Source organism: Homo sapiens, chromosome X, assembly GCF_000001405.40.
Source record: "Homo sapiens chromosome X, GRCh38.p14 Primary Assembly".
Lineage (NCBI taxonomy): Eukaryota > Metazoa > Chordata > Mammalia > Primates > Hominidae > Homo > Homo sapiens.
Genome location: NC_000023.11, coordinates 107,688,460 through 107,810,746, shown reverse-complemented (window position 1 = coordinate 107,810,746; position 122,287 = coordinate 107,688,460). Strand labels below are relative to the sequence as shown.

General features: G+C 45.7%; 2 protein-coding genes across 6 annotated transcripts, besides 14 other annotated features; one reads left to right on the top strand and one right to left on the bottom strand.

Moving 5' to 3' along the window:
• Window positions 1-14,917: 14,917 nt before the first annotated feature.
• On the bottom strand, window positions 14,918-33,014 carry NCBP2L (nuclear cap binding protein subunit 2 like). The gene is made up of 2 exons (NM_001348372.2): window positions 32,889-33,014; window positions 14,918-16,598 (listed from the first exon to the last, which is right to left on the bottom strand). The coding sequence occupies exon 2, from the start codon at window positions 16,524-16,526 to the stop codon at window positions 16,065-16,067; it is 462 nt and encodes a 153-aa protein (NP_001335301.1). The 5' UTR covers window positions 16,527-16,598; window positions 32,889-33,014; the 3' UTR covers window positions 14,918-16,064.
• Window positions 34,621-34,680: a silencer, noted in NCBI's record as "silent region_20932". NCBI's record gives its function as "represses an Ori minimal core promoter by ATAC-STARR-seq in GM12878 lymphoblastoid cells {active_cell/tissue: GM12878}" and the evidence as "EXISTENCE:reporter gene assay evidence [ECO:0000049][PMID:35858748]".
• Window positions 34,621-34,948: a biological region, named in NCBI's record as "Sharpr-MPRA regulatory region 6089".
• Window positions 34,654-34,948: a silencer, noted in NCBI's record as "tiled region #6089; HepG2 Repressive non-DNase unmatched - State 4:PromP, and K562 Repressive DNase unmatched - State 4:PromP". NCBI's record gives its function as "represses a minimal TATA promoter and a strong SV40 promoter by Sharpr-MPRA in HepG2 and K562 cells {active_cell/tissue: HepG2 | K562}" and the evidence as "EXISTENCE:reporter gene assay evidence [ECO:0000049][PMID:27701403]".
• Window positions 34,711-34,760: an enhancer, noted in NCBI's record as "active region_29836". NCBI's record gives its function as "activates an Ori minimal core promoter by ATAC-STARR-seq in GM12878 lymphoblastoid cells {active_cell/tissue: GM12878}" and the evidence as "EXISTENCE:reporter gene assay evidence [ECO:0000049][PMID:35858748]".
• TSC22D3 (TSC22 domain family member 3) lies at window positions 34,759-97,526 on the top strand. 5 transcript variants are annotated; one of them, NM_001318470.1, is made up of 4 exons: window positions 34,759-34,967; window positions 35,236-35,647; window positions 94,797-94,848; window positions 95,998-97,526. In NM_001318470.1, exons 2-4 carry the CDS (start codon window positions 35,328-35,330, stop codon window positions 96,226-96,228), a joined length of 603 nt encoding a protein of 200 aa, NP_001305399.1. In that variant the 5' UTR covers window positions 34,759-34,967; window positions 35,236-35,327; the 3' UTR covers window positions 96,229-97,526. The 5 variants fall into 5 exon arrangements, with proteins under 5 accessions (NP_001305399.1, NP_001305397.1, NP_932174.1 ...); NM_001318468.1 differs by having other exon boundaries at window positions 35,222-35,647; NM_198057.3 differs by having other exon boundaries at window positions 34,960-35,647.
• Window positions 35,037-35,613: an enhancer, noted in NCBI's record as "H3K4me1 hESC enhancer chrX:107018364-107018940 (GRCh37/hg19 assembly coordinates)". NCBI's record gives its function as "activates a minimal SCP1, AML or CMV promoter by ChIP-STARR-seq in naive H9 embryonic stem cells {active_cell/tissue: H9 hESC(naive)}" and the evidence as "EXISTENCE:reporter gene assay evidence [ECO:0000049][PMID:30033119]".
• Window positions 35,614-36,191: an enhancer, noted in NCBI's record as "H3K4me1 hESC enhancer chrX:107017786-107018363 (GRCh37/hg19 assembly coordinates)". NCBI's record gives its function as "activates a minimal SCP1, AML or CMV promoter by ChIP-STARR-seq in naive H9 embryonic stem cells {active_cell/tissue: H9 hESC(naive)}" and the evidence as "EXISTENCE:reporter gene assay evidence [ECO:0000049][PMID:30033119]".
• Window positions 59,601-60,452: an enhancer, noted in NCBI's record as "H3K27ac-H3K4me1 hESC enhancer chrX:106993525-106994376 (GRCh37/hg19 assembly coordinates)". NCBI's record gives its function as "activates a minimal SCP1, AML or CMV promoter by ChIP-STARR-seq in naive and primed H9 embryonic stem cells {active_cell/tissue: H9 hESC(naive and primed)}" and the evidence as "EXISTENCE:reporter gene assay evidence [ECO:0000049][PMID:30033119]".
• Window positions 60,453-61,305: an enhancer, noted in NCBI's record as "H3K27ac-H3K4me1 hESC enhancer chrX:106992672-106993524 (GRCh37/hg19 assembly coordinates)". NCBI's record gives its function as "activates a minimal SCP1, AML or CMV promoter by ChIP-STARR-seq in naive H9 embryonic stem cells {active_cell/tissue: H9 hESC(naive)}" and the evidence as "EXISTENCE:reporter gene assay evidence [ECO:0000049][PMID:30033119]".
• Window positions 73,377-73,954: an enhancer, noted in NCBI's record as "NANOG-H3K27ac hESC enhancer chrX:106980023-106980600 (GRCh37/hg19 assembly coordinates)". NCBI's record gives its function as "activates a minimal SCP1, AML or CMV promoter by ChIP-STARR-seq in naive H9 embryonic stem cells {active_cell/tissue: H9 hESC(naive)}" and the evidence as "EXISTENCE:reporter gene assay evidence [ECO:0000049][PMID:30033119]".
• Window positions 78,272-78,881: an enhancer, noted in NCBI's record as "H3K27ac-H3K4me1 hESC enhancer chrX:106975096-106975705 (GRCh37/hg19 assembly coordinates)". NCBI's record gives its function as "activates a minimal SCP1, AML or CMV promoter by ChIP-STARR-seq in naive H9 embryonic stem cells {active_cell/tissue: H9 hESC(naive)}" and the evidence as "EXISTENCE:reporter gene assay evidence [ECO:0000049][PMID:30033119]".
• Window positions 84,865-85,366: an enhancer, noted in NCBI's record as "H3K4me1 hESC enhancer chrX:106968611-106969112 (GRCh37/hg19 assembly coordinates)". NCBI's record gives its function as "activates a minimal SCP1, AML or CMV promoter by ChIP-STARR-seq in naive H9 embryonic stem cells {active_cell/tissue: H9 hESC(naive)}" and the evidence as "EXISTENCE:reporter gene assay evidence [ECO:0000049][PMID:30033119]".
• Window positions 89,008-89,167: an enhancer, noted in NCBI's record as "active region_29835". NCBI's record gives its function as "activates an Ori minimal core promoter by ATAC-STARR-seq in GM12878 lymphoblastoid cells {active_cell/tissue: GM12878}" and the evidence as "EXISTENCE:reporter gene assay evidence [ECO:0000049][PMID:35858748]".
• Window positions 93,986-94,065: an enhancer, noted in NCBI's record as "active region_29834". NCBI's record gives its function as "activates an Ori minimal core promoter by ATAC-STARR-seq in GM12878 lymphoblastoid cells {active_cell/tissue: GM12878}" and the evidence as "EXISTENCE:reporter gene assay evidence [ECO:0000049][PMID:35858748]".
• Window positions 109,746-110,247: an enhancer, noted in NCBI's record as "NANOG hESC enhancer chrX:106943730-106944231 (GRCh37/hg19 assembly coordinates)". NCBI's record gives its function as "activates a minimal SCP1, AML or CMV promoter by ChIP-STARR-seq in primed H9 embryonic stem cells {active_cell/tissue: H9 hESC(primed)}" and the evidence as "EXISTENCE:reporter gene assay evidence [ECO:0000049][PMID:30033119]".

The window sequence follows — 122,287 nt, the reverse complement described above, 5'->3', positions numbered from 1 at the left end:
TCCTGCCGACACCTTGATTTCAGACTTCCTTGATTTCAGACTTCCAGCCCAGCCTCCAGAACTGTGAGATAATTAATTTCTGTTGTTTTAAGCCATCAAGTTTGTAGTACTTTGTTATGGCAGTCACAGGAAACTAATATGCGCTGTCTTGGAGTGGAGGGAGCAGATTTGTTCTGTGTGACACCCAATGGATGGGAGACATAGGGAGACAAAAATATTTCTTTATGTTGAATGAAAACCTCATAGTCATGCTATCTAAAGATTAAAATGAGCTGCCATGGGAGCTAGCAAGCTCCGTCTCACTAGAGGTCAATGTATAGGCTAGAAGTTTCTTTGGCAAGGGTTGCAATGATAATATGATCAGTAATAATACAGATACCATCTTTATCCTGATTCAAAAATCCCTAATTGTCATAAACATTTTTCAAGACGACCTTGAAAAGATGTTTATGACAATTAGGGAATTTTATGTTTATATTTATTTATTTATTTATTTATTTATTTATTTATTTATTTATTTATTTTTTGAGACGGAGTCTCACTCTGTCGCCCAGACTGGAGTGCAGTGGCGCGACTGGCTCACTGCAAGCTCCGCCTCCCGGGTTCCAGCCATTCTCTTGCCTCAGGCTTCTTAGTAGCTGGGACTACAGGCGCCTGCCACCACCCCCGGCTAATTTTTTGTATTTTTAGTAGAGATGGGGTTTCACGGTGTTAGCCAGGATGGTCTCCATCTCCTGACCTCATGATCCACTCGCCTCGGCCTCCCAAAGTGCTGAGATTACAGGCGTGAGCCACCGCGCCCGGCGACAATTGGGAATTTTTGAATGCTGATTGGATATTTGATTACATTAAGGATTTTATGTTCATTTTTAGGTGAAAATAATAGTAAAATGGTTATAATGAGAGAGAAGGAGGGAGAGTGAGAAAAAAGGGGGAGGGGCGTCATCTTTTAAAGATATACACTGAAGTTTTCATGGAGGAAATTATATGGATGTCTAGTATTTGCTTTAAAATAATTCAGGGGATGCCAGGCGCTGTGGCTTACATCTGTAATCTCAGCGCTTTGGGAGGCCAAGGTGGGCAGATTGAGGCAGATGTATTCTTTAAAAGGCATTCAGTGTTTGCCTTCCTCACATGATACTTTTAGATAGAAATATTTAATTCGTCATTACAATGATATTTTCCTCCAAAACCTTGGAGAAAAATTCAAATGTGTCAGGAGTATGGGCCACATTGTAACTGTGGCTTTTTGTGTCTGCCAGCACATTGCCACATACTCTGGGGGGCTCAGGCTCCAGGTGGAGGAGCACAGGGAGTCCCATAACAATGGGCAGATGGTAGAGGATGAGGGGACCACCTGGGAGCACATGCATATTTTGAAGGCTGCTTATTGGACATAACGCTCAGCCCACAAATTTCCATCTACATATACTGCTTCATCCCTAGCTCCCTCCGAGAGGCATGTGGGTGCAAGGGCAGACCAGCGAAGATAGGTTAGGGGACAGGTGGGCTTGCACTCACACTCCAATGTTATAGGCCACCTGTTACACACGGGTTGCCAGGACCCTGAGCAGCAATTACAGGGTCATCTTCTGATGAGTGTGGCTGCATCCATGCCTCTGTTTTCAGGGGAAGTGATTCATACGTAGGGTTGAAGCCAGGCGTGGTGGCTCATGCCTGTAATCCCAGCACTTTGGGAGGCCAAGGTGGGCAGACCACTTAAGCTCAGTAGTTCAAGACCAGCCTGGGCAACATGGTGAAACCCGGTCTCTACTAAAAATACGAAAAATTAGCTGGGCGTGGTGGTTAGCACCTGTAGTCCCAGCTACTTTGGAGCCTGAGGTGGGAGGATTGCTTGAGCCCGAGTGGTTGTAGTGAGCTGAGATCGCACCACTGCACTCCAGTACCTGGGCGGCAGAGTGACAACTGTCTCAAAAAAAAAAAAAAATACCTGCTACCATGTACTGAGCACCTGTGATGTGCTAGGAACCATACTAAGTGCTTTTAAAGCATTATCTCATTTAATTTAATCATAGCACATAAAAAAGGCCTCAATAAAAACAGGCATACTCCTGTATTAAAAGACACAGTATTGTAAAGATATTACTTACGAACTAGTCTGCATAATTAAGATGAAGAGAGAGTCCACTTTGTTTGAATTGCCGTAATTTTCAAAAGAATATATGTGTGCCAATTTGTATACTTTAAAACAATCTCCAGGACAGCTCAATGAGGCACTATTATATCACTTTTAGAAATGGGGAAACCAGCTGGGCATGGTGGCTGCTGCCTATAATCCCAGCATTTTGGGAGGCTGAGGCGAGAGGATTGCTTGAGTCCAGGAATTGGAGACTAGCCTGGGCAACATATGGAGACCCTGTCTCTATAAAAAATTTTAAAAAGTTACAAAACAAAACAACAAAAGAAATGGGGAAACTGAGGATGAGACAAATGAAGTAAAGGTTGAACATCTAATTGGAGGCAGTAGGATTTAAACCCAGTTTTCTCTGACTCCACTGTTGTGTGCTTTTAATGCCTTTACTATTCAAAATGTGACCCAAGGACCACCAGCATCCTATCACAGGATAGTTTCCCAGAAATGCAGAATATCAGGCCCTTACTCAGACCTACTAAATGAAATTCCACATTAAAGTTTCAGAAGAATTGCATATGCTATACAGTTGTCCCACAAGTATCATGGAGGATTGGTTCCAGGACCTCCTGCAGGTACCAAAATCTGTGCATGTTCAAGTCTTTGATATAAAATGGTGCAGTATTTGTATATAACCTACATGCATCCTCCTGTATACTTTGAATCATCTCTAGATTACTTATAATAACTAATACAATGTAAATGCTATGTAAATCATTGTTACACTACATTGTTTAGGGAATAATGACAAGAAAAGTCTGTACATGTTCAGCACAGACACAATTTTTTTCAAATATATTTTTTAATAAAGATGGGGGGTCTCACTATGTTGCCCAGGCTGGTCTTGAACTCCTGGGCTCAAGTTATCCTCCCGCCTCAGCCTCCTAAAGTGCTGGGATTACAGGCATGAGCCACCATACCCCGCCCTCAAATATTTTTGATCTGTGGTTGGTTGAATCCACTGATGTGGAACCTATGGCTATAGAAGGCTGAGTGTACTGCTATATAGGGTACGTAAGCCCTGGAAGGATGGCTGGACTGGCTGGAGGTTTCTAAAAATCCGTTGTTCATTTGGATTTATCAAGGGAAATTTAGAAATACTGGTCTCAAGTTGCATAGTATTTTATCTCTGCGATGGGGCCTGAGAATCTATATATTTACAGGCTTCTTCTGATGAACTATCAGGTTGGGAAACACTAAAAAATGAGACCAATAAAGGTCGTGTTCAACCCTTAGAGTCCCTAATTTCTAACACATTTTCAGGAGAAGATGAAGAACTCAGTTATGTGTGACTATGAATAAATACTTACCTGTTCGCTGAAGATAATAGTTTAGAAGTGACTTTAAGTTTCTTTCTAAGGAAATAAAAGTTTCAAGGAGTGAAAATGGAGTGCAGATGGACAGAATCAGAGGATTAGGAAATATAGGATACCAAAAATATGACAATTAATATATGAATCTTTTATTTCAAAGAATTTTTAATGTATGCATATGTAATAAAACAAGATATAAACTTGTGACTCCAAAGCAATTTGATTGGTTCTCCTGGATGCCTTACATAAATCAAACTCATTACTCTGGAGTTTAATTGTTCAATATTTATTGGGTCCCTATTCTCAAGGAGCCCACATTCTAGTAGAGAAAAGATAAGTAAACAGACAATTGCAATAAAATGTGATGAAATACTGAGATATCAATACAAGCTGCTACAGTGCGTGTAGGATGGTATCATAATACACCACGGAAGTAGCAGGAGGGTAGTCAGGGAAAGATGAGTCCTGAAAGTAGAGTAGCGGTTATCCAAGGGAAGAAGGGTATTTCAGAAAGATAGCACAGCATGCACAACAGCACAAAGGCCAAAGAGAATGTAATAACTTCTGACAATATTGTACGAACATAGGTTGAGTGTGGAGTGGAATGAAGAGAAAAGGTAGATGAAGTAGTCAGAGGATAGATCACAAACGTTCTTTATGCTATTCCAAAAAGTATGGACATTATCCAGTAACTATGGATAGAATTATGAAATTCCAAGGAGTATGAACATTATCCAGAATCTTTGAATGGTTTTAAATAAGAGAATGGCACGATATAATTTTTATTTTTAAAAAATTGCTCAGCTGTGGGAAGGGTGGATTTGAAGGGAATGAGAATGAAGCAGGAAAGCTGCTGAGAAACAATTGCACTATGTTAAGCAAGAGATAAAAAGGAGAACATATATTTAAAAGAAATGGCCGGGCGCGGTGGCTCACGCCTATAATCCCAGCACTTTGGGAGGCCGAGGCGGGCGGTTCACGATGTCAGGAGATCGTAGCCATCCTGGCTAACATGGTGAAACCCCATCTCTACTAAAAATACAAAAAGAAATTAGCCGGGCGTGGTGGCGGGCGCCTGTAGTCCCAGCTACTCGGGAGACTGAGGCAGGAGAATGACGTGAACCAGGGAGGCGGAGCTTGCAGTGAGCCGAGATCGCGCCACTGTACTCCAGCCTGGGCGACAGAGCGAGACTCCGTCTCAAATAAATAAATAAATAAATAAATAAAAGAAATTTTAAAAGTTGAATATAATTTTGTGACATAATAAGTGAGGGAAGCCTGGCAAGGTGGCTCACGCCTGTAATGCCAGCACTTTGGGAGGCTGAGGTGGGCAGATCACTTGAGGCCAGGAGTTCGAGACAGGCCTGGCCAACATGGCAAAAACCCTGTCTCTACTAAAAATACAAGAATTAGCCAGGCATGGTGGCACATGCTTGTAATCCCAGCTACTTGGGAGGCTGAGGCACAAGAATCGCTTGAACCCAGGAGGCGGAAGTTGCAGTGAGCGGAAATCATGCCACTGCCCTCCAGCCTGGGTGATAGAGTGAGACTCTGAAAATAAATAAATAAATAAATAAATAAATAAATAAAGTAAGTGAGAAGTGAAGAGTCAGTTTTCTGATTGGGTACTGGAGGTGGTGCCACTAACTGGGATAGGGAATGCAGACAGAGGAGCAGACTTTCAGAAGAAATTGGGATAAGAAAAAATAAAAATAAAATAAATAGAATTTTAAAAAGAAATGGGGGTGGGGAAGGATAATGAGATCAGTTTTGGACATGTCGCATTTGAGTAGTCTATGGAACAACTAAGTAGAATTGTTGAGAAGACAAATGGATACTTGAATGAGTTGCTCAGAAGAGAGATAAGAACTAAAGACACAGATGTGGATGTCATGAGCATGCGCACTGGAATTACAAGAGCAGATAAATTCACCTGAGAAGAGACTGCAGCCAGGTGCAGTGGCTCAGGCCTGTAATCCCAGCATTTAGGGAGGCAGAGGTGGGAGGATAGCTTGAGCCCAGGAGTTCAAGACCTGCTGGGGCACCATAACAATACCCCATAGAAGTGTATATGATGTGTTGTGGATAACGGGAGTCAGGTTTCTCACTGTTGGTGATGAGAGTGAGTGTCTGTTCATGTCCTTTGATCATTTTTAAATGGAGTGACTTGGTTTTTGCTTGCTGAATTTTTTTTTGTTTTTTGAGACAGGGTCTCGCTCTGTCGCCCAGGCTGGAGTGCAGTGGCATAATCATGGCTCACTGCAGCTTCAGCCTCCCAGGCTCAAGTGATCCTCTCACCTCAGCCTTCTGAGTAACTGGGAATACAGGTGCGTGCCACCACGCCCGGCTAATTTTTTGCATTTCTTGTAGAGACGGGTTTTCACCATGTTGTTCAGACTGGTCTCAAACTTCTGGGCTCTCAAATGCCTGTCTCAGCCTCCCAAAGTGCTGGGATTACAGGCGGGAGCCACTGCTCTGGGCATGTTGAATTGTTTAACTGGTTTATATAATAGACTCTTGTTATTAGACCTTTGTTGGATGCCTAGTTTGCAAATATTTTCTCCCATTCAGTAGACTGTCTGTTTACTTAACCATTCTGAATCCATGTTTCATCTTTGCAAATACACACTCAACTCCCTTGCCCACTTCTCCATTTTACTCTACTGGCAAAGCTCCAACCCTACATGAAATTTGTAATTTGTCTTTTTGGAGCCTGCACCCAAACTGCTGAATAGTGCAGGAGAATATCACACAACTGAGCTGATTGGTTTCACTTTAAGTTAGATCCATGAGAATGGATCTTAAAGTGTCCCTTACAGTCCATTAAACACAAAGCTCAAGAGTTCCTCCATTGTGCTCTGAATCCCATCCCTCTTTTTCTCCTCAAGGAATCTGTTCCTTCAGTTATCTTCTTTCTCTTCTGCAATAGCAATCTCTCCCTCTCCTTTGGATCATTTCCATCAGAGTTCAAGCAAGCTCTAGTACTGCTAATCTTAAAAAATAAACAGTCTCCCTTGACCAAGATAAATCTACCTCCAACTTCTATCTCATGTATTTGTTCCTCTATATTACCAACTTCTCATATATAAAGTTGTCAACATATGTTGTCTCCACTTCCTGCTGTCCCATTAAATCCTCAATCCATTTCAGTCAGACCTTCACCCCCTACCATTTCAGCAAAACAGTTATTGTCACCAATGACCTACGTGTTGCCAAATCGAATGGGCACTTATCTGTCCTCATTTTACTCACACTCTCAGCAGCATTCAGCACTGTTGACCATTCCTTTCATTTTGAAATACACTTTCCTTTTGCCTTTCTTGACACCATAATGTTTTGGTTTTCCTCCTAACTTCTTAGCCACTCCTCACTCTCCTTTGCTACCTGTTCTTCCTTTACCTTATGTTTAAATATTAGTATTCTTCAGTGATTTGCCCTATACCCTCCTCTTTTCATTCTACATTCTTTCATTGGGTGATCACTTCCATTCTCAAAAATGTAATGCATTTATTTATTTATTTATTTATTTATTTTTGTGACAGGATCTTACTCTATCTCTCAGGCTGGAGTGCAGTGGCACTATCCCAGCTCCCTGCAACCTCTGCCCCCTGGGCTCAAGAGATTCTCCCTCCCCAGCCTCCCGAGTAGCTAAGACTACAGGCACATGCCACCACATCCAGCTAGTTTTTGTATTTTTTTGTAGAGATGGGGTCCCACCGTGTTGTCCAGGCTGGTCTCGAACTCCTGGGCTCAAGCTATTTGCCCGCCTCAGCCTCCCATAGTGCTAGGATTACAAACCTGAGCCATCATGCCCAGCCCATTCTCATGGATTTAAATGCCATTTTTGCCACTCTAAAAGGAAGCCTCAGCACGGTGGCTCACACCTGTAATACCACCACTTTGGGAGGCCAAGGCAGGTGGATCACTTGAGGTCAAGAGTTTGAGGCCACCCTCGTCAACATGGTGAAACCCCCTCTCTACTAAAATAAAAATTAGGCTGGTGTGGTGGCAGGCACCTGTAGTCCCAGCTACCGGGGAGGCTAAGGCAGGTGAATCACTTGAACCCGATAGGCAGAGATTGCATTGAGCCAAGATTGCATCACTGCATACTCCAGCCTGAGTGACAGAGTGAGACTCCATCTCAAAAAAAAAAAAAAAGGAAGCCTTATACTCATTAGTGGTCACTCTCTCCCCCATCCCCACCCCTGGCTCCTGGAAGCTATTAACCTGCTTTCTGTCTACAGATTTACCTACTCTGGAAATTTCACATAAGTGGAATCATACAATCTGTGGTCATTTTTGACTACTTTCTTTCATTTAAGGTAATATTTTAAAAGTTTATCCATTTTGTGGCATGTATCAATATTTCATTCCTTTTTATGACTGAATAATATTCTATTGCATTGATATACCACATTTATTTATCCATTAATCAGTAGACAGGCATTTGGGCTGTTTCCACTTTTTGGCTATTATGGATAATGGTACTATGAACATTCATGTACAAGTTTTTGTGTGGCCATGGAATACTACACAGCCTTTAAAAAAGTGAAATAATGTCCTTTGCAGCAACATGGATGCAGCTAGAGAACATTACCCTAATATAACTAATGCAAAAGCAGAAAAACAAACATCACATGTTCTCACTTATAAGTTGGAGCTAAACATTTGGTACTCACAGACATGAAGATGGCAAAAATAGACACTGGTGACTTCTCAATGGGGAGAAGAGTTGAAAAACTCTTAGAAACTATGTTCAGTACCTGGATGACAGGACCAGTTATACCCCAAACCCCAGCATCACGTAATACACCCAAGTAACAAACCTGTACATGTAACCCCCAAATCTAAAATAAAAGCTGATGTTATAAAAATAAAAATAAAAAATAAAAATGAAATAAAAAATTTTTGTGTGGACATATTTTTTTTCATTTCTCTTGAGTATATAACTAGGAGTAGAATTGCTGGGTCATATGGTCCTCCATGTTTAACATTTCAAGAAACTGCCAGGCTGTTTTCAAAATGGCTGCATCACTTTACATTCCCATCAGCAGTATATGAGAGTTCCAATTTCTCTACATTCTCATCGACACTTATTATTATCTGACTTTTTAGTTACATTTATCATGTGGGTGTGAACTAGTATCTCATTGTGATTTTGATTTGCATTTCCCTGATGGTTAATGATGTTGAAGATCTTTTTACATGCTTATTGGCTATGTGTATCTCTTTTTTAAAGAAATGTCTATTCAGACCCTTTGCCCATTTTTAAATTGGGTTATTTGTCTTTTTATTGTTGAGTTCTCAGAGTTCTTTACATATTCTAGATACAAGCCCCTTATCACATGTATGATTTGCAAACTGTTTCTCCCATTCTGTGGGCTGTCTTTCTACTTTTTTTTTTTTTCTGAGATTGAGTCTTGTTCTGTCACCCAGGCTGGAATGCAGTGCCATGATCTCAGCTCACTACAACCTCTGCCTCCCAAGTTCAAGCCATCCTCCCACCTCAGCTCCTGAGTAGCTGGGAATACAGGTATGTGCCACCACGCTCTGCTAATTTTTGTATTTTTGTAGAGACAGGGTTTTGCCATGTTGCCCAGGCTGGTCTTGAATTCGTGAGTTCAAGCAGTCCACCCACCTTGGCCTCCCAAAGTGCTGGGATTACAGGCATGAATCACTGCACCCGGCCCAAGGTCTTGAAAATGTATATCTATGTTTTCTTCCAAGAATTTTATTGTATTAGCTCTTACATTTAGCTCATTGAACCATTTTGGGTTAATTTTAGTATATGGTGTGAAGTATAGACCCAAATTTATTCTTTTGCACATGTGTGTCCATTGTCCACCATGTGTCTACCCAGTTGTGCACCATTTGCTTAAAAGGCTCTTCTTTCTCCCATTTAATGGTCGTTAACACTGTTATCAAAAATCAATTGACTGTAAATATGAGAGTTACCTCTGGACTGTCAATTCTATCCCACCGACCTACATGTCTATTCTTATGCCAGTACCATGCTGTCTTATGTATTGTAGCTTTGTAGTAAGTTTTGAAATCAGGAAGTGTGAGTCCTCCAACTTTGTTCTTCTCTTTCAAGATTGTTTTGGCTATGCTGACTATTGCATTTCCATATGAATTTTAGGATCTGCTTGTCAAATTTTTTTGTTTTTTTCCTAGTAGTTTGAAAAATCACTTAAGAGCTTATCAATTTCTACAAAAAAAGCCAGCTGAAATTTTTGATAGGAATTGCACTGAATCTATAGATTAATTTGTGGGTTATTGTCCTCTTAACAATATTAAGTCTTCCAATCCATGAATATGGAATATCTTTCCATTTATTTAGGTCTTCTTTAATTACTTTTGACAATGTTTTGTAGTTTTCAGAGTATATGTTTGGCGCTTCTTTTGTTAAACCTGTTTTTAAGTATTTTGTTCTTTTTGATGCTATTGTAAATGAAATTGATTTCTTAATTTGATTTTGGATTTATTGCTAGTGTATAGAAATACAGTTGATTTTTGTATATTAATCTTGTATGCTACAGCATTGCTGAACTGTTAGCTCTAATAGACCTTTTTGTGGACGCCTTAGGATTTTCTACGTACAAGATCATGCCACCTGTAAATAAAGATATTTTGCTTATTTTTTCCAATCTAGGTGCCTTTTATTTCATTTTCTTGCCTAATTGTCCTAATTAGAACCTTCAGTACAATGTTGAATAGAAATGTCTTGTTCCTGATCCTAGGAAATCTATCAGTCCTTCGCAATTGATGATATTAGCTGTGGGGTTTTCAGATGTCCTTTTTCAGGGTGAGGAAGTTCTGTTCTATTCCTAGTTTGTTGAGTGTTTTTATCATGAAAAGGGTATTGAATTTTTTCAAATAATTTTTCTGGGTCTTTTGAGATGACTGTGTGGTTTTTATCCTTTATTCTATTGATGCTCTCAGCACGATTTTGAAGAACATATTATAAGAACTACTGGAGGAGTCTTCTAGCCACACAGTAGGAAAGTCCCTTTACTTAACCAAAAATATGTTTCACAAGACATTGTTAAAAGCTTTTTCTGAGCCTAGGAAAACAATTGCTCTTTGGGAGCAATCCAAGTGGACAGCCACTAGAAGGAGTGGTTGAAAGATACTCCAATATACCCCTCAAGAAACACCCTGTGATAACAACAAATTTTAGTTGTATGACTTTGCAAATCCCTTTTTTTTATTTTGGGAAAGTTGCAGAGGAGAGATACTCAAACATTAGTAAACTCCATTGCTATATGCAGAATAAGCTAAATTGGCCAGAAATACGTGTTGGATGTTCTTCCTTCCCCATTAGATTGTGGAGTCTGAGTGATTCTGGATGTCAAGGCAGAAAGGAGAGCACAGTTAAGACGTTTGCTTGAAGGAGACAAAGCTCAAATGTGATATAGTCAGTGGGATAATTCCCTGAGAAAAAGGAAACTCAAATAGAGGTTTGCACCTATGGCATGAGTGAAGGAAAGGGAAAGAGACAATATAGTACCCTGATTAAGGCCATCAGCTTTGACACAGACTCCTTTGGTTTGAATCCCAACTCTGCCACTTCCTAGTTAGTGACTTTGAGCAAATTACTTTACTTCTTCAATCGTCAGTTTCCTCACCTATATAATCGGCACAGAGTGGTTAAGAATAAGATATTGTGTTTTAAAGCCTCTGGCAAAATGCCTAGCACATAATAGTCACTCTGTAAAAATGGGCATTCCAGTTCCTCCCTGATTCAGAAAACAAACAAAAACAAAAACAAAAAAAGTTACTGATCAGAGAGAATTAATTCAAGTCATAGGGTAAAGAATTCAAGAGCGAGACATTTATTTTTTCAAACTTTCCAGACAAAAGGTCATGAACCCTGGAGATACATGCTTGGTTTCATGAGGTATCAATTTAATTAATTTCTTTGTACAAGGATTAAACTAAAGGGAAAGTGTGTAAGTCTTGGTATCAGAGTGCTTTTTTAAAATTTAATTTAATTTAATTTTAAGTTCCAGGATACACGTGCAGGACGTGCAGGTTTGTTACATAAATAAATATGTGCCATAGTGGTTTGCTGCACAGATTAAGCCCCACATGCATTAGCTATTTATCCTATGCCCTCTCCCCACCCCCACCAACAAGTCCCAGTGTATGTTGTTCCCCTCCCTGAGTCCATGTTTTCTTGTTGTTCAGCTCCCACTTATAAGTGAGAACATACGGTTTTTGGTTTTTCTCTTCCTGCATTAGTTTGCTGAGGATAATCGCTTCCAGCTCCATCCATGTTCCTGCAAAGGACATAATCTCGTTCTTTTTTTATAGCTACGTAGTGTTCTATGATGTATATGTACCACATTTTTTTTATCCAGTCTATCATTGATGGGCATTTGGGTTGATTCCTCAGAGTGGTTTTGACTGTATGTTAACAGAAAATCCTGCACAACCTGGCTTAAACAATAAAATATAATGTATTATCTCACATACAGAACATCCAGACATAGTGTATGCTGCAAGGTTAGTTGACTCAGCAACTAGATAATCTCATGAACAACACAGGTTCTTTGGGCCTTCTCTCTGCCATCTAAAATATCCTATTCATCCTAGGGCTAGTTTATTTTGTGGTTTTAAGAAAGCTATCTGCAGTAATCACCATATGCATGCTTATTCATATCCAATAGGAAGGAGAGATACAGCCTCTCCTTTAAGCTAAAACTAAAAATCTTTCATTCGATCTCACTGGGGTCTCAATTGGTCGCTGTCCATCCCTCAGCTTATTAATATAATTTTAGGATTGCCCACTTCTGATTGGCTTAAGCCTAGGTTCCTAAACCAATCACTAGCAAGAAGGAGAGGATTATCATAACTGATTTACACTAATCAGGGCCATGAAAATTAGGGAATAAATCCAAAATGCCCAGTATCCAGCTAATAGGGGTTACAGAAACAGCAGAGGAAACAGAAGGGAAGAAACTACAAATAAGTGATACAAGGCTTTAAGATTTAATGACTGTCTTACTGGGTTTCAGGCTTGCATGGGGCCGGTAGGCCCTTTGTTTTGGCCAATTTCTTCCATTTTGAATGGGAGCATTTATCCGATGCCTGTACCCACATTGTATCTTGGAGGTAATTAACTTTTTTTTTTTTTTTTTTTTTTTTTACAGGCTCATAGGTAGAAGGGACTTATCTTGTCTCAGATGAGATTTTGGACTGTGGACTTTTGAGTTAATACTGAAGTGAGTTAAGACTGGGGGACTATTCAGAAAGGATGATTGTATTTTGCAATGTGAGAAGGACATGAGATTTGGGAGGAGCCAGGAGTGGAATGACATGGTTTGGATTTGTGTCCTGTCCAAATCTCATGTCTAATTGGAGGAGAGGACTGGTTGGAGGTGACTGGATCATGGGGGTGGATTTCCCCCATGCTGTTCTTGTGATAGTGAGTTATCCTGAGATCTGATGGTTTAAAAGTGTGTGGCACTTCCCCCTTTGCTCTCTCACTCTCTCTCCTGCCCACCATGGTAAGATGTGCTTACTTCCCCTTCACCTTCTGCCATGATTGTAAGTTTCGTGAGGACTCTCAGTCATGCCTCCTGTTAAGCCTATAGAACTGTGAGTCAATTAAACCTTTTTGCTTCATAAATTACCCAGTCTCAGGTAGTTCTTTACAGCAGTGTGAAAATGGACTAATATAGAAGTAAATCACAAAAGGGATAAACACAGGATCCATGAAATAGTCAGTCCAATTCAGGACTATAGTGAAGAAAAATCTCTGGATGGAAACTGTTGTCTAGGGAGTGGTTTGCAGCCAGTTGTGATTTTGCCTCCCCACTGGCCTGCCAGAAACAACTGGTAATGTCTGGAGACATTTTTGGTTGTCACAAGTTGAAGTGTGTGTGCGCGCACAAATGCGTGCTACTGTATTTAATGGGTATATGAGGCCAAGGATACTGAATTCTACAATGCACTACACAGCCTTCCACAACAAATAATTCTCTGGTCCAAAACATCAGTAGGGCTGAGATTGAGAAATCCTGGTCTAGAGAGTAACAAATCCAAACTGGAATAGGAGGACAGACAGACCATGGAGAGGAAAGTAGAATTGTCGGGTGCAGTGGCTGACGCCTGTAATCCCAGCACTTTGGGAGGCCAAGGCGGGTGGATCAGGAGGTCAGGAGTTTGAGACCAGCCTGGCCAATATGGTGAAACCCCGTCTCTACTAAAAAAAATACAAAAATGAGCTGCGTGTGGTGGCACACACCTGTAGTCCCAGCTACTCGGGAGGCTGAGGCAGGAGAATCGCTTGAACCCAGGAGACAGAGTTTGCAGTGAGCCAAGATTGTGCCACTGAACTCCAGCCTGGGCGACAGAGTGAGACTTCAAAAAAGAAAAAAGTAGGAGAATATCCATGGAAAGCTTAATTTTTTACAGAGTTTGAAGGAAATTAAGGGGTGCAATAAAGGCAAATATAAGAAAGAGAGAATGGTAAATAAAAATTCCAGCAGAAAAGATATAGATGTTGGACTCTCCCTGGCTTTGCAAGGAACTTTATTTATTTATTTATTTACTTATTTTTGAAATAGGGTCTCACTCTGCCACCCAGGCTGGAGTGCAGTGGAACAATCTCAGTTCACTGCGACCTCCGCCTCCTGGGCTCAGGAGGGATCACTATCCTACCATCTCAGCCTCCTGAGTAGCTGGGACCACGGGCACATGCCACCATGCCCAGCAATTTTTGTATTTTTGGCAAAGACAGGGTTTCACCATGTTGCCCTGGCCAGTCTTGAACTCCTGACCTCAAGTGATCTGCCTACCTCAGTCTCCCAAAATTCTGGGATTACAAGCATAAGCCACTGCGCCTGACCAGGGAACAATATTTATATAGTCACAGTAATAAAATACTCTTTACTAATTGTAAACTTTTGGAATTAACTGAAAGACAGAGCACGGACAACTTTATCAAGTTTGACAATGTAAAAACAGAAATATAGATGAAAAAAGCTAGAAAGTAGAAGGGGGAGGAAGAAAGATGAAGAAAAGGCAAAAGGACATTAACATCTTCATCTTACAAAGTGGGAAGTACTATATGGTGGAGCAAAACAAAAATGGGGTTATATTTGTATATATTAAAGTTATAGGAGAACCTGTAGTAAACTGTATAACTCATCACTAATATTCAGGATCTCTTCCTACAGATCCTTCTCCACTCCCTCAGAATCAGTTTTGACAACATGTTTTGAGAATGGAAATGTGAGCAAAAGTGACGGATATCATTTCTGGGTGGAAGCTTGAGGAGCCAGGACATGATTTGTCACTCTGTTTTTCCCTCTGTCATCATCATTCCAGATAGTGGGTATACTATTAGCCTAGGCCCCAGAAGGAGGACAATCATGGCATGGAGCAGACCCCGGCACCATGTAATCAGCAATGGGAATGTAGTGGGAGGAACAGAACTTAGTAATTTTAAGCACTAAAATTTTTCGATTTTTTATTACTGCAGTATAACCTAAGTTATGCTATGTAACAGTAAAGAAAGTAAGTACAGATGCTCATTGACTTATGATGGGGTTACATCCTAATAAGCTTATTGTATATATTAAGTTGAAAATGCATTTAATACATCTAACCTCTCAAATATAGCATAGCACAACCTATCTTAAACATTTTACATTAGCCTACACTTGGGCAAAATCATCTAACCCAAAGCCTATTTTATAATAAAGTGTTAAGTATCTCATGCAATTTGTTGAATACTATACTGAAAGTCAAAAACGAAATAGTTGTATGGGTACCTGAAGCATGGTTTCTACTGAATGCACATCACTTTTATACCATTGTAAAGTCCAAACATTGTAAGCCAAGCCATTGTAACTCAGGAACCCTCTGTAAAGTGTTGTGAACTATATTGAGAGGATGGAGAGTAGAGAAGTGCAAATGGGGGTGTAAGTGAGCTAAATCCTCATCTCTGAAAGTAGGAAGTCAGTACGTAGCGTTTAAAAAGAAAGTAAGTAGTCATGTTATTTGGAGATATGGAGGAAACTACCAAGAAACAAACAAACCAAAAACTAATAAAAATAATTAAGCGTTATCGTCCAGGGAATAGGCGTAGGATAGGAAGAGGTGGGGCAGGAGGATTTTTGTTTTTATTACAAATTCTTCCAGACTTTTCTATGGTTTCAAATAATAGTGCTTGTGTTTCTCTTGATAACTTTTTAAAATTTCCACTTATTTGACTGTATTTTATGCAAGCTCTAAAAAAAATTATAATTTTGGGCTGCAGGAACATGGCCATAGAATCCAACAGAAATCTTCTTAAAAGGGAAGTTGTGCTTTGGTTGACTCTGATCTTACATACCTAATTTGTTCCCGAAGAACACTTCACTTTGGACCACCTAACAGTCAAACTGGTAATCTGAAAAGCATCTTCAAAATTCAGACAAAAACAAATGGATTTTTTTTGTTTCTGCTATTTAACAAATTTTCAGAGAAAAAAATACATCAACAAGTAAGGTAATTTAAACTTGGAATTGGCTATTTGCAGACTTGAGGTTGGTCTATAACACACTTTTCAAGGGGTTAGAGTTAAAACTTTTTCTCTATGGATTGTTCTAGATCTGAGTCTGTCTTCCAAAGCCTCCTCTACCAGAATGAAAATCTTCACGAAACTCATCCCTTACCTGACCCCCAGATTTACCGCGACCATACTGTTGACCCTCTCTAAAACCGACATCCCAATCAGTGCAGATAATCCATTCATCTAGGCAGGTCCCAGTTAGAAACCGCATGGCATTTTCAGCATCAGCTCTGTTATGGCATTCTACAAAGCAAAAACCACATGCTGTTTTCTTTATTTTATCCAGGCCCATAAAGATATTCCTGATATCAGATCTACTAAAGAGTTCATGTATTTTCTCTTCGGTTGTATAAAAGGAAAGATTCCCCATATTCAATGTGGAGCTTTCCTTCAGTAATTTTTCCTGCTGAAATTTACGGCCACTGAACTGATGGTCCCGGTAGCAGCTCAGCTCCAAAGCAGGGTCTTTACATAGAATTTTCAGGTCTTTGGACATGGTGCTGGTTGGGCAGCATGCCGATGGCCGTTTTCGGTCCAGCTTGGCAGCAGTGACACCACCACTGAAAACCTAAGTTGAGTTGAAAAAAAGAGGGAAGTCAAAAGGAGGGAAACAGAAGTATAAACCTGTGAATATTTAACATATTTGTGTTCAGATACAAGAACACTTCAGCTCCTGACCATAAGGATCATGTCAAGGCACACTAAAAATAGACAGCTCCAATCCCCAAAACATGGTCATAAAATCCAATTTGTCAAGTCTTCCTGAAAGGGAAGTTGTGCTGTCTTTGGTTGAGACTTAGATCTTATATGCCTGATCTATTACCAAAGAGCACTTTTAATAACAGCATGTTCTTGGAAAATATGGCATAAAACAGTTAAATGGATCAAATTTGCACAGAGAATGAGCACTAACAATTCTGATTAAGGACTAAGCATCAGATAAATCACATATATAATCAATGTTAAAGCACAAGTACAGTTTGGACATACTCTTTCTTAATTTGCAATTCAAGTCTATAACATGGAATCAATATATTGTATTGTTGGGTTACACAATGGGTCCCTATATACCATCAAATATACAAGTAGCACTTTAGAAATGAAAACTCTCTGGTATCATAAATTTGACCTAAATTAAGATTAGATTTTATTGGCAATAATTCCACTTGTTCAAAAGGTAAATAGTAATTAACCTTTCTAGACAATTTTAATTAATTCCTTTTTCTCTTTTACTAAAATTTACTGCAGCATTCGGAGGCATTAAACACGATTTAGTCGGTTTTAGCTACACTTTTCAATGTTATTATAGGGAGGCATATATAGGGAGGCACTGGGTCTCCCTATTTCTATTCTGTTTCGCAGAGGTTCCCAAATTTTAGCATGATAGAAACACCGCAAAACGAGATTAAAATACAGATTCTTGCAGCCCACTCTTAAGATATTCTGATTCAGTAGGTTTGGAGAGGGACCCAAGAATTAACATTTTAACCTACACCCCTCAATGATCCAGATGCAAATGGTCCAAAGATTACACTTTGAGAAACTCTGCTAAGGAAGTGCATTCCCTTAACAAACATTTAATAAGCACTCTACTTGCCAGACACTATGACAGGTGCTATAAGTACAACAATGAAAAGACACAGTGAAAATACAATTTTCAGAAATCACTGTGTCCCCAGTACCTACATGAACAATGCCTTGTACACCTTAGACACACAATAAATATTTGTTAATGACTGGATGAATGAATGAGCTCATAATTGAGTGATGAAGGCAAACAAGTAAACATGAAAATACAATATGGTGTAATCAATACTATTTTAGAGATATTCATGGAGGAAGGGGAGAAGGGAGTTAACATTTATTGGGGATCTACTTTGTGACAGGCACTGTGCTCACTTGCCACTACAACACCCAAGAGGAGAAGCAGTTACCTCAGCCTGGGGACAACAGAGAAGGCTTCTGGAGAAGGGACTGCATGCACTGATTCTCAAAGGACAAGGAAGGTATGTATATGTGTGTGTTGCAGGGCTGGGGGGTGTAGGAGTTTAGGGAATGAACCAGGCAGAGGGAACATGTGCAAGGGCAGAACACAAAGAAAAAATAAAAGCCCAGAAAACTGAAATGGAAGATTAAATAAAACCAGATGTAAACAACAGTGCTGTGCAATTCAAAGCAATGAAAATGGGAGTCCCTATTTAGATGTCATTTGAAGAGAAGTAGGAAGCCCACTGGCCAAAAATCATCTTCCTGACAGCCTGTCAAGGATGTCTGAAAGTATACCACTGGAAACTCATTACTTTAAGTCATTGACAAATTGCCCCGTTAAAAAACAAATATCCCTCCTAGACTTCATTTCCTTTTTTTTTTTTTTTGATCTGGTTACTAGATAAGCTACCAGAGAATGTGATAGCTATAGTGGATTTCATTTCATCCAGGCATTGGACAAAGTTTGCCATAATTTCCTTGTAGATGAGATGGCAAAATATAAGCTGGATGCTTCAGGCATTTGTTGAGATGAGCCTATAACTAGTTGAACAACTATAGCCAAAGAAGCGAACACATGGTTTGGTGTCAGACTGGAAGGAAGGTTCTAGCAGAGAGCCAAAGGCTCTGTTATTGGCCATGTCTTGTTTGGCTCATTTATAACTTGGCTCACTACAAACAAGAGCTTTTAAAATGGTCAGAGCAGTCCAAAGACAATGGGCTGCCTTGAGCTAGGCACCCAGTAGTGAAGCAGTGGAGATGCCCCTTTGAATCAATGTAGTGTTATGACTCAAGCATGAATTTTGAAGTCAAAAGACCTTGGTTCAAATCTCAACTTCACCATTTACTAGCAATATGACCCTAGGCAGGGCACTTAACAATACTGATTTCAATCTTCTCATCTGTAAACTGGAGAGCAAAATACCTATCTTGCAACAAATACTGTGACAATGTCATATGTAAAAACACCCAGCACAGTGTTTGACACACTGTAGGTGTTCAATAAGCAATAGGTATTGTATCAATATTCTGATCAAGTGATTCAAAATAGGATATACAAATACATATCAAATCTACACATAACACAAAAATAAGAGGGACTTTGAAATGATCTGGGCAGTCTTACATGATGCTGAGCCCAAATTGACAAGATAATTGATGGATAGTACTTAAGAATAAATGTAAGGCCGGGTGCAGTGGCTCACGCCTGCAATCCCAGCACTTTGGGAGGCCGAGGCAGGTGGATTGCTTAATCCCAGGAGTTCAAGACCAGCCTGGGCAACATGGTGAAACCTCATCTTTACAACAGATTACAAATATTAGCATGGCGTGGTGGCATGTGACTATAGTCCCAGCTACTTGGAAGGCTGAGGTAGGAGGATCTAGAGCCCAGGAGATCGAGGCTGAAGTGAGCCATAATTGTGCCATTGCACTCCAGCCTGGGTGACAGAGTGAGACCCTGTCTCAGAAAAAAAAAAAAGTATAAATGTAAAGTATTACTTTCAAGCTCAACACGTGGCAAAAGGACAGATTGATGGATATTGGGAAAGATAACTGGCATGGGAGCTTTGTTTTATAATGTGGGGCATCCTCTACTTTATTCTTCTCTTCACTTGTTTCTCCATTCATTCAATCAACATTTATAGAGCACTATGTTAAATTCTGGGGAAACAATAAAAAGTAAGATGCAGCCCTTTCCCTCAGGTAGCTCACAATCTGGGGAGATGGACAACTTAACATACAAATTGCAATGCAATGTAATTATTCTAATCACAGGAGCACACAGTAGGCCCAGAGGTAGCACAAAGAAGGGAGTACAAAACTACAGAGGAGGATGAGGAGGGGAAAACAACTTTCTAAAGGACCTGATTCCTGAGCTTTTTTAACAAAAAATTTACGTAGTATTTACTTTTTTGAATAGTGAATTCAGATTTGTGTTACAAAATGCAGAATGTACAAATAGGTGGAAAAAGGAAGTCTTCTTCCCACTCCTGTGCCCCAGCCACCCAATCATTGTCACTAGTTTCTTGTGTATCTACCCAGACATAGTCTGAGTCCAATTTTGAAAGCTGAATAAAGATTTGACTGGAAGACCAAGGGGTCATTCTAGGCAGAGAGAACAGTGTGTATGAAGGCATGAAGGCGTGATGGGGGGTGTTCAGTCTGACGTTATTTGGGCAAAGAAAATAAGGAAAAGATGATAGGAGATAAGATTGGAAGGGTAGGCAAGGCCAGATTGTGAGGGGCCTTGTAAGCCTTGTGGAGCAGCTTGGACTGTACCAGTAAGCAGTGGGAACCATGATAGGGCTTCAAGCAGAGGAGTGATGTGATCTGATTTGCATTAGAGAAAATGCATTCTATCACAGTGTGAAGGATAGACTAAGGGGGAGCAGGCCAAGAGGCAGGAAGACCAGTTACGGAGCTATTTGAATGGTTAAAAAACAAAAAGATTATGGAAAGCCTGGACTAATAATATGCTGTAGTAACATAAAGGAAACACATCTCAGATAGATACTTAGAAGACAGACTGAACAGGTCTTGGTGACTGGTTGAATGAGAAATTCAGGATGACTACCGAGTTTCAGCACTGTGTAGATAGAGGTCAACTGTGTAGATAGAGGTCTGAGTCACCAAAATGGTGTCAGTTGGGCAGACAGAGGAGGAAGGGCAGATTGGAATAAAAAAGATGAATTTGGAACATACTGAGTTTGGTCTTGAGGTACCTGTAGGATGTGCCATATTACACGTGTCAAGTATTAACTAGTATATGGGTTTGGAGCTCTCAAGAGAGGTCTGTGTCTGGGACCACAGACACAGATTTGGGGCTCAATAGGATGGTAGATAAAACCATGGGTATGGATGAGATGATCTAGGGGAAAGGTGAGGAATGAAAAAACCTGGGAAAGACTGGCATTTAAGGGGTGGCAGACGAAAAGTCCACAAAACAGCATAAGAAGGAGTAATCAGAGAGGAATGAGGACAGTCAGAAGATGTGCAACATCACCAAAGCCAAGGAGTAGGTCATGAGAGTCATGAGGACAGAAGTAGGGTGAGAGCAATCAATTATGTTAAATACATCAGAGAGAGGTCCAGTAAAATAAAGACTTAACATTGTTCATTAGATTTGGCAATTAGGATGTCATTGGTTTACTTAAAAGAGAAATAACAGTGGTGTTCTGGGAACAGAAAAGCCATAGTGGGAGCTGAGTTTTTAACAGGAGGTGAGGAAATGGAGAGTGTCTACACTTTAGAAAAGATTCCATAACAATAAAAGAAGAGAAATAGGGCAAATGCCAGTTGGGGATAGAGGCGAAGGAAAATTTGTTTGTTTCTTTTTTTAGAGTGAAAGTTGATCATGCCTGAAGGTTGATGGGAAGCAGCCAGTAAGTAGAGAAGGAGTTGTTGAAGACACAGATGAGAGGAGGGATAACTGATGAAGTAAGTCCTCATGGAGGTGAGAAAGAATGGGCTCCAAAGCATACGTAGAGAAATTAGCCTTGAACTGGAGAAGCTATGTGTATTTCTGCAAGCCCAAAAAAAAAAAAAAAAAAAAAAAGAGGTTAGGACATGTAGGGACACAACTATGTGGCAGGGTGGGGTTAGGACAGGAAAATGAGTGTTAGCATCCAACGACCTAGATTTTCATAATGGAATAAGAGGTGAGATCATCTGCTGAGAATAAAGTGGATCATTGAAAATAGTTGGTGAAGCAGAGTGGAGGTAAAATGATTGAAAGGATGAAGCTTATAAATGGGTCATCTATGAGGACATTAAGATCACTCAGGATGGTGGCTAGAGTTGGGGTGGAAAGGAAGACTATCAGTGAGGAGGTGAAGTCCTCAATAGGTGAGAGAACTAAAGTACAGCAGATGATAGTAGGAAGGATTGGAAGAGGGTGGCTGTACCATCTCCAGGCCCCATGGGGTAAGAAAGAACAGAGAACCTCTACCACTGAAAACAGAGGTTTCTAGTTGATGTTAGGTACCTGACCCAAAGTAGGTACTCACTAGATGTGAAGAAGTGAGTTACTCTTTTTTAAGCTGGTATGATCATGAAATTGCATCAGACCATCACAAGGAGTGGCAGTCCCAATGTGCTCCATGCTGGTCAAACTACACAGCGAGCACTACGTTCCATTTCGAGGTACTGTATTTTAAAGTGAACATTTACAAATCATAGTGCATCTGATGTTTATTGAATGAATGAAGGGTCAAGAAGTAACTGAGGACTGATTAGAAATTGGGGATGTTTAGTCTAGCAAAGAGATGGTTAAAGGAGGATATGACAAATGTCTTGAAATATTGAAAGTGCTATTTCTGCTCCATATGATAAAAGTAAGATTAATGGATAGAAGTTAAAAACAGAAGATTACAATTCTTTTTTAGCAGAGTTTTTAATTCATCCAGTGATAGAATGTGAACTTACCTAATCTATTCATGTGGAGGCTGCAATGAACACCTACCTGCTAAAGGTGTTAGAAGGGTCACCCCCAAGGTTAACATCCCCAAAGGTTAAAGAGAAGATAGAAAAGCAATCCAGTTGCCAGGGACCACAGATCACCAAGTTGATCTGTAAACACTGTGAGAGAATATTTCCTACCTAAAAAGTAGAGCTTGGTTGGAGTGGAAAGCTTTCCTTGACTCTTGCTACTGGAGAAAATTAGTCAGAGAGTCTAAAAATAGAAGAAAAACATGAAGAATGGCTCAAAATGATCAGTCAAAATCCTAAGAGGACGGAGGAGAGGAGGTGGCAAAATAAAGTAAATTATCTTCCAGGAAACAAACTTCACTGGGCTTTTGGAGTTGGCAGGACTCTGCAAAGAATCTTTTCAATGGTTGCCTTAAACTAATGCTGGGATTGTTTCAACTATGTGAAAGGAACAAGGATCTGGACTCTTTAAAAAGCCAGGCTACTTTCTGCTCCAGATGAAGGCAGTAGCTCTAAGAAAGGAAATTAGAAAGCGCTGGGACAGTAGTGTTACTACATGCCTTACCTTTATAAGACTGTTCCTAATGGGTGAGAGAGCTGAGAGCCATTGTTGAGGACTGGAACCCTGTGGCCAAATATCTACTTTGTGCCAAGAGAAATTCATGTCTGATTGAGACTGCCTAGTGCTCAGAGTGACAGAAGATGTTCATATGTATTTAACACCTGTATTTAAATGAGTAGTTAAACATAAACATGTCATGGAGGTGAGAGATGAGAAATTACTTAATGGGTACAATCTACACTGTTTGGGTGACGGTTACATTAAAAGCCCAGACTTCACCACTCTGCAATATATCCATGTACCAAAACTGCACTCGAACCCCTTAAATTTGTACAAATAAATAAATAAACAAACATAAGCTGAAACAGACTGGCAGAACTAAAGCGGAGACAATGGCCTGAGACAGGCTACAGGAGAAAAGAGGATAATAAGTGACTGTTTAGTGTAGAAGCTGATCTGGATTAAATTAGGAAGCAGGTGTTAATGGATGCTTGAATTTTTTTGTTTATCATTTGCACTATATGGCCTTACTGTTCAAAGTGTTGTCCGTGGGCCAGCAGGAGCAGCACACCTGGGAGCTTTTTAGAAATGCAGGATCTCAGGCCCCTCCCTAGATCTGCTGAATAATAATCTTCATTTTAACGAGTTTCAGGTGATTTGAGTGCACAGTACAGTTTGAGAAGCACTGACGTATGTGGTTTCTTAGTTGAACTTTTGCCTAACAAAATTCTCTGTCCCTTCCTCCTTCCTTCTCTCCCTTGTACCACCTCTCCTAGTTTCCCAATCTTAGTTTCCTTGTGATCTGGCACATAACTCTAATCATGGCTGATAGCCCCAAAAGTAGTGTTCCCAATATATCCAGATAAAGAAAAGAAAAGAAAAGAGTGGTCAGATATATATTGTAAAGCACAGGTTTGGGCAGTAGGAAACCATTGACTTGGCCTCTAATTGTGCTGTCTGTATAACTTTTGTCAAGTTCCTTGACCCTTCTGAGCCTCAGTCTGTAAAATAAGGGTCATTATAGTATTTACCTCATAGTGTTGTTGTGAGAATGAAATGAAATGAGGGGAAGGTATGTAAACTGCCTAACACAGCGCCTGACACACAGTAAGTGCTCAGTATGTGGTAGTCATTATTATTGAAAGCCATCAGTTCTGAAGTAAACTTAGAACTATGTTATGATTCCAGACTTTCAAAGTCCCCATGAGTCTTTCTGGAGAGCCTCCGGAAAGCCCTGTGTACCTCATCCAGTTCAGCTTTCTTGACTCCAGTACCAGCAGTCAAGCAAAAGTATTTCTTATTCCCTTGGATTGTCTTCTTGTTTTTGCTGAATTACCAAGATTTCCTACTTTGTCATTGCAAATGGCCCACATTTTTAGTACATTAAAGCTAAAAACATCTTTTGTGGGCTGGTCTGGAAATGTAGTTCAATTTATAACAATTTTTTTCTCCTATGGAAAAATGCATGTCACCTTCCAAACAATTGACTTGAGAGTGAACTTTGAGAGCTCAGCCTGTCTGCAGCTTGGAGGCTCCCTGTATGTCAATATATGGAGTGGTCACAAAGGCTAGGTAAACCAAGTCCAGAATTCCAGAGGTGGCTGAAAGACAATTGACAATGCTACAAGGAGTGGAAAGTAGGGCAAATGGATCAATCTGCGTGCACAGTATCAAGATTTAGAAAGCTAATACAGGAAGGGAGATATACCTCTGGAAGGATATTAAAAAATAGCCACAATGACAACACAAACCATTTTTTTTTTTACTATATTAGGTCAGGGGCCCCTAATCGGTAGCTTGGGATCTACAAACAATATCAAGGCCTTGCAAGCTAACTCTCCAACATGATCGCCCTTCTCCTGCCCTGCTCTCTGCAGTTTACCTGGATTCTCAGCTCAGAGAGGAAGACAGTAAGCAGCATCTCCCCAATCCTCTTCACTCCCACACCCTGGTAGCCAGCCCCCAGATTCAGTAAACTTCCCTCTACCTTTAATTTCCGTCTTCCCAGGGAGATCAAGGCATCAGGAATATACAACACAGTTTTTCCTTACAAAAAGGATGAGGACTCCTGTATTGGGTAAAATAAGATGACTGGTGAAAACAGGGCCCCCAGGATGGAGAGGGCTGGAAAGACAGTAAGAAAGGACCATGAAAAAGCAAAGGACTTTTGTGCCTTCTCCCTGAAGTTGTTAGCAAGAAAACCAATTGTATCTGGGGGAACTCTGGGTTAACATGGCAGCAAGATAACACAGTCTGATACCCACCATCTAGGAATGCCCATTAAAATATCCATGAAGCTTTGCAACAAAAAACTAAAACTTGCACTAGCTACGGAAAATAGGGGAAAAGGGACTGTTAATTGCTAATGGAGAAGGAATTTCTGCTAGCTGTTGTAGGGAGATGGGGTTGGACTGAGGAACATATTTATAATCTACATACACTCTACCCTCCTATCCAGAACAGCAAAAGTGCCCAACAAAGTTGGGGAAAGATTTTGATTCACTTCTACCAACTGTCCTTAGATTGGAAATACAGAGGCTCATCAGAAAACCAATGTCATCCCTTTACTATAAAGAAAATATTTTCAGAGGCAACAACAGCTCTGTTCCACTTCTTCTACCATCAATTCCTCTATTTTATTTTTTTCTCTTTCTTTCTTTCTCCTTCCTTCCTTCCTTTCTTTCTTTCCTTCTTTCTTTCTTTCCTTCCTTCCTTCCTTCCTTCCTTCTTTCTTTCCTTCCTTCTTTCTTTTGTTTGTTTTTGAGACAAGGTCTCATTCTGTGGCCCAGGCTGGAGTGCAGTGGCACAATCACAGCTCACTACAGCCTCAACCTCCCAGGCTCAAGCAATCTTCCCACCTCAGCCTCCTGAGTAGCTGAAACCACAGGTGCATGCCACCACACCTGGCTATTTTTTTTTTTTTTTTTTTTTTTGTGGAGATGGGGTTTTGCCATGTTGCCCAGGCTGGTCTTGAACTCCTGAGCTTAAGTGATCCACCCGCCTCAGCTTCCCAAAGTGTTGGAATTACAGGCGTGAGCCACCGCATCTGCCCAGCTCCTCTATTTCCTATATGCTTTGTGGAGACCACAACTTGAGAACACCATGTGGCTGGTGATGGTGGTAGCGGTGGTTGGGGCCAGAGATTGTTATGGTTGGGGCCAGAGATTGTTATCGGGAAAAGTTCTGAACATAAGCATGCTTGCAGACATTATATCTGAAAAAATGTAATGTGTAACATGTAATTTCATATTACATATATAAATATGTAATATGTAATTTCATGTAATATGAAATAATGTAACATGTAACAAATTGCAGAGTTGAATGACCCAAAAGATCAGAGATGGAAGATTCCATCTATCTCAGTCCAGCCAAACCTAAAAATAATGATAGCAGCAACAATAACACTATCAACTGCCACCAGTTGCTGGGCAATTATTATATGCCAGACACTATATTAAGTACTTAACATGTCATGCATTATCTTACATACTCCTCATAGTAAACATAACTTGCCATTCAAGTTTGTTTGAAAAGGTCAGGTAACAATAATGACATCTACCACATATTGAGTTGTGACTATGTGGTAGGTACCAAGTGTTATACATCCACCATCTCATTAGATGAATGCCTACTAGGCACTAAAAATGGGCTTGGATAAGTACTTTGTCCTTCTCAATTCATCCTTCAAGCCATCATCTCCTCTAGGAAGCCTTCCTTTACCCTTCCAATCTGTGTTTGGTATGCCCACTCTTTGTTCCTTCCATCACCATTCTGTGCTTCATTCCATGACAATCCTTATCATATATACTGTGATTGTCTCTTTACTTGCCTGTGCTCCCACCCTGGACACACACACACACACACACACACACACACACATACGCACACCAGACTGTGAGCTCCAGAAGAAAACACTGTAGATATTAGGATGTAATAATATATGGCCTCCATGAAACAGTTCTACAAAGACAGGTTGATGTATATGTTAATTAGCTTGATTGTGGTAATCGTTTCACAATGTATGTCAAAACATCATGGTGTACACCTTAAATATATACAATTCTTGGCCGGGTGCAGTGGCTCACGTCTGTAATCCCAGCACTTTGGGAGGCCGAGGCAGATGGATCACTTGAAGTCAGGAGTTCAAGACCAGCCTGGCCAACATGGTGAAACCCTGTCTCTACTAAAAATACAAAAACTAGCTGGGCATGGTGGCAGGTGCCTGTAATTTCAGCTACTCGGGAGGCTGAGGCAAGAGAATCGCTTGAATCCGGGAGGCAGAAGCTGCAGTGAGCGGAGATCGCGCCACTGCATTCCAGCCTGGGCGACAGAGTGAGACTCCCTCTAAAATAAAAAATAAAAAAAAAAAAAAAAAAAAAGGCAAGTGCCACCATGCCAGGCTAATTTTTATATTTGTAGTAGAGACAGGATTTCACCCTGTTGGCCAGGCTTGTCTCAAATTCCTGACCTCAAGTGATCCCACTGCCTCGGCCTCCCAAAGTGCTAGAATTACAGGCGTGAGCCACTGTGCCTGGCCCTCGAGGACAGCTTTTCAATTTCCCTCAGTTCCCCATCTCCATATTTTATTTCCCCTTGGTTAATCAGATATTTATTAGGTATCTACCATGCCCAAGAACTGTGCTAAGAAAGCTTGTGGAAACTGCCTAAGTGTCCATTGATAGATAAAAATGAGTTTTTATCCATTCATTTCAATTTCTAAATGAATTCCTAATTTTTTCTAAAAAAATTCAATTTCTAAATATAGAAATTGTGGGGTGTGTATATATATATATACACACATGTATGTGTGTGCATATGTGTATATGTATGTGTATATGAGTGTATATATATGTGTATATATGTATATTATGTGTATATATGTGTGTATATTATGTGTATATATGTATATGTATATATAAAATAAAATATTATTTAGCCTTAGTAGGAAATCCTGCCATTTGTGATAACATGAATGATCCTGGAGGATATTTTGCTAAGTGAAATAAGCCAAACACAGAAAAAAAAACACTACATGATCTCACTTATATGTGGAATCTAAAAAAACTGAATTCATCAAAGCAGAGAGTAGATGGTGGTTACCAGGGGTTGGGTGGGGAACACATTGGGAGATGTTGGTCAAAGGGTTCAAAGCTTCAGTTACATGGGATGAATAAGTTCTAGAGATGTAATGTACAGCATGGTGACTATAGTTAACAATACTGTATTGTTCACTTGAAATTTGCTAATAGCGTAGATCTCACTGCACACAGACGCACACACACACAAAGATAACTATGTGAAGAGATGGATATGTTAGCTTGACTGTAGTCTATGTGTGTATATATGTGTGGGTATATATATATATATATTTATATATATATATATTTATATATATATATTTATATATATATTTATATATATATATTTATATATATATTTATATATATATATTTATATATATTTATATATATATATTTATATATATATTTATATATATATATTTATATATATATATTTATATATATATTTATATATATATATTTATATATATATATTTATATATATATATATAGCCGTGATGTACACCTTAAATATATACAATTTCAATTAAAATGTAAAATAAAAACAAAAAGTTTGTGGTTGAGAACATTAAAGCTCCCAAACCTGGCTACCTTTAAGAATCATCTGGGGATCTTTTAAAAGTATAGATCTCTGCCCAGTGCAGTGGCTCACACCTGTAATCCCAGCACTTTGGGAAGCCGAGGTGGGCAGATCACCTCAGGTCAGGAGATTGAGACTAGCCTGGCCAACATGGTGAAACCCTGTCTCTACTAAAAATACCAAAATTAGACAGAGCGAGACTCCGTCTCAAAGAAAAAAATATATATATATAAATATATATATCTCTCTATATATAGATATCTAGATATCTATATATAAATATAGATATCTATAGATCTATATATATAGATATCTATAGATCTATATATAGATATCTATATATAGATCTATAGATATCTATAGATCTATATATATATATATATAGAGAGAGAGAGAGAGATAGATAGATAGATAGATAGATAGATGATAGATAGATAGATAGATAGAATGATAGATGGATCCCAGGCTGGGTGTGGTGGCTCACGCCTGTAATCCCAGCACCTTGGGAGGCCAAGGCAGGCGGATTGCTTGAGCTCAGGAGTTCAAAACCTGCCTGAGCAACATGATAAAGCCCCATCTCCACAAAAAAAAAAAAAAAAAAAAATTAGCCGGGCGTGGTGGTACTCACCTGTAGTCCCAGCTACTCGGGACACTGAGATGAGAGGATCGCTTGAACCCGGGAGGCGGAGGTAGCAGTGAGGAGAGATTGCACGCCTGTAGTCCCAGCTACTCAGAAGGCTGAGTTGGGAGGACCCCTTCAGGCAGGCAGGCAGGCCAAGGCTGCAGTGAGCCGAGATCGTGCCACTGCACCCCAGCCTGGGCGGCAGAGCCAAATACTGTCCAAAAAAAAAAAAAAAAAAGCCGGCCTTCATGGCTCATGCCTGTAATCCCAGCACTATGGGAAGCCCAAGGCAGGCAGATTGCTTGAGCCAGGAGTTTGAGACCAGCCTGGGCAAAATGGCGAGACCTCGTCTCTACAAAATTTAGCTGGGCGTGGTAGCACACCCTTGCAGTCCCAGCTACTCAGAAGGCTGAGGCAGGAGGACCCCTGGAGCCCAGGAGGTCGAGACTGTAGTGAGCTGAGATTGTACCACTGCACTCCAGCTCTGGGCAACAGAGCAAGACCCTGTCTCAATAATTATAATAATAATAAGGCCGGGCTTGGTGGCTCCTGTAATCCCAGAACTTCGGGAGGCCAAGACGGGTGGATCTTAAGCTCAGGAGTTCAAGACCAGCCTGGGCAACATGGAGCAACCCCGTCTCTACTAAAAATACAAAAATGAGCCCTGCATGGTGGCATGTGTCTGTAATCCCAGCTACTCGGGAGGCTGAAGCACAAGAATCGCTCGAACCCGGGAGGCAGAGGTTGCAGTGAGCCGAGATTGTGGCACTGCACTCCAGCCTTGGTGACCAAGCAAGACTCTGTCAAAAAAAAAAAAAAAAAAAAGTGAACTTCCCAGGTGATTCTAATGTAGCCATCCTGGTGCAGATCCAAGGCCTGAAGTTTGGGTGGGGCTTAAGTGACACTGACTCAGGGTCAAGTCCCATTTCTGCCCCTTGCCAGCTGTGTAACCTTAGAAAACAATTCCATGTCTCCGAGAGCTATGAAAACAAGGCTGCCTCACAGGCTTGTGATGATGAATCAGTAGAAAATGACTATAAAGGTTTTAGCACAGTGCTTGGCATATAGTAAAGACTCATTCATCTAATATTGTTATTAATATATATAAGGAGGTTGGTCTAGAACTCTTCTCCCAGGCTGGAGTGCAGTGGAGCAATAATGGCTCACTGCAGTCTCAACCTACCCGGGCTCAGGTGATCCTCCCTGCGTAGCTGGGACTACAGATGCACGCTAGCATGCCCAGGGAATTTTTGTACTTTTTGTAGAGATAGTGTTTTGCCGTGTGGCCCAGGCTGGTCTTGAAATCCTGGCCTCAAGGGATCCGCCCACCCCGGCCTCTCAAAGTGCTGGGATTATAGGCATGGGCCACAGCACCTGGCCTTAGAACAGGGACCCCTAAAAATTCAGGGGAGGCTGGGCGCGGTGGCTCACGCCTGTAATCCCAGCACTTTGGGAGGCCGAGACGGGCGGATCACGAGGTCAGGAGATCAAGACCATCCTCGCTAACATGGTGAAACCTCGTCTCTACTAAAAATACAAAAAAATTAGCCGGGCGTGGTAGCAGGCACCTGTAGTCCCAGCTACTCGGGAGGCTGAGGCAGGAGAATGGCGTGAACCCGGGAGGTGGAGCTTGCATGAGCCAAGATCGCACCACTGCACTCCAGCCTGGGCGACAGAGCGAGACTCTGTCTCAAAAAAAAAAAAAAAAAAAAAAAATTCAGGGGATAGGCTGGGCACGGTGGCTCACGCCTGTAATCCCAGCACTTTAGGAGGCCGAAGCGGGTGGATCACCTGAGGTCAGAGGTTCCAAACCAGCTTGGCCAATGTGGCGAAACCCTGTCTCTACTAAAAATACAAAATTAGCCCTGTGTGGTGGCACATGCCCGTAATCCCAGCTACTTGGGAGGCTGAGGAAGGAGAATCGCTTGAACCTGGGAGGTGGAGGTTGCAGTGAGTTAAAATCGCACCATTGTCTGGCCTGGGCAACAAAAGCAAGACTCGTTCTAAAAAAGTAAATAAATAAATATTCAGGGGATAAATTAACTTAGATGGGAAAATATTACATCTTTGTTTTCACCAACCTCTAACTAAAATTTAGATTTCCTTCAACTACAAATGCAGAGAACAGATCACGATAGTGTTAGTGGTACCTGTGACTTTGTCCCCAATAGAAATCACAATTTTATGTCACATTACTGTTACTACAGGTATCTTTAAATATGTTTACAATTATCATTACTTTCAACTTGCCATGGTTATGAGAGTTGTTTCTATATATTGTTATTTATTACATTAATAACAAGCACTTCTATAACTATACCAGCTTCCATGTCTCACATTTTATTCTCCAGTAACACTGAACTGCTTTGTAATCCACACCCGGATATCAGCATACACACTGTTCTCAGCCCCAAGCCTCTGTTCACTAGTCTCTCTAGTCTCTCTACCTAGATTGTCCTTCTCTTCTGCCAGAGCTAACCCCTCCTCCACACCCAAGACATGCCACCCCCTATTCCCCCTACACACACCAGGCCTCCATTACCACTTAGTATTTGTACTGTTTTTGTCTGTCTGCAGCTCTGTTTCTGCAGCTAGACCATGAAGTCTTTGGGAGTTTGTCCTGTTTTGTTTACCTCTGAATCCCCACTTACACTATACCTGACACAGGACAAGCACACAGTGACTGTTGAATGAGTTCATCCAAGAAAGAGATGCCCCTTATACCCTCTTTCTGCTCCACCCAGAAAGCTACCAGCTCTGTCTGGAAGTGGGGGCCCCCCTCCGCTTTCTTAGTTTATGCAAAACGTTTTGCTGCTTGGAGTCTCTCCATCCAACGCAATATATGTCAGCAAAGCAAGGCTTCACAGAAGGGAGCCAAGGTGGCCCTGCCCAGTCAGCCTTCTCCTGAGGAGGTGTGCAATATGTCAATACAAGCTGGACTTGTATGCAAATACATACCAGCTCCTGAACTCTATCTCTGAACTATGTAGTTTTTTTATATCTCAATTATATTTACTCTTGATCAACCTGGATATAGTATGGAAAGCTGTACTGAATTATTAACAATACTGCTTGAGAGCAAGGACTACAACAAGGGAAATGTCAAGGGGACAGAATCTTGAGTTTAATGGTGCCAAATGCCAAGAAGGAAATACTTCTACCAGGGCCTCATCCCAAGGTTATGCACAAAGATAAAAGGACTCAGGCAAATATAGAAACAAAAGTCCCAGCAGTTCACAAAACACAACTTAAATAAACATTTATGGGTCTAATATATTTTGCTATAACGTTTAACATGAAATAATTATAAACAAGAGGAAAAAACATAAACACTGTAATTACAAAACAATTTAGTAGACTATAAGTCTACACAATGCAGATGAAATTTCATATTCTACTACCTCCTCTGGCTTTTACCCAAGAACATTTAAAAAAAAAAAAAGCGAAGAAGAAGAAAAAGGGAAATTAATACATCTAAAGGGTTTGCTTTTGAGAGGAGAAATAGAGACTCCTCAGCAGTCTGTTAGAACGAAAGGACCATACTCTCAGTTTTGCAGGTATGGTCAGTGACCCCCAGCACCTCTTTCACCTCTGACCTTGGGATCCTGTCAAGAGCGAGAAGTACGGCTTGTTTTTGGCTTTCCGGCTGCTACAGCATAGAGACCACAACCCCACCTCCATTTTCCCCAAGTTGCAGGGCACATATAGGACCCACAGGGCCTTGGGAATAAGAGTTACAATAGTTGGCCGCTCTTTGCTCTTAATCACAGGCCTGATGCTTGTGGTACCCGGAGGAAGTTTCAAATCTATGGAAGTCCAATCCGCAGGGACTCAGGCCAAGTGAAGCTCCACTAGAAAAAAGGGCGGCTCTGGCCCTAATTGGTGTTCCTGCCTATTAGCTGGAGCTCTCTTAGTGTAGGAGCGTGTTCCTGCCTATTAGCTTGGCCACAGAACTCTCTTAGTGTAGCAGCTCCGCCTCCTACACTTCTTCCCTGCTACTCTTGGAACCAACGCACTGTGGATTCCACCAGGAGGTACCTCTGGTGCCTCTCCGAGCTTCTGTGACGCAGGCAGAGAACGTTCAACGTCTTGGACACTAGATGGCAGTATATGCTGCTCTATTTCAAAGGCCAGACTTGTGAATGAAGGAGCCGATGCGGGGGTGGGGAGTACTGACTGAAATGTAAGTCAGTTTTACGTGAAAACTGAACGTCATGAAAAGTTTAGTTTTTTCAGACACTAATCGTTATTTAATCCTACACATTTAAAGTATTCCAAGTCTCTGAGTCCTGAGAAACCCTGGAAACCCACCACTTGCCCACCCAGAACATCCCTCCATCTTACAGAGCTGGGGCACGCCCCTCAGGCCTGTGAACATGCAATCGCTACATCTATTGAAAGGGTAACGACAGACGGAGATCAACTAAGGTGGCAGGTAAGGTTCAGAAAAGGAGAAGGACAACAAATTTGGAGAAATAGGAGAAGGTAAGTGAAGTGAGGAAAAAGAGGGGGTGCTGAAGTAAGAAATGAGGGGAAAATAAGGGAAATGGCGGGGGTAGGGGAGAGAAAAATGAGAGAAAAGAGGAAAGGGGAGAAAGGGGAAATGAGGAAATAGAGAAAAGGAGAAAAGAAATAAGGAAAGAAAGGTAAAAGAATGGAAATGGGGGAGAAAGTAGAGGAAATGGGTAAAGAAAAGAGAAAAAATAAGGGAAATAGTGGAATGAGTGGAAGCAGAAGAGCAGAGAGAAGGAAGGGGAGGACTGAGGAGAGACGGCGAAGGGGCAGAGGGAAACCGGGACAGAGACTGCCTCTGAGGGGTTCAGGGAAGAGAGGACACAGCGAGCTGGGGAAAGGAGGTGACGATATCGTTAAGTAAGCAGAAAGAGACAGAAACTGAGGAGAGTTTGAGCGTGCTTCTCTGAGTTTTGCTTACGGCATTTATTGGGTACTCCTAATGTGTGCCTGGCACTCTCTGACTCTCTGCAGAGGCAACCGCTCTCCTTGCACGCCCCCCCCCCAGAAAAAGGGGGGCTTTGGAGGGCGGCAGTTTAAGGCTACAACACTTGGGGCTCTCGAGGGCGTCGTCTCTTCTGTAGGGGGACCCATTCGAGGTGAGACTAGAGACATTTGCCCTCACGCCGAGCTCGAGCCCCGCGAGACCGGGCCACTGAGGGGGCACGGCAGCCCGGGTGGGCTGCGTGCGTATTTCTGGCGGAGGATGCGCCATGAGCGCTGAAAGAGCCTGAACCGAAGCGTCCGGCTCGCCGAGAGAGTGAGAGCCGGGCCGGCTCCCAGGAGCGCGGGCGAGGGTGCGAGCGGCAGCGTGGATGCCAGGGCACAAGGGTGCGGGCGGGGTGGGGCGAGGGGTGGAGGGACAGGATCCAGCCGCTCGGGGCCCCCGCCCGCCAGCCGGAGAAGTGGCGGAGGACCGTTCTCCGCCGTCCCCTCTAGGGTAATTTACATGCTGTCATATCCCAGTGCTGACTCCCGGGCGTGCAGACCGCTAACTAGCTCACTCGCTCTCAGCTCCTGCCACCGCTCAGCCGTCACAGCCCAGGGGAGCCCGAGAGCCTGAGAGCCTGCAAACCGGGGAGGGAGGGAGCAAAGGAGGGAGGGAGCAAGGGCGCGCCCTGGCTCTCCCTCTGCCCTGCTGCCCGCCCTTCCTGCCTCCACAGGTCCGCCCCAATCCCCGCTCACACTTGGGAAACTTGGGACTGCGCTGGGGCCGCGTGTGGCACCTCAGGGGGGCGGCCCCCGGCCTCAAGAGGAGGGGGAGGAGAAGGAGGAAGAGGAGGAAGTGAGCCCGAAGGATCCGCTCGGAGCTGTTTGTCCAGCTGTTTCTATTCGCACCCGGAGCAGTACAGCCAGAAGGGGGCCGAGCCGAAGGTGGCTGGCTTTAGGCGCTAATTTCCAACTCTTTTCCTCACAGCTTGTCTTTTCCAGGCACCCTGGAGTCCCCTCAGGCCAGCTCGGTGGGCGCGCACCTGCCAGCCGCCCCTGACCTCGCAGGCCAGGCGACCTCCGAGCCTGAGAAGATGGCCCAGTCCAAGCTCGATTGCCGCTCACCTGTCGGCCTCGACTGCTGCAACTGCTGCCTGGACCTGGCCCATCGGAGTGGGCTCCAGCGAGGCAGCAGCGGGGAGAACAACAACCCGGGCAGCCCTACAGTGAGCAACTTTCGGCAGCTGCAGGAAAAGCTGGTCTTTGAGAACCTCAATACCGACAAGCTCAACAGCATAATGCGGCAGGATTCGCTAGAGCCGGTGCTGCGGGACCCCTGCTACCTGATCAACGAGGGCATCTGCAACCGCAACATCGACCAGACCATGCTCTCCATCCTGCTCTTCTTCCACAGGTGGGTGGCTCGGCACACGGCGGCAACTCGGTCCTTGCTCCCACCAGCCTCTGCTGCACCCTCATCTCTGGCAAAAGGGGCAACTAGGAAGTTCAGGAGGGGTACTGGGGAGGTCTGACTCAGGCTACAGTGACTGGACCTTGAGGTTGCCTGGAGTACCGCGGAGCTGAGGGGAGGACTGGCAGGTGCAAGCCCTATTCTGAAAGCTGCCTGCAAAGGCTTTCTGATGGGGACGCTGGGGCCTAGAAGGTGGGCAGACCCCAGATGGTTTGGAGGTAGCTGAAAGTACCCGCTCCTCAAATGCATACATTTCCATAGCCCCTTTGGAGATTCTGCCATGGGGTCTTCTTGAGTTCCAAGTTCTACCCTTCTCAAAAGCCCATCTCAAATGTGCAAAATCAGATTGAAACTACAAGGGCTTTAAAATTACTGAGTGCCCCTGACTGACAGTGAGGGCAAGCAAAATGTCAAGACAAATTAAACTGCTGGTGGTAGGAGAGGGAGATGGGGAGGGGAAAATTTTTAAAAATCAGAGACTTGTGAGAATTTCTTGAGCCTCTGGATGGGAGGGATTCGCCTCCTCCATGGATCACAGCGTTAAATTTCAAATGTAAGCTAAGCGCAACCCCAGAGAGCACCCTAGGACATCTTGAGTGCCTCAAGAACTATGTGTGGCAGGAGGGCGGATGAATCCATGTCGTTGCAGGCGTGTATTGGTGTACCGGTCAAGCTTTCTAGAAATCCTGCTGGGGAGGCAAGGAGAGGACAAGGGAGGGAAAAAACACAATGGGAAGACCCAAGGCAGCTGCTGTCCTTCAGTTTGAGACACTCTGGCAAGAACCAGTCTCTGGGAACAACTGAGGCAATTTAGAGGCAGGGCAGACAACATCAGGAAACCCAGCCATGGATTTAGTGTCCTTAGCGCCATCAGGATAGGGCACCAACATGTGTGTGTGAGTGTATAAGCGAGGATTTATTCTTGCTCAACAACACAGGTTATGTAAGAGAAAGACATCGCCACTGTGGGAGACCTGGGTTGTAGTACAAGTTATGGCTTCACCTGTTTGTATGAGCCTGAGCAAGTCGCCTGACCTCTCTAGTCTCTCCAAGGTTCCTTTTAGCTCTGAGATTCTAGGCTGTAGGCAGGCGATGTGCCCAGACAAAGTGATAAGAAATTCTGAGCACCTACAAAATATTTAGAATGCAAGCAGGCTCAAATAGGAAATTTTAAAAGCAATCGAGAAAGGCAGGCGCTATTCTCACTTAATGCTAAGAGCAGGTTTGCCTCCCTTGCCCCAAGACAAATCCACCATCGCCTCCCGCTCAGCCCAGCCCCAGTGATTCTGGGCAAGACAAGCAGGGCCGCTAACCTCGTTAGTGTTATTATAACAAGTCGTATTCCTCGGGCATTTTCGACACCATTGAAGCCCTTTCTCATCTATTATTTCACTTTAGGCATCAAATTATCTCATTGTCTAAAATAAACCAGGCTGAATTTTTAAAAATAATAAAATAAAATAAACCAGGCTGCGGGCAGAAAGGTTTCGAGGGAATCTTCATTTCTAGTGAAAGATTACTACAAGTGTATTCAGCCCACAGACGTTGAAATCCTGCCAAGCGAAAGCCCTAACAGGCTCCTAAGGATCCCGCCTGTCTCTGTTGGAGAGTGGCAGTGGGGGAGGGGTAGTAGAAAAACCTGGAAAGAGCGCTTGTAGCATTTGCATTTGTTCAACTGGGAGAGAAACTGCCACTCCAGGCTTTAGGAAAGTGTGAGAGGGGGCGCCTCTTCTGGTTCTGGCCCTAGGAGGGTCAAACCTGGGTGAGGGAAGTGTGAGGCTAAAAGCCTGAGATCAAAGTGTTTCCTTCTGCCACACCTCGGGAGCATCCTGGTTGTTTGGGTTTGTGGAAAGGGAATACCTCCTTTGTCATCTACTCCACTAATACGAGTTTATTGACTCTTGGTTTTAGGCAAAGCCTGGAAATGCTACAGGGTGGAGATGTAGTGGGGTGGCATTATAGGTATTGGTTGAGGGAGAAGCGCAAATTGTAGGAAAGGTTTGTGTGAGCACCCTGCCTCCTTCGATCAGAGCAACTCACTCAGCGTTCAAAACCAGTGAGGAGCTAACCAGCAAGCTCTCAGGCTTCGCTAAGGCTGGGAATAACAGGGTCCTGTGGTAACAGTCTTATAGTTCTAAGAGGACAAAGTATTCTCTTGCTTTTATTTATTTTTATTTATTTATTTTTTTCCTGAGACAGGGTCTCACTCTGTCACCCAGGCTGGAGTGCAGTTGCATGATCACAGCTCACTGCAGCCTCAAACTCCTGGGCTCCATCGATCCTCCCACTTCAGCCTCCCAAGTAGCTGGGACTACAGGCACACACCACCATGCCCAGCTAATTTTTGTATTTTTTTTTTATAGGGACGGGATCTTGCCATGTTGTGCAGGCTGGTCTCAAACTCCTGGGCTTAAGCGACCTGCCCACCTCAGCCTCCCAAAGTGCCAGGATCACAGGCATGAGCCACTGATCCCCTCTTGTTTTCCTTGACAATTGGGACCTTAGAGACTGGGGATTCTGAATTCGGTTTAGGTTTTGCCCAGTATGACATGCTCATTAGCAAACTAGAAGACCATTATTGCTGGTCATGGGGCTTCTCCAATATCTGGGGTAGACAGCCTTCTCCTAAGTGAACATATCCCTTGTTACTTCATTAAATTCCCTGGGTTTCTATCATCATACTTCAGCCATCGTTTTTACTTCTATTCAATTTAATGATTTGACATTTCAGGTTCCTGTTGGGTGCTTTTTTCCTTTGTCAACTTTCAAGGCCTCTCCTGCTGGAGAAGCTAGTCTCCCACCCCTCCTCCTGCAGTCCATTCCTTTGCCAAGAGGGCTCCTATATTTTTAGGAAGAAGAGCAGGGCACATTCTTGATTTACATCTGGTTTGTCTGCTTTGACCTGTCCCTGGCTCCCAGCTTCGTTCTTGGTTTCCTTGGAACACAAGAGTATAAGCAATTTGAGGGTAGGGCTGTGTTTTACTTGCTTGGTTTTCCCTTGGCTTTTAGTTATACAGCCAATATTCAATAAAGGTTTCTTCAGTTGGATGACTACTTAAATATTGACGTGGTCCCTTGTAAAGATTTTACAACTTTATACTGTGCTAGAAAATCCTTATTAATGTTTAAAAGTTGTTTTCCTTCCGTTTTAACCACATGCAGTAACTCTCATAGCCTGATGGAAGTCCTGATAGTGCTGTGTATATACATACGAATCAGTGAGAATGGGCATGCAGCCTGTTGGTATGTAAATGGTACCTGTAAACAATTGGGTTGGGGAAGAAGTGTATTTTAAACACCATCCTTTCAATCTTGTATTATGTAACTAATAACCATAACAGATTAATAACTAACACTTCTTGAACATTCACAATGTACCTGCATAATCTAATTTAATATTTACATCAACTCTTTGGAATGGATTTATTTATTTATTTGTTTATTTATTTATTTATTTTGAGACGGAGTCTTGTTCTGTCGCCCAGGCTGGAGTGCAGTGGCACGATCTCAGCTCACTGCAGTCTCCACCTCCTGGGTTCAAGCAATTCCCCTGTCTCAGCCTCCTCAGTAGCTGGGACTACAGGCGCACGCCACCACACTCGGCTAATTTTTGTATTTTTCGTAGAGATGGGGTTTCACCATATTAGTCAGGCTGGTCTCGATCTCCTGATCTCAAATGATCCACCAGCCTCGGCCTCCCAAGGTGCTGGGATTACAGGCATGAGCCACTGCGCCCGACCAAATGGGTACTATTATCATCCATTTTCATTTTATAAAGAAGGAAATTGAGGCTTGGAAAAAATTAAGTATCTTGCCCAATGCCTCACAATGAAGAGCAGAGCCTGAATTGTCTATGAAGAAAGAATTGTTAAGAACACTCAGTAACTAAACTAATGCTAAAGAAATTCTTGTAACACTTAAGAATTGTCTATGAAGCAGAGGTAAATGTGAGCTCAGAACCTTTCCAAATGGTCAAAATGTCCTTATTAGGTAGGGAAACCAACCATCCCAGTCCTGTGACATAGGACTGCCTGTGCTCAAACTGGAACAGTCCTAGGGAAACTGGGATGGTTGGTCACCCTGTTGTTAGGGGACTTCCCCCTTGTCATTTGAATATGCTTCTAATACTGGAAAACTTAGGAGGGAGATAGAATATTCTGGGCAAACAGCAGAAGTTTCCAATTTAAATGTAGCATATGAAAAAGCTTCCCAAGTTGACATTTGAAGAGCCTTCCTTAATTTTTCTGACCTGTAAGGTATAACAACCTGTAACAGGAGCTTTGACAGTATTCGTTGTGATTGCTGTTGCTGTAACCTCAAATTTTTTTCTAAGATTTTACCCAAAACCTCTTAATCAGCTCTATTCTACCTTTGACCCCAGAGCGTACCTGGCTAGTGTGGTCTGAAATACTCTGAATCCGATTTCCCTTCCAGCTCTAAAAACCCTAGGATTCTACCTTTAAGCTTCTGACCTGGCCCCAACTGGTTCCCATATATAAATGCTCAGAAAATGATAAAAATAGCAAACATTTCTAATTGCTTTATGTGTGCTAATTCATTTAATATCCCCTATTAATATAGTAACAAAGGGGAAGGATATAGATTCAGAGATCAGGTTTTCAAGAAAAATTTGTGCAAAAAATTATTTGTGCTTCTCTAAGTGAGTCTCAGAACAAGTAATTTCATAATGTATATTCCTGGACCTGGCTTCTGAGGTGGTGGCCACTCACACGGCATGATTTGAGTGGCTGCCTGCTGCAGTGCCTAAGTTCATACTATTTAAGATTCAGTTCTCTGTCCATGTACCATCTAAAATTCCTCTCCCAGAGCACCGCTGGTATGTAGACCACACTGTGAGAAACCCTGTATTAGAGATTGCAACGCATTGTCAACTAATTTACCATTTGATTTTGAGGATGGAGTTACTCGCTGTAGAGCGGTTTTGGGTTTCTGTGTGGTTAAGCCTGTCATTCTTTGCCTTTGTGATTTTTGCTTTTGGTATCAAGCTTCAAAAGTCCTTTCATAGCCCAAAGTAATTTAAAATAACTATTTCCTGAGTGCCTAGTGGTCTGACAAAGAATAGGCATTCTTGGATTAAGGGACCTTCTCCATTAAAAGCACAAATGCATTTGCAAACTTAACATTCATGGTTTGGATACTTCATGAGAACTCAGACTGGTAAGAAACTGTGTTTTTGCTGAGGCACAGATGTGAATCACATGTGCAAGGAGACTAGTAGGTGGGGGCCGGTCCTTTCACCAATGAGTGAGCCTGGTGCCCTACCCCACATCTACTAGTGTGTGTGTGTGTGTGTGTGTGTGTGTGTGAAAGAGAAAGAGAGAGATGTATTATATGCATATATTGTACATAGTACATATATATATATAGTGGTAAAATAGATATAAAATTTGCCATTTTAACCATTTCTAAGTGTACGATTCAGTAGCATTAGGTATATTAACAATGTTGTGCAACCATTATCATTCCCAAAATTTTGTCATCATCCCAAACAAAAACTCTGTACCCATTAAAGAATAACTCACCGTTTCCCTATTTTCCCCTCCCACTACCCCCTGGTAACCTCTATTCTACTTTCTGTCTCTATGGATTTGCCTATTTAGATATTTCATATAAATTGAATCATACAATATTTTGTGTCTGATTTCTTTCACTCAACATGTTTTAAAGTTCATCCATGTTGTAGCACATATCAGTACTTCATTCTTTTTATGGCTGAATAAAATTCCATTGTATGGATATACCTCTTTTGCTTATCCATTCATCTGTCAGTGGACACTTAGGTTGTTGCCCTCTTTTGGCTATTATGAAGAATGCTGCTATGAACACTGGTGTACAAGTATCTGTTCAAGTCCCTGCTTTTAATTCTTTGGGGTATATACCTAGGAGTGGCATTGCCCAGCACCTACTTTTCAACACAATTTTGTGGTCTACTGCTCGTAGTCAACACATACGTAGGAACCTGTCATAAAATGAGCAAATGTCTCAGGGCATTCCTTGAGGAGAATGCTCCCTCTCTAAGCCAGCTGCTGGTGCTAGTGATTACAACGAAGAGAAAGCTACAAAGTTTGGCAAAGTGATGGTGCTGCCTGGGAATGGACTTTTTATGGGGGAAATGACATGCTTTGGAGATTGCATCCATGAGTTGGAGACTGGCAAAAGTTTTAGTGTGTATCTCTCATGAATGGCCAAGGTCTAGCATACCTTTTTAAAGAGTAACATGTGACACCATTACTTGCCATTAACTACTTTGTATGGATTTGTTTATCAGACCTCTGGTCATGGTGACAGCCCACTGGGAATAGGGTCCTATGGGACTGGAATGTGGCAAAGCCAACTTTGGAGGAGAGAGGTAGAGAGATGGGGCTGGAGTCCATGGAAGGCCTAGCTTGGGCTGTTACAGCACGGGGCCTGGACAGCATGAGAGTTCAAAAGATCTGTTTGGAAAGTTCATGCTCTTAAAGAAAGGTGGGAAGCACAGAGCTTGAATTTCATCTACTCCTCAGTTTTTGCCAGGAGTGGACTATTATTTACTGAGTCCACACCTCAGCAAATAATGCTTTCCAGGGTGACCTTAGTTTTCTTCCCTGCCTGAAGAGAAGGTTAACACTCCTGCTTATATTTGCACTTGCAGATAATCCAACAAGCTCTCCATTCCAGGTAGAGGGTTGGCTCCTTTCCAGATCAGGTACTGAAGGCCAGGGAGTCTGGGTAAAATGGAGATGGATGTATCTGGCCAAGACTGCCAAGACCTCTAGGCATCCCGGGTGATGGAACCCTGCAGAGTTCTTGCCCCCACCTGGTGGGTGGGTTGGTTGGGAGGAATGAGTTTGGCCATGTCTGCACCTGGTGGTGGCTGTTGCGCTGTTTGCTCATCGTGATTCTGCTCCTACCTGAACTTTCTCTTCTTCTTATGTAAGCCATCCCTAGAGATAACTGTAAAGCCATAATCTGCCATGGCTGGCTGGGCTTATATAACAAATTGGTTGGTATCGTGCAATAGCCTCTTGAACCCTGGAGAAACCAATGTGCTAAGTTGAGACTAAAACATGGGTTCATTTGATGGGGTATTTTGTGTGCTCAGTGAACTCAGGGGAGAGGAGTCCATGACCACAGGGGTCAGAAAGATGAAATTTCCTTTTAAATAAAGAGAACAATAATGGCCCAGAACATACTGTGCTGTCCCAAAGTCTGCAATAATGGGACAAGGGTTAGGGCATTGCTGTAGCACCACAGCTTTGGCAGAAAAGGCCCTCCACAGAACCCCATGGGCTAGGAGGAGCCCCATGAAGGCCAGAAGGCTAGATCCCAGTTTCAGGGCAACCTAGGTTTGATGAAGAGTCAGGTCAGGGAAAATGTCTTTTGGAGGCCACTGTCTACCATGCTGAAATCCAGCTTAACTAGAGTTGGAGTGGGGCTAAGATGCGATCTGTGAGAGCAGAAAGCAAGCTTTTCTCGATTCTATTCCAGGCAGGAGGGAATTTCATCAGTAGGCAAGGCAAGTTCACTTGTACCTTCTAGCTGAAAATTCCTGCCCCAAAGTAGCTGTGGCCCTTCTGGAAACTGTATAAGAGGCATTAAGATCCCAGCCAGCACAGAAGACTGAATGGGAAGCTTCCCATTGTGCAGACACTAGCCCGAGGGAAAACAAGAGCTGGAAGCAGGCTGGATCACTGATGATCCAGGCTCACCATTGGCCTTCCTCTCCTGGGAGCCACTTTCCTCAAATAGGTCCAGCCAGAAATCGGGCCCCTGCCTATGGACAGAGCACACAGGGACCTTCCCCATCCTTCCTCGAAGGAAGACTTTACTCACAGAATAGGCTTGAGTATTCAACCCACTTCTTCTAATCTTCTCTTCAGGGGAGATGGAGAGCAGCTGTTCACAGCTTAGGGGTCTGGCCAGGATTCCCGCTCCGTGCTATCTAGGCTGGTGATTGGCTAGAGCTATCCCTAAGGAAGAAGGGGGTGAGAAGTGAGAGGAAAGGAAGCGACTCCAGCAGCTCCTTCCTGGCTTACCCCACTCCCAAGACACCCCTCCTTCAGCGCTGCCGTTTAGCCTCACTCCCAGACTAGGCTGGGCCTAGGCCAGCCTGAGGGCCCTGACTCATAACTAGCACATCTTATGTAACAGCCAGGTTACTGAGGCATCACACTTCTGCTTGCTCAGTGGTAGGCTTCCCTGGGGACAGGCATTTGGAAGCCTGCTGGGGGTCCAAGTCAAGCTCATCATACTTCCCAAGGAAAAGCCTACTCTCCCCAGTGTCAGGCAAGCAGTCTGCTCAGAGGCAAATGCCAGGCAGCAAAGCCTGACCCGGTCCCACACTCAGCCTCCACACTCAGCAGTAAATGTAAGCAGACAGGCAAGCTGGAGTGGACTTAATTTGGCTTGAGGCATTTTGGAGGTGGCAGGGAGGAACCTACTATCACCTGATAATGCACTGCTAAAGAAACTGCGTGGTGCATGGAGAGGCCCCAGAACAGGTCGCAGAAGTCCCTCTTCCTTTTGTATCTGCTTGTTGGTTCAGAAACTACTGGGTGGGTTGGGGTGGGGGGAGTTGTTGGGGGGGGGGCGGAAACTCCAGGCTGACTGACACCAGGTGAAAGGGTTTACCGGAAGGTGGAGGAGCTGTTTAAAGGAAGGCCTTTCAAGAGCCAATTCCCAGTCCACGCTCCATGAAGTCTCAAAGTCCCCAGGTTGACCTGAATTCACAGTGATTCTTAGCTCTCTGCCTGGCCTATTCAGAAAATTACATTACCGGCTTAGTGGAACTGAGCCCCCAGTGAAGTCAGTATTGCCAGATTCTATGACAGATTTCTCTAATAACAAATGTGACTATCTACAGCACAGAATACCCCCATCAATCTAATATTCCACTAGCTCAAGGTTTGTAACTAAACCAATAGCTCCTCTTCTTCTCTTCCTTTGTCTTTTCCCCAGCCTGTCTCACGTGTGTTGCCATCAAGTAAATGGCTCACAGGCTGTGAGTAGGTGGGGACACTGCTCTCCACTCCAAGAAATAGAGGAGAAACAGGGAAACAAAGTCAAAAAGGTGGTGTGGGAATTACCAGCAGGCATGATTTGTATCCAAAGCTGACTCATAAGTTCTTGGACAAGCTCAAGACTACCATCTCAGGGCTCAGAAGAGCTTGGCACCCTTAGTCCCCCAGATCACAGAATCCAGTGAAAATTAGGGGACCTGAGATGGAGATGCAGAATTTTCCTTTGTGGGACTCCTCCCAGGCTTCCAGCCCCTTTCTTCTCCCTATCCCCTCTGCCTTTTTGGTTCATAGGCTGTAGCAGTAAAAAAGAAAAAGAAACAAAGAAAACAAAACAAAGAAATAATAAATAATAAGAAAAAGAACTGCTCAGTTTTAAGGCAACATAATCTGCCTGCCCAGGTGCACAGAGAAATGAATGATGGCAGCACCTCATTCGGCCTTGTACCAAAGCGACCAAGCACTTCAATTAATCAATCCATCATTTATTGACCAAGGGCCTGCTATGTATTGAGTACCGACTGAGGATTTATTGAATGCCTATCCTGCTAATCACTGTAGAGGACACAGGAGACGTCAGAGTCTAGGACCAGGGCTCTGAGGAGCTGAGGGTATAGCAGGAAGGAGTGGAGCAGCTGCACCCAAGGCCAGTGGGGAACAAAGCACTGGCGTGACCTCAGGCCTTTGCAAACCTGGTCCAGCCTCCTGCTCCTTAAGGGAAAGGCCTTAAGCTTACTGCTCCTGGGGTCTGCAGGTCTGGAGCTTGGATGGTGCCAAAGCAAACTAGGAAGGGAGAGTCTCTTTATGGCGGCCGCTTCCAGCAGGGCCTGAAAGAATGGGTTGGCTTTGGCACGATGGAAAGCAGCAGGGCTTTCAGATTGGGAGAGGGGAGGAGAACCTCGCTAGTCCAGCAGGGCTCTTGAGTAGGAAGGGGATGGCCTGGTGTGGGGACACTTTTGATTCCTTCTGGGCTGGAACCCGGAGTCACCATTGATTCAGGAACAAGAGAGAAAGGCCCACTCTGGCCCTCCCCTCATTGCCCCTCTCTGACACAGGGCAAACTGGACCCTAGCACCCTCTCCTTGGGAACCTAGGCTAGCCCTGGGGAGGCAGAGGCCTTCGGGGCCTGGGAGTAGGGAGGCACCTCCCTCTTATCCTGGAGAAAGCCCAGCAGAACAAGAAGAGTTGAGCAGGGTAGAACCAAGGGGTGCAGTCGAGGGTGGGCACCAGAGGAGCCTGGGGGCTGTGGCTTCCTATCTGTGCATCTCTGGCTTCAGTCTCCACGAGGTCCCTTCTGAGGTGGGTAACAGAAGCAGGGGTGTGTCAAGGTGCTACCACGAGAATATATAGATAATCCACCCAAGTCTCTCTGGAAAAAAAAGTTGCTGATGGCCCTGCAGGGTGGCATTTTAACCTTGTTTGCACCTTGGTCAAACCTGTTTCCCAGATACCCTATAAATGAAAGCCTCAGGGTAAGGTTGAGAAAGGTAAGAAGCCTCAAGCTGACAGGAAGGGAGACAGAACCAGGGTGGAAAAAGAAAGCAGTCTCAGGTAAACTGGGGAAGAAAGGTGTTGTTCATGGTCAACGTTCCATCCTCACTCTCTGGGACCCTCTCCCCAAGTTAGTGTCTTGGACACACCTGTGCCCACATCCTTTCCCACCAGTACTCTGGAGAATTCATGTTTAAGTTCATGAATACCTTCAGTCAATAACAAATATTCATTGCACACTTTCATGTGCCAGACTTGGTGGCAGGTACTGGGGATATAATGGGAAACACACGAAAGCTGTCATAGAACAGTCAACGGAGTGGGGGAGACAGGCATTAACCAGATAGTCATGCTAATGAAGCATAGTTACAAACTAGATGCCAAGAGAGAAAAGGAATAGACTTCTGTCAAAGAGTCTAACAAAAGGTCAGAAAAGCCTTCCTGGAGAAGTTATATTTGAGCTAAAGAAATGAGTCTCTAGCACTGAAATTCTAATAATCAGACCCAGGCCAAAGGTGATATTTTCAGATAGAAGACTTTCTGAGTAACCACTGAAGCCATACCATGTAGGTAATTCTCACACCCCTGGAAGTATCTCTAGGCCATGAGTAGCCAGCAGGTCCCAAAGGGGAGGACTGACAGTTTTCTGACAAGAGGAAGAGATGAGTTTGAAGCTCATGGGGTAACTAGTATTTAATGTCATCCTTTGCTAAAAATAGTCCATGACAGTAGGAAATGTGTAAAGGCTAGCCCTGGGGACCAGTGATAAAGTGGGTATAGCCTGTGGGAAGGAAAATTTGTTTTTGTAAATTATTTACTGTAAAGGAAAAAGAAATGGGGGGTTGTCTGGGTTTTCTTTTCCCTTTGCGGGCTTCCTTCTGAGTTATGAATGCTTCTCATTGTACAGAGGCAGTGGGGCACAGAGCTTCAGGCTGCACTCCTTTCTGGGGCCCAAGGTGTAAATTTTCTGGGCTGCAAATATCAGATATTTGTCCAGGCTGAAAAACAGCCTGAATGCAGAAGGGGAGGGAGGCTAGACTTTCTTCTGGGAAGGACAAATAAACTGATCAAGGGGCCCCAAAGAGTGTTCATTTGAGAGAGGTAGCCTGTCTCTCAAATGGTGGGTATCACCTGCCCTCCACAATGGCAAGGCAGGTGATAGCTAACAGCCCAGTGTGATCCAAGGGAATCTGATTGTGAAGTGTCAGGAAAAGGCCAACAGGACTTGTTTAGCCAACAGGAGGCAAACATGAGACTCTAGGGACCTGTGGTGCAAAGCTAAAGGAACTAAGATTATTGATCTACAAGAAGTTTAAGGGTGGGGTGGAAGGTGGTAGAGAGCAAGAAGAGAGGTCAGTCTTCAAATATAAGAAAAGTACAGGTCGGGCGCAGTGGCTCACGCCTGTAATCCCAGCACTTCGGGAGGCCAAGGCTGGTGGATCATGAGGTCAAGAGTTCGAGACCAGCCTGGCCAACATGGAGAAACCCTGTCTCTACTAAAAATACAAAAATTAGCTGGGTGTGGTGGTGGGCACTTGTAATCCCAGATACTCAGGAGGCTGAGGCAGAAGAATTGCTTGAACTGGGGAGGCGGAGGTTGCAGTGATCCGAGATCGTGCCATTGCACTCCAGCCTGGGCAACAAGAGCAAGACTCCATCTCAGAAAAAAAAAAAAAAAAAAAAAAAAAGTACATGTGCAGGTTTTTTTTTTTTTAAAGCAAATATAAGAAAAGTCACAACTCAGAGATGGTGACTAGCTGTTTCCCAACCACACTGGGAAGAGAACAAGAGGAAACAGGCCTACATTGTAGCATGAAGAATTGAGATTAGATAGCAGAAAGAACTTCCTGACTACAAGCATTCAGAGGAGGTGGACAAAATTACCAAGGGATGTTGTATGTAGTTTATACATATGGGGAAGCTGATGACAGTAGAGATAAAGAATTGGATAAAAGTGTGAGAGTCCTGGTTTTATAAGGACCATGGTCAGAAGTGGACAGACAGGTGGGGAAAGCAAAGGGGTCAGGACCAGGTGCTTATAAGAAAAAAGAAAGTGTATGTGTGAAAGGTGAAGGTGTTTTCATGAAAATACTTTTATAATAAAAATGTCAATGAAATTTCCATTGGAGATAAGTCAGTAAAACTAGCATACATTCTCCTGTAACTGGAATAGTGTGGGAGAATGGACTGAGGAGCTGGTAGGGCCCCTTCTATCATCCTTCAGCTCTCTTGTCTCCTGGATAAATTAGTCTCAAGGGGGCCCCCCATCTTCTACATTTTAACAATTTTAGAGCACACTCCTCTGCAGGGGGCATTGGAGTAAGGCCGCCCACCCCAAGTACTTGTTGCAGAGGAGAATGTTTTCCTCTTCATGCACACAAACAAGATTAGATATAGGGGATACAAACTGAATACAAGGGGTACAGTGGCGAACAACAAACCATGCAGGATCCCTGCCACAGGAAACTTACAATTTGGTGGTGGAGACAGGCATCAAATAGTAATTACACAAATAGCAACATCATTACAATTGATGGTAATGAAGGAAAAGTGCAGGAAGTCAGGAGAACACAGGCTAACGGGACTTCACCCAGAATTAGAAAATCCACAAAAGAAAATTCATTATGTAAAGACATGGGGCACTGCAAGTGCCCCGCTGTGAGTGATTCTTGCCCAAAAATCAGTAGCAGAAAGGCAAAATGAACCCAGTCACTGCTAATGCCCTAAGATGTGGATTTTGAAGCTCCTCCAGCTCACTGAAGCCCTGTCAGATTAGGAGCAGGGAAATTTTCTCACTGCCAAGATCAGGCAGGCTTGATTTAGGCGAGTGACTCTCCAAAGGTCATAATGGCTCATCAGCTGAAAATCAGGATCAGGAAGACTGTGAAGAGCTCATCACTTGCCAGGTGTATAGGATCAGCTGAAAATCAGGATCAGGAAGACTGTGAAGAGCTCATCACTTGCCAGGTGTATAGGATGGAGGTCAGTGAAGAGAAGAAAGAACTAATGCGTGAAAATTGCACTTGAAATTGACCCCCAGCAGTGGCCATGTCTCCAAAATTCTATGTCCTCCATCTCCTCTTTAAATGTGGGAGGCTTTCCTGGTATATTCTAGTATTAGCTGCAAGGTGTGCCCCAGGGCCTTTGAGCAGGAGCCCAGTCCTGGGGAGCCAGGATCCTAGAGAGATGGGGTCCCAGTCTGTTTTTCCCTGTCCCTCTTTCAGAGGGGCAGGAAGTTCTAGCCCTTGTGGGGAGCTAGGATGGGCTTCTCTGCCCTCACAAGGCCCTGGAGAGGCCACCAAGGAGCAGAGGACATTAGCCAGTATGTGATCATGAAGCACAGGCGCTTTGCGTCTAATAGACAACCACCTTGGCAAATGACAATCTCTCTAGACCTCAGTTTCCACCACTAGAAATTGGTGGTGGTGTGGTTGGGAAAGTGAAGTGAGAGGACACTCCTAGAAAGCACTGAGTGTCTCTTTATTAGCATTAGCCAAGTCAAATGTGGTACCAGAACAAAACCTTATCTGGCTGGCCTTGCCTCCCTCTCTCACAAAATCCTTCTCTCACCAGTCCTCTTCTTGCTCTGTCACTCACATACCCTTTTCTGCTCAGAGCCAGATGACACCTGAAACCCAGCCTGGCAAGCTTTCTCCCTGTCAAGGCTTGCTCTCTCAACTTTCTTCATTCACACACAGGTATAAATGACTGAGAACACTTCTGGTTTCCCTTCTTCAGGGAGGGGAGAGCAGGGAACTGTGAAGAACTTTGAAATTTTTACCAGAGATCAAAACCCACAGAAAGCATGAAGTTGCCCTACTGGCATTGATAGCAACTGGGGAAGATCTCAGAGGACAATGGGCCTGGGGACGTTCTCTTCAAGCTCCTGAGCCCCTCCCTTTTCAGGGTTGGTGACCACACCTTGTACCTCCACGTGCATCTTAGATGGAGACACAGAGGCTCAGAACTGGTAGGAGTTTTCTCAGCCATCTGCCTGACCCTTTCCCATTACAGATGAGGAAACTGAGGCCCAATGTGGGGTGGGTACCTGCCCCAAACCAAACAGCCAATTAGTGACCAGCTGCAAAGGGAAACCATGTCTCCTGATTTTCTGATCCAATGATCTTCCGACTTCTCGTCTCTAGACGGCTGTGCAGCATCCCATCCCAGTAGGTACACAACATCTCCATGCCAGGAGACCAGCTTTGGGTACACCTGATGCCAAAAATGGTGATTTTTTTAAATTTGATTTTGTTTAATAGAATTGACCAATGATTTGGGTGTTATGAAGCTCCAGCCCTGGAATCTTGCTTCTGCTCAGGCTGGGGCTGCATGCCACAGCCACAGTCATGCAAGGGGGACAGAAAGGCTTGCTGTTCGGGTTGGAAAAGAAATCAGTTGCTGAAACATTGGTCTTTTTGAAAGTTCCAACCACAGGGGCTGGCTGGCAGAGCCGCCGTCTGGGCTCTCCCGGAGGATCCGGCCCTCCCCTTCAGTCTGGGAGTTAGTTTAGGAAGCTGGCCCGGTCTCGGCAGAAGATCCCGAGGGCAGCACTTGCCCCAGGAGCTCCAGGCTTCCCTCAGGGCCTGGGAGCTCCTGAAGACACTCAGGACCGTGAATTTCCTCCCGCCCCCACAGCCGAGCCAGCCCAGGCTGGCCCTGAGGCTCCTTGAGCACTTTTTATTCTAAGCCTAGAGTTTCCAGTTGTCCCACCCTAGCCCGGCAGCTACAGAGAAAGGGAGAGAACGCAGGCAAGAGAGGAGAGAGCCAGAGCGTGAGAGTGCACTGTACTAAAAGAAAGGAGAGAAGCATCCCCAGCCAGGTAATCAAGGCTTGGGCAGCTGTGAGATGAAGGTGGAAAGGCTGGAGGAGCCCCAGCTCGTGGAGGAACCCCAACTCGGGGAGGACCCAGAGCTTGGGGAGGAGGCACAGTTCCTGGAGGAGCTACAGCTCGAGGTGGTAGAAAGTGGGTCAGATTTGGATCCAGAAGATTTGGGTTCGAGTCCAGACTTTGCCACCAATCTGATGCTTGAGCTTGAGTAAGTAACTCCTGCCCTTCTGTGGGCTGCTTTGCCTACTTACAAAATGGGGGAGGGGAGAGACAAGATGGTCTCTAGGGTCTCTTTCAACGCAGATATTCTGGAAGACTATGTTTCTAAAGTCTTGATATGTGAGAATGGGATGCATGGAAACTTGAATGAATAAGTCACTGAACCCCAGAATGTCAGAATGGTATTGGGCAGGGAGAGGGAGTTCACATAAGACAAAAAAAAGAGAATGAGAAGGTAGTACCTGGATAAGAGTCATGACCCCAAGAGGGGGTCCCAGCTGAACAGAACATTGAGGTCGATTTTCAAAACTCAAGGATGGGCCGGGCACAGTGGCTCACGTCTGTAATCCCAGCACTTTAGGAGGCCAAGGCGGGTGGACCACCTGAAGTCAGGAGTTTGATGAAACCTGTCTCTACTAAAAAAGAAAATGCAACAACTAGCCAGGCGTGGTGGCCTGTACCTGTAATCCCAGCTACTTGGGAGGCTGAGGCAAGAGAATCACTTGAACCCCGGAGGCGGAGGTTGCAGTGAGCCGAGACTGCGCCACTGCACTCCAGCCTGTGCGACAGAGCGAGACTCCATCTCAAAAAAAGAAAAAAAAAAATCAAGGATGATGGGCTTGGAACGGATTAGTAACAAGAATCTGGGTGTTTGGAGGTGTCATTAATGTGCAGTTGTTAATAAGCTCCTTAACCACATGTCTCCCAGTGATCCCATGTGCCCCAAAATGCCAGCACTGAACGCACAATGCATTTCTTGAGTTCTTTACGTGTGTGTTTGCAGAAATTCTCTATTGAATTGTGAGGGATTTTCAGATAGTGATGTCCAGATCTAAAAAGCGAATCTACAAAGAGAGACTGGTCTGGCCCTCTTTCTGAAAACCTCCTTTCTTGGTAAATCCCCACTCTCACCAGGCCCACTGTTGCATGACTCAGTGCAGGTCCCTTTGAGAATCTGACTGCTGCTATATACAGCTACTCTCCCCCAAATAATGCACAGATGAGCTACCAAAAGCCAATCTGCTTGGTGGGTGTTGATATCTGGTACATTTCACTGCATTAAAATTCCATCAAAATCAGTCATCCCTCTCTGGATTACATGGTGAGAGTCTCTTAAGCCATAACAGGTGACGTTCCATTAACCAGAGAGTGCCTTTCCAGGCCAGGCATGATATCTCAGGGCTCCCTATATCACAGATCATCTACAATGTGCTCCGCCAACCACATAACCACCAGTATCTACACTGCTGGGCAAAGTGTGATGGTGAGAGTGAGTAGACGAAGAACCTCCCTCCACCTGTCCAGACACCTGCCCACAGCCCTAGTGTGCTCACTACTGCACAGTCTCCTCCCTCCCTGCTAGCCCTCCTTCTTCTTGGCTCTGTTCATTCTTTCAACAATAATTTCTTGGGTGACTTCTGGCCACTCAGTTAATCTTTTGTTGTTGTTTTGTTTGTTTGAGACAGGGTCTTGCTTTGTCACCCAGGCTGGAGTGCAGTGGTGCAATCTCAGATCACTGCAGCCTCCACCTCCCGGGCTCAAGCAGCTTCCCCAGTAGCTGGGACTGTGCATCACAACACCTGGCTAATTTTTTTGTGTGTATTTTTTGTAGAGACAGAGTTTCACCATGTTGCCCAGGCTGGAAGTTAATCTTAATCAATTATAGATTCCTAAAGGAGGGGCTCTTAGAATTCCCTCAGGACAATGGTTTTCAAAGAACCCTTAGGGTCCTCCTTGGCGCCTTAGGGGCTGTGGGAACGGGAGGGGAAAGGGGGAAAGGGAAGAGAGTGTGGGGTAAGAGAGCAGAGGCAAGGGTGAATATGAGGGAGGGAAGGGGAGGGGGAGAGTGTGTGGAGGACAAAAAGAAAGAGGAGAGGTAGATTGTGCCACAGCCCTCACCAAATATGGGCTACATCTGGAAACAAGGTTGCAAATAAGAATCTATATGTTTCTTTTAAAGTTTGTAGTGTTTTGTTCATCACCTGGCTTGTATCTCCTCACCAGAGAATTTTCAAGCTAAGTTCCTCCTAACTAGAAGGCATCTCCAAGTGGGTGATGGATGTTCAGGGGAGACCTGTGGGCTGGGTGGGTGGAGCTCCTGGCCTCAGCCCTGCCTCCCTCAGAGCAGTTCCACTCCTTTAAGGACTCTGTATCCAGAGACCCTGTGACCTCCCACATTAGACCGGGGAGTGGGGTAGGGATTAGGGATGATTATCTGTTAAACAACAACAACAAAATATGTTGTAAGCCACAGAAGGATGTTAACTTCCCAGCTGCTACAAGAATCTCTTCTAAAGCACTCCCAGAGGGTGGACACGCTGCCTCAGCTCGAAGGCAATCTACATACAAGCCACTTCCCTTGTTGGTTGGCCCTGATTGTTAGACTGTCCGTCTGTTTAGTCAAAATCAGCACACATCTTGCCCACAGAATGCTTTGGTCCCTCCTCTCTTGTTCCCACTGAAGGCCTCTTTTGTCTCCTGAACACCGGGGAACAGATTCTAGAAGGAGAGGAGTGGCCCCTGGCTTCCCCGGGAAGACTGAGTTCCCAGCTGGGGGCACCACGTGCTCCAAGGGGCCTATGTGAGCTCTGCGTGGACAGGCAGGTTACTGATGTGGGCATGGGGCACTCCAGCTGATGCAGCCCCTGGGGCTAAAGCAGAGGAAGTCCACTCCACAGAGGGCACTGGTCGACTTGAGTGAAGTCCAGTGTGGAATTCTCGGCAAGGGAAATAGCTCGAGGGAAGGAACACTTGACCAGGAATAAGGGCCTTGTGTTCTGTTGCAAACCCCAGCCTTGGCTGGGGCTGTCACCTGAAAGGAGAAAAATAATAACGGCCGGTGCCCTGGCCCTGAGAGGAAGGAGGGAGGGAGGCAGGCTCAGGACTGTATCCTGGCCATTTGCAGCAGTCTAAAGCCCAGCCCGCTTTACATTGGAGAAGGAAATAAAGCCGTGCTTGTTGGCGGTGGGGACCATCTGTGTGCACTATACAGAGAGCACTGTTTCCCCAAATGTGGTAAACATACACTGGTGGTGTGCAAGATGATTTTAGGTGGTACGTGGACTAACTTTGTTTTTCTATTTTTATAGCTATTTATTTATTTAACATGTATTGGGGGAATATACAGCTAACACATCCACTCCATGGTCTCAAAAAATATTATTTCTAAGGATGAGGCATTTCTTAAAAAGGGAATCTGCTTAAAGTTAATTTACAGTAAATATTAAGTAAACAACAATACTCAGATATGGCAAAAAATCTTGATAGTGGTAGACAAGTAACGGTAGACAAGTAACTGGAGTCAAGAACATGCTACTACACTGTGTGTTAGCAGACGTGTGACATGTGACAAGAGGGGCCAGAAGATATGTAACAGGAGCCGTACAGTATGGTTTGAGATGGTCTTTTCCATGTATACCTAGCTTGAAGTCCCCCTCTGACAGCCTTCTTCCAAGTGTAAGAGCAACCTGCTATTTTTATATCCCCAGTGTCCTGCTCTGCCCCATGACACTCAACACTCCAGATTAGCAGCAGGCCTTTCCCTTGGTTGAAAGCACTGTCTCTACCACGTTCCTGGCAGACATGGGGAAATAGGCACTGGAGAATTGCTGGGTCTGTCCTCACCAGCCTCCATTGATTTCTTCTTGGCATTGTTCACGGGCTTTATTCAACCCAAATTAAGGGAGGTATTTCCAGGAAGCAAGTCAAGAGGTTATAATATTTCTCTGAATGCACAAAGTCACAGTAGAAGGACAGGAAATATGTCACTGTGGCAATTTCACATGGACTTGCTCTGATTTCCTGACAGATTCGGATAAGATTTGGTGGGAAATGTGTACGAAATCAGACTATACAAGAGAGTTCCCACTTCTACCAGGAGTTTATGATAGGCTGCGTGTAAATATGTTTGGTCCACTTCTTTCCATTCCCTGTGATACAAAACATGATTATTAGTCCTGCTTCCTCCTAGGGCTCACCTTGTGGATTTCACGAAGGCAAGCCCTGGAGAGAAGCAGAAAGACGATGAAGGTTCTGGGTCTGGTCTCCTGCCTTCTGTCTGGGTTACACCTCAGGAGCCTTGTGTGTCTTTCCTATGTTGGCCAGTCCCTTGAACAGTTTTTAGCAAAAGCCTCAAGCAGAGACAGTTGATCTTCAAACACCTCCAAGAAAGGAAATACCACAAAGTCCTTTGTTCATACATTCCAGTGTTTAACAACTTCTGCTCTCTGACATTATTCCTCCTAATTCTGTCCTCCAGCTTTCCTATGCTTAATAAATTTAATATGCTTAAATTGTAGTTATCCCATCCCTTGTCGGTCTTACTTTCCAAATTAGCTAAATCCATTTTTTTAAAGAAAAAAGTTTGAACTTTCATTTCTCCATCTTTTAGATAATGTCCAAGTTATCCACCAGAGATTTCATTCTGTCCTCTGTAACAGCTGAGATTGTGGCATGAAAACCTTTGCCCTTAGCCAGTCACCCAAATCCATCCTCTGATCAGTGACACACATTTGCAAGATAGCAGGTTAGGAAAGGAGCAAAATTAACCCATTTAGGCCTGGTGTTCCATTATTGGAACGCTAAGCTTGTGGGAGTTATTTATATCCTACTGCTCAAGGTTATCGCCAAGGTCTGATTTTTCACGAAAAAAAATTTGCAATCTCTGTCATAAATGGGTTAACTGAACTGCAGAGGACGCAATCACCTGCCCTAACCCCCAAGCTAGCTGTTTTACAGGAAACTGTAGCTGTGTAAGATTTCATTAGTGGCCAATGACCATGGAATAGAGAAGGAAGACGACTTCATAGTTCCTACAAGCTTCTTTCCTATTTAGAGCATCCAGGGTCATGCTTGTTCCTTAATGATACTAAATTGTGTGCTAGCAACTCATTGCAGCCTCTGCTCTTAGCTGCCTACCCACATAGCCCCATTCTTGTATCTGGGTAGAGTTTTGATTATTCCTATATTCATTATCCATTTTGTGGATTATCTATAGCAATCACAAAATTCCAGGCTGCCCCCCACCGACCTTCTAGCTAGTTTCTGGGAACTCTGGGGTGCAGGATCACTTTGATACCAGCCCAAGTAGTGCATAAAGAAAGTTTTTTCAAAAATAAATTACCCACTCACAAATGGATTCCAAATCCAAGTATGGCTGAGTTTCACATGGCTAGGGTAACATAGGACATGTGGCATGGATAATCCAAAATAAGAGATAATGTAGGAGAAACATCATGTCTAGCTAGCTTTGAAATTGCACCATGATAGGCCAGGCGCGGTGGCTCACGCTTGTAATCCCAGCATTTGAGAGGCCGAGGTGGGAAGATCATGAGGTCAAGAGTTCGAGACCAGCATGGCCAACATAGTGAAATCCCCGTCTCTACTAAAAATACAAAAAAAAATTAGCTAGGCGTGGTGGCACGCTTCTGTAATCCCAGCTACTCGGGAGGCTGAGACAGGAGAATCACTTGAACCTGGGAGGCGGAGGTTGCAGTGAGCCAAGATCTCACTACTGCACTCCAGCCTGGGCAACAGAGTAAGACTCCGTCTTAAAAAAAAAAAAAAAAGGAAGAAAGAAATTGCACCATGGGTCTAACTTTTTTCAGTAGATCTGCCTTCTTAATTATTTGGGCTGATATGAAAATAAGCTTGCACCCCTGGAGTATACAGAAACTAGAAGAAACTGGATGTAGGGAGAAGCTAAGCTGAGACCAAGCATTGCCACTGCTATTTCACAAAATGGAAAAGCCACCTAGAAATACTTGGGAGTTGATTTTCAAGCATACTGAAGTCATTTCTGTGTGTCTTTGAAATATGTCATATGGTTGTGGATGCTGTGGATTTGTCCATGAAGACCTAAGGGGTCTGCGTAATGGTACCTAGTTTGACTTGGGGAGACAGATCCAAGGAGTTACCAGGAAATCGATAGTTCCCTTCTTCTTCCTAACTATAACCTGATGGCTGTATCACAATGCCTGGTCTGATCGTCTGACCCATGTGAGTCTGAAAGTGGTGGCGCAATTCATCTGAGGAAAATCACATCTGAAACAGGAAGGGGCACGGCAGCCTCTTCAGCCAAGGATTTATGTATCTGTCACAGGAGGGAAGTGTGAGCTGAGAAATGACTCCCAGAAGTGCTAGAATTGGAAGAGGCAGCACTGCTACCTATCATAGTCAGCAGTGTATTCATGGGGAATCTATGCTACCTCAGGAGGCCAGCATCCTGGCCCTTCCTCCCTTCCCTGAGTCCATCCTCCCTCCTCTCTCCTCTCTGGCTCAGCAAGCACTTAAGAAAACAGAGCTGAGCTAGCCAGGTGCACCCTGTCAGTGGCCAAGCAGTAGGTAAAGGGAAGGATAGGAGAGGCTTGTACTGCTCCTGGCCTGGCATTTAGAGGCCCAGGGGACAAGTCCCAGGCCCTTGAGCCAGCCACAGTAGGCTTGCAGCTGATGCCATGTCACCATGGCTGAAGCTAGTGGCAACCTGAGTGGATGGGGCTTCTCTGGTTCCTGCAGCCCACAGAGACCAACAAATTCACTCAGTTGGGTTCTGTCTAGACTTAATTCTTGCTGTCTTTGTGAATTGATTTTTACATTCTGGCCTGCTGTGCGTATCTTGGCTATGGGATCTCTTGCTGAGCCTGGGACAGAGTCTTTTCTTCCTGCCCCTTCTCCTCTGCAAGGCTGCCGGACCAGCTCCCTTGGCAACCTCATTAGGCTCCAGTGGTGTCCGTGGGGAATCTAAACTGGGCAGCAGTGATCCATCTTTAGGGCTCTCATCCATCCAGGTGGCTCCTAACCTCTCCAACGCAAAGGGACTCCAGCTGAAAAATCAAAACCAGCCTTCTTTGGGAGCCCCACTCATTGTTTGAGACAGGCTACGAGAAAGTCCACACCTCCAGGCATAGCTCTTTGTGCTTCCCTTCCTTGTTCTTTGTCTCCAGGGCAGGAAGCTTGGCCAAGGAGGCAGATCACCCCCCAACTCACCACCCATAACAAAGAACTAATGACTGTTTTCACCATTCCCCTCCTCTGGAAGCAAGGGATGGGTCATGCCAGGCCTTGAAGTTGAGTAGGGAAAGTGAATCCCACCCAGGCTCCAGACCTGGTTCCTCCTCACCAGCACAAAGTCCCTGTATTACGAGGGAAGAGGTTAGTATGAATTCTGGATAAATGCCTCAGTCTGGAGAGGAGATTGTGTCTCCCTTGTTGTAAACCTAGCTGCCAAATCAGAACCACTTTCAGCTTGGATAGAGGAATCAAGCTCATCCCTCAGAAAACAGATGGTGAACAGTGTAGGCTTTGTTTTTCATACTCCCTTTTCTCACTCCTTCTCCCTTCTAGCACAAGCTCTTCATGCTACCCCCCGCCGCTGCTTAGGACTCTCAACTATAGGATGATAGCTCATGTTCCAAAACTTTCCTGATCTCCTGCCTCTTAACCATGGCCTTGAGGCCTTACTTTCTGCTAATGCGAATGTGATATGATGAATCCAGCTGAGGTGTAAACAGCTTGTAGTAACTGAATGTGCTCCCCTTCCCAAGTTGCAATTTTATTTAAACCTGGGCCTTCAAAAGGAGTAAGCAAAGTGAGGATTTCAGGCTCAGCCTAGGGCAAGTAGAGTTGAGTTTTGGGGCATGGTGCCTTTGACCTTTATCCCCTCAAATCATACCACGCAGGCAGCCACCCTGTCCATCTATGTGTAAGGCCATCCCTGAAAATCTGGTTGACTTAAGTAGAGGGAACTGAGAAAATCTTGTCTAGGTGAAGTCCCCAGTTTAGCCTGCAGAGCAGTAGCTGAATTCTACCTAGGCCTAGGCCTCTGGTCCCTCCCCTGACCAGCCAGGCAGGCACTTACGGAAGATGTAGGGAAGAAACTGGAAATCCTCCCTCGTGCATACCTGACTCAGTTGACTTTTTAAATATTTGAGAACACAAGCATGAGGCAATTACTTGTAATAGCAAAACCATTCTCGGTTAAAGGGAGGAACTCCAACCACTTACAGAGTAAGGGTTACAGTCCTTCCGAATGGTCTGTTGAAAAGCTATTTTTGGCTCATTTGCTCTTCTTTCTTCCTTGAGTTCTGTTCCCCTCTAGGCCCCTCAGGAGCCTCTCTCCCCACCTCCTTCCCGGTGTCTGTACTCACACAGCTTACGCAGGGGAAGTAACCCCTCGCCAAGTGATTCTCTCATCCAACACATTTTCCGAGATGGTCCCATTGCTCCTTTGCAGAAGAAAGGGGACAAAGACTGTCTGGGTCAACATAACGACCTCTTCCCCTCCACCCAAGCACACCGGAATTCCAAATGCTCTTGTTTCCTTCGAGCACAAATGGCTTTTGCTGCTGATCCTCTGCTCTGGGTTACCCATTTCCTGCTCAGCCTTGGCACAGCAAACATGTCTCTGGAGCAGCTACCTCAGGGTAATTTGAGAAGTAGCTCTAGGCCATCACATGTGGAAAAGGAATCAGGGGAAGACACATGTGGAATAAGAATCTCCTTGAGAAAGATGCTGGGCTTTTGTAAATGGCTTTAATAATATAGAAATACCAGCAGCAGATGTTTCCAGAATGCCAGCATAATTTACTCTAAGGTGACCTTAGAATTATGATTCTATCCTCCCAGTTTCCATGACTTTAACAAAATCCCTGACACTGTGCCGTCTGCCTCAGGGAGTCAGCTACTGCCCATCTCCTGGCTATGTGAAAGTCTTGGGCATACATACCCCTATCCAGCTTGGAGCCTCCAATAAGTACCTACCTGCGGTATCTGATCAGTTTCTGCCTAGTCAGATGTGCCCTGTTGCTGAGCCTGCTTGGGTGGGGAGCATGGGAAAATGGGGCAAGTGCTTCATGAGGGAGCTGTTCTCAGCCGCCCCCTCTCCCAACTCCCCAGCTCTCTCTCCTTGTTCTGTCTCCTGTTTCTGGGCTCTAATCCTGGTCAGGCCCAATGCCCCTTGCCTGTGATGCTGGGTCTGCAGTTTTGCTCGCCGTCCTCGCTTTGCCTTCTTGCCCGCCACTTCCAGCATTCCTCCTCTGCTCAGCTTCTGAGCTGGTGTCAGGTTTCTACCTGCCTGGCCACTGAGCCCACCTGAAGATGTCTGGCCAATTCCTTTTAGCCTCTGCCTTCTCACCATGCCAGGGATGCTTATTCATGGTGGGACCACAGGTGGAAGGTGCTGCTTCAGCAGACTCACCCTAGGGAGCAACTGCTCCCCACTCCGCCACACCACCAAAAAAAAAAAAAAAACTAAGCGAGAAAGCAGGAGTATTGCTCACATCCACTTGGCCCACAGCTTTGTTTAACCCGTTTCTGAATCCACATTTTTATTATTATGTTGCTATGTTGCCCAGGCTGGAGTACAGTGGCTATTCACAGGTGCAGTCATAGCATACAATAACATCGAACTCCTGGGCTCAAGCAATCCTCCTGCCTCAGCCTCCCAAATAGCTGGGACTACAGGCACATGCCACCATGCCCCCCTTGGATCCACATTTTTAATAGGCCTTCCAGTACCGATTGCTAAAGCTGCAACCCCATTCTAGGGTAACCGGAGGATGTAGGCCTGTTGTGGGGAGACTCGATGAAGCTGCTGAGTAGGTAACTCTGTCTGCCTTTGTATAGCATTCTCTCCCTCCTTTTCTGTGCCCTGCACCCCAACTCCTCCAGCGTCGAGGCTGTGGCTGCCCCCTGGAGATGCTTGGGAGCACCAGGTGTTAAGCAAGGGCTCCTGCTCAACACTCCCAATTACAGTGTGTGCCACTGGAGTGATCTCAAGGACAAGTGGAGGATTCAGCCAGTGGGACCCCATGCCCATCACCCCAACTTCACCCTGAGTAGCTCTGCTTTTGTCTGTTTTATAAATTGGATTTTCTATGTGATATTCTATTTTAAATCTGCCAAGCATGGTGGCTCATGCCTGTAATCCCAGTGCTTTGGGAGGCCAAAGTGGGAGGGTCACTTGAAGCCAGAAGTTCAAGATCAGTTTGAGCAACTTGGCAAGACCCTGTTTCTAAAAAAAAAAAATCACTACTCTAGGCCTTTCTCTCTCCATATCAGAATTAACCACCTCCTGTCCTCCTGTCTTTTACTTTTCTTTTCTTTTCTTTTTTTGAGACAGAGTCTCGCTCTGTCACCCAGGCTGGAGTGCAATGGTGTGATCTCAGCTTACTGCAACATCTGCCTCCCAGGTTCAATCAATCTCCTGCCTCAGCTCCTGAGTAGCTGGGATTACAGGTGCCTACCACTACGCCCGGCTAATTTGTGTGTGTGTGTGTGTGTGTGTGTGTGTGTGTGTGTGTGTGTGTGTATTTTTAGTAGAGACAGGGTTTCACCATGTTGGCCAGGCTGGTCTTGAACTCCTGACATCAGGTGATACAACCGCTTCGGCCTCCCAAAATGCTGGGATCACAGGCATGAGCCACCGCACCTGACCTGTCCTGTCCTTTTCTCCTCTTCCCTCTGGCTCTGCCCTCTGCTAGCAGACGGGGTCCAGTAGGGGAGGATGCTAAGCAAATAACTGTCCCTACTACAAGCTGGCTATAGGCTGGCAATGCCAATGCCTTTACCCAATTAAGATGGTAAGCAAAGCAGACAGGTTGGCACTCTGCTTCTCACATCATGTGGCTGCCTCCCCACCCATCATTAATAATAATCCCTCGCATTTGCATAGCACTTGACAATTTCTAAAGCACTTTCACAGACTCTATCTTATTTGATCCTCTGGAAAGCCTGTGAAGGCCGCCAGGGCAGGGGCTGTTATTTACATTTTACAGACTCGGGAGACTCTTGAGATCATTTAATCGCTGGCCTTTCTGAAGAGTTTGCTAAGAGAACTAGTCGGTGTGAGCTGATGGGCTGGTTAAAGGGAACAAGAGTTGGAACAAGGGTTATAAAAGGAATGAAAGGGGAGGGAGATGAGGCAGAAGGGAGGAAGATCCCACCGTGCCCCAGATCCACCAGCCTTATTTGTGAACCATTTCAGAAGCAGTATGGAACTTTGGGAAGGGCTGACCCAAGGAGGCAGCGATTTTTCCTTCTCCATGATGGTGACTTCTGGGGCTTCTGAGCTGACCACTGGCCCTACCTTATCTCATCCCCACGCCACAAATCTGATCTTGTCACACAGCTCACTTGAGTCTCATTTCATTCTGAGGAGCAGAATTTCAAGTGCTAGAATTGGAAAGGCTCATAGAGATTATCTAGTCCAGCCCCTCATTTTCCAGAAGTGGAAATAGAAGCCCAGAGATAGAAAAAGTCTTGCCCAAGGTCACACGGAGAAGAAGCAGAGTTGGATTGAAATTCCTGTCTCTTGACTTGCAGCCCATTGAGTTTTCCACTATTTACATACAGCTCCCTCCATGTATGTGCATGTGTGAAGGGGTGTGTCCAGGGGTGTGTGTGCAGGGGTGTGAAGAAGGCCGTGGGCAGTGCCTGGAATGCCTATCTGGTGAACTGCTGTGGCCTGGACCTTGGACACATATGCAGTGGCTGAGAGTTAAAGCCACTTATAGGGCCTGGGGTATGATAGGGTATGAGAAAGACAGGGTTCAGGGTTTCTCTCCCAAGGGGATTCACCCACATAAACTGCTCCAGGTAATTAAGATCCCAGAAGAATTGGCAGCTGCTTGCTGAACAAATTAGAATCTGCCTTTATGGGCATGTTCTGTGCTGGAGATCAGAGGGCCCTCCCTGATGTTTGGTTCATTAGTCATTGTTCCCTGTCAGAGCAAGCACTCAGAAAATTGGATGTCTGGCAACAGCCTGTATTTAGAAATTCAATAGCAGAGCAGCAACGGCAACAGCCGAGTGTCTGGGACAGTGCTCCATGCACAGTAGGTGCTTGAAAAATGCTTGTTAGCTAACTAATGAACTAAGTAAAGAAAGCCTTTAGTCCTCTGTGCTATTCAGAATGAAACAGTGTCAATAACAGATCTGATTGCTTTTCAGCCAAGCCACATTTGAACTTTTTAATGGGCAGGCTAGCGGGACTGGGTAAAAACTCACTGGTCGCTAGGTTTTCTGTGCACACTGCACTGCGTAGATCACAGTGCCCACCACTTAGATGTCACACTACATTCTGCTTAGATCTGACAGACCCACTTCTCTTTCTAAGCTTCCCCATGACTTCCTTCTAGTCAAATCCAAAAGTCCTTTTCCCAGTTTTAGGAGTCTTTGGCCAGAACAGAGTAAGCCTGGCAGGGGACAAGATGTGGTCCCAGGGCGTGTGTGATAAGGGGGACTAAGCAAGCTGCAAGAGGACACACAATGGAGTGGGCTTTCACGTCAACTTTTCTTTCTTCACCATCTTGCCGCAGGCCAGGCCTGCTAATTTGGACAGATACTTTCATATTGTTCTTAACCATCAGGGAAAGATTTTGTTTTTGTTTTGTTTCTTATACTAAATGTTCTTAGTTTGGAATACCCAAGATTCCTTGCAAAGGTCAGCTAGCATAGCAGGACTAAGAGAATCTTAGAAGCTTTTGGCAGTCACTAAAGGTTACCACTGGTGTCTTGTCTATAGGCCAAGGGAGTGAACTCTGTGAGGGATTTCAAATGTCCTTGATGGACTTTTCCATCATGCTAAGAAACATTGGAAAAAGTATTTATCCAGTTCACCTAGCTGTCCAGTCACTCCTTCAAATGTAATCCACCAAGTAAGAAAGAACAAAGAATGTATTGAGCGCAGACTCCTTTTGCCTTTGTTGGGAAGGAGGACACACATGAATGTGTGTATGTGTAACTCCGTACATATGTCAGGACTTGAGTGGGTGGAAGGGACTTGAGGAGTGATGAGGGTGTACGTAAAAAAACAGCTGTTATGCTGTATGCAAAAAAGGTATGGAAAAATGTATGGTAAATATACTTATGGGGGCCTACCTGTGTTTGTGAAGGGACAGCTGGAAGTATAGCATCTGGGAGGGTTGGTGTTCTTCTGTGTGTGACTCTATCTGAGTCAAATCCTGTATATGGAAGTAGTACTCCTGGAGAGTCAGGATGACCAAGGCATATGTGAAGGAGGTATGTGTGCCTGCCTGTGTGTGCATGCATGAGTGTGTGTGTATGTCTGTGTGTGTGTGTCTGTCTGTCTTGTCTGTCTAGTGAGAGTGTATATGTCTGGACTGTCCTCAATCTTGGGCCTGCCTGGGAGAACCGTCTTGGCCCCTCTTCCCTTTTCTGCACTCCCAGACCTCCTTAGTTCTTTGCCTCTGCTTCTTCCTTCTTAGGGAGATATTTTGTACCATGTGTCCCTCCTTTCTCTGTTTCATAAGATACAGAGAGAGGTGCCCCCTCTCCCAGGCCACCTGCAGTCTCTTCCAACAAAGCGGGGGTGACTCCACCAGTGAGAATTGCAGGGCTCAATGATTGGGAAACAATCTCCAAGCCAATGAAATGTCTGCCTAAAGATTGTTCTTGGATCAATGGGAATCCTGTGGGTCACACTTGGACAGTTTAACATCATCAAGAAATGTAATATAGATATTCAATCCTAGAATTTTGGTGAATTAATTAAAGCCTTGTTTTTAGTTCTATTGAGAAGGAAAATCATTTATTTTCTTTACTCTGACCCTGTGCCTTCAAGAGAACTCTTATTCTGTGAAAATAAGGGCTGAGGTAGGCAATTCACACATACTTGTGAAATCTAAGCAGATTATCTCACCAGTGGCTATAACTGTAATAAACTAAAGTGACCTTGGTTTAAACAAACGGATGTTTGGAGCTGACAATTGAAGTGCAAACATGACCCTAATTAATGACTTGGTTAATAGTAAGTGGTTCTCTCTTTCAAGATATTAGCTAAATTCTCAGTCTTCAGCTATAATATAGGTCGCAGGCTACTTTTGTATTCTTCATGTTAGAAATTTAAAATTTCAAGCTAGTCAGTCTGTAAAGCAACTTGCAAAGCAGGAGAGAAGTACAAACTAGAGACAGTTCTGATTTGAAGGGTATTTTAGGTAAAGTATTCCTAATTATTCACAGCTCCCATCCATAAATGTGTGTCCACCACCAAAACCAGTCCCCTTGTATCTTCTCATAGGTAAACCCATAAACAAGGTATATGCTAATACACATTAATGAACAAACATGATATCTAGTTTCAAGTGATTTCCTATCAGTAACTCTCTTTGGATCTGATGTAGTCAAGTGGCCAGATTCGGGGAGACTGCCACTTCTGGAAAGGAACCTAGAAATCAGCCTAAAATCCTCTTGCCAAAGAGATGGATGAAACAGAGGAGAGGATGCTGGGATGGAATGGAATGTCCAGCTCCTAGGCTTAATGGCTGCTTGATGTGAGGCACCCCACCCTTGTCCCAACTACTTATTTGTTATTTCATCAAGATGGGACAGGGAGGGGGTGGTTAAGTCAACTCACATGCTGGCTTTGGGTGGCCCTCCCTTCAAGAATAGCTCTTTCTTTGCTGCAACGGATACATCCAGCTGCAGATTTCCGTCATCACTGGATGCACTTTGCAGATGAATTCAGAAATTATACTGGCCTCCCCAATTGTTATTACTGAGTTGAAAAAGCACCATTGAGACCATCTTCTTGCCCACACAACTGTACTGGGTGCCACAGGAGAAGGGAGGAGGGGAGCATAAAAAGAACACCAAAAGCCTGCTTCCCACCCTTCAGAAGCTTTGGGTCAAGTTAGAGAGATGGGATATACATGGAAAAAATCACTCAAGAACAATTATAAAGGAATACATCCACAGGAGCAAAATAGCACAAACCAAAATATCCTATAAAATGATGGGCTCTGGCTTTAGGAGGAATTAGGTGGCAGTTGCAACTGTCTGGAATCTTGGTGCAGAATTTCATGTGTGGAAGGCCAAAGAAGACCTTGTTCTAAGTGTTTCATGTGTATCACAGTCATTAACAAGAACAAGAATAAAAGTGGTTAGAATAGGTTTCACAGCATGTGTGTAAGTATGGAAAGTAGTAGGCACAGTTTTCTTTGATGCTGAGCTTTTTTTTAATTTAAATTTAAATTTTTTTTATTTTTTTGAAACGGAGTCTCACTGTATCACCCAGGCTGGAGTGCAGTGGCATGGTCTCGGCTCACTGCAACCTCTGCCTCCTGGGCTCAAGCAATCCGCCCGCCTCAACCTCCCAAAATGCTGGGATTACAGGTGTGAGCCACCGCACCCAGCCTGAGCTCTTTATTTTAATGGATTTTCTCCCAGATATCCAGGTCACCCTATCTCAGAACATAGTGTGCTATTTCCACACTGGCTATAGTGAAGGGTTAGCGGCTGGCAGTATTGGAAGGTTGGCCATGTCAGAGAGGGCAGGGCAGCAGTACCAGTGGCTTCAGCTTCAGCCCTGGCCCATGGCTTGAGCATGTATTAAATCGATCGACCTGATTGATTTAATTTTGGCCTGGGCATACCTGGGTCAGCTTAGTGAACCTTACCATCTACCTACAGTCTGGCCACGGAGTAGGCTTAAATGTTAAGAAAGTTTCCCATGGCTTATCACCTTCTCAAAGCTGGTGGGCACTCCCACCCACCCACTTCTCTTGCACTTATTTCAGGCTACACACTTGGGCCTCAAGTGGAGTATTACTACATCTGGACTGGGAAGGAGCAAGGTGGGATCTGAATCCCAAAGGAGTGGTAAAGGCTACAGACCTGGGTTTGTTCCCCTGTTGATTCCCCCCTCACCCACAACCAGTGGAAAAACTAGGGCCATGCTTCCCCTCCCTTCCAGAGCTTGAGCCCTGGGTAGGAAGAGCACTCTAGAAAGAATGAGGGCAGGGAAGAGCAAAGGTCTTCAATCCAGCTCAGGCTTGACATCGAGCCCTACATGTGATGCCCACCTGGCCCAGCAGTGTCAACAGGCATGTCTATTGACAAGTAAAGGGGTCTAGAGTGCTCCCTGCACCACACAAGCATCCTGGCCATCCTCAGCTCACAAATCCAACTCTGGAGCCAGGACTACTGCTTCTGGGGCCCGAAATACCTGCTTGGGCCTCAGGTTGGTATATCTTCTTTCAACCATGGCTAGGACCTGGAAGTGTTTGGGGAAGTACCTTGACTTCTACTGCCAGTTCTTCTGCTAGCCAGCAAAAGTCTCTTCCTCACTGTGGGCCTCAGTTTCCCCATATGTAAGATGAAAGGGTCAGACTAGATGATCGCCCTTCTGGCTCTGCTGTCTGTTCTGTGAGTCTAGCGCCCTCCCTTTCTTCATGAGGTAAATACTTTTGTTGGGGGTATGGGGGGTTGTTTGGAACAAGGGACGTTTGAGGCCTTCCAGTGTGGAAGCTGGTGCAAAGTTCCCAGGCTGTGTTTGTCGTTGTGCCGCCTTTTCTTCTTCGGAACTGGCTTCTCCCGTAGCTCAGGGCCAAGGGCCGCTCTGGTTCCAGCCTTGGATGGGCGTGGTGGGGCAGCGGGTCAGACGGGGCAGTGTCCAGGGCTATCCTGGCAGCCTGGGCTGGCAGGGGGAAGTTCTGTCGCTTCTGCTCGTGTTTCCCACCCGGCCACAGGGCCCTCTCCCTGGGCGGCCTCACCACTGACTCTGGGAGGTCGCCTCCCAACCACAGGTGCTGTGGGGCTGGCAGCCTGTGGGAACGGGCGCTGCTCTCGGGGCTCCCGAGGAGCAGGGATCTCTCGCGGATGATGTGAAGAGCCCATACTGATCCCAGGGCGGGATCAGGTTCCCCTCAGGAATCTGGGAAACTCGCAGGGAGGACGTGCGTGGGCTGGTTAAACTGTCTGGGGTCTGGGGCCGTTGGGTCATTGGACTGTAAATGCAGGGAGGGGGCAGGCAGACTTGCCATATTACAGGCTCTGGTCCCTGCAAGGGACCTTGGATGCCTTCAAGTCCCCTTGCTCCTTTTATGAAGGAGGGTGAAGGGGGAGAGACGGACTTCCACAAAGCCAGAAGACCAGCGGGCAGAGAGGCTTGTTGTTCTGTGTGATCTTGTGACATGGGGACTCCCTCTATTTCCCAGGCCTTCCAGGGAAGCATTAGTGAGCTGAAAGGAGCCTCGGCGGGGAGAACAGTGGTGATGTGCCACACAGAAGGCAGCATCAACCACAACAAACAAGCAGAGCCTCTCAGACACACACAACTCAGTCTCTCTCCCTCTCTCTCTTTCTCTCTCTCTCCCTCCCTCCCCCGCTCCCTCCCCCCTTCCTAAACACCGCGCGCGCGCGCACACACACTCTCTCTCTCTCTCTCTCTCTCTCTCTCTCTCTCTCTTTCTCTCTCTCTCTCTCTCTCAAATACATGTGCCTGAAAGTATATGCTGAGACTTAACTGCACACCCGTCCCAAGCCCTTTAACATGGCTCTGTGGCACTGACTTTCTGTGAAGGCACCCGGAAGCCCAGCCCACATCACCTGCTGGTGCAACTTCACTTTGCCGAGGTGTTGGGGGAGGGACAAGGTTCCTTGGGAGGGGAGGGGCCTTTTCTAAAGCTTAAAAAAAGGAAAGAAAGAAAACAAAGCAAGGCTGAAGTCCTCCCACAGGCAGGCTCGTGCTCCGGGTGTGCTTTCGCAGGCCAGAAACTACAGAACTGGGAGTACTGCCAAGTGCTTTATCAAAGGAAACAGCCCGCCCAACAGCTGGAGATGGGCTCTTGCCAGCTGTGTGTGCCTCTCAGTCTCTCCTTCTCCTTTTCTCTCCCCTTTTCCTATCTCCATCCATCCATCTCCTGCAGCCTTGCACTTTGCACTGGGCTAGCCCTACAGACAGAATTCCTTGGACCACAGAGAGTACCCTTGATGCTGAGCAAGTGAGCAGATTGCTGCCCCAGCTGGATTGGAGGAGGCCGTTCTTGCAAAGGGATGTGTTACCCATGAGTTGGTCTCCAGGCACTGAGCAAGGGGCTGCTGCGTTGTGGGCGCTTCTGCTGCAGCTAGAGCCTTAGGAAGATACAGTCCAATAGTTTCTCCTTAGCCTCCTTTCGCCCATGGTGGGAGGCGGGTGCCTGGCTGCGCTGTGTGTGTTGGCGGCAACAGGGTGTTTTCCAGCAACCTCAGCAACTTTGCCATCCATATTCATTAATTAGTTAATGACTTGGATTCATTTCTCTAAGCCTTGGGCTTCCCAGAGTGGGAGGAGACAATGTGGGAGTGGGGGAGAGCTCTGAGGAAAGTTGTTCTCCCCTTGCTGGGGTGTGGTTGAGGGGGCTTCACTGCCACACACTAAGAAAGAAAGGGAAAGGGGGATCTACGGTGGCTTCGCCCCTTCTCCCAGTCCTCACTCATTTCAGGCTCCCAATTTGCCAGCTAAAGTGGCCAGCATAGCCCCAAAAGGCAGCTCTGAGCTGCGTTTGTAGAAGCAACCCCAGGGAGAAAGATGCCAGTGGGGCTGCCTAGTTCTGTGAGTGGCAGTGCTGAGTTCTGGGAGCTGAAGGCAACAACCTCATCCCTGAGGAGGTCTAGGGGCTTCATTCTCTTCCCTAACCATAGCCCACACCTCAGTAGACCCCTGGAGATGGCTTAGGCAAACCTAACATCTCCCCTGCCAGCCTGGCCACACCTCAAGGGCAGGATCCTTGTGATGTTCATCTCCCTACTCCCAATGCCTGTCATGTGCTTGGGGCTTAAGTAATGTCTGGTGACCCGGACTCTGGGGAAACTCACTTTAAAGCTTGGGTCTTACCAAGTGGGAGGCAGTAACTTGGTCTGTGTGTATTTCCCAAGGTTGCCATGTTGAGCTTATTCATTCTTTAGCAGAGTTTGGCTGAATGAGTACCAGTGAAATGGCAGACACCAGTTTTGGTTGCTATGGGGGTTACCAAGAGGGACAAGGCCACAAACTTAGATAATCTTAGCTTCTGGCATCTGCTGGGCACTCTGCTGCCCATCCTCCCTCTGTTGTACACCCACTCTTTCACCGTCATGGTTCTTCAACCTCAGCCAAGCTCTTGGATCTTCTCTCTCTCTTTTTTTTTTTTAGACTGAGTCTTGCTCTGTCGCCAGGCTGGAGTGCAGTGGCACGATCTTGGCTCACTGCAACCTCCGCCTCCCGGGTTCAAGCGATTCTCCTGCCTCAGCCTCCCGAGCAGATGGGACTACAGGCGTGTGCCACCAGGCCCAGCTAATTTTTGTATTGTTGGTAGAGACGGGGTTTCACCATGTTGGCCATCATGGTCTCGATCTCTTGACCTCGTGATCCGCCCGCCTCGGCCTCCCAAAGTGCTGGGATTACAGACGTGAGCCACCATGCCCAGCACGATCTCTCTTACTGTTCTTTCCTTCCCTGAGGCTTCTTCTACAAATGGGCATGCTCATATGCTTAGTCACAAGTGGCCCTGAAGCGTAATGAGCTCAGGCTTTGGAGCCAGCCAGACCTCAATTTGAATCCCTAGTCAGCCACTTTCTCTACCCGGTATGACTTTGGGTAAGTTACTTTGCCTCTCTGAGCCTCAGATTTCCCCTCTGCAAACTGGAAGTGATACATACAATATTGACCTCCTGAGTCTGGAGAAAGTTGATTGAGATAACATATATACTGTATATGAAGTGCTTTGAGCCACGTTTTGCACAAAGCAGGTGCTCAATGACTGTTAGCTGCTGGTATTCATTCCCATTGCCCAGTGTATGTGTGATGATCAATCGTGTCGATCACACACCACTGGGCTGATAGGACTGACTATGTGATCAACCATAGACAGATCAAAGACCCCAAGCGGGACACTAAGAAGACACTTCAGTAATTATGTGTGTCCAGCCCTGGCAGTTACAAACCTGGGTGGAATGAGGTGCAGAAGTCAAGAGCCTGAGGCAGAGCTGAACCCATTATCCCTGATTTTGTCCCTCCCAGATAGGGCTTCCCCTCAGGCCATGGGACAGACTAGACTGGCCCTTGGGCATGGGGCTAAATAAATGTCTTCTGGGAAGCTCCACCTACCACACAACTTCTCCAGACTCTGGCTTCCTGGCTTCCCTCATGTGGGGTCTTCTTTTTCTCACCTGTGAACCTCACCTATGCTCCAACACGCATGCCCTTGCCACAGTTTCCCCAGCGTGTGTGTGGTCAACCTTGAGTATATCTGGAAGGACCAGGCCAGGACTGGAAAGGACCATTTTTATCACAGCCCATTTATGACCATCTCCCTGAAAGGGTGCATGTGTGTGTGTGCACGCGCCTGTGTGTGCGTGTGTGCGTGTGGAGCCTGCAGCATTGAAGTGCCAGTTAACCTTGTGACATCAAGATTCCTCATTCCTAGTCCATATACCCATTGCTTCACCTTCCCTCAGCAGCAGCTTCTGAGCTCTGGGTAGTCAGGAGGATGCTGACGTGGGCATTTCCACGATTTGTGATGTAGGTCTTCACGAATGGAGGTTTGTGGGGCTTGCCCCCTCCAGTTCCCTTGGAAGGGCACTTCCGATGGTTGGCACCAGCAGCATGTCAGCTGCAGGGAGCAAATGGTGTAAGGGAAGAGAGTCCAGGTCTTCTTTGGCTACGACTGATTCCTTATTTCCTCTCCTTTCCCAGTTTGGGAGCATTTGTTGCTGTCTGAAGGGCCGGGCAGTGCCAAGACCACAATAAACAGCTTGTCCGGTACACACAAGCTCTTTGGACCCTGAAATGTCAGCTGGCCAACTGGCTCACAGCTAGCCCCTGCTGCGTGCCGTTTGCATCCGGCTCTGACAATGCCACTCAGCACTTGTAGAACCATGTGTCATGGCAACAAGGGTGGGGGTGGGGGGACCCCACAGTGACCGGGCCCTAGCTCTGGGAAGCCAAGCTCATGGGCCACACTTAGAGCCCCTGGTAAAAATTACTGCCTTAAGGACTCAGCTCTGCTGGTCCCAGACCAGCAGAGTAGCCTGTTCTCCCCCTCCCTTTACCTAGGTCTGGCCCCATGGGCAGCAGAAGGCCAGACTCCCTATGCCCCATATGGCTGAACTGCCAACTGGTGTTGAATAGAAACATCTCGCCCATGAAAACTAGTGGGGTGTGGGGCATGTGCCTCCAGGAGGTGCAGACTGGGCACAAAGGGCAAGAGAGGAGAGGGAGCGGCAGCGGGGTCTGGTGGCAAGAGTGCCAGGCCAGGATCCAGGAAACCTGGGCTGTGCTCCCAGCCTCTACCACCAACTCCCTTGGCGTCCTTGAGCAAGATCACCCAGAGGGCAGGGTTGGGGGAGCAGGCACAGGGCCAAGACCTTGCCTAGGAGAAGATGAGCTGCAAAATTTTGTTCATGCATTCAAGAGGTAGGGATGGGGTGTTTAACCAGGAAAACTCTCCGCTGAAAAGCTACCTAATTGCCTTTAAATGCTTTAGATGTGTCTTGACCAGCAAGGGAACCAAACTCAGGTGCCCAGGGGACATATCAGAAAAGACGGGGCTGCTTCTCCCAAAATGCCTGTCCCTTGACTTGCTTGGGAGGCCAACAGGCAGTGATCCCTGCTGCTAGGACCAAGACCAGAGGACACAGTTGTTTCTTAGCTATGGAAAGCCCTGGAATTGTCCTCACTTCTGCCCCTTGCAGCCAGCCAGGACAACTTATCTGGGATGTAGTGTTTGTTCCTGGTCGTAGGAGTTCATATGGAAAGGGCATCTCTCAGCTCACCACCCCAGGCACCCATGCATCAATATCCCAGTGTCCAGGGACCCACACGATGGCACACACTTATTCCCAGGACCTAAATTCACATCTCTTTGCTGAGCTTTCTCTGCCTGGTAGCAACAAATCTGCCATTGATCTGGCCCTGTTTTCTCAATGGGAACTCATGGGGTGCAATGGTCTTTGATAGCACAAAACACGTTGAGAAAAGCTACCAGTGTCTGACACAAAGTAGGGGCTCAATAAATTTTTGTCAAATGAATCCAGGTTGGAATCAACTCACAATACTTTCATATGAAGGACTTCATTTAATGGGAGAAAGTACAGGCTGTGCAGTAGGACCAGTTTGGGAGCAGGAAGAAGCCTGTTTGAAAAAAAAGAAAAAAAGCAGCATGGAGGCAGCCACCCTCTTTGTGCACGGAGGGAAGGTAGAATATACCCATGGTGTGTAGTGGGGAGGATGTCTGGGAAAAGGGCCAACATCCACTCCAGTCTGAGAGCCTCAGACACTTCCCAGTGCAGGAAGACCCCATGGTGGTGTCTAATTGGCTTTCTGGTTGTTCTCTTACTTAGCGAAACCCCTGTGTGACAAAGCTGGGACAGGGTTGAGCTTCCAGAATCTCTACTGGAGTTTTGAGTAGCTCCTGGTTATTTCCAACCAGGTGCCAGTTGCCAGGGAGGGCCTTGAATCTGAATAACATTGCCTGGGGGAATAAGGAGGGACTTGGCCAGGATCTTCACAAGTCATTTATACCTCAGCATGCCCCTTGTCCCCCATTGGTCCAGGGGCCCTGGGAGCCGTGGTCTGGCCTTTGCAACTTCCCTTGCTGGATTCCTGTGTTGTCTGTGCCTTCACAGCAGGGTGGGTGAGAGAGACCGGCCCAGGAGGAAAAAACAAACAAAGGAAAGGTCTCTGGGTCTGTTGACGTTATAAGTGCTATTGATTTTCCAAGATTTTTCCATTGAGAGGACAGTTAACTGACCTCGTTTTGCAGCCCATTTGGGCTTTGACGCCACTCTCTAGGCCATGAACTGAGAATTGGAGAGGCTATGACTTTATCTCAACACATACTTGATAGTCACCGCCCTCAGCAAGGCCAAATTGGGCTTCCCGGGGTGGGATGTGAGAGGATGTGGGTGGTTCCAGGCCTCTCAGCTCCTTCTACTTTTCCCCAGGGACATTGTGTGACCCTGGGCCCAAGCACTCTCAGATCTTGCTGGATCTGGTCATGCCTGGAAGGGGGCTTTTCAAGCAAGAACGGCCATAAAAATCGAGCACAGACCGAAAGACGATGGTTGGAAGAGCTCTGAACTAGGAGCTGGTGACTTGGCCTTGCATCCCAGGTGTGCCACTAATTAGCTGTGTGATTTCAGGCACTCTGTTTTCCCTCTCCTGGTCTCAGTTTTCTCGTCTGTTAAGTGATAGGTAGAGGTCCCTTCCAGTTCTAAAATCCAGCAGGCTTGTTAAGAAAAATGCAGACGTTAGGAATGAGGAGAAGAATATAAAGAAGAGAGAAAGGGACAAGATTGTAAAATTCCACGACAGCACAGAAGGGGAAAATGGGGAGAGAAAGAGAGGTGTGCTGCATTGTGGTGTAGTGGGAGTGGCCCCAAGTGGAGGCTTGGAGACCAAGATCCTGTTCCCAATTCTATCACTAATGAGCTGTGTGACCTTAGGCAGGTCACTTCCCTCCTCTGTACCTCATTCAAGTGAGAGGAATGAGTTAGCCCCTTACCACTCAGGCTGCTTTGTTGTTGGGAAAACTAGATACACACATAGCAAACAATTAGAGAACAGAATCAGTGCTCAGAGGTGTGTCATGGAAAAGAGGTACACTTGGAGAAGGGGATGGTGATGGTGGCTGGCGAGCCAAGGCCTAAAGGGCAAGGGAGCAGAGTAAAAGAGCAGAGGCTCTGGAATTACACAGGCCTGGTTAGAGTATTGGCTCTGTCCCTACCTGTCTGTGTGACCTTGGGCAAGTCATTGGCTCTACCCAAATTTCAGTTTCCTCACCCCAAAAAAGCAGGGAATTGAACTAGTTCATCTTCAGAGTTCCTTTCATCTCTTTGAATATGTAAAAAAACAAAACACAACAAAAAGAAGCCAGAGGATGCCAAGTAAGCTAAAGGGGAGAATTGTGCATTCAGGGAAGAAGCCAACTCGTTGGTATGGGTCAGCTACTTATGTCAGGAGTGAAGAAGAATGGCATTCTGAGAGCAATAGTCAGCTGGGGGGGCGGGTGCTGAGGGGAAGAAGGAGAAGGGGAAGGAAAAAGCAAGGCAAGGTCATCTCAGAGGGGTGATTGGAAAGGACATTAACGCATGTTCAGTGAGAGAGGGTTTGGTTGGAGGGCATGCCAGTGAGGAGCCGTCGCCTGGCATGGAGGTCTTACTTGGTCCTGGAATCAAATGCTGAGGGTGGTGGTGAATGCTACAGCAGACTCATGATCTCCAAGTAGAAGGTGGGGAGCTGAAATGCTTTCAAATTGCCAGGCCTTCTTCCACTGGGGAGAGTGAGATCAAGGGCCCATCACTAAGTCTTTGATACTCTTGCATTTTATACATCACTGATCCCTGCCCAGGACCAAGAATAGCGTCTGAACAGGTGTGGAAACCAAGGCCCTGAGAGGGGATTCAACCTGCCTTGGGTCACATGACAATTTTATGGCAGGACCAGGGGCAAAGTTGGTCTTTCTCCTGATTCAGAGCCCAGTACTCTTGTGTGGCTCCTGCCCCATCCGTTGGATGCTATTAAGCAAATCCCTCATTGGAATGTTGGCCTCTTAGGGAGAAAAAATGGAGTGAAAAAAAAAACCCCAACAATTTCAAGTAACTAAGGCTCCAAGGGCCTTGAGAGGCCAAACTGTGGCGGATGGTGCCTGGTGAGCCCTTCAGCAACAGGACCCATGTTTGTGGCAAGGACAGTGAGGGTCGGGTAAGGGGGAAGAGTGTGGGTCCTAGAGTCAACTGGATCCTCAAATCCCAGCTCTAGCTGTGTGACCTTGGGCTGGTTACAACCTCTATGAGGTTCTGCTTCCTCATCTGTCATCTGCAATTTTTTTTTTTTTTTTTTTTTTTTTTTTTACGTAGAGTTGTGAACAATAGATAAAATAATGCGTGAAAAGTGCTTGGCACAGTGCCTGGTATATAATAAACTCTCAATAAGTAGTAGCTATTATTATTGTTATTACTCTTACCATTACTGGTAAAAAAAAATGTGACAATTTATGATCTTTCTTGCCAACCTGCCACTTCCCTCTTCCCTCACTTGCTTCAGAGTCTTCACATTCACCTGCCTGAGGCTTGGTCCCCCAAGACCACATTTTTCACCTCCATTACAGGACCAGCTTCCCCAGATGGCCTCTCCAGAGAGTTCCATCTCCTCCCAACTTGCCTGCCAACATGGGACCCCAGCAGCAGACAGAGGGAGGGAGACAGACAGGTGGCAGGGGCCAAAAAATGAGACCATGCGTTGCCACCCTGTCACCAGTTCCCTGGCAAGATCTAGCAAGGTCACCTTTTGCTTATGATTTCCTTCTTTGTGAAGAGGAGGGTTGAAATGCAGCCTGGAGGGAATATTTGGATGAAAGCAAGGGCTTTGCCCCCACAATTTGGGAGACACACTCTCGCCAGTATTTTTCAGAGCAAGAGATGTTCCAGCCAAGGAGAATGTCATCACTGTGTATAGGAGCAGAGCTGTTAAGATACACACTGTACTATGGTGGGCCCGATTTTCCAGCCCCTAGGTCAAAGCCCAAAAACCCTCAGTTCTGGGAAGGGAAGCCCAGGTTTCTTCAGGTGAGAGGACTCTTGGGTGTGGCCCTGCAGAGGGAGCTGATTGTTTGTGCTGGGAAATTTAGAGGATGCCCCAGACTGCTCCTTAGCTTCTCATCCCTGGGGGAAAGGTGGTGAGACCAGAGAAACTCAGTGGCACTAGGCCAGGGAGGACTGAAATCACATTCTAATGTGCAGGTCCTAGAGATGAAATAGCCCAGCCCATTCTCCGGGTTGAGAGGTGAAGGGAAAAATGGGTGGGAAGAGCAGACGGGCAGTGCCTGCCGAACCTAGAGGTGGGGCAGGCAGTTGTCTATCTGGCAAGATTTCAGGGGCCCCAAAGCAGACTCCACCCCAAACATCTTCCCCAGCGCAAGTAACCAAACAATGGTGTGTTTTTGGAGCACATGCTGGGTGTTCCACATTGTGCTCAGTCTCTGTAGAAAATTGTCAAGTTCAGTCATTACTCCCCAGAGTCCCTTCCTCTTTAAAGCTTTGATGGAGAGGGCCCGAGGTCAGGGCTGGGAAAACGGGTTCATTCGGCACAGCAGCAAGAGAAGGAGAGAGCATGGCAAGAAGTCCTCAGCTGGTGGAGGAAGGCTTGAGGGGACAGGATGGATGGTGAGGGGGATGAGGGTTGGGTGGGAGATGTTCTTAAAGCAGGGTGGAGGTGTGCAGGAGGCCAAATGTAGCTAAGGGCCAAGCCTTGTGGGAGGGACAGAAATTGGGAGAGAAGAAAGGGACAGGCCTAAAGTACACTGGCATTTTTTTTTGTGAAGAGAGCTCTACCAAGTAACCTGAATGAGTACTTCAAGCACATTGCAGTGGAGGTGGGAATAGGGATAATAATCCCTAATATTTGTCCAGGGTCTTGCCATGTAGAAAGTGCGCATGCTCTCTCTCTATGTTATGCATGCCTGTGCACTTGTGCATGCACACATGCACACATTGTCTCTAATTTTCATAACAGTCCTGCCAAGGTGGGTAGGGCAGGGGTGATTACCCCCACTTGACAGATGAAATTCAGATGCAGAGAGATGCAGTGATTTGCTCAGGGTTACACAGATAATTTTTTTTTTTTTTTTTTTTGAGACAGGGTCTCACTCTATCAACCCAGGCTGGAGTGCAGTGGTGCAATCACAGCTCACTGCAGCCTCGACTTCCTGGGCTCGAGGAGTCCTCCCACCTCGGCCGGGAGTAGCTGAGACTACAGGTGTGCACCACCATGCCTGGCTAATTTTTAAAAATTCTTTTGTACAGACGGCGTTTCGTCATGTTGCCCAGGCTGGTCTCGAACTCCTGGCCTCAAGCGATCCTCCCCCCTTGGCTTCCCAAAGTTCTGAGATTACAGGTGTGAGCCACCCCACTCAGCCTACATGGACTATTTTAATGGCAGAGATGGGACCAGAAATTTAGCCTTCCGACTCCCAGGGCAGCAAAGTCCAGAATTGGCCTAATGAGTATCTAGAGTAGGTAACTATCTCCATAGTGTTATGTCAAGAATACTGGGAAGGAATTCTGCCCCATAAATCTCTCTCTCTCTCCCAACTCACTAATACTTAAAGTTTCACCCCTGAAGATTCACTCGTTCGGATTGGAACTGCAGCCCCTGTTATAATGTGAAAGGGTGCTGCTGAAGGAAAGAGTAGGGAAGGAAAGGGAGAACATCTTGGCACCTGAGAATAATGTCTGGGAGTGTCCCTAGAGGCCTGGGTGATGGAGGAGGCTGGAGTAGGGCGGGGGTGTGTTTGAAGGGGAGGAAGGTAGCGCTGGCAAAGCCTCCTTCCTTTTGCATAAGGAGGGGAGGAGTTCTGTCAGAGTGTGAATGTGGGCAACACTGGGAAGGGGGGCCAGTCTGCCCAGAAGCTGGCCTGGCCTTGGAGAGCTCTAATGGGTGACTGCACTGGGCCCCAGTGCTGAGTCCTTGGAGGGAGTTTGGGGGAGGGCTTCCATGTAGCCTTGGCAGAGGGAGGGGAGGGGAGGGCAGTGGAGGCAGTGGCTGAACAAGGAAGCAGATTGGCCTATGAAGCTGAAATCCTGGAGGGGAAGGGTGGGGGTTGGGGGAACTATTCAGGGAGCTGGCCTGGAGCCAAGGGCCAGTCCCAAGCGGGTGAGCAGAGGCTTGAGAGCTCTGGGCCCCATTCCAGCTCCTGACCTTGAGTCACCATGCGACTCGGCACTTTTCCCTACCTCAGCCCAGACACCCATCAGGTCTCTGTTATCTAGGTTTCCCGTTTTACAGAAAATGTAAAAGTTACTCCCATGGCTCCTCCTCCTGACCTACCCTGCCCTTCCTACAGCCCTCTCCCTCCCCCCACCCCCATCTAGCATCCTGCAAGCCTTCCGCACCTCTTGGAAGCTCTTGCTTGCTGCCTTTGTCTCAGATCTGCTTATCCCCAGCGCAGGCTGCCCCTGTACCCCATGGGGGCAGACATGATCTGGTCCTGAGGACGAGGGCCTGAAGACCTCACCCAGCTCTTGGCCAACGCCTCTTGACTGAAGAAGCATGGTTGCAAATAGCTGCATCTGAGGAGATCGAGACTGAGACTGTCAGAACTGAGCAACCACCTTAGAAGTCATTCTTGCCATCCATTCATTCATTTCACTCAACATAATCCATTTGTTGAGCACATACTATATGCCAGACACTGTTGTAGGAAACTTTGGATATAGCTCCCAGTCTAAATAGAGGTATCATTCATCAAAAAAGCACCTAAATAAATATAATTTTGCAGCCTCAACCCTCTCATTTTACAATTAGGGGAAATGGGCCCAGAATGGTTCTGGAACTTTTCCAGGTTGTTTGTTCTGGTAGTCAGGGGCAAACTCAGGCCAGAACCCAAGTTTCCTGACTACTATTCCAGTGCTCTTTCCACCGTGCTCTGGAAGAATACGGCACAAGCATAAGAGCGTAGTATTCATCCCTGTACATTCATGCAGCCAGCCTTACCTAGAGTCACAGTCAATTGTGGCCAACTTGGCAAGATTTGAACATCACTGATAAGCAATCTTTCTCTCAATGCTGCATCTCTCCAGCTTGTTCTTTCCCTACCATCCCCCACGTATGACTAAAGTTATAGCATTGACTGAAATCTTTGGATTAAAGCCCCTGTGATCTGACTGAGAAAAACCTGTTGAGCCATTACCTACAATTTACACAAACAAATTTCTTCGATTTGTCTTTTAGGGCTGGCCCGAAGGCCATTTACATTTGATTTTTGTGAAGGAGACTGGGAGTCTCTCTTAAAGCGGGCATTGCTAAGGAAGGCAGGTCCCCTACTGCACCCCTGAAGCTATGGGCCCCATGAAACTCCAGGCAGCAGGAGGGCACAGGTGGCATAAAGGAACAGGCAGGAGGAAGGTACCCGAAAAGGAAGCAGGAAGGTTCTGAAGACAGACTCCTACTTCACAGTTTACCCTGGGGGCCAGCCCTGCACAGACCGTGATTGGTGACATTTTGTTTCAAAATATGTGTTTACATTTGGTTTTTGCTTATACTGGATTATACTGGTCTTTTGTCCCCTCCCCAGCCTGGTGTCTGGTAGTTTGTACTTATTTGCAGTTACTGAGTGGCCTGTCCTGAGAATGGTCAAGCAGCTGCCCATAAACAATCTGCTAGTCCCTGAATTGAAATGGAGATGACCCATCCCATCCTGGCATTCCGGGGGGGCTTACTCTTCCAGGGAATTAATTGCCTTGGGAATCCTTTAGTCAATTGAAAGAAACAGGCCCCACCAAAGGCCTTCCCCACCATGACCCTGATAAGGACCCTTTTCAAATTCCTCTGCAGCTGTATGAAGGGAGTTCAGTGGGAAGGAACACTAGTGCAGGTTCCAGTTGCTGCCTGGAGTGCAGCTGGGCCTGGAGCCCTCCTCAAAACAAAGCACAACTCCAGCTAGAGGCAGCCCAGTGCTTTAAAATCACACACCAGGGAGTTTCATCTGATCTCTGCCATTTGCTTGCTGTGTAATCCCAGGCAAGTTATTTAACCTCTCTGAGCCTCAGTTTCCTCATCCACAAAATGGGTCTAATGATAAGGTAATACCCAACTCCTAACAGCGTTGACAAGATTCAAAAAATTAACGTTATCTAATGTCTTTAGCGCAGTGCCCACTAAGCAATCAGTACATGGGAGCTGCTGATATTATTTGGACCCAATGAGGCTTTGAGATCTCCCAGAGGTAGGTCAAGTCCTAACAGCTGTCCATCCCTGCCCTCTTGTTAAGTTAAAATTTTCATAATGTCAGGTTTGCTTAAAGCAAGGCCCACCTGCGGGGCATTCCCTGCACTGGTGATTCATGAGTGGGAGGCATTCCGCCCACTTATTTTAAGCTGTTCTACATTTTCTTCCCCCTGACATGGATGTGTTTACACAGGGGAGGACGGTCCCAGTCAAAACAAGATGAAAATACACTGCTGGCTGGGAGCCCCAGGCTAACTGGTTTCAGGTCCTCTCCCAGCTGTCAACACCTCACAACAGGGCCCCGGGGGTGGAGAGGGGGATGCCCAGCCCCACTCCCCTGCCTCCCTCTGTCGGCCCAGCTCTGCCTGGTGTCAGGGAGTTGGCTATCACCTGGTCAAACTAGAGGGAGCTCCAGGGCTGAGGTTTTTCCAGAATTTTACAAGGGCAAAAAGGAGTGGTGATGAGGGGCAAGGGCTTCCCTCGCCAGCTCTAGTGTCAGTATTGTTTCTGCTGCCAGGGCTGCCTAGTTCACAGGCAGAGAAGGCCACTGCCAGCAGAAAGTAGCAGAAAATGGTCAAAGAAAGCTCCTCCAGCGTCCTGCCCTTCTGCCTGGAATTTCTCCCACTAGACTCATTCCTTTGGGTTCGCAGCAGGCTCTTGGTAAAAAGAAATTACCCCAGGGAAGGAGAATCCATCAACCCCAGCAGCCACAGACTCTTCTGGGGGTTAATTTCTCAGCTATGCCACCGTATAAATGAGGCAGTAGAGCTGGGGGAGGATGCACCCAGGGAGGATGTTTTGATGAGCAAGCAAACGGGGTCTCCCAGGCAGGGAGCACTGAAGATTAACATCCCCAATATGCCCAAGGCAGCCTTGCTGCTCCTCACGACATCTTCATAACAGCTTGCTTTCATTTACCAAGAACAGAAGGAGAAAACAATCTCCTTTGCCCTAAACTCTACTCCTCTTAAAGCTGCCCACTCAGAGGCAGTTTGGTTTCTTGCCAGCGAGTCTTCAATATTTGGCCACATTTGCCTGTCCCCTGAAATCCCAAGGCCACCAGATAACCAGGACCCATTGTGAGGCCCCACCCTAGGCAGCACCCCACCAGTCTATACTTAGCCAGCCTGGGTTGCTTCTCCCAGAAGCCCCTCCCACTATTCTGACCAAGCTGAGGCAGGTCATCACATCCCTTCCCTGAGAAAAACTAAACAATTCCCCTTCTGAGAAAGATTTTCCATTTTAACAGGGCACCTCAAGACTTCAAACCCAAGGGTGACATTAATGGTGAGAATTTCCTTTATCTTAGTGAGTATTTTTAGTCCAGATGGTTTTTGTCCTCCCCCCACTCCCATCATTCCAGCTGTATGGCTGCCACTCACTCAGAGCGTCAGGCCTGCTAGCCCTAAATCCCTCTTTGATATTGGTGCCAGCTGAGACTTGGCCACCCTGCTCCTGGGCTTTATCACCCTCTACTGCTCACTGTGGGTGACCTATTCCCAACTGACCCAGCGCCTTTAGCTAAAGATGGAAACTGACCAAAGTCCTAGCATTAGTGGAGAACCAGGAGCACACACATGGGTGAATTATCCCTTTTGTTTAAGTGGTTGAGCCTTGCTTCCAGGTCATTAGCGGCCACTTACTCAATTAAACTATGTTTGGGTTTCCCAAGTATGTTTGATTTTCACAGGTCTTTTGTGTTTGTAACTGCACAGTTTCTCTCAGACAATGATTGTCCCCAAATTAAAGTGTTAACTAACAGAAGACTAATTCATGAATGTGCCTATAGTTCTCCACGAGGCCATTAGCAAAGTCCTAACACATACATAACCTTTTTTTTTTTTCTTACTAAGCATGTATTTACTGCATTTGTACTGTGTGCCAGGCACCGGTCCAAGCCTTAGGTGTACAGTAGTAAATAAGATAAGCCCCTGCCCTCACAAGGTTTATATTCTAGTCTAGAAAGCCAATCAGTGCTCACTTGAGACCTTGCACGGCCCATTTTCAGTCGTGGTCCTGTCTGACTGTGCCTTCAGTCGTGCTAGAAAGAATAGAGGTCTTACTGATTACTGATTGTTTGTACTATCAAAGTGGTTCTTCGGGTCAAAACGTTGTGCAAATTAGAAGTTCTACATACAGGGAAACATTGCTAGGACCTTCAGGAGAATAATTTAAATATAGACTCCATTTTAACAACAACTTCTCAAACTACCCCCTCCCCATAGCAGTATATGTGAAACCATGAGAACAAACATTGAAACTGGACAGAAGGTTAGAAAGACGAATTTGAAACAGTGTGAAAAGGGCTGTTCACTTGGGGAGCCATTTTGCCAGCGGTGTTTGGGAACCAGAATTTCTATTTATCATAGAGTTTATCACATTCACGTAGCCCTTTTTTTCGCTCTCCAAAGAGCTCAGCTATGCTACCTACAGGGTGTCCATAAAGTCCATAGGTAAATATTTATAAAGTCATCAAAGACATCTTTAATCTGTAAAAAAAAAAAATAAATAAAATGATTTGTTTATGTTTCCAGACATTAGGGTATCCATAAAACATACATACCTTGTGTGGCATTACTCCCATTTCAGGGATGCGGATCTAGCAGCATAGAGAGTTTAGAGGTCTTCCATGAAGTCGCCAGCTGGCTAGTGGCCAAGGTGGAAAAGAACTCTGGCCTTCTGACATATTTTCTTCCCACTTGAACACGTTCGTTTAAAATGGGAACTAAAGTGATGTTTCTTGGGGCATAACTCCCTTCACAAATGCATCAAGGGAGTCCCTCTCAATTTTTCATATCATTGCTGTCTGTCTGAGAGCTCAGTATCAGCTCTGTAGGCCAAACCCATCATTGCAGCAGCCTATTGTTGGAGATAAATCACCCTGTGACATGACAAATGCCTTCTGGGTTATCTCCCAATCGTGCTGAGTCCCCGGTGCCCCAAGATGTCCAAGGAGTATCTGTGAAACTCTCGTCCCCTCAACTGCTGAGCTAGTAACTGTCTATACTTGGCTGTTCCTCGGTTTCCATATTTACTTTAGCTCTTCTGCAACTCTGTCAACAAACTCCATGGTATTATTAGTTTTAGCAAATAACAGGATGTCAGAACTGTTGACCAGGATTCGTTAGTTTGCTGTTAGAGCTCTATCCCTAGGACATAGGGGCTAGTGTTCCTTTTATTTTTTAAGGTGTATGAGCTTTGGCAGGAAGCCTTCTTGGTCAGGCCCACCATGCTCTGGTGTCTATAGGTCTTTAAGGTTGCTCGTGCCACAGAGGCCCCACCCACAGAGACCTGGGCACTTCTGTCTTTGCTTGGTGGTACGAAGACATCTGTAGAGTAGATTAAAAAAAAGAAGATGAAAGAAAGAAAAGAAATCAATGCCAATACTTAGAATTTTCCATTTATGTGCTTTATTTTTGCAATCTTGCTGTGGGCTTTAAAAGAACCCTGTCCTTGGTAAGGTGGCTTCAGTGCTTAACATTCATAATGCCGGCAAGGGCCGGGGATGTTATTTTAGGCTGGCACTAAGAATTTCCAGGTTTTTGACCCTAAATATCTTTTTATTTCAACCCCACCCCCAACACTGAATGTCTCAAGGAGCAAGAGAAGAGGTTAAAAGGGTCACTCTGTTGCTGGCAGGCAACCAGGAAGTCTAGGCCTTGGGGAGAAGCATAGCTTTTGTTTATTTAAGCCCAAACCTAGCAAACAATGTAAATTAAACATAAAAATAAAATAAAATAAAATAAGGCCAAAAGACAGTCTGGATGCATACCACAGACAACAGTAAATTCCCCTCCTACTCCCCCTTGGAGAGGGGAGTCAGCGAGCAGGGGAGATGGCCTTGTTGCCAGGGAGGGGCTCACAAGCAATGGAATGGGGTGAGGATGGTAGGCAGGGGTGAGTTCCAGGCTTGGATCAGGGTGGGGACAGGCATGTTTGCAGAGATCCTGGCAAGTCTTTATAGTCAGCCCCAGCAGGTTTTTGAGGGGGGAATGAGTCACACCCCTTCAGCTCACCTGGGAATTGACCCAGGTTTGACCGGGCAGTGACAGCCACAAGGCTGGAGAAGAGCTGGTTCCTGTAGAAGGGAGGTTGGGCCGGTTCATTGACCAAACTGTGCTGTTAGAGAAAAACCAGTCCCTTCCCCTTCTCTATGCTGGGTTCTCTCTTTCCCACAACGATGCCCACCCCTCCCCCGCCGCATGTCCCTGACCTGCCAGGCTGAGAGTTTCCACTGACCGCTGTGAAGTATCTTAAAAGGCATCCGTTCCTCTTAACAGAGAGGCAAAAATTGCCAAAGATTTGAATATAAATCACAGCATGTTCAGGATCATCTCTCTCATAGTAGATCTCACTCACATTCTGGTCAAACCTTCAGGAGTGAGAGGGAAAGAAAGGGCAGAACAGACAGCAGGCCTAGAATATGCCAAGCCTCGTCCGAATGTGTCACACGAAATGGGTCTCAGTGCCCCTGGCACCATAGGGGCTCTTCAGATAGACCCTTTCTTGGCTCTTACCTTTAGGCCAGCAGTTCCTAAAAGCAATTCCATGGACTGGTGTCAAAAGAGCTGCGTCCAAAACACCTGAGAAATACCCTTCTCCCGCCCCACGCCTATTCCACTAGACATGCTAGGGCTGCAGCCCAGGACGCCTGCATTTTCCACAATCTCCCTTAGGCCCACTGCAGCCCACCATCAAGGTTTACCTGCTGTGTGTCCAATTGTCTGCTGACACTGATTGGCCACTGACTACTCTGTTGAAAGTAATACTATAATTTAGTTCATACTGAAGTATTTGAACTGATAGTGTTGAATATGGCACCTTCCCAGGGCTTTTTGCATTGGAAAAGAAGGCGTTCTCATTCCTCAAAGTATAAATGAAGAACTCCAGGAGAGATCATTGGAATCCAAAGGCATGATTCTCATGGTGGCATTTGTAAGGACCACAGTAGTGGTCTGGAAAACAGCTCTGACTGAGAGGGATTTTTTTTTTCTCACCACCCTTCAGATCACACTTCTCAAGTCACAGAGGGCCTCTATGCCAGGACTGGCTCTAGTTAGAACTGTCCTCAAGAGGAGCCTGTGGGAATCATTTCTTAGGCGTCCATATGATTGATTGTGCACAAATGGTACTTGTTTTTATTTCTCCTTCATTTAAAAGAGCCCATTATAATGCATGATTGATATCTTTGAAAACTGTGCTTCTGGCAGTGCCAGGACTTCCCGTTCCCAGTATGCAGTATGAGGCTTCAAATTGGTTCCCCCGTGTCCATCTGAATACCACCTCAAGCTTCCCCTAAGACCCTGTCACCTGTCACCCTTGCACAGCACACAGCTAGCTCTGGATGTCAGAGAGCGCAGAGGCCATGACTTTTGACATTCTGGCATGGGCTAGAGTGTCCTGCATTGCTATCTTGCTATGTCTTGTGGCCTTACTGTCCCTTTGGGGTCATGGGGAAGGTGACAACATAGGGGAAGGGGGGCGGATGCCCCACTCTGCCTGGCTATCTGTGAATTATTAGACTGTGTGAAAGGCTGGAGAGGGTGTTTGCACAAATGCACGTGCTTCCATGCTACTCTTTCTTCCGAGAAGTTGTGTGTATTCCTTGTCAGTGATTCTCAAACCAGGCCAGGAGACCTTCCTTAAGCCCTTCCAACACTCCTTTGAGATCCCTGGTGCTGTTCCCATGGTTGGGGGGCCCTCCCCAGGGAGAAGCTGGCCCTGTTTCTCCTTTTCTTTCTGTTCTGGCAATAGTGTGCCCCCTGCCTCCTCCTGCCACTGCCCCCACCCCAGCTAGGCTGCCTTCTATCCATCCTGGAAGGTGGGAGGCAGCGGTTGGTGATGACTGGAGAGCCAGAGGCCCTTTGCAATCTGCAGAGCCCCTCTTCACATGTGATAGAGTCCCACAACTGAGAATCAAGGAGCTACCTCAAATGAGCTCATGGTGAATAGCTCTGCTGTGAGGTAAGCGAGGGCCCTAGGAGGCTCACAGTGCTTACCCATCACAGCCAAGGAACTAAAGAGCCCAGCATTATTAACCATCCTTTTGTTCCCTAGAGAACCTCTGCCACTTCAAAGATCACCCATTCTATAGCGAGGCCCACAATGGAGGCAGGTGCTCCTGCCCTCTTCACAAGCCCCTCGTCTGCTGCACCCCCATCCCCAACAAGATCCTCCTGGTTGCTGTCTTCCAAGCATTGCCAATAGCCCCCAAGTCCTTCACATGCTACTCAAAGTAACCCTGGCAACTGCCAGAGAAAATGGCTTGGAATTTCGGCTCTTGGAACTGTTCCACAGAGCAGAGTGGATGGAGAGAGGCCTTGCCAGTGTCCCGCTGGCCTGGATAGACTGGTGGAGGGCTGGTGCAGACACATAAATGTGGAGAGTGGCATAGTCTTGCTGCTTTCTTTCTCAGCCCCTGGGAAGGCTGCAGGACACTGGGATTGCCAAAGGGTGGGCTGTGACGAGGGAGCCTGTTTGCCTACCTGAAGATGCTTGTTGGTCTGTAGGAGAGGGCAAGGAACCTTAGCACCTGCCTCTGAAAGAGGTGGGATAAGTATAAGGCTGAGAGGAGCTGGCTAAAGGACAAAGATCGAGAAGTTGGCACGGAGAGGTGAGCCCATGCTAAACAAAGACCACCTTCTTGGAAGAAAGGGACTAGCAACTCAGAAAGCAAATACCTGTGCCTTGTTCCCTTGCTTTACAAAGCCCTGCAGTTAAGGAAGGGAATCAGGGTGAGAGACCTTTCCTGGCACTATCAGCCACAATGTTAAAGGAGTGGTAGATCCCACAGAAACCCTAAGTTTCGTGCTGCTGCATTATCCTATCTAGGTGGGCACCAGTTGAGGGGCAGGGTGGGGAGAAGAAAAGCATGCCTCATTCTGCCCCATGAAATGATGCCCCAGATGGTAGTGGCATGGTCCTTCCCAACCCCAGGCCACCCCCCAACCCAAGCACCCCCAAGCCCGAGGCTTTTTCCTGAAGCAAACATTTCACTAAGGTCTAACCAGTAGGGAGACTTCTGAATTGGCCACAGACCTAGAATATTCTGGAAGGAAGCACAATTTTGGATTTGTACTGCCAATTTACTTTTTTTAATTTCCTTGAAATGTGCCTTGTGCTTTGAATAAGCATACAACTTTGAATTGAACTGATTTGAATTGAATTAAATGATAATGGCAACTAGCATGGGCAGGGGAAAGGAGGACAGTGACTCCATTTACCAAGGTTAGTTTTACCAACCGCCTTTTTCAGGTATATCTATTTCCTGCTTGTAGATGGACAATAGGGAGGGTGGAAAATAAGAGGAGGGCTTGGAAAAATTATGGAGGTAAATTTTCCCAGCTGGAAGGCATAAGGGGAAGGGAGACAAGCATAAATATTGACACAAGGTTCATGAAATTTAAGATCCACTGAGCTAAACTGCATTCCTGGATAAGTCGCCAATAAATACTTCCAGTCCTGCTGACATGGCAGAACAAACCACCCCCCAGCATGGTGAGCCACCAAAGTTAGGGTGATGAAGGTGATTTGACAAGAGCAGTTTTTTACTTCTCTGAGTGAGGGCAGGAGGGGTAGAATGCCTTGTTAAAACAAGGTTTGGTTGCGCCCGTCATCCCTTGTGTCACTCAGAGATTGTTTGTGATGCTCACATGGGACCTTGGACAGGAGGAAGCTGAAAGGCACAATTCATTGCTCCTGCCATCATTCTGTGCCAGAGTTTGCCCCAAATCAATTGCTAGAGCTGCTTTTCCAAGACAGTGTCCATCTCTCCACCAAGATTCTCCTTGGGCTCCCTCCCACTCATCATCGCCTTCTGCATCTGCATCTGCATTCTCCTCCCCATTTTCCTGCCCCTGAAATTCGGAGCTCTGGGCCCTGGCCATGCAGGGCAGTTCACATGATCCACAGAGAACAAGGCACTTTCTCTTTCTCTGTCTTTCCTTCTTGCTTCCCTCCTTCTGGACTTTGGGGATTTTCCATGAAACCAAAGTAACTATGTAAGTGGCAGTGGCCTTCCTGTCTATAGTCTCCCACACTGGAGTGGAACCAGAAGGGAAGAGAGAAGATAAGCGAGAAGCAAGGACAAATTAAACCATGGCATTTCAGCCTCCTTATTCCTCCAGCCTCTTCAGAAAAAGGGACAAGTAAGTAATTAGAACTAGACAGTGCTTCAGATGGAGGGGGCCCGTAGTGGAGGAGTAAGTGGGGAGGGATGTTTTTCAACCATCCCATTAACACTGTGTTAACGCTCTAGTGCTCAATATCCTTTTTGTATTTCCTTTTCCAGCTCCTAACCCAGTGTTTGCTTTGTGGCTTCTCCCGCACCTCTCGCATCATGTCTTTTTCCGCTTCTCCTGACACAGGACCCTGTGTTTTGCTGGCAACATTGCCGAACCTTTGGGTGGAACATTCCCTGTAGAAAATAAGGAAGACTTACCTATAAATAGTTTCCTTCTGGCTGTGTGGTACACAGTGCTTCAAGTGTAACAAAAAGGGAAGTGAGATGTTCCCCCTCATCACCACCCCCAACCTACCGCACCCGCCCTGAATCTGCTGTCCAACGCCATCAGGGCTCTGAGATCCTGCCCGGGGTTATGCTGCCCAGACTTTGCCCAGTCTCTGTTCTACTGTCCCATGGGAACCTGACGTAGGAAGGGCTCTTGTCCTAGAGAGTCCAGTCTGGCTTTTGAAGGGGAAAAGATGAATGGGAAATGCTGAGGCACTTCTTTCAGCTCAAAGGGAATATGCTGGTTTCCAAAGCCTCCTGAAATGAAGGGAATTGGCCCTGTCCTCATTACGCCACCCTCCATCTAGAAGGTCGCCCCTGAGAAAGGTAGGGTCAGCCATGTCTGTTTTGTTACTATGTCCCTTTAAGACTACAGCTGAGAGCCAGCAAAGGGCCTGGCTCCTCAGTGAGGTGCTGTTGCCGTGTTGGCTCTGGGTCCAGCCTACATTGTGAGTTGTGGGATGTCAGAAAGAGAATTTGGCAACATTTATGAATGTTGGGGTAGCTGGGCCATTGAATGCCTAGGCCACTGTTTCCTGTTTGGGGCCCACTTCCACGGGACACAAGGACCCTGAGAGTCTCAATATTGGATCAGATCATGGATAGGTACAGCACAAACTTCCACTCACTGCAAGGTTTGGCATAGCTATTCTGGGTGGAGAAATTTTCTGGTGTGCTGAGGGTTAAGCAGAAAACTCTTTGGGTTCCTCCTCCTTCCCCCACCCCCACCCTTCCTACCCACCCTTATCTCCCCTGCCCTTGTTGTTGGAAAATCTTTTTTCTTTTCTTTTCTTTTTTTTCTTTAGACAGAGTTTCGCTCTTGTTGCCCAAGCTGGAGTGCAATGCCACGATCTCGGCTCACTGCAACCTCCGCCTCGCGGGTTCAAGTGATTCTTCTGCCTCAGCCTCCCGAGTAGCTGGGATTACAGGCATGCGCCACCATGCCCGGCTAATTTTTTGTATTTTTAATAGAAACTGGGTTTCACCATGTTGGCCAGGCTGGTCTCGAACTCCTGACCTCAGGTGATCTGCCCACCGCAGCCTCCTGAAGTGCTGAGATTACAGGCGTGAGCCGCTGCGCCTGGCCAGAAAATCTTTCTACAGAGACATTTAAGTCCATATTCTTCCCTTAGGGAGCCAGTGGACCCTGGGATCCATTCATTCTTTCCTAATGGAGGATCATAAGGTCTCAGGGTGATCACATCTCACTCAGCAGAACCAGAGATGTAGAGAGGATGAGAGCTTGTCTGAGTCTGGGCTGAACCTGGGACCTCCTTTCCAAGTCTTTTTTTTTTTTTTTAACTAAATCTTTGATACGAACTTGTTTTCTTATTGACCTCATTTTCCTAAAAGCTGGAATAGGGGGAAAAAGGAGTTAATTAAGAGTTGCCGGTGAGTGGGGCTCCAGGAACTCAAAGTTTGACTGCATTGTGATTGTGCTGCCAAGACTCCATACTTGATTTGGAATATTGTACACTCTCCTACACGTTCCATTCTGGAAGCCACCCTGTTAGATTAATGTCTCCTATTTCCCAAACAGATAGCTTTCTTTGAGGATTGCTTGGCTGCCTTTTGGAATGATGTGGTTGAGCATGGCCGTCTCATAAAGCTCATTTGGACAGTTGGATATTGTTCCAGTCACCCATTGCAGCTCTCCTCTGCCTCACGTGTCAGAAAAGCCAAGGCTCGCAGAACTCAAAGGCAGTCTCTGGACCTCTCTAATAGTAGGGCTGCTGCTTCTCACCCTTTCTTCTTCCTTACCACTCTCTGGCACCTCCAAACCCCCTACCAACTTCCTCAACTCACTCATTCAAGCCTCTAACCATTCAACAAACCTATTCCCTGCCCCACTGATCAGTGCAGTAGGAACAGATTTGATCTCTGGGTCAGGAAGACCCTGGGCTGCAGTTCTAGCTCTGTAATTTATTACCTTTGCCGCCTTGGGCAAGGTAGCCTCTCAGACCCTTGGTTTCTTCATCTGTAAAATGATAGTGACAGTGCCTAAACCTTGGGGTTGGTGGTGCAGCCAGCACAGTGTCTGCCCATAGCTGATGCTCTATTAATAGTAACTATTATTGTCAGTGAGTCTCAGACTCAATTTGCTTTTATAATTGAAGTATAACTAATGAACAACTCAGACGAGATCAGGTGTGTTCAGGGTGGTATGGCCGTAGACAAATTAATGATCAATTCAAATGCAGCTTTGCTGGGAACCTTAACCCTTTTGCCTTCCCTTCCCATACCACCTGGATTTCTCTGCCTCTGTCTCCACATAAGGGAGTCCCTCTTGAAGGAGCTGTTTTTACTTCTGTCCTGTGCCCTGTTTTCCTGGTGGTGTTTTTCCCCTGCCAGCCCAGCTTATTTCTCTGTCCCCTTTTCTTCTCATCATCTTCCTTGGAATCTTCGGGGGAGGGGAAAGCAATAGTTGAGGAAAAATTAACAAGCCAATGAAAGGTCAGCTCGGAGACTTTCTGAACCAAGAAAACTCTATGTGGTGCAGAGGGCAAATTAATATTAATATATCAGGGAATTCTGATACCAGTTAAGCTCCTGATTTAAGAGGTTTTTTTTTTTAGTGAATGTTCTTGATGACCCATAAGTATAGCCTGCACTTTGTTCTGTCTACTACACATGTCTTAGTGCAAACACCGTGTTCAGAGAGGTTGTGTCTTAAAGTTAACAGAATGTCCTGAGATCATTATTGTCTCCCACCTAAAGTGAGATGAAGAAAAACACCATCCCGGGCTAGTGCAGCAGGTTTACTTAGTTCTATTGGTCAGTACTTTGCAATATAATGGCTCTTGTACACATATTATCACCACTGGAATCCACCAATAGAGCACCACACCATAGCCAAAAATGTTGGCTGTTCAGTGGCATAACTGCCCTGGAAGCCGGGAGGAAATCAAGGCCTTCAGACTGCATTTGGCTGGGGCCTTGGCCAGGGTGTTAGTGCCAGGCACCTGGTTAAGATAAATGTCCTGAAGCAAACAATAATTACCTTCTTTGCTGATAAGAGGCCCCAGTACTTTTCCAATAGCATGATTGCGTTAGGATCTTTCTTTGGACCACAGCCTGTGGAGCACTGATTCATGGGTACTGGCCTTAACTTCATCCAAACTGTTGTATATGTGGTGGAACCCAATGTTCTCCTTTGGTCCTGAGTTGGTGTAAATAATATTCCCGGTTGCATCACCTGTCCCTGCCCCTCTTGCTCCTTCTGGTGGAAATTCTGCTTTTGTCCACCAGGTGGCCTCACTTAGGAAGGAGCAGAAGAAAAGGACCTCAAGTCTCTGGTGCCTTTATTTTTTTTCCCTCAGCTTGAGGCTGAATATAAATAAGATATATTTTAATGGAAACGTGTAACTTTTATTATGGAACAATCACCTCATCTTGTTTATGGTTTGGAGTCTGTTTTTCCTGAAGTACCTCTAATGCTGTGCATGGCTGGGCCCATCACAGGGCAGGTGTTTTCCTGGGATCGTTTATATAAATGTATACCTTTGGTTTGGAGTGTTATTGTCATTCGCTGTTTTAAAGAAAAGTAACAAAGTTGTGTTTTTAAAAAATAGAGACACGGGATCCTGGATAATGTTGAATGTATTTTCTTCAAAGAGTAGAATGTGGAGACTAAAGAGAAAAGGGCTGGCATCTTGTGGTCACTCCAGTGCTCACTCCAATACCCTGTCTCCTCCTCACCTCCTCTGTCACCCACCTAGCTGCTCTCCCATACATGTTCACCCACTCACCTCAGCTCCCGGACACCCTCTCCTCCATACATATGCATCTGTAGATTAGCATGGACCTGTGCATGCATTACATGCATGTCACAGATCTGTACATGTGCCGGTCCACAGACAAGTACTCCCACACCTGAACATTCAGAGGAAGGGGCAAGTGGATGAGTGCTGGGGTTCAGGGCAGGTCGGCAGGCCAGCTGGCTGGTGAGGGGAAAGCTGAGTTGATTAGAGAGTGAATGTGCAGGTGACAAAGTATGTGTGCAGGGGAGAGACTGAGAGGGCAGTGACTGGGAAGAGGGTGAGGCCGTGATGGTGAGGGCGCGTGTCCAGGGAGTATGACATGGGAGAGCATGCAAAGCCATGGGGGCATGCTGGCTGCCACCTGAAGAAGAGCTTTTCAAACTAGCGCTGTTCTTTACTGAATGCCCTCTGCCTCTTGTTAGGGCATTTGTATTTCTTATTTCTCTAGAAATCAGCTCCAGTTTGGTTTTTATCGATCTCCAGAGCCTTCTTTGGAGATGCCAGTTGGTACAAGAAAGTGCTGAACTGTTTACAGTCCCAGCCTAAGGTTCAGGGAGGGGATGTGGTTTAACTGGGCCACAAAGCCCGGTACAGGACTCATTTGCATGGCCCCTGACGCCATGTGACGCAGCCGGCTCCTCCTATATAAAGAAGCAGGAGCCAAAATATCTCCGAGTCTGGGTTGGACTGGCGGCCGTGGAGTTTGTGACATACGAGGTGACACCCCTCGAGTCACTTCCCTTCAACTCCAGCTGGAGCGCCTGCTTGGCTTTGGGTTCGTTCTGCAGCCTTCGCCCCGCTCCTAGCCTCAGGGCCGGACTCCAGCGCAGAGCCCAGCCCAGCGCAGCCTGCCAGCAGCCACCCAGCCGCCCAGCCGCCCAGCCCCGCACGAAACCCGGCCAGAGCTTCCTAGCAGCCCGAGCCATGAACACCGAAATGTATCAGACCCCCATGGAGGTGGCGGTCTACCAGCTGCACAATTTCTCCATCTCCTTCTTCTCTTCTCTGCTTGGAGGGGATGTGGTTTCCGTTAAGCTGGACAACAGGTAACCGCTGGCCCCAGCTCCGGCGCCTCCCGAGCCGGGGCGCCGGCCGGAGCTGGGCTAGGAGCCCGGTCTCTGAGCGAGCTGTGTGCCGCCGGTCCCTGTTCCCCGCGGTGCAGCATCCTGGGAAGGGGCGGGGGGGAGGGGACGCAGGAAGGGGGGGGTCACCGCCGCTCTGGGATCCGTCATCGAAGCGTCCCTGCGGCCGCTGCGCCGTGAAAACCAGCTGCTGCAGCCGCAGAGGCAGCCGGAGGCAGAGGGGCGGCGGGCAGGACCAGACAGGGCTGGGCAGGGGGCTGGCCGAGCGCCGTGCGCCGCTTGGGAGAAGGCCGGAAGCTTACCAGCCGAGAAGGAATTCCTAGCTAGCTTCAGAGCCGGGTAGGTTTGCCTGGGACCTTGTAGGCCGGCTGTGGGGGACTCCCCGGGTCGCACAGCCCCATTGTTTGCATATTGCCCGAGCAGGCCACGGTGGCCTGCGCGCCCCAGGACTCGCAAGCAGCTCCGATCGGTTGGAACTCGGGGCGGCGGCAGCAGCGCTGAGCCGGCCTGGATGAGGAGATGCAGCTTCCTGCAGGGGCCAAGGAAGGATCTGGGGACAAACTGTCCGGAACTCTGGGCCAGGGAGGCGAGAAGGAGAGAGAGAGGAAGAGCCGAGGCAGATGGAGGACTTTGGCCACAACTGCCATGTACTCAAGAGTAGAACCGAGTGGGTAATGGGTCGCTTTGCTTTTTGTCTTGGCAGTGCCTCCGGAGCCAGCGTGGTGGCCATAGACAACAAGATCGAACAGGCCATGGTGAGTGGCATCACTGCGTCATTCTCATCCCCTGACTTAGCTGCTGCTTATGTAACTCTGGGCAGGATTGAGGGAATGGGTGAAAAAGCCCTTAGCCAAAACCCTGAGGAAGCCGACAGCCTGCCTCCTATCCGCACTGGAGGTGGAGTCTGATTAGAGTGGCACCTTTTAGGGCATTTCCAGTCTTCCCTTCCTGGGCTCCCTCCTTTCTTCCTCCCTCCTCCATCTCAGGTCTTTGCCGCAGGCTCTGACTCTCTCCTGGGCCTGTTGTTGGGCAGGGAGCTCAGACTCTTGCATTTGTGTGCATCGTGCAGCTGGCAAGGGGCTGAGCTCATTGGATGCAACAGCACTGCAGTGCCTCTGCAGAGCCTGGACTGGGGTCAGGAGTTGGGTGGAAACAGGAAGCGAAGCACCCCACCCCTGTCCCTCTCCTTACCAGGTAGAGGTCATACTCCAAGGAGCAGCCACAATGGCTGCAGAGGGTTAGGGCTTCAGCGGTTGGGAGCCACTTAATTGTGCCCTGGAGCTTAAGGACACCTTCCCTGCCCCCAGTGCAGTCATCAAATTCAGAGAGGATGCGGCAGTTCTGTACCTTTCCCCAAGGCCAATGTCCTGTGTGCTAACTGGCCGGCTGCAGGACAGCTGCAATTCAATGTGCTGGGTCATATGGAGGGGAGGAGACTCTAAAATAGCCAATTTTATTCTCTTGGTTAAGATTTGTACAGCAGACAAACAGTATGGGATGCATTGCAGGTCTACCCTTCCCCCAGATCTGGATCGGCAGCAGTAGGGGCTTATGTAAAAAGGGGGACATAGCAAACCACTGGCAAACAGCAGAAGTGTCACCCCAAAGGCCCCTCAGCAGCCAGCTTTGAAAGTCATTAGAAACTTGCAGGGGAGAACCTATCTAGTTCAAAGCTGGGCTCTCAACTCCAGCATAAGCCAAATCATGTAGCTCTCCTGAATGAGGGTTTAAGTGCTTCAGAGAAAGGTGAACGAGGAATTGGACTTGCCAGACCAGTTCACTGAGGGAAGGCTGGAGGGCCCTGGCATTAAGGACAGCACAGGCACACCAATGACAGAGCAAAGGTGCTGCAGAGGGGCCACGATGGCTAAGGAATGGCTTTGTTATGATTCCCTCATTGGCAGGATCTGGTGAAGAATCATCTGATGTATGCTGTGAGAGAGGAGGTGGAGATCCTGAAGGAGCAGATCCGAGAGCTGGTGGAGAAGAACTCCCAGCTAGAGCGTGAGAACACCCTGTTGAAGACCCTGGCAAGCCCAGAGCAGCTGGAGAAGTTCCAGTCCTGTCTGAGCCCTGAAGAGCCAGCTCCCGAATCCCCACAAGTGCCCGAGGCCCCTGGTGGTTCTGCGGTGTAAGTGGCTCTGTCCTCAGGGTGGGCAGAGCCACTAAACTTGTTTTACCTAGTTCTTTCCAGTTTGTTTTTGGCTCCCCAAGCATCATCTCACGAGGAGAACTTTACACCTAGCACAGCTGGTGCCAAGAGATGTCCTAAGGACATGGCCACCTGGGTCCACTCCAGCGACAGACCCCTGACAAGAGCAGGTCTCTGGAGGCTGAGTTGCATGGGGCCTAGTAACACCAAGCCAGTGAGCCTCTAATGCTACTGCGCCCTGGGGGCTCCCAGGGCCTGGGCAACTTAGCTGCAACTGGCAAAGGAGAAGGGTAGTTTGAGGTGTGACACCAGTTTGCTCCAGAAAGTTTAAGGGGTCTGTTTCTCATCTCCATGGACATCTTCAACAGCTTCACCTGACAACGACTGTTCCTATGAAGAAGCCACTTGTGTTTTAAGCAGAGGCAACCTCTCTCTTCTCCTCTGTTTCGTGAAGGCAGGGGACACAGATGGGAGAGATTGAGCCAAGTCAGCCTTCTGTTGGTTAATATGGTATAATGCATGGCTTTGTGCACAGCCCAGTGTGGGATTACAGCTTTGGGATGACCGCTTACAAAGTTCTGTTTGGTTAGTATTGGCATAGTTTTTCTATATAGCCATAAATGCGTATATATACCCATAGGGCTAGATCTGTATCTTAGTGTAGCGATGTATACATATACACATCCACCTACATGTTGAAGGGCCTAACCAGCCTTGGGAGTATTGACTGGTCCCTTACCTCTTATGGCTAAGTCTTTGACTGTGTTCATTTACCAAGTTGACCCAGTTTGTCTTTTAGGTTAAGTAAGACTCGAGAGTAAAGGCAAGGAGGGGGGCCAGCCTCTGAATGCGGCCACGGATGCCTTGCTGCTGCAACCCTTTCCCCAGCTGTCCACTGAAACGTGAAGTCCTGTTTTGAATGCCAAACCCACCATTCACTGGTGCTGACTACATAGAATGGGGTTGAGAGAAGATCAGTTTGGGCTTCACAGTGTCATTTGAAAACGTTTTTTGTTTTGTTTTGTAATTATTGTGGAAAACTTTCAAGTGAACAGAAGGATGGTGTCCTACTGTGGATGAGGGATGAACAAGGGGATGGCTTTGATCCAATGGAGCCTGGGAGGTGTGCCCAGAAAGCTTGTCTGTAGCGGGTTTTGTGAGAGTGAACACTTTCCACTTTTTGACACCTTATCCTGATGTATGGTTCCAGGATTTGGATTTTGATTTTCCAAATGTAGCTTGAAATTTCAATAAACTTTGCTCTGTTTTTCTAAAAATAAACTTGGTGTCTGACTGAGTATAAATGGACTGGGTGGGAGAGGCCCCTCACCCAGTAGGGGCTGTTTTGCTGACCCCCTGAATATCCCTTGAGCACCCTGTCAGTGCCAGGCCTATGCTGCAGCCGTGATCTCGTGTCATCTGCACAATACTCATATGAAGGACATGCTGTTTGCCCTCACTGTCTGGATAAAGAAACTGAGACTCAGCGAGTTTAAGTGACTTGCCCAAAGTCACATGGCTATTACGGGAATTAGGACTCAAGCCCAGATCCTTCCTCCCTCTCCTGCTCCGCTTTCATATGAGAGCTTCGGAGTGAGTGGCAAGGTGACTCATAACACACAACTGTAGCTTGAGGGGGTGATTTGGGAGGAAAGATACCCCGAGGAAGGCCCAAAAGAAACAGGCAGGGTATACATAGGAGGGAGCGAGAAGAGCGGAACCAAATCAACAGGCGTGGGCCTCTTCTGTCTTCTGAAAACATCACTGGGCTCACTTAATGCATTCTCCTTAATACCAATCCACATGTGACACTTGACTTGGCAAAGGAGCTAAGAAGGCTCTAGTAAGAGAAGGAGGGAGAATGTATGAGGTAGCAAAACCACCCCCCTTTCCTTTGCTCTTCCCCTTACTTCCAGCCAAGGAAAGATATCCTCAGTCCCTGCTGAAAGTTCTCAGGGACACTGCTGAAAGTTCTCTCACCAAACCCACCAACCACGTGGGTAGGGCCAAGTCTAAGGCTCCTGGCTCCAGATTCCTTCCTCCACCTCTCTTTGGGGTTCATTATCACCCATCACCCTTTCCCAGCTCCATGTCCCCAGCATCCAGAGACCTAGCATTTCTCTGATTGGTTGTTGATGAGTGCTTAGTGTCTCCTTTACCACGCCCTAACCTGAACTTCCTCTGGACCCTGAGCTGTGTTCTAAGCCCACTATGTTCCCAAGGGAAACGATCACCTCTCTTCAAGTGACTCCATTCCATCTCAGCTTCTGGTAGCATATATACCTATCCTTTTCCCACTTGAAATTGGGGAAACAGAACTCCTTGATTTTCCTGAGCCACAAACCTCAGGGTGACCAAGATATCTTGCCCCCCGCCCCTTACATCAACCACTGCCTAAATGTAATCAAAATGACATGCTTCTTCCTCTGTAAAGGTCATACATGTTGACATTTTGGGTTTTTTTTTTTGGTTTTTTTTTTTGAGACAGGGTCTCACTCTTGTTGCCCAGGCTGGAATGCAGTGGGGCCATCAAAGCTCACTGCAGTCTCAACTCCCTGGGCTCAGATGATCCTCACCTCAGCCTCCTGAGTAGCTGGGGCTACAGGTGTGCACCACCACTCCTGAATATATATATTTTTTTGTATTTTTAGTAGAGATGGAGGTTTCGCCATGTTGCCCAGGCTGGTCTCGAGCTCCTGGACTCAAGCAACCTGCCTCCTTGGCCCTCCAGAGTGCAGGGATTATAGGCATGCGCCACTGCACCCAGCTGACCTGTTCTTTTCTAATCACCAAAACCCTTCAGAACATTGCAAACTCCTGCTTGCTGGCCTCTCAAATCCCAATTTCCCCACCTGCTCCCAACCTTGCTATTCATAATGCCAGGTTCATTGTCTATACCTGCCAACTGGTTCATGGCATGCAGATTCCACAGCTGCTGGTACAGATACAAACTTCAAACGAGTGCATTCAAAGCCCCCTGGCAGCCATTCCTCACCCTGACCAGCTCTCCCAGTCCCCACTTACTCCCAAATCCCCACCTTTCAAAATTAGCTCAGAGACTTTGTGGCTATTTGGTTCATCTTCTGTAGACTTCCCATGCCAGACTTGCAGCTGAATGAGAAAAAGCAGATGAAAAAAGGAAACCTAGAAAATAGCCCAACAACGCCCCAAACCTCTCTGGTCATCAAGCCTTTCTCTACAAGAAAGGGGAAAAAACTGGCCCCACAGTCACATAGTGGTAAAGAGAGAACAACTTTGTTTCCTAGGCAACGCTGACTAAACAGAGACAAACACTGCAACTTCTGAGGCCACAGCAGTTACTAGGCTAGATAAGAGGAAGTTTGTAGATGTTTCTTAGTCACATACAGGAGCTGCTTTCTGTTGTTGTTTCTCCACAGAAAAGTGACTAAGGGTGGAGGAAGGCAAAAGAACACGTTGCTCCTGGAAAGACTTCCATGGGTTTTAGGCTTCTGGGCTCAGCTGGTCCAGCTGGACCCAGAACGAGGAAAATAATAATGAGGCTTGAAGGAGTATGCATCCCCTGCCTGCTTTTGCCACCTCTGCATGTGCCCTCCCATCTATTCTCTCATCTCATCCTCATGGAGGCTTCCCAGCATAGCAGCAAGGATCACAAGAGCACTGCTCCCTGGCCCCGCTTCCGAGTACAAAACATTCTGTTTCCTGCCCTTAGAAAAAGAGGCAGTTATGATTTACCTCCATTTGACAGACGAGAAAACTGAGAGCCAGAGAACTTAGTGCTACTCCCATGGCTCCCACATGTCCCATGGGGCAGTGGTTCCCAACCTTAGTGACAATAAGGGCCCTTTTTTTATGTCAAAAATATTCTCAAACCTCCCCCAACTCTATAGTACTTGAACTTTTGGTATTCATTGAGAGAGAAAGAGAGACTCGGGTGGGCGGGGCCGGGGGGGGGGCGGCAGGACACATAATTACAAACACTGGCTGTGAATTCAGTGGGCCTTAAAGGAATTAATTATATTCACTACAAAATCAAAGACATGGATTTGAAAGCTAAAACAACAATGCATATATTAATTAGCTAGATTGAGCCATTCCACAATGTGTATATATTTCAAAACATCACAAATGCATACAATTTTAGTTGTGTCTGTCAATTTAAAGAAAAAGTAGACTAGAACAGAAATGTGGGTGATGGGTTATTTCCAGACAAGGACTGCTTGGGACACAAAGTGTGAGGCTTTCAAGCTGGGGATGGCCACAGAGGAGGGTGTTCCAGGAGGGCTCCGACAAGGAAGCCAGGGGCAGGGCCTCTGGGACCTGGAGTATCAGCAGAAGGACTCCAGAAAGACCATAGGAAAAAAGGTGCATGATCCACTGTCCTTTAAGGTATTGTGAAGTTGGCTGGGTGCAGTGGCTCACGCCTGCAATCCCAGCACTTTGGGAGGCCAAGGCGGGCAGATCACCTGAGGTCAGGAGTTCGAGACCAGCCTGGCCAACATGGTGAAACCCTATCTCTACTAAAAATACAAAATTAGCTGAGTGTGGTGGCGCATGCCTGTAATCCCAGCTACTCGGGAGGCTGAGGCAGGAGAATTGCTTGAACCCAGGAGGCGGAGGTTGCAGTGAGTCAAGATCACACCATTGCACTCCAACCTGGGCAACAAGAGCGAAACTCCGTCTTAAAAAAAAAAATGATAAAATTATTGCAAAGTTGCCCTCACATCATCCACATCATCAATCCTATTTATGCTGGAAAATCTTGCTTTCAACTCTCAGCACCTCTCCTCCTAGTTGGTTAGAAATTAATGGACATAATTACAGCTTTGTAGACGGCCCAGTTCCTCAGGTTATCTCATGTACAGGAGCTTGTTGAAACCCAAACACTTAATACTTAACCGCCTCCACAAGATCAGGCAAGGTTTAACAGAGAACTCGATCAGTTAGGTATTCCAAGCAGACATGGTTTCCAGAGATGAGCTGGCTGAAAGAGGAGGTGATCATACTAATTACTAATAATAGCTAACACTTACATGGCACTTACTTTACGCTAGAAACCGTCATAAGACTTTTTACATCTGTTGACTCTTAATCCTGTCCACAGACATATGAGGTATGCCCTATTGAGATCACCATTCTACACATGAGAACATGAAAACACTACGGCACAGAGAGGTTAAGCAACTTGCCCAAAGTCATACAGCTGGTGAATGGCAAAGCCCACATTGGGGGGAGGCAAGATTAATGCACTGAGAAGCAGGATAGAGAATCTGAACAGTTTTCATAATTCCTCCAACGTAACCAGAAGTGTTCCAGGGCTCATGGTGGGAAGGGGGAAATAGAAGAAAGACCACCCCAAACTAGCAGAGGGACTAACACAAGGAAAATAAATGACTAATGAGCACGGGAGGGGTGGCAGTGAACAGAGAAGAAGGTAAGCGGGAGGGTGGGAGGCTCACTTGGCTGGCTCCCAGCCAAGTGACTTTAGATAGAATCTAAGAGGTCTCAGGGAGCCATGGTAGGCTTCTGAGCAGGGAAGTGATGTGATGCAAAAGATATTTGTAGAAGATGGGTCCTGGCAGCTGGAGAGGCTGGAATAGGGAAAGGCTAGTGATGGGCCAGCTGTTGCTGTAATCCAGGTGTGAGGTGATGAGGGCCAGCTGGGGCAGGGATAGGGGTAGTAGAAGGAAGAGGAAGGGACAAAGCCAAAAGACACTGAGAGGCAGTATTTATTTCTCCAAGTGCAGTCTGCAGTCCACCCACATCAGGTTTGTTGGGAAGTTTAAAATGTGGATTCCATGCTCCACCCCTACACCAAAGAGCCGAGTAGGACTGGGGAATTGATAACTCTTAACAAATCCCTCTTGGTGCTGGAGTATGGGAAAGTTTGAGGAATCTCCACTAGGTGAAAAATCAGAATTACTTGGTGGCAAAGTAAGCTGGGGAGAAGACAGCAAGGTAGCCACAAGTCAAGGATGACATGAGTTTTGGGTTTGGGTTTTTGTTTTTGTTTTTTTTAATTGTGGTGAAATAGACATAACATAGAATTTACCATTTTCACCCATTACAAATGTACAGTCCAATGCCATTAATTATGGTCACATTGTTGTGTAACCATCACCACCATCCTTCTCAAGAACTTTGTCATCATCCCAAACTGGCACTGTATACCCATTAAACACTAACCACCCCCCAACCCCATTTCCTTCTCCCCCAGCCTCTGGTGACATGGAAGTTTTGAGTCGGGAGGATTGGTGGACTATGGAAGCACTGAAAGAAACAGGGGGTAGGAAAAGGCTGTAGCTTTGCATAGGGAAGATGAATTCCAATTTTGATTTCTGGCTGAGCGAGGCATATTTACATATGGAAATATCCTATAGAAAGACAAATGTGAAGGTGAAGTCGAGGGCTAGAGCTCGAGATGCGGGCATGTCTGTGTGTCATGGGAGCTGAAGACGTGTGCGGACAGATGCCCCAGAGAAGTGGCTACAGAGGAGGACGAGCAGGAGCTCCAGAGCCAACCCTGGGAGGCTGTCCCCAGGGCAGCCTTACGTTCCAGGGAGTAGGAAGACAGGCAGGCTATGGAGGTGGCAAAAGGGCTAGGGAAAGTCGGAGAGAATGCTGAGGCTTGATAATCTCCTGTTTCCATCATTTGGTCTATTCTTTTGACATTTTCTCTTCAGAGTCCTTACCACAAGCCCCACCATCTTATAAAATTAAACTGACAGTCACTTTGAGGAAGGCTGAGGGAGCAGAAGTATTCCTGGAAAAGGCAGTCAGGAGTTCTGGGCTGTAGTCCTAGTCTTTGGCTAGCAAACTACATGACCTTGGACAAGTCATTGGCATCTCTAGACCTCGGTTTTCCAATCTGCAAAACAAGGTGGCTATACACGATCGTTTCTAAGTCAAGTGCTTAGTGGGTACTGGGGCCAGGAGGAGTCCTCTGGCTGTGAGACTCCTACATGTTACCTCTTTGTTCTAGGCCTCAGCTCTGCTTCTAGCCCCCAAATTCTACTCATCCTCATATCTAGCTCTTATCCAGTTACCCTGTTTGAAGAAGGCTGAGGAAATAGCCACTTTTAAAGATGGATACGTGGCCCAGCACCCACAAGACTCCATGCAATTTTGGAGAGGAAGAGAATCACCTACAGCCTTATTTCTTCCCTTTTTATTTCCCCTTCTTTTCCTTCCTTCCTTCCTTCCTTCTTTCCTTCCTTCCTTCCTTTCTTCTTTCTTCTTTCGACGGAGTCTTGCTCTGTAACCTAGGTTGGAGTGCATGGCGCGATCGGCTCACTGCAACCTCTGCCTCCCAGGTTCAAGTGATTCTCCTGCCCCAGCCTCCTGAGTAGCTAGGATTACAGGCGTGCACCACCACGCCTGGCTAATTTTTGGATTTTTAGTAGAGACAGGGTTTCACCATGTTGGTCAGGCTGGTCTCGAACTGACCTCCTGATCCGTCCGCCTTGGCCTCCCAAAGTGCTGGAATTACAGGCATGAACCACCACCCCCGGCTCCTTCCTTTCCTTCCTTCCTTCCTTCCTTCCTTCCTTCCTTCCTTCCTTTCTGTCCTTCCTTCCTTCCTTCCTTCTTCCTTTCTTTGTAACACAGTCTCATTCTGTCGCCCAGACTGGAGTGCAGTGGCACAATCTCAGCTCACTGCAACCTCTGCCTCCCAGGTTCAAGCCGTTCTCTTCCCTCAGCCTCCCCAACAGCTGGGATTACAGGCCTGCACCACCACGCCCAGCTAATTTTTATATTTTTAGTAGAGACAGGGCTTCACCATGTTGGCCAAGCTGGTCTTGAACTCCTGACCTCAGATGATCCACCTGCCTTGGTCTCCCAAAGTGCTGGGATTATAGGCATGAGCCACTGCACCTGGCTTCCCCCCTTTTTCATTTCAGGAGCCACTTCTGATTGCTCACATTGTGACAACACACTTAGAAGCTCTGGGGTGCCAAACTAGAATGGGAGGGAGGTGGGTGGATTCCATGGGTAGGAAGAAATAATAGGTTTGCCTTTGAAAGACTTGTGATTGATGCAGATACATGGAGAGGGCAGGAAAGGAAAGAGAAAGAGATGACTGGGAGGTGGGTGGGTAGGGGAAGACAAGAGCTAGAAGAGGAGGAGCAGGAGCAAAGAGGGCAGCCCTAGCTCACTGCAGCTTCCTCAGCTGGGCTCCTCTGTTGTTCCTTTGCTGTTCCACTGGTCAACTTGCTGCCACCACCTAAGGAAAAAACAGGACGAATTAACCACCAAAGACTGAGTCTGTAGGTCCTGAACTCTTCCAAACATCTCTACTTTGCTGTCCACTGCAATCCAGAACTCTGTCATCTCAAGCGCAAAACTAACCTAACCACCGTGCAAAGGCATCTTGAGGCACAATCGATGTCCTAGTGAGTTAAGTTCACATCTGGGATCAGAATAGAGAGTAATACACCATTAGAGCTGGACAGGGCTCTAGAGATCATCTGTCCCCACCCCCTCACTTCCCACCTGAGAGCAATGAGGGCCAGACAGAGAAATAGGCAAGTCCCAGCCCCACACACACAGTCAGCAGCAGGGCCAGGACAAGCCCTCTGACGTTACACCCTCTACAAATAACTTTGCTGTAAAATGAGGGGTTGGACCAGGGCCCTGCGATAATAGTTCGTCACCTTAGCCGCACATTGAAATCACCTGGGGAGAGCTTGGAGAAATCCTGAATGCTGAACCTCATCCTCAGAAATGTTGATAAAAATTGGTCTGGGATTGAGGCCTGGGCATAGGTGATTCCTGAATGATATGTGAGGATTATTCTAGTCTTGACATCCACATCTGTTCATTCATTCATTTAACAAACATTGGCACCTATTGTGTGTCAGGTACCCTGTGAGGCACAGGGGTGAAACAATGACCAGGTCATACTTCGCCTCTGTGCTCCTGGAGCTTATTTCATGTTTTCCAATGGTGAGAGCAGATGAAAGACAGAATGCGGAGTTGGCAAGGCAGAACAGAGCACACTGAGAGTAGCCCCTGCTCTCTCCAGACCTTATAGGTTCTCTCGGCCTGCAGAGCACACGTGTTCTGTGTTCTGGTCTGCTCTTACAGCCCTGCAGTAACTTTAGTGGGGCAGGCTCATCCCCTACTGGGGAGGCGTGTGCTTGTCCACCTATGGCAAGGACAGTATGGCTAAGTCTTTCTAACTGGACAGAAGTGCATATTAGCAAGTCTGTTCGGCTGCACCCCTACTCCTTTTTCTCCAAATAGCCTTATGATTGCTAAAGGTAATATTCTTTTTTCCTGTCTGGCTTGCGTGTGTGTGTGTGTGTATGTGTCTTGATTGATTCTGATTTCAGGTAGAAGAAAATAGGTGCTATTTATCAGCGACCTCAAACTCCAGAACATTCTATCGGAGATGGGCAATATCCTAAGGCCCCTTCTCAGTCACCTTAGCAGGCTTCTCTTCCCCTATTTGGAGTGTCTCTGAGCTCAGCTCTGTCCTCTCTGTACTCTCTCCCTGGTCAGTTCCATTTACTCCCAAGGTCTTAAGAAACATTTGCCATGCTAATGACTCCCAAATTTGTATCTCCAGTCCTAAGCATTCACCTGAGCTCCAGACTCCAATATTCAACTGTCTCCTTGACAGCTCCATTTGTTTGTGTCACAAGTATGTCAATATCTGCATGACCAAAACCAAAGTCCTGACTCCCACCTCCCCCATTGTATCCCACCTTGGTGTTTGGCACCACCACCTACATAGCTGCTGAAACCAGAAATCTTGATTCCTCCCCCAACCCTTAGCTCCTACATCCAATCCATTACCCAGTCTGGTCCACTCAACTTCCACAACACACCTCGAATCCCTCCACTTCTCTCTAGCCCCCTTCCCACTCCCTGATCTAAGTCACCCTCATCTTTCACACAAAGGCAAAAGCCTCGTTGGTCTCCCTACCTCCACACTGGACCCTGTCCAATTCCACATAGCAGCTAGAGTGACCTCCTTCTTAATGCAAAATCAGATCATGGCATTCCCTTGCTTTAGGCTTGTCAGTGGCTTATCATTGTACTTAGTAAAGTCCAAACTCCTTCCCATGGCCTACAAGTGCCTGCGTGATCTGGCCTCCACTGACCTCTCCAGCCTTTTCCCGTGTCACTCCCCTGCTCTTACCAAGTTCCAGCCCACTGAGCTGCTTTCATTCCTCAAATACTCCTCAGAGCCTTTGTGTGTCTGGTTCAGTCAGCCCAGAACCTTCCACCAGCACCCTCCCCTGACTTTGCTTCGCTGCTTGTTCCAATCCTTGGGCTCTCCTTTCCTCTGAGACATCTTTGCCCGTCACTCTGTCTAAATAAGTTTTCTCCATTACCTTTGTTTTGTTGCATTTATCCCAGATTGTAATGATTTGTTCACAAATTTTTGCTGTTTCTGCCTTGCCACTCTGGAATATCCCTGTGGGCAGGACCCATATCAATTTTGCTCAACACTATATCCTCAGAGCTGAACACAGTGCCTGATACTTGCTGATCAAAAAATAAATTTCTGGGGCCAGGCGTGGTGGCTCATGCTTATAACACTAGCATATTGGGAGGCCGAGGTGGGTGGATCACCTGAGGTCAGGAGTTCGAGACCAGCCTGGCCAACATTGTGAAACTGCATCTCTACTAAAAATACAAAAATTAGCCGGGCGTGGTGGTACACACCTGCATTCTCACCTACTCAGGAGGCTGAGACAGGAGAATGGCTTGAACCCGGGAGAGGTGGTTGCAGTGAGTTGAGATCCCACCACTGCACTCCAGCCTGGGTGACAGAGTGAGACTCTGTCTCCAAATAAATAAATAAATAAGGCCAGGCGCAGTGGCTCACACTTGTAATCCCAGCACTTTTGGAGGCCGGGGCAGGTGGATCACGAGATCAGGAGTTCAAGACCAGCCTGGCCAAGATGGTGAAACCCAATCTCTACTAAAAATACAAAAATTAGCCGGGCGTGGTGGCAGGCGCCTGTAATCTCAGCTACTCAGGAGGCTGGAGCAGAAGAATCGCTTAAACCCAGGAGGTGGAGCTTGCAGTGAGCTGAGATCGTGCCACTGTACTCCAGCTTGGGCGACAGAGTGAGACTTCGTCTCAAAAAAAAAAAAAAAAAAAGAAATAAAGAAATAGGCCGGGTGCGGTGGCTCATGCATGTGATCCCAGCACTTTAGGAGGCCAAGGCAGGCGAATCACGAGGTCAGGAGATCGAGACCGTCTTGACTAACATGGCGAAACCCTGTCTCTATTAAAAATACAAAAAATTAGCCTGGCGTGGTGGCACGCGCCTGTAATCCCAGCTAATTGGGAGGCTGAGGCAGGAGAATTGCTTGATCCTGGAAGGTGGAGGTTGCAGTGAGCCAAGATCGTGCCACTGCGCTCCAGCCTGGGTGATAGAGCAAGACTCCGTCTCAAAAAAAAAAAAAAAAAAAAAACACGAAAGAAGGAAGGAAGGAAGGAGGGAAAGAAGGAAGAAAAAGAAAAATTTCTGGGAGGTTCACATGCTATAGTAGTCATGGATTGGGGAAGACATTTTTGGGTAGGGACAGTGGGGTGGGAAAGCTTTCCCAAATTCTTTCATATCACCTAAGTAAACTGGTGGCCTGTTGATTATTTCCATTATGAAAACATTGAACTGTTTATTCTGTCAATTAGACAGAGTCTCGTTCTGTCACCCAGGCTGGAGTGCAGTGGTGCGGTCTTGGCTCACTGCAACCTCGGCCTCCTGGGTTCAAGTGATTCTCGTGTCTCAGCCTCCCGAGTAGCTGGGATTACAGGTGTGCACCACCATGCTGGGCTAATTTTTCTATTTTTAGTAGAGACAGGGTTTCACCATGTTGGCCAGACTGGTCTCAAACTCCTGACCTCAAGTGATCTGCCTGCCTCGGCCTCCCAAAGTGCTGGGATTACAGGTGTGAGCCACCACACTCAGCCTCTGTTAATAATTTTTAATTTAACCTATCCTATGTGCCAGGCACCAGGCTAAGCACTGGGGATACTGTGGTAAATCTGAGAGACATGTACTGGTCTTCATGGGGCTTACTATGAAGGGAAATTGTACTATGAAGGGAAATTGCCTACAGTCTACTAGTATTCCTGTGCCTCTTGACTAGGGATCCCCCACTCCATACGTAAGACATTCCAAATGCTTACTTTTCCCTATATCCATATTTTAACCCATAAAACCCTAGACCATTATCTGGATCTGTTTGTCAAGCCATAGTCTCATTCTCGGGGTGGGGGTGGTATAGTATGAGTTAGGATTAGCCCTGGCTGTAATAACAGCAAAAATAATAACAGTTGCTTTAAAAAGATAGTTTATTCATCTCTCCCATCAGAGAAGTCTGAAGGTACACAGTCCAGGGTTGATAGGGCAGCTCTATAAAGTCACCACAGACCCAAACTTCTTCCTAGTTGCTGCCTACTGTATTTAGCATATTGCCTCATTGTCTGAGATGGCTGCTCAAGCTCCAGTCATTGTATCCACAATCTAGGCCACAGAAAGGAGGAAGGGGAAGAAAGATGGCTCCTCCCTTTTAAGAAAGCTTCCCAGACATACTGCACAACACTTCTGCTTATAGCTCATTAGCCAGAATCTAGTCTGCCCACTCCTAACTAAAAGAAGGGCTTTCTTGAACTGAGTACATTGCTAGCCCCAAACAGATTCAAGTTTCTGTTATTAAGGAAGTGAAGAACAGACATTGGAGTAGGCAACCAGCAGTTTCTTCTTCAGGTGTTTGGATATATTGAGAGATGAAAAGGAGGGAGAAGAAGAAATGAGGAAGAGAGCACAGGAAAGAGCTTCTCAGGCTCTGTGACCACTGACTTCTACACAGAGGGTTATGCCTACTCAAGCAGGTCAGAGCTGGCTGACAGGTGTGGCCATATGCTTTGGGAACACAGTGAAAAGAGCACATCCCTGAGGGTTGGGGGAGTGTCCCTGCTGCTGCAGAGCTGTTTTGCCAGAATGGCCCAGGCAAGGGGGATCTCAGGAAATGACCCGAGAGGCCTCTTACTAAAGAAATTGCAGAAACTGGGAGCCCAGACTATGCTCTTAAATGTCTTTATGGAGGCAAAGGGGATAGTGATCCTTAAAATAGGCAGCCTCAGGTCAAAATCTGCGGCCCTGATATCCAAAGTCAAAATTCTAGAAAAGATCCTCTTAGTTTTTAATGGCTATAAAAGGAACATCAGCACAGAATCTTCAAATCTTGGAACTGGGAGAGGGCGGGTGGGACTGGAACTGGGTGGGAGGTAAACCACTTCCCACCAATCACACTTTCTTCCACCCTGCAGTCTCACATTCAGGACAGACAGGCTGTGTTGAGAAGATGTTAATTTGAGGGAATTATTTTTTATGGGAATGTAGCTTTTTGCAAAGCTAAAAGATTTTTTTTGTGGGTAAAAATTATTCAGTAACACCCATTTCCTCAAATGTAGGATTACAGGATCCATTTCAACAGTCTTCAACCTTGCTGAAGAGCAGTTGCTAACCTTATAGAGAATGACATAGACAGCTGAGTATCACTGAGGGCCAAATCATTCCCCATAAGTTCTTTCTCCTTCTCCCTCCAAAGGCATCAATATCATCTTGGCAGTGTCTGCTCTGAAGAAGGTCAAAGCATATGTTTTGTTGTTGTTGTTGTTGTTGCTGTTGTTGTTGTTTGCCTTTAGCAAAAGGCAAGGGGCCCTTTAGAACTCCTTTGGTCTTGGGGGCTACCAATTGAACTCTTCTACTTCGAGTTGTTTTTGAAGGTCCTATAGCTTGATTACCTTCAATCTCCCCCGTTGAGCCTGTGAAATGGGACACCAGGGCATTGTTACAAACCGCTGGGGAAACTAGGACTTAAAACATTTTTTTCCTGCCTCTGGGCAGGGCTCATGCTGGTGCCAGGCAGAGATATGGACGTTTGTCACCTGATCCTGCCCATCCAGTGAGCAAGAATTACTCAGGCAGAACACAACTCTTGCCCCTCCCACAAATGCTGAACATTCTGTTTTTTGCTCTTAGGAAGAAACTGGTAAATAACTGCATTCTCTTCTCCCAGTTGTACACCCCCCTTCTTTGCAAAACCAAGGAATTGGGTCACATTACATAAGTCTATGTGGTTTCAAAGGGCTGAACACTGAGATTCAAATTGTTGTCACACACACATGTTGGAGCACAGCCTGTGCTCTCCTGGATAACACGAAGAAAAGCTGCTGAGTTCCAAAGTTTGACAAGTTGATTTTCCATATACTTCCGATCATTCTAATCCATGTAATCTATTTGAGTTCCTCTCCCAGAAAGGCATTAATCTCTCTTAGGAGTACTTAAAACTAGCCCAGACAGGTAACCCATTTGAGTAGGGAAGGGGAAAGTTACCAGAAATCCCTGCCATCAAATTATCAAAGTCAATCCCTTCCTTTTGTAGATTAAGTCATTCAGTCATTCATTTGTTCATTCAACAAATATTTATAGAGAACCTATTATATGGCAGGGTCTTTGACAGATGAGGTTCCCAATCTCATGGAGGTTACATTCTAGTGGAGGGAGGCAGACAGACAATAGAGAAACAAACAAGAATAACATCAGATAGTAAGGAAACTGAGGCTGGGAGAGAGGAAGGAACTCGCGTGAGATCACAGTCCAGGTCTTCTGACTCTCAGTATCTTCCTCTTTTCTCTGAACATATATTAAGCACCTACCATGTGCCAGGCACAGCACTAGACACTGAGTTTATAGGATGAATAAGACAAACAAGGTTCCTCTTCCTGCAGAGTTTATAGTATAGTTAGGGAGACAAAGTGAATAAACAAAACAAAACAAAACCAAAAACAGAGAGACTTCTGGTTTCAGGCCCAGCATGTAAGGAGGTTAGCAGTTGCCACTCCATCCCAACAACAAGTAAAAAGCTGAACAAACTGAAAGATTAACAACTCTTCTTAGATCTGTCAGAGAAGTGGAATCACAGGGCGAACTGCTACCTCAAAAATTAGAGAGAAAAGCTGATATAGAGAATCACAACTTTCAAGAACAGAAATCTCTGTGGGAACCAGTGCCAGGGAGAAAATTTGAATTTTAATTGACAAATTCCTGGAGGCTCAGTGTGAACAAGCCTGAGAGTTAAAAACTCCAGGGGTAACCAGTTATGGTGGGGAGAAGGGAGGTGCCACACTTTTGTGAGTTTTACTTCCATAAGCTCTACATGTCCTTACAGTGAGTATCAGGTAGAAATATCATGCTACCTGCAGAGGGAGGGGAAAGGGTACTATTCTGAAATATGCCAGAGCATTCTGTTCTTAAAAAGGCCTGCCCAGGCTGGGCACAGTGGCTCACGCCTGTAGCCCCAGCACTTTGGGGGGCCAAGGCAGGTAGATAGTTTGAGCTCAGGAGTTCGAGACCAGCCCGGGCAACATGGCGAAACCTCATCTCTGCAAAAAATACAAATAAATAAATAAATACATAAATAAAAATTAGCCAGATGTGGTGATGTGCACCTGTAGTCCCAGCTACACAGGAGGCTGAGAAATGGGAGGATCACTTGAGCACAGGAGGTCAAGGCTGCAGTGAGCCATGATGGTGCCACTGCACTCCATGCTGGGCAACAGAGTAAGACTGTCTGAAAAAAAAAAAAAAAAAAAAAAGCCTGCTCTTAGGAAAAACTATGCCTAAGTTGGGGTTTTCTCAGAGCCTAACCAACCCAGGGGAAGGAAATCTCTAACTGCAGCTTCCTCTAGCCTTCCATGTTAGGAAAGGGAATACACAAATTCAGCCCTCTCTAGCCATCTTGTCCCACCTAAGGAGGATAGAGATTGAGAAGCATTGGTGAAGTTCACTGCCTAGGAGCACAGGCTAACTAAAAGACTAAGAACTAATCATAGGACTAGAGAGCACTTCCCCTCCCCACACACCTTACCACCACATCACTAGAGACCTATTAAACTGGTGCAAAAGTAATTGTGTTTTTTTTCCCATTAAAAGTAATGGTCAAAACCGCAATTACTTTTGCACCAACCTAAATATCTACAGCAGTTCCTTTTACCCAGTACATCATTTCCACTCATCAACAAAAAATTATGGCTGGGTGCAGTGGCTCACGCCTGTAATCCCAACACTTTGGGAGGCCGAGGTGGGCAGATCACTTGAGGTCAGGAGCTTGAGACCAGCCTGGCCAAGATGGCAAAACCCTGTCTCTACTAAAAATACAAAAATTTGCTGAGCATGCTGGTGAGTACCTGTAATCCCAGCTGCTCGGGAGGCTGAGGCAGGAGAATCGTTTGAACCTGGGAGGCAGAGGTTGCAATGAGCTGAGATTGTGGCCACTGCACTCCAACCTGGGCAACAGAGCGAGACTGTCTCAAAAAAAAAAAAAAAAAATTACAAGCTATACTTAAAGACAAAAAATATGTAGTTTGAAGAGATTGAACAAGCATAACAACTAGAGTCTGGGAGTCTGGGCTGGGTGCGGTGGCTCACGCCTGTAATCCCAGCACTTTCATAGGTCAAAGTGGGTGGATCATTTGAGGTCAGGAGTTCGAGACCAGCCTGGTCAACATGGTGAATCTCGTCTCTACTAAAAAGTACAAAAATTAGCCAGGTGTGGTGGCACGGGCCTATAATCCCAGCTACTCAGGAGGCTGAGGCAGAAGAATCACTTGAACCCGGGAGGCGAAGGTTGCAGTGAGCCGAGATCGCACCACTGCACTCCAGCCTGGGTGACAGAGTGAGACTTTGTATCAAAAACAAAAACAAACAAACAAACAAACAACAACAACAAAAAAGAGTCTGATATGGCAGGGATGTTGGAATTACCAGACTAGGGATGTTTAAAAACTATGACCAATATGCTAAAGGATTTAATGGAAAAAGGAGACAACATGCAAAGATAGATGGATATTGGTTTAGCTGCTGGTAAGGAAAAAAAGAAAAAAGAAAAATTTTTTAAAAAGATGGATAACATAAGCAGAGAGATGAAAATTCTAAGAAAGAATTAAAAAATGCTAAAAATCAAAAACACAGTAACAGAAATAAAGAATGCCTTTGATTGGCTCATTAGTAGACTAGACATGGCTGAGGAAAAATCTCTTTTTTTTTAGACAGGGTCTCACTCTGTCACCCAGGATGGAGTGCAGTGATTTGATTATGGTTCACTGCAGCCTGGACCTCCCGGGAGTACCTGGGACCACAGGCACACACCAGCATGCCCAGCTATTTTATATATATATATTTTTTGTAGAGATGGGGTCTTGCTATGTTGCCCAGGCTGGTCTCAAACTCCTGGCCTCAAGTGATCCACCCATCTCAGCCTCCCAAAGTGCTGAGATTATAGGCATGAACCAGTGCACTAGATCAACCGAGGAAGAATCCCTGAAGTTGAAGATTGTCATTAGAAATGTCCAAATCTGGGCCAGGCACCAGGTGGCTCAACGCTGTAATCCTAGCACTTTGGGAGGCCGAGGCAGGTGGATCACCTGAGGTCGGGAGTTAGAGACCAGCCTGACCAACATGGTGAAACCCCGTCTCTACTAAAAATACAAAGTTGGCCAGGCGTGGTGGTGCATGCCTGTAATCCCAGCTAACTCGGGAGGCTGAGGCAGGAGAATCGCTTGAACTTGGGAGGAGGAGGTTGTGGTGAGCTGAGATCGCACCATTGCACTCCAACCTGGGCAACAAGAGCGAAACTCCATCTCATAAAAAAAAGAGAAGAAAGAAAGAAAGAAGGAAAGAAAGGAAAGAAAAGAAAGAAAGAAAAGAAGGAAGGAAGGAAGGAAGGAAGGAAGGAAGGAAGGAAGGAAGGAAGGAAGGAAGAAAGAAACTAACTTCCAAATCTGAAAAGCAGAGAAAAAGACTGAAAACAAAAAAAGAGAACAGAATATGCAAGAACTGTGGAATAACTACAAAAAATATAACATACATGTAATGCGACTACCTGAATAAGAAGAAAGAAAGGAATGACTGAGAATTTCCCCAAATTAATGTCAGTCACCAAACCACAGATCCAGGAACCTCAGAGAATAACAAGCAGGATAAATACCCCCAATCCCCACAAAAAACTACACCTGAGCATATCTTATTCAAATTTCAGAAAATCAAAGTTAGAGAAAAAAAATCTGAAAGAAGCCAGATGCGGAAAAAACACCTTACCTATAAAGAAGCAAAGATAAAAATTACATCTGGGCCGGGCGCGGTGACTCATGCCTGTAATCCCAGCACTTTGGGAGGCCGAGGCAGGCGGATCATGAGGTCAGGAGAGTGAGACCTTCCTGGCTAACACAGTGAAATCCCATCTCTACTAAAAATACAAAAAATTAGCAGGGTGTGGTGGCGGGCGCCTGTAGTCCCAGCTACTCGGGAGGCTGAGGCAGGAGAATGACGTGAACCTGGGAGGCGGAGCTTGCAGTGAGCCGAGATCGTGTGCCACTGCAGTCCAGCCTGGGCGACGGAATGAGACTCTGTCTCAAAAAATAAATAAATAAATAAATAAAAATAAAATAAAATAAAGAATTACACCTGACTTCCCAAAAACCAAGCTAGCAAAAAGAGAGTAGAATGAAATATTTAAAGTGTTGAGAGGACCAAAAAAAAAAAAAAAAAAAAAAAAAAAAACTAACCTAGAATTGTCTACCCTGTGAAATATTTTTTTCAAAAGTAAAGGAAAAATAAAGATTTAAACAAACATTGAGGGAATTTGTAGCCAGTAGACCTGCCTTGCAAGAAATGTTAAAATAAGTTCCTCAGAGACAAGAAAATAATATAGATCAGAAATGTAATAAGTGAAGGTAAAATTTTAAAAAATTGTTTTTCTTATTATTTTTAATAAATTGTATTTTAGATTCAGGGAGTACAGCTTCTGTTGAACCTATCACCCCAGTAATGAAGAAATTACCCAATAGTTTGTTTTTCAATCCTCGTCCCTCTTCTTCCCAACCTGCTTTTGGAGTTTCTAGTGTCTATTATTTCCATCTTTATGTCTGTGGGTACCCAATGTTTAGCTCCCACTAATAAGTGAGAACATGTGGTATTTGATTTTTTGCTTCTGCATTAATTAACTTAGGATAATGGCCTCCAGCTGCATCCATGTTGCTGCAAAGGACATCATTTCATACTCTTTTATGACTGTGTAGTATTCCATAGTGCCTGGCTAGCTCAGTCCGTAGAGCAAGATACTCTTATTTTTCTTATTCTTAAGTGATCTAATAGTTTGTTAAAAATAATAATACTAACAATGTATTTTATTTTATATATAATAGAAGTTCTATTGTATATATAAAGAAGTTCGTGAAGTTCTATTATATATATGAAGACATTAATAGAATATACATATTCTATTATTAACTTCTGTTATACATATAAGAAGTTAAATGGATAACAGCAATAATACAAGGAATAGGAGGGAAGATTTGGGACTATGCAGTTATTATAAGATATTTGCAGTACTTTGAAGTGGTATCGTGCTATTTGAAAATGGACTTGATTAGTCGTTAACCCAATATTGCATACTCTAAGGCAACCACTAAAAACTGTTTTAAAAAAGTATAACTGATGTGCCAAGAAAGGAGAGAAAATGGAATCATAAAAATGCTTAATTAAAACCATAAAAGTCAGAAAAAGCATGGGAGACAAAAATAGGAAAAAAGATAAAGGGCAACAAATAGAAAATAGTAACAAATGTGGTAAATATTAATCCAACTATATCAATAATCACTTTAAACATCATTGGTCTAAAAACACCAATTAAAAGAGAGAGATTGTTAGAGTATATCACAAACCAAGACCCAAATATGTATTATCTACAAGAAACCCGCTTTACCTTATAAAGACACATATATATTAAAAGTAAAGGGATGGAGAAAGATGTACCGTGCTAACACTAGTCAAAAGAAAGTGGGAGTACCTATATTATTTTCAGACAGAACAAACTTCATAGCAAGGAAAGTTATTAGGGATAAAGAAAGGAATTACATAATGATAAAGGGGTCAATTTTCCAAGAAGACATAACAATCCTTAATGTGTACATGTCTAACAAAAGAGGGTCAAAATATGTGAGGTAAAAATTGAGAGAACTGCAAGGAGAAATAGATAAATTCACTATTATAGTTGGAGATTTCAATACCCCTCTATCAGAAATGGACAGATCCAGTAGGCAAATAATCAGTAAAGACATAGTTGAACTCAACAACACCATCAACTGATATAATAGAAATCTTTATACTACCTCATCCAACAACAGCAGAATGCATACTCCTGTCAAGATTACGTGGAGCATTCACCAAGATAGACCACATTCTGGAATATAAAACATACCTTTAACAAATGTAAAAGAACATAAATAATTCAATGTCTGTTCTCAGACCACAATGGAATTAAACAAGAAATCAATAACAGGAAGATAGTTGAAAATCCTGAAAATACTTGGAGATTAAACAACACACTTCCAAGTAACACATGGATCAAAGAAGTCTCAACAGAAATTTTAAAATATTTTGAACTAAATGAAAATGAAAATATAGGCCAGGTGTGTTGGCTCATGTCTGTAATCCCAGCACTTTAGGAGGCTGAGGTGGGAAGATTGCTTGAGGCCAGGAGTTTAAGACCACCCTGGGCAACATAGCAAGACCCCATCTCTACAAGAAAATAAAAATAAAAAATTAACTGGGTATGACACCTATAGTCCTAGCCAACAGGACTAGCTATGTGCCTATTGTGCCTATAGTCCTAGCTTCTTGGGAGGCTGAGGAGGGAGGATCACTTGAGCCCAGACATTCAAGGTTGCAGTGAGCTATGATTGCACCACTGCACTCCAGCCTGGGCAACAGAGAGAGAGATCCTATCCCCCCAAAAAAGAGAAATAAAAGAAAATGAAAATACAACTTATTAAAATTTATGTAATGCAGCAAAAGCAGTGCACTTAGAAGGAAGTTTTATAGTATTGAGTGTGTATTTAGAAAAGAAGAAAGGTCGAAAAATCAATAATCTAAGCTTCCACCTGAGGAAACTGGAAGAAGAGCCAGTTAAACCCAAAGTAAGCAGATGAAAATAAATAATAAAAAATAGAGCAGAAATCAATGAAATTGAAATCAGAAAATGAATAGAGAAAAGTCAACAAAACTAAAACTTGGTTCTTTGAAAAGATCAATAAAATTGATAAACTTCTAGCCAGGCAAACTAAGAAGAAAAGAGAAAAGACACAAATTACTAACATCAGAAATGAAAGAGGGATATTACTACAATTCCCAAGGACATTAAAAGGATAATAAAAGAATCTTATGAACAACTGTATGCTCACAAATTTGATAAACTAGTTGAAATTGACCAATTCTTTAAAAGATAAATCCGCCAAAGTCACACAAAAAGAAATGGCATAGGCCTATTCATTCAACTAATGAATTCAAATTATTCAGGAGAGTTTTTATCATAAGACTCTCATAAAAATGAATCAAGGCACAGAGTTTACACCCTTCCCAAAAATTAACTCAAAATGGATTACAAACCTAAATGTAGAACTCAAAACTATAAAACTCCCAGAAGATAACATAGGAGAAATCCTAGATGACATTGAGTATGGTGATGACTTTTTAGATTCAACACCAAATGCACAATCCATGAAATAAATAACTTATAAACTAGACTTCATTAAAACTAAAAACTTCTGCTTTATGAAAGACACTGTCAAGAGAGAGACAAGCCATAGACTGGGAGAAAAGATGTGCAAAATACACATATGAGCTGGGCGTGGTTGCTCACACCTGTAATCCCAGCACTTTGGGAGGCCGAGGCAGGTGGATCACTTTAGCTCTGGAGTTCCAAACCAGCCTGGGCAACAGGGTGAAACCCCATATCTACAAAAAACACAAGAAAAACTAGCCAGGCATGGTGGTGCACACTTGTACTCCCAGCTACTTGGGAGGCTGTGGTGGGAGGATTGCTTGGGCTTGGGAGGTTGAGGCTGCAGTAAGCTGTGATCATGCCACTGCACTCCAGCCTGGGTGACAGAATGAGACCCTATCTCAAAAAAAAAAAAAGATACATCTGATAAAGAATTGTTAACCAAAATTATATAAAGAATTCTTTTTTTTTGAGACAGGGTCTCTGTCGCCCAGACTGGAGTGTAGTGGCACGATTACGGCTCACTGCAGCTTTGACAGCCTGGGCTCAAGCAATCCTCCCGCCTCAGCTTCCCAAGCAGCTGGGACTACAGGCGTGTGCCACCATGCCCAGCTAATTTTGTTTTTTGTAGAGGCTCAGTCTTCCTATGTTGCCCAGGTTGGTCTTGAGCTCCTGGGCTCAAGTGATCCCCCTCCCTCGGCCTCCCAAAGTGCTGGGATTATAGGCGTAAGCCACAAGAACTCTTAAAACTCAATAATAAGAAAACAAACAACTTGATTTTATAATAGGCAAAATATCTGAATAGAAAGCTCAACAAAGAAAATATACAGATGGAAAATAAGCATAAGAAAAAATGCTCAACATCATGTCATTAGAGAATTGCAAATTTAAGTCACAATGAGATGCCTATTAAAATGGCCAACATTTGGAACACTGACACCACCAAATATGAAGCAATAGGAACTCTCATTCACTTCTGTTGAGAATGCAAAATGGTACAGTCACTTTGGAAGACAGTTTGACAATTTTCTTCCAAGAGTAAACATCCTCTTACCATATGATCCATTGATCACACTCCTGGGTGTTTACCCAAATGATTTGAAAACCTATGTCCACACAAAAATCTGCATATGGGTGTTTATAGTACCTTTTTTCATAATTGCCCAAACCTGGAAGCAACCAAGTTGTCCTTCAGTAGATGAATGGATAAATAAACTGTGGTACATCTAGGCAATGAAATATTGTTTAGTGCTAAAAAGAAATGAATGTTCAAGCTATGAAAATACGTGGAAGAACTTTAAATGCACATTACTAAGTGAAAGGAGCCAATGTGAAAACACTACATACGATATGATTCTAACTAGATGAAACTTGGAAAAAGCAAAATCTTAGAGAGAGTAAAAAGATCAGGGCTTGCCAGGGGTTAATGGAGAGAGAAGGATGAATAGGTGGAAAATGGGATTTTTAGAGCAGTGAAACTATTCTGTGTGATACTGTACTGGTAGATGCATGTCACCATACACTTGTCAAAACCCATAGAAGGTATGACTGCAAGAATGAATCCTAATGTAAACTATGGTCTTTGGGTGATAACGATGTGTCAGTGTAGGGACATCAGTTATAACCAATGTACCACTGCAGTAGGGAATATTGATAGTGGAGCAGCATGTGCGTGGGTGGGGAAAGCAGTTACATGGGAACTCTCTGTACTTTCTGTTAAGCCTTGCTGTGAACCTGAAACTTCCCTAAAACATAAAGCTTAAGCCGGGCATGGTGACTCATGCCAGTAATCCCAGCACTTTGAGAGGCTGAAGCAGGTGGATCACTTTGAGCTCAGGAGTTCGAGACCAGCCTGAGCAAGATGGTGAAATCTGTCTCTACGAAAAAAATATTAAAAAACAGCCAGGTGATGGTGGCTCGTACCTGTAGTCCCAGCTACTCAGGAGGCTGAGGCTGGAGAATCACTTGAGCCCGGGAAGCGGAGGCTCCAGTGAGCCAAAATCACGCCACTGCACTCCAGCCTGGGTGAACGAGTGAAACCCTGTCTCAAAACTAAATAAATAAATAGTGTACTTAAAAAAAAATAGAGGCCAGGCGTGGTGGCTCATGCCTATAATCCCAGCATTTTGGGAGGCCGAGGCTGGTGGATCACAAGGTCAGGAGATTGAGACGATCCTGGCTAACATGGTGAAACCCTGTCTCTACCAAAAATACAAAAAAATTAGCCAGGCTTGGTGGCGAGCGCCTGTAGTCCCAGCTACTTGGGAGGCTAAGGCAGGAGAATGGCACGAACCTGGGAGGCAGAGCTTGCAGTGAGCCGAGATCCCGCCACTGCACTCCAGCCTGGGCAACAGAGAGAGATTCCATCTCAAAAAAATAAAAAAATAGGAAGTTGGGGTCTCAGGTCCCTGAGGGATCAATCTGTCCACTCCATTTACTTGGTTGATGGAGCAGCTGAGGCCCGGCAAGTGGAAGGTACCTACGCAAAGTCACAGAGCAGGCTGGTAGCACAGACTGGGTCAAACCAGATGTCTTGCTTCTCTGTCCAATATATGTCACCCTGCCATGTAGCAAGAGTCAGAACATTGTTTTTCAGTTAGACAATGACTAGCATGAGCTCTTCTGAAGTAGCTTACAGGTTCTATTGTCTGCAAAGGGACAGAACATCTTAGCCCTAAGCTCGTCTCCCTAGAAGGCAAACACTGCGATTGGTGGGCTTCTGCTTCATAAGAGATCAGTGCTGTTGCCAAGCCCAGGCCTCACTTCTGCCATGAGTTCTGCTGAATCTTCAGGGCTAGGGGAGGCCTCAGAGGGGAGAAACTTGAAAAGAGCCCAAGGCCTTTCTCCCTGTTCTGTTTTTAGTGCTCCTGCTCCTGGCCCAAGTCCAGAGCAGGATAGAACCATTAGCACACCTATTCATTAGGTCCTATTTATTCACTCTAAAGGCTCATAATTTGTTTTAAGGGAGACTTTTAAACCCTGATTAATACTGTAGGCTCCCATGCATACATTAAAATGTGTTTGAATGTGTATAAGCACATTTGAAGCAGCATTGTTTGTACTTTCCAGCAGGGAAGCAGTGTCTCTGTCAGCATTGTCCTCTCCAGATGCCTATGACCAAGGCTCAGGGTTCTATCTGAACCAACACATGATTAGGCCACACTATCCAAGTTTGAAAAAAAAAAAGCCCCAATTCATGCATTGATAATTTAATCTTTGCTGCTTCCTTCACGTGGAAAATGATTTCATGAGAAATAACCCTTCAAAGAGAGGTACCCCTTCTCCTACTCAACTCTAGCCCCTCTTCTTGGGCTCTAAGCTCCCACCTTCCACTCCCTATCTGGCTCCACTAGTTAATTCCTTTGTCTTCTAGGTTTTCAGCCTAGCCTGTCTACTGACTCTTTCTCTGTGGCTAAAACAGGCTTACTTGTCTCTTATCCTTATAATAAGGACTCTCCTCCAACCTGTCACCCTCCAATCCTCCCCCGGCTACCATCCCACCTCACTCCTTCCCTTCATTCCTCAGTCTTGCAGTTTGGCTTCTGCCCCTGACACTCCCCTGGACCTGCTCAAAGATCCAATGTAAACACCAGACCCAGTGGACATTTTTCTGCTCCTATATTAGAGGGCCTCTTAGCCCTGGGCCCTGAGCATACTGAACATGCTTCCCTGGAAACGCTCTTCTCCTCAGCCTTCTCTGACTCTCTTCTCTCCTAGACCTCCTACTGTGCTATTACCACTCTTTTGTAGCCCCCTTTACTAAGTCATCCTCCTCTGCCCCTTTTACATGTCAGTGGTTCCCAGGACTCTGTCCTCAGACCTCTTCTCACTCCAGTACATACACTCTCTCATTCTGGCCCCATCCAATCTCATCTTTCCCCCCTCCATCTATATGCTACCACATCTGTGGCCTGATCCAGGCCTTCTCCCCTGAGCCCCAGATCCATTTGGGAATATTTGCATTATACTTTCCGGTTGAGCATCCCAAATCCAAAAATCTTAAATCTGAAATGCTCTAATGAGAACTTCCTTTGAGCGCCATGTCAACAAGTTTTAGATTTGGGAGCATTTCAGATTTCAGATTTTTGGATTTAGGATGCTCAACCTGTACTACCTTCCTGGTCCAAGCCACCATCCTCTCTTACCTGGATGGCTACAATAGCTTCCTAACTGGCCTCCCTGCTTCCACTCTCATACCCTTCAGTCCACACCCCGCTCTACAGCAGAGGGATTGATGGAGCATAAACTGGCCCATATCACTCTCCTGCTGAAAATATTCCAATGGGTTCTCATCTTACTGAGATGAAAATGCAAACTCCTTACCATTGCATAGAAGGAAGTCCACCTTCTGGTTCCTGCCTGCTCTGTCCAGCCTTCTCTCACAATAGTCCCCATCCCACCCAATGCTCCAGCCACTTTATATAGCAGGCTACTTCTCCCCGTGTGGATCTTTGCTCATAACTGTTCCCTCT

Bases quoted from the DNA above. Each gene is read 5' to 3' on its own strand.
- TSC22D3 (NM_001318470.1), top strand. From the start codon at position 35,328: ATGGCCCAGTCCAAGCTCGATTGCCGCTCACCTGTCGGCCTCGACTGC. The intron at 35,648-94,796 runs GTGGGTGGCTCG...TTGTCTTGGCAG, and splicing joins ATCCTGCTCTTCTTCCACAG to TGCCTCCGGAGCCAGCGTGG. The intron at 94,849-95,997 runs GTGAGTGGCATC...CCTCATTGGCAG, and splicing joins ACAAGATCGAACAGGCCATG to GATCTGGTGAAGAATCATCT.
- NCBP2L (NM_001348372.2), bottom strand. From the start codon at position 16,526: ATGTCCAAAGACCTGAAAATTCTATGTAAAGACCCTGCTTTGGAGCTG.